This window comes from Geotrypetes seraphini, chromosome 13 (assembly GCF_902459505.1).
Source record: "Geotrypetes seraphini chromosome 13, aGeoSer1.1, whole genome shotgun sequence".
Classification (NCBI taxonomy): domain Eukaryota; kingdom Metazoa; phylum Chordata; class Amphibia; order Gymnophiona; family Dermophiidae; genus Geotrypetes; species Geotrypetes seraphini.
This window is the reverse complement of record NC_047096.1, coordinates 45,636,182-45,780,360: the sequence shown is the minus strand read 5'-3', so window position 1 is coordinate 45,780,360 and position 144,179 is coordinate 45,636,182. Positions and strand designations below refer to the sequence as shown.

Sequence of the window (144,179 nt, the reverse complement as noted above, 5' to 3'; positions counted from 1 at the left end):
GATTTCCCCAATGAATTTGCATGAGATTTATTTGCATGCATTGCTTTCAATGCATATTCATTGGAGAAATCCTGAAACCCCGGCCTTCGAGGACCGGAGTTGCCCATCCCTGACCTAGGGAGTCATGAGAACTGATGGCAGCCATTCAGGAAGTGGCGCAGGGCCAGGCTGGAGTGCGAAAAGCTCACTCCTGCCTTGTGCACCGCTGGCCCCGAGATAATGAGGAGGCTGTCGTCCAGTGAGAGAGGGGCAGGAGTGCGGAAAGCTCGCTCCTGCCGATACACCACTGGACTACCAGAATTTAAAGGTACCAGTGTGTGTGTGTGTGTGTGTGTGTATTCGCTCCATAAGATGCACTTTTATTTCCACCCACTTTTTTGAGGGAAAATAGTGCATCTTATGGAGCAAAAACATATAAAGTAACTTACATTGAATTAGACCATATTAGGAGAATCATAGAAAATATTGGTATTTTACTGTAAAATTTTTTTGTTTTAGTTCTAATAGTTTTTATTGAAAGTGTTTACATATATAAACATTACAGAAATATAAACAATAATATGTCAGATTATCACAACAGAATATTACAACAAGACAACCAAATGTACTACTATATTGATAATATATGAGGTTCTACATCGTGTTTACAAATATTAAAATCTTTAGAAAATGTAATTATGATGTAGCACAGTATTTTGGTATGGGATTTCATATTCTCTTAAACTTATCCATTGTATGTGATTTTTTTTTTCTGCAATGACGGATTCATACTTATAAACTAAACAGAGTTTCACCATAACATACTGTTAACTTTACTGCTGTTATATTTTCCATTCAGTAATGATAATTTTGATTGCAATTGATATTAGAATGTCTAGTAATTTGGCCTGGTCAGTAGACAATACATTTGGAAGACAAATAGAACAAAAGATTATAGCTGCATAGCAGATGGGGGATTGCATAGGTAAAATTTGTGATATTTGTATCCAGACATTCTGCCAGAAAAGCCTTATCTTATCACAAGAGTACCAAAGTCCTTTTGACATGACCAGCAACAACTAGAAAGGGACCCATGTACCCTATTTTGTCTAATGTGTGTTCATTTTTTCCTGATTGTAACATTTCCTGAAAATGCTCTAGCATCATCCTTTGGGGTTTTTTTTCACTCTCTCTCTTTCCCCTAGAGCAGTGTGTTACAAACTTTTAAAGCTGCGGCACACTAATCTTGGGGCCGCGACTGGAGGGCAACTGGAAATGCATGGATGTTGACTCGATGACATCATATGCATATGTGACATCATCATGTCGATGTCTGCCACTGCCCTGATTCTTTTATTACCACTGGAGAGGCACATTCTGTAAGCAGTAGCCAGTGCCTCTCTTCCTTGCCGGCATCTCACGGCACACCTGGAATCTGCTGTGGCACACAGTTTGCGTTACACTACCCTAGAGTCTGGATTCTTGGGAAGTCCAGATTCTCATGTGGTCCAAATTTCTGGCATCCAGATTTTTCTACTTGTATGGTATTGGACAAGATGAGGTGAACTCAAATAATATTAATAAATAAAAGATTGAAAGTACAGTGGAACCTTGGTTTGCAAGCATAATTCGTTCCAGAAGCATGCTTGTAAACCAAAGTGCTCATATATCAAAGCGAGTTTCCCCAATAAAAAGTAAGGGAAACTTGGCTGATTCGTTCCACATCCCCAAAATACCCACCGAGGCCACTGGCGTGCTTCCACCCCACCACATCCCCCAAAAGAGCCCCCCACCCCCAAGGCATGCTTCCACCCCACCCCTGGGAACCGGCTTTGCCCCACCCCACCTCTGAGAACCGGCATCTCCCCCAAGAGCCGGCATCGCCCCAGCCCGTCCGCCCACCTGCTCAAACCCTTACCGCAATTGGGCACCAGCACTGGCATGCAGCATCAACTCACAGGACATGCCAGACGCCGAAAGAGCCTGCCGTCTGCCGCTGATCTCTGCTGGGCTTTGAGCATCTGCGCATGCTCAAGGCCTTCTGGCTCCCGCTCTCTCTGAGATTCTAATGAGATTCTCTGAGAAACTGATGCCGGTTCTTGGAGTGGGAGGGGCAATGCCGCTTCTCAGGGTTGGGGGCCTGCATATCGAGTCAACGCTCGGTTTGCGAGGGAAGATTTATGAGAATGTTTTGCTCATCTTGCATCTCAGATGCTCATAGGAATTCTATGAGCGCTGCACCGTTTTGTAAAAGGGGAGAAAAGTTTGCCGACAATTGCTTTTGTGGTTTTCCAGAATTTCCTGTCAATTTCCATTTTCTCCTGGGAATTATTTTGGTGATTTCTCATGACATTTGCTAACAGTTTGGATGAACAGAATTTGCAAAGATTTTGCAGTCGTGCTTGCTGAAAGTAATTATTTGAAACAAGTTTGGAAGTCCTCAAAAATGCTTCATAGTTTCAAGGACTGCTATATTATACACTTAGAAAATTTGCATCAATTCTGAAAGTCTTTTCTTTTTTAAAATGATCCTTTCCTGGCAAGCTAGTTTCAGTTAAATGTGGCCTCTTGCAAGAAGAAAACAAATTAAGGGGTTCTTTTACTAAGCTGGGGTGAGCACTAGCGCAGGCTTATCGCAGGTTGCGCTCAGGCATCCTGGCCCATATTTTATAAACGGGGCTTTAACTTAGGCTCCAGTAGGCACCCTATCTGCGCCTAAGTTAAGTCCAAAATACCATTTAAAAGTGGACTTAAGAGAAATTACAAGGTGCCTACCGGCGCCTGAATCAGAACTCTGGAGGTGCCTACTGGTGCCGAATGCCACTGTATGTATGGCTAATGCTGGAAGTGGTGTTAGGTGCCGGTAGACAAAAAACAAAAGGAATTGACCTGAAAATATCCACAAAGAAGAAAATCCAGAGAAAACCAAAAAAAACTCTGTGGAGTGACGATGTTCCTAAATGGACTTTATTTGAAAGTATCAAAGTTCCAAAGGTACACTGAAATCATCCACATAAGAGCCTTAAAGGACCTAGTCCGCTAGGGATACAGGACCCAACACGGTCCGCTTTTCGACAAAAAGCCTTCAGGGGTCCCTGGGGGTCCTATAAAGGTGAGTACGTGGGAAACAATTGTGTGGTGAGCTGGAAGTGAGACACTGCTTGCATTTGCAATGGAAAGGGCCCCAGGGACCCCTGAAGAAGATTTTTTGTCGAAACGCTGACCGTGTTGGGTCCTGTATCCCTAGCGGACTAGGTCCTTTAAGGCTCTTATGTGGATGATTTACTTTTATGTGGATGGAATTATTTTATGTGGATGATTTCAGTGTACCTTTGGAACTTTGATACTTTCAAATAAAGTCCATTTAGGTGCCGGTAGGCACCTCTGGATGTATGATTCACCTTAAAGTGGGCACCGGAAATGTAGGCCTTGAAAACCCTGGTCTATATTTACAGCACCTACTTTTGCCGGAGGCCCGATTCTCTTAAATGGCACCATCATGTGATTGACCTGTGACTAGCGACTGCTTTTAAGGCAGCCACCAATGACGGTGCCGTTTACAACATCCGTGCCCATGGGGTAGTTTTCGGGCTGTGCTAAAAAAATAGATTTTATGGTTCAGTGTGGGGGCATGTTTGGGAACGGTGAGAAGGCACGCCCTGCACTAATTGGTTAGAGCGTGGGGTATCGGCATGCACTGACCGATTAGCCCAGGATTAGCGTGAGAGCCCTTGCTGCTTACAAAATAATGGGCAGTAACGGCTCATGCGCTAATGGCCACACGCTAATTGTGACATTAGCGTGTGGCCATTAATAGCAAAAAAAGCAAATTGCGTCCATATTAGAGCTGCGCTAAAAAGTGGCCTCAGTAGGCCCAATATTCAGCCCCTGGGAGACTGCCTTTCTACTGTACCTCCCATGAGCCGCAGCAATCCAGGATATTCAATGGCCTTGACACTGACTATCCGGGGCAAAGTTTGACGGCTTGCACCTAGATGGCCAAGCTGATTTCTATCGGCTGGCCGGCTAAGGCAAAGCAGCCTTTTAAGCGGTTCCGTCTGGCTGCATGCTGATGATGATGAAAATTGGTGGCCAGATGATGAAAATTGGTGGCCAGATGATGAAAATTGGTGGCGACCAGCTATGTTGCATGACATAGCCAGTCACCGGGCCAGCTGGTGAGTCTGATATTCAGCAGGAGAAAGCTGGCTATGTCCCACTGAGTATCGGCTGGTTGGCATATCAGTTCAGTTCATCGATATTTGATCTCAAGGTGCATAGTATGTTCTCTTAGGTTTCATTGCAGGAACATATACGTATGCTTATCTCAGTAAGCAGAACGAGTTGGATTGTTAAATGTTTGTTTGTTGTTTGAGTGGTGGGAGTCTGAACATTTAAATACAGTGGTACCTTGGATTACGAGCATAATCCGTTCCAGGAGCATGCTCGTAATCCAAAATGCTCGTTTATCAAAACAAAGTTCCCCATAGAAAATAGTGGCAACAGCAATGATTCATTCTAGAACCCAGGGTCTATACCTGTCGGGTGCTGGGTGCTGCAGTGCCATCTCCTCTGTCGGTCATCTGAAGAAGAACCCCACAGTGCCGCTTCGGGGGGGGGGGGATGCCAGCCGCTGGAAAACCTCGCAGTGCCTTCAGAGGGATGCCTCCTCCATCCACCGGCCATCCCTCCACGTCGGATGCCCCTCGCATGCTGGAGAGCCCCCACCCGAGCCCACGCAGCCGAGCGCCGCCCCACCCGAATGCCGCACATGACACGCACAACACCGATGATTGACGCTGTGCGCGTCACACGTAACGTGCAGGTGGGACGGCACCCGGCCGCGCAGGCCCAGACAGAGGTCCTCCAACCTGTGGAAGACATCCGACGTGGAAGGCTGGCCGGAAGACGGAAGAGGAATCCCCCGAAACGGCGCTTCCTGGACTGTAAGTGCTCGTTGATTGAGGCAGTGCTCGGTTTGCGAGTCAAAAGTTTGCTGAGTGTTTTGCTCAATTTTGCAAAACGCTCACAAACCGGGTTACTCGCAAACCGAGGTACCACTGTATACAGTATATATCATTATCCTCCTCTTATACTAAGGCGTGCTAGCCCTTTTAGCGTGTGCTAAATGCTAACCTGTCCATAGAATATAATGCACTTGTGTATGATAAACTTTCAAAATTTCACTGTTAATTTGGAACTATTGTGAATCAACTTAGATATTGAGGTCCCGAATTTAAAGTCCAATATTCAACTTTTCTTTAGGTTTATAGGAAAGCCTCAGCCCCACCGCTGTAATGAGTTTTGACAGCAGGAAGACTTACATCACTGGCTTTCACACCCGTAGTTCTAATTTTCAATTGTCTTAAGTAGTACAGAGAGTCGGATGGCAGTGACACCCTCGGGAGACCCTTGATAAAGCACAGGCGTGCGAAACATGTTGGGTCGTCTCTCCCGAGTCATGTTAGCGTAAAGATAAGTGGCTTAAGCTTTTATATACTGATTACACGGGACTTTTATTAGAGTTAAGGAATAACACTAAAGAGAGTTATTAAACAATTGAAAGCCGGTGATGTAAGTCTTCCTGCTGTCAAAACTCATTACAGCGGTGGAGCGGTGGGGCTGAGGCTTTCCTATAAACCTAAAGAAAAGTTGAATATTGGACTTTAAATTCGGGACCTAAATATCTACATAGAATATAATGGACATGTTAGCATTTAGCGCACGCTAAAACAGCACGCACGCCTTCGTAAAAGGACCCCCTATGTCCTGTGTAATTGCTACATTTTATTCCTGGGAGATCAACAGTGATTTTGTATTAGTCAGTAATCACTGTACTGTATATAAAACGCTTGATATATATTTTTATATTTGGTATGCATTCAATTAGCTCTTATTTATTTATTTTAAAATTTTCTAGTCCGCTTATCAACTAGGTGAATTACACGTTCACCTACATAATGAAAGTGACATACCTAAAATGTACAAATTCAACAATGCAAAATAGCAACGCCTCAGCTCAAATTTGGTCCTTGTGAAAGAACTACCAACATCTCCTTATTTATAGAAAGCTTTAACAAATAGATGGGTTTTTAGCAGGTGTTTTTTTTTTTTTTTTTTTTTTAAAGGTCTAAATTCAGAACACAATCTCAATGAACCTTTCATTGTATTCCGTAGTCTTGGGCCAGCTACCGAGATCGCTGCCATCCTGGTCTTTTTATAGCGCACACCTTGAGTTTGTTCAAGGGACAATCTCATTGCCGTTTGTGAGCGTAACTCTCGTTTTGGACATATTGTTTTAATCCATCTCCAGCGCTTGTGATGAGATTTGCATTGCAAGTATTAAAAGTTCATACGCCGTGTCTTTTGTTGTTGGCGCCATTTCCAAAACAGCCAGCACGCCACGAGCTGTAATCTGCCGCATGGTGGAGGCAGGCAGAGCAAGCGGCTGAGCGGCTGAGGGCAGACGGAGGAGACTGCAAGCAGCAGGAGAGCGGGGCCAAGATAAGCTGGAGGAGGCAGGAGACAGTGGGAGCGAAGAGCGGGTAGCGGCGAGAGTTAGCTCCGCCCACCCGCCCCGCGTCACCACCAACATCAGCGCCCGGACTCCCCCTTAACCAGGGGGGGGCCAACGGCGCGCAGCCATTCAGCGCGCGGTGAAGGCGAGCGGCAAAGGCGCTCGCCTTAGCGAGAGCGCCTTTGCGAAGGGCCTCAAGAAGGGCATCAAGAAAGGGCTATCAACTATAGCCGGACTCCCAACTTATAAGACTAGCTAACTAATAAATTGTCTTCAGTCTTTCTTTAGCATTCTACCAAGTCTTTAACTATCAATCTACAACTTTCTACCAAGTCTTTAACTCTCAATCTTACAACTTTCTATCTCCCCAATAAGCTAATAAAATCTTTCTCACTCTCACTAAACAGGCCGACCTCACCAATCACTCTATTCCCAAACCACTTTAACAGGCAGACCTCTCAAGCACACTAACAAACAGACATTCTTAACTGACAATTAACTAACTGTTAACTAACTAACTACTACTACTAACTAACTAACTACTCCATCCTTTAGACCAAGAACTAACTAACTACTGCTATCCCTCCCTCAACACTTACTGACCAACACCTAACAGCCCCCACCCTAACAAACATCCTAAAAAAAAAAAAAAATAAATAAAATTTAAATAAAGAAATAATAACAATAAACCTTTGTAATGGCAGGTAGGACTAGAAGCAGCAAGACTTCAATCAAAACAGGTAGTTCAGTCACCGAGAGCACCCAGGGGATGGCTATGGTCCGAGTACAGATGGAAGGAGAACCAGGACGGAGGGCAGAGGTCTCTGTACAGACCGAGGCCATCCCCTCAAAGATGTCTACAGTCTCAACGCAGACAGAAGTAATGGATCAACCGGACGAAAGCCTTTTGATTGAGCTGAAGAGCCTGAGAGAGGAGGTTCAGCGCTTAAGGAGTATCCGAGACGACGAGACCTTCATCGATGGAGTCATCCAGGAGCTGTCTCAGATCGCTGAAAAGGAACCTGACAAGACCACCCTGGGAACACCCATAGCATCCAAAACGGCCACCTTGAGACAAACTACCGGAATGCAGGAAGTGGTTGGAGACGATGACTCCTGGCAGCTGGTGACTTCCTCCACAAGAAAACGCAGAGGACCTAACTCTGTCTCTTTTTCTCCCATACAGGACAGCTCTACATCGACACCTCATATCGCCCTGAGGAACAGATATCAGCTGCTACAGGAAGGTCCGGAGAAAGAGGTACAAGAAGTTGTTCAGCAGACGGTTCCAGCTCTGGAATCAACAGTACAGCCCACCCCTAAGAAGCGCAGAGTGGTGGTCATCGGAGATTCGTTGCTGAGGGGCACCGAGGGACCAATCTGCAGACCAGACCTACAATCAAGAGAGGTCTGCTGTTTGCCAGGGGCCAGGATCTGGGATGTCACTGCTTGCCTTGACAGACTCATCAAGCCCCGAGACCACTTCCCCATGGTTCTAATCCACGTCGGAACCAACGACACCGCAAGGAGCAGCCCGGACAGCATACCTGAAGACTTCAGGGCCCTGGGGGAGAAGCTGAGGAGGATGGATGCGCAGTTAGTCTTCTCCTCGATTCTCCCAGTGAGGGGAAAGGGCAGAGCCAGAGAGGATCGAATACAGAGGGCGAACGACTGGCTGTGAGGATGGTGCAAGGAGATGAACTTCGGGTTTCTGCACCATGGAGAAGCATTGCAAGGACTACAGGGACACGACGGGCTACACCTGACCAGAAGAGGGAAGAATGTCCTTGGACACCGCCTAGCCCGCCTACTCCACAGGGCTTTAAACTAGGTAAGTCGGGGGAGGGTACAGGCACAAACAACATACCTGGCGAACTAAACTGCCAATACATTTTTGAGGCTGAGGAAAGTAGTCACCGAAATTCTAGGTCTGGGTCAGGGGTGAGTGCACACACTTTCGAGTCGGGAGTAGGGTCACATCATATTTATGGGTCACATTGTAATTCCGGGTCTAGGGGGAGTACACACTGTAGTTCTGGGTATATGGGGAGTACACATTGTGGTTCTGGGCCTAAGGAAAGCACAAATAATACAAATAATGCTAAAGGTGTTCAAATAGCTCAGGCAGGAATATCCCCACTGAGACGTAACAAAAATACAACATGGAGGGCTATGTACGTCAACGCACACAGTTTAGGAAACAAGATCCTGGAATTGGAAACAGAAATAAGGAATGCCGACCTGGATGTGGTGGCGATATCCGAAACCTGGCTCACAGACTCCCATGGGTGGGACATGGTCATACCGGGTTACAACTTGCTTCGCCGGGACAGAGAGGGCAGGATGGGAGGAGGTGTAGCATTATATACTAAAGATGACATTAAGGTCACGAGAATCTCAGATGTCCAGTATACTGGGGAATCCCTTTGGGTTAATTTGGCCAGAGGGAAGGACAAATGCTTGTATCTTGGCGTAATTTACAGACCCCCAAGACAACAGGATGACCTGGATATGGAAATAATCGGAGATATAGAAAATATCACCTTGCGTGGGGACACAGTATTGCTAGGTGACTTCAACATGCCTGATGTGGATTGGGTTACACTTACCTCTGCTTCCGGCAGCAGCAGGAGGCTATTAAACTCTATGAAAGGAGCAAGCCTCAGGCAACTGGTGTTGGAACCAACAAGGGATCAGGCAATACTGGACCTGATACTTACCATTGGAGAAAGTGTCACAGAGGTCTCGGTGGGCGACACATTGGCCTCCAGTGACCACAACATGGTATGGTTCAATCTCAGGAAAGGTTTCACTAAATCTACTACACTAACCAAGGTCCTCAAATTCAAGGACACAAATTTCAAAGAAATGGGAGACTTCGTTCACCAGGCGCTACAAAGCCAAGAAGAAACCGATAACGTGGAAGACATGTGGTCGACTTTGAAAGCAACCATACAAGAAGCAACAAACCGCTATGTTAAATCAGTAAGTAAACGGTGAAGGAACAATAAGCCATAGTGGTTTACTGAGGAGATCTCAGACCTGATCAAGGAGAAGAAAAAAGCATTCATCTCTTACAAACAATCAGGGAAGCAGGACTCTAGAGCAGACTACCTGACCAAATCAAAAGCCGTCAAAACAGCAGTCAGGGAGGCTAAATTCCACATAGAGGAGTCTCTAGCAAAGAACATCCAGAAGGGAGATAAATCCTTCTTCAGGTATATCAGTGATAGAAGAAAAAACTCAGGTGGGATTGTACATCTTAGGAATCCAGACGGTGACTATGTGGAAAAGGATTCAGAAAAAGCCCAACTATTAAATGAATACTTCTGCTCAGTCTTCACCCGAGAAGCGCCGGGGCTCGGCCCTCAGCTACAGACAAGCTCAGTTGACCCGTTTAGCAACTTTGAGTTTACGCCCAGCAGTGTCTACAGTGAGCTGTAGGTTAACAAAGCAATGGTTTGTAGCTCAAGGTTAACAAAGCAATGGGACCGGACAACCTGCACCCCAGGGTGCTTAGGGAGCTGAGTGATGTCTTGGCGGAGCCACTGTCCGCGCTCTTCAACCTCTCCCTTAGTACAGGCAGCGTCCCGTTGGACTGGAGGACGGCTAACGTCATTCCACTCCACAAGAAAGGCTCAAAGATGGAGACAGCAAACTACAGACCAGTGAGTCTAACATCGATAGTGAGCAAACTAATGGAAACTCTAATCAAACACCAATTGGATAAGATCCTGGATGAGGAGAATCTACGGGATCCCCGACAATATGGATTTACTAAGGGGAGATCATGCCAATCTAATCTGATCAGCTTCTTTGACTGGGTGACGGGGAAGCTGGATATTGGGGAGTCCCTGGACATCGTGTACCTGGACTTTAGCAAAGCATTCGATAGCGTACCACACCGCAGGTTGCTGAGCAAGATGAGTTCTATAGGATTAACAGTTCATAACACATTAAAAACCAATACTCCTGCTTTTATAGATAGGCTCCTGATTCCTTACAGTTCATCCAGAGTTCTCAGATCAGCCTCTCAATCTACCCTTAATGTTCCTTCACTTAAAATTATCGGAACCCGCCGTGCTTCAATTTTCTCTGTTACTGCCCCAATGTTATGGAATTCTCTCCCTTTGTATTTAAGATTAGAACAAGATTTGCAAACTTTTAAAAAGAATTTAAAGTGTCTTCTTTTTAAAGAAGCATTTAACTGATAGTTCTCTTTTTTAATTATATCAGTTAATCCCTGAGCAACAATATCAGTAAACTTCTTTTCCCTTAAATATATACCTTTATACTTTTATAATGACATTTTTTAGGCTTTTTTATTTTCCTTACCTCCCTAATGTGTTTTCCTTTTATGTTCTCTTTAAACAAAAAAATTGTATTTCTTCCCTATTTTCCCACTGTTTCTAGTTTTCTTTTTGTCCCAAGGATGTTACCCTAGTTTGTGTAGTATAACATTATGTATAAGTTAGTTTTGTTTTTTAAACTCTGTTTTTAATTTTGTAAAACGCTTTGAAATTGGAAAAGCGTTTAATCAAACAATTTAATAAACTTGAAACTTGATTAGGTGACACATTGACGAAATAGGTTGGGAGCTGGCTTGGAGGTAGGCGCCAAAGGGTGGTGGTGAACGGCACCCCCTCCGAAATGACGGAGGTGATTAGTGGAGTACCACAGGGCTCAGTCTTGGGCCCAATCCTATTCAACATCTTTATAAGAGACTTGGCAGAAGGGCTTTAAGGTAAAATAACATTATTCGCCGATGACACCAAACTGAGTAATGTAGTAGGCAAATGCACAACAGACGAAGATTCAAGGCCCGACAACATGATGCACGACCTACTCCTACTGGAGCGATGGTCTAGGACATGGCAACTCAACTTCAATGCCAAAAAATGCAAAGTTATGCACCTGGGCAGCCAAAATCCATGCAAGTCTTATACCCTTAATGGCGAGATCCTAGCAAAAACGGTAGCAGAATGAGACTTGGGGGTAATCGTCAGTGAGGACATGAAGTCTGCCAATCAAGTGGAGCAGGCTTCGTCCAAGGCAAGACAAATCATGGGCTGCATACGAAGGGGTTTCGTCAGTCGTAAGGCGGAAGTCATTATGCCATTGTATAGATCCATGGTGAGGCCCCACCTGGAATACTGTGTGCAATTCTGGAGGCCGCATTATCGCAAGGATGTGCTGAGGCTGGAGTCGGTGCAAAGAATGGCCACCCGGATGGTCTCGGGACTCAAGGATCTTCCATACGAAGAACGGCTTGACAAATTACAGCTATACTTGCTCGAGGAGCGCAGAGAGAGGGGAGACATGATCGAGACGTTCAAGTATCTTACGGGCCGCATCGAGGCGGAGGAAGATATCTTCTTTCTCAAGGGTCCCACGACAACAAGAGGGCATCCGTCGAAAATCAGGGGCGGGAAACTACGAGGTGACACCAGGAAATTCTTTTTCACTGAAAGAGTGGTTGATTGCTGGAATAGTCTTCCACTACAGGTGATTGAGGCCAGCAGCGTGCCTGATTTTAAGGCCAAATGGGATCGGCACATGGGATCTATTCACAGGGCAAAGGTAGGGGAGGGACATTAGGGTGGGCAGACTAGATGGGCCATCTATTTCTATGTTTCTATGTTTCTATAAGTTCCATGTAGTCATTGTGACATTGTTGATTAGAAGATTTTGATTTACATAAGCATTCACAATTGTTTTTTGGTTTCATAGAATAAGAAGCAGCATCAATTCATTTACCCTGGAAGAAGCCGTTGATTACGACAAAACGGGTCCCGTTGGGATAATAACTGCTTTTAACTACGAGTGCTGACTGATTAAATCAGGCTGCCCATTAAGATAAGTGATCGCTTTGTAAGATATTCATGTATTTAGAAGTTGTGTGCTAGCACATAATCAAGAAAGTAAAAAAAAAGATTGAAAAGACTTAATAGTCACAGTTTATTGGTCAGTTGAGGATGATTGAGAGAAAGGTTTTTTCTGGATCTATGATCGAAATCTGGAACTAATACGTCTCGGACTAGTTTGGTTGTTACCTCATTTTGAGCAGGTTTCTGAGATCCTTTTTTCTCTCTCCTTCTACACGGTTCTCTACGGTGGTAAGAAGAAGCTTTGTAAAAGGGTCCCTTAATATGGTAGGGGTCCATGTTGTGAGGAGGTAGAATGGCTTCCCCTTGACCACCTCAATATAGCCTCCCTCCACCGCATCAGTCCCATGAAAATATTGTGCAGCCTCTCTCCACATCTGGAAAACTGCCCCAGACAATTTCTTACAGAAAACTTCCTTTGCCCCTCTTACCCAAAGGTCGCGCACCTAGAAAGTGATGCCAGAGGGAGATGTGGGCAGCACGTTCGTGATGCTGCTCACGCTGGGAAAATGAAAGAGGTACAGGGGAAGGGAAAGGGGGGCGCGCGCATAGTGGGGAGGTCAGTAAGGAATGGGGGGGGGGGGGTCGAGAAGAGGGCGTGGAGGGGCGCTACTGCCCCAGGCACCACTCACTCTCGATACGCCACTGCATCGGACTTAGCATTACATCATTTAACATTTCCCCTACGTGGCGTATTAAACTGAACTCTAGATCAATATATATATAATTGTGTAGCCACTTCCCAAATATTTTAAACTAAATATATCCAAGTGTGGAATAAATGTTCAAAGAAGAATTCAATAAAAATTCAAATTTCTTCAGTGCTGAGTACAAAGTTAATGGTGATATAAAGAGATGTTTTGCAAAAGCAAAGAACTTATCTCGAGACCAGTGGTCTCAAACTCGTGGCCCGGGGGCCACATGCGCCCCGCTAGGTACTATTTTGAGGCCCTTGGTATGTTTATCATATGTCTCTTTAGCTATAAATGACAATATTATTATTAAGACAGCCAAAAGGAAAGATTACCTCATGCAAAATTGTTATTTCTTAAGACATTAGCTATTTTTTCTGAGGCCCTCCAAGTACCCACAAATCCAAAATGTGGCCCTGCAAAGGTTTTGAGTTGGAGACCACTGCTCTAGATTGCGTGAGCCAAACTCTTCGTCCGACAAAACGTTTTCTTTTAGTCCTTCCTCAGTGACAAAGCAAAAGACGATCACTCCTGTTCTTCGGCATGAAATAAACAATGGCTTGCTCATTCAATAAACACTTTCCTGCCTCGGCAACAAACTTACCGTATTTTTTGCTCCATGAGACACACTTTTTTCCACCCCAAAAAAGGGGATAGAAATGTAAATGCGTCTTATGAAGCAAAGATACAAATTTAAGCCCGCTGCTGCCACCGATGCATATTTTAACCCCCCCCCTTTGCTGCTGCATATTGTAAACCCCCCTGCCACTGCCACCGCTGCATATTTTTAAACCACCACCCCGCTGCCGCCACCACATATTTTTAAACCCCGCTGCCCTGCGAGACTCGCAAGAGCTGACTGCAGCCATTCGGAGATCGGTGCGGGCCCAGGCAGGAGCGCAGAGGAGTTGCTCCTAATCTCTGCGCTTCTGGCCTGTGCGCCACTGGCTAGGAAAGATGGGAGGAATTAAAAAAGGTACCGAGATGGGATGATTAAAGGTAAGGGGGGATGATTTAAAAAGGTACTGGGGGTACGTGGGGGATGATTTATGCTACTGGGGGTGCATGTGGTATGGGGTGATGATTTAAAGTACTAGGGGCACATGGGAGTATGGGGGATGATTTAAGGGATATGGGGAGATGATTTAAAGTACTGGAGGTCACGTGGAGGTTTGGGAGATGATTTAAGGGATATGGGGGATGATTTAAGGTACATGGGGGGTATGGGTGGATGATTTATGGTACTGGGGGGCATGTGGTTGTATGGGGAGATGATTTAAGGTACTGGGGTGTGTGGGGCCTGCCTGCCACTAGGCCTGCCTGCTTGTCACTAGGCCACTAGGCCTGCCTGCCTGCCTGTCACTAGGCCACTAGGCCTGCCTGTCACTAGGCCACTAGGCCTGCCTGTTCTGTGCCCTACCACTAGACCACCAGAAGGTGGGCAGGGTACAGAACCAGGCAGGGTACAGAACCAGGCAGGGAGGGTGGACAGGATGCAGAGCCTGGCATAGAGAATTTGGTTCAGAATGTTTTTTTTCTTGTTTTCCTTCTCTAAATCTGGGGTGCGTCTTATGGTCAGGTGCGTCTTATGGAGCGAAAAATACTGTATATCATCATTAACTCAGCCCTGAAGAAATTTGAAGTTTTATTGAATTCTTCTTTGAACATTTATTCCATACACTTATAGCTACACTTGGATATATTTTGTTTAAAACATTTGGGAAGTGGCTACACAATTATATATACATTGATTTAGAGTACAGTTTAATTAACTTACAATGCCATTGGGAGTTTATTTTCTCAGACTGGCAGAGTCCTGTGACTGACTCCACTTCCCCTTTTTCCTTCCTAAGTTTGGGCGGGGTTTTCTCTGTACTACTCAAACTTATGACTAATGCTTATGCTGGAACCTGCGACTAACTTTAGGTGTGAGCATTCACATAAACTGAAATGTGGTGTAAATCCTTATATCTAAATTAGGTCCGGAGGAATGCCCTCGATCCGCTCATGACCCTCCTTTGACCCTTTTGGAACCACATGTAAAATTTATGTGCAGATCCCAGCACCTAAAAATATGCACATACATTTTAATTGATACAAATTAATGCCAATAATTGATTACTAGCACCAATTACTGCAACTATTTGGCTTGTTATTTAATTAAATTGCATGCGGAAATTGGGCGTGCACCATTTTTAGCACCATTTATTAGGCCATGGCTGCGTTGCATATAATGTGAGGCAGTAAGCTACATCTATTTTGCTGACATCAAATGTGTCACTTTAGAAGCTGTTTCAGATAGCTACACTTAGAACCATTTATTTATTCATAAAATGTATACATCATCTTCCTAAAAAGTCATTTAAAACAGTGCATAAAATAATGTAGTTCCAGTCCCATTTTGCATAAAATGTTGAGATGGGAATTGAGATATCCAGGTCAGTTCTGACACGTTTGGAAAAAGTTTAAGGACATACAGTACATTTTACAAAAAACTGACATGGAAAAAAGGATCTTTCTCTCCTAAGCAGCACAGAGAGTCGGATGACAGTGACACCCTCGGGAGACCCTTGATAAAGCACAGTCATGTTAGCCTAAAGATAAGTGGCTTAAGTTCTTATATAATGATTACACTGGACTTTAATATTATTAAAGAGAATTACTAAATAATTGAAAACTAGAACTACGGGTGTGAAAGCCGGTGATGAGAGCCATGTAAGTCTTCCTGCTGTCAAAACTCATTACAGCGGTAGAGCGGTGGGGCTGAGGCTTTCGTATAAACCTAAAGAAAGTTGAATATATTGGACTTTGAATTCGGGACCTAAATATCTTTGAAAAAAAGGAGTGGCATGAACTTGGCAACTTCCGTGTCTTAAGTAACATGAGTATATGATGGCAGATAGAGACCTGTATAGTACCGCACGAGCTAAACGCTAACGCCTCCATAGAGCTTGTGCTAGTATTTTTCATTTAGCGCGTGGTTAACGCGTGCTAAAAACGCTAGCGCACCTTAGTAAAAGGAGCCCTTAATTTCTCATGTAAGGCCCTGGCTGAAATGAACACTTTTTCAAAATCTCTGTGTGCCTTTGAGCTGCTGAAGAACCCAAAGAAATATTTTTCCAATATACATATCTTTTTGCTGTAAAATGCAGATTTTTGTGCCACCCAAGCCATGCTTAGAAAATGCCCCACCATGCACCCTTGAAAACTGCATGATGAGAATCTACCATATAAAAGAGCAGCTTTATGAATTACAGTTTATATAAATGTGCTATGCAATGCAGTCCAGTTGTAGAAATGCAGCTTTTTCATGTGGAAATGTGTCATGATAATCATCAAATAAAGCACCGAACAACCCAATTTCTTGTTTTACCCAATATTCTGTCTTTCCTAACCCCTTCCCTACATGGAAAAAGAGTTTTAAACTTTGGCGCTATGTGTATTATAAGTATGGTGTATATTGATACTGTGGCCCCTTTTTAATAATTCTTTCAGTACTTATCAAATAAAATTATTCACACTTGATGAAAGTTTTAAAAATGAATAAAGAATAAAAAAAAAATAAAATAAAATTATGTGACCCTCAGGGGTGCAAATAATGATGCAAGTTGGGATGACCCTGTTTGGATTCCTATCCCACAGTTTGGGAAACTATGGCTTAGGCTGTGATAAAGGCAAAAATAACCCAAGAGACTAAGCTGGAAACCCAAAAGATCAGGAGAAAATTGTTGGATCAATTTTTTAAAAATGGGTTTATTAACATATTTGTAATACATAAATTCAAGTTGCATGATAAATGCATTTATTGAAAATAATTTCTTAAATTGCAGTATACACACACTGTTACCCTGAATGTAGCCACAAGGTGGCAGTGGTGCCTTAATTTCCATTTCAAAATTTACAGTAAAGGGTAGACAGGTGGTTTGTTCTGTCTAATATGTGCCCACTATATGAACATACAGTAAAATAGCAAATACATAATTTCATAACCTTTTGCAGACCTGTTCAGGAAATAAAATCAAAGTGAAAAGAAATCTGAGGACAGGAAAACAAATTCAGTTAATGGTCTAGCTTTCTTTTTCCTATGACCTTTTGGGAACTTGAAGACTTGGGGAGTGATATGATTTTTTTGAGGTAATTTTCCCAGTCAGATAGGGTGCATAGACAAGAGTGCAACCTAGGCACGCCTGAATCATAGCTCCTTAGCACTAGTATTTGACCGAACTTAAATTTAAAATGACTGTGCTGTAACCATACATATTACTCTGTGCCCAGTATTGCATGACTTGATGCTTCAAAACAGTACTGAAGTATCGGTACCAGTGCCAGCTTCTTAATGAGATGTCCAGACCCACAGCTTGCTAAAATACATTGCAGAAAATAAACTTTATGGAAAGAGAAAGCAGGAAATGGTACATTTTTGGATCAAATAAAAAGAAGCTTCAGTTGGAAGCAGTGTTTCTCGCTTCTCGCTTTTGAAGATGTGGGCTTCATGGACTTTTGTTTAGACCCATTTTAGTGGTTGTCATAAATGCTAGGGGAGTGAGATCTCCATGCTAATTTATTTCTTCCTGCATCAGTGTTCACACCTCAAAGAGGTCATGTGAATAGCAAGAGTGCTTCTCAGAAGGAAGCAAGGGGGAGATGTGGATGAGTGGTTAACCAATAAGTTATACTTATTCTCTCTCTCTCTCTTCCCCTTTACACCCAAGGAAGTATTCTTAAAGCAATATTTTTCATAATTCCTTTATTAACTAATACATTAATTCGAGTTAATAAAAATCTTCACAGACCCATTTGTTCAATAATAAAATACTATGGATCATATTTTTTTATATATTGTAAACCAATTTTGATTAATGGTATATTAAATAAAGATTATATTTGAAATATCTTTATTTTAATTTTTTATATTCTGTATATCCTACAATTCTATGTGGATTACAAATTATTCAGGTACTCAAGCATTTTTCCCTATCTGTCCTGGTGGGCTTACACTCTATCTAATGTACCTGGGGCACTGGGGGATTATGTGACTTGACAAAAACAGGCAAAATATACAGGCAGTGTAAGAGAAAAATATCAATTCATCTAAAAAAATGAAGAGAGTATTTTTTTTGATGGATTATATGACTTGCCCAAGGCCACAAGGAACAGTGTGGGATTTGAACCAGCAACCCCAGGGTGTTAAGGCTGTAGCTCTAACCACAGCACTATACACTCCCACATATTCTCTAGTTATGGTGGCAGTATGTTGGATATCCGAGGAGATAGTAGTTGGCATGGTCAGGCAGACTAGATAGGCCATACGGTCTTTATCTGCCTTCATTTTTCTATGTTTCTATGAAATGCTGCCGATATGTCTTAGAAATTGCTTTTTTAAATTTTATTAGATTAATTTGTTTTTAGATGATTTTAATATTAACTTTACAACTAAGACCTCCTTTTGTGGTTACTTTGTCTTGTCAGTCCTTATTCCCTTGTCTTTGATTTAAATATATATTGTAAACTGCTTTAATAATGTTTTTGATTAGCAGTATATCAAATAAAGATGAAATCTGATATTTGAGTTGTAACAAAGGTGAATTTCCAAATTAAAGTATGAGTTTTAGATCCTAAATTTGACTCCTATTTTCAATGAAACTTAGGGGCTAGTCAATGTATAACTTGTTCTCAGTGGATTTTCATCAGTTGTATGGATAGTTGCAATAAGCCAAATATTTGGCTTCTCATTATTATAACATGGAGTAACCTAAATAATGCTGTGTTAGGGCCCTTTTACATGTGTTAAGAGGCAAAGAAATCAGGTTAGTTCTCTAATGCAGTGTGATAATTACTCCTCTTGGTGTCTATTTTGAATACTGCTGGAATCTCATAAAAATAGAATTCAAGATTTCTGCTATTGTCCTTTATAAAATATGGTATACTAATCTAATCTAATCCTTAGGTTTGTATATCGCATCATCTCCACGTTCGTAGAGCTCGACATGGTTTAAAGTAGGAGAAATAGGAAGGAACTACAACAGAGGGTTACTGGTTCTGAAAATCCTTATTGGAAACACCAGGGGGCTCCCTTGGTTCATGCATCTATTCTAGGCAGGCTACTGAAAGCATTATTGAATGACAACTTATGGATCACTCTCAAAAATTATTTATAGGGCACATGGATGATATTTACTGAGGTGCAGTAAATCACATGATCAGTGCCAGCCCTCAGCAAACTGTATCTCTATGGTGCATCCATCACTACAATATAAGAACATAAGAACATAAGCAATGCCTCCACTGGGTCAGACCTGAGGTCCATCGTGCCCAGCAGTCCGCTCACACGGCGGCCCAACAGGTCCAGGACCTGCGCAGTAATCCTCTATCTATACCCCTCTATCTCCTTTTCCCTCAGTATCCCACGATCCCTTTATCCCTCAGGAATCCATCCAATCCCTGTTTGAATCCTTGTACCGTACTCTGCCTGATCACTTCCTCCGGTAGCGCATTCCAAGTGTCCACGACCCTTTGGGTGAAAAAAAACTTCCTTGCATTTGTTTTGAACCTGTCTCCCTTCAGTTTCTCAGAATGCCCCCTCGTATTTGCTGTCCCCTTTAGTCTGAAGAATCTGTCCCTATCCACCATAAATTGGACAAAAGTATGGATTTTGTGTGCCATTGGGTACTGTCTCTGCCTTCATACGGGTGTATATTTTCCTGTTTATGATTATGGTTATTATTGATTTACTATTTGTGCTGATCTCTGGTCTGCCACTTCTATTACAAAACAGGGAGCTAGAACTAGGAGGTGTTGTTTTCTGTTGAGATGGACATGGAGGTCCATCAAAGAGAAACATGCAGAAAATCAGAGAAGCAAAGGTTTACATTTTTGGGCAAGTCACTTCACCTGCTGTTGCCTCACATGTAAATTTAGGGCTAGATTTAATAAAAGGCAATCATATGTTACCCATGCTAACACACATTAATGCGGGTTATTTATAGGGCTTTTGGTAAACACCACAAAAATACCACTTATCTCAAGTTAAAAACCACTACTGCAGGACTTGGACTTATGGCAAAACAGCTATAACTCTCCAAATGATATTGTCTCATTGGAAATCTGCTCACCTTTTAAATATTACATTTCTGGTGCTCCAATGTAATGATGATACACAATTATGAATGTAAAGCCAACTCTCTTACTAATAAGGGATACAAAACTATAGCAAAATTGTCTGATGCAGGCTGATTGTTTCAAATATTTCTATTACATCTTTCTGGTTCCCTTGTTGGATATAAAACAAATGTGTATGACTTCGTATTAATGTTTTTTGTTCATGTGAAGGTACAACTTGTTTGTGTGATGCGCCTTTCTATGTGATTGCGGTTCATGATCATTTGCAGATTATTGTATTATGTCATATGTTTTCTAATTGTATACTGATTAAAATGTCAATAAAATAGTTTTAAAAATAAAATTAAAAAACCCCTACTGCAGGTCATGATCAAGTATCCCTCTATAGTTTTATATTCAGTGCAGTGGGAGATGGGAGTGTGGTAGTGGTGGGGAGTTGCAAAAACAATAATTGGTCCAGGGCACCACAGCCTCTTGAGCCAGTCCTGGGTTGATACTAGGGGTCTGGCGCTAGAAGGGGATGATGCTAAGTGTCTGGAGATAGAGGAAGGCTGGGCTGAAGCTAAGGAGCTGATAAAGAATGGGGCTGATGCTGGGACTGGTACAAGGAGGCTGATGCTGGCAAAAGTAAGGGAGAGGGTGGGAGAAAAAAAGCAGATGCTGGAGAGTGAGATTGCAGAAGAGAAGTAGGAGAAAAGGCAGGACCCATGAATACTGCAGAAGGAAGTAGATAGGCAGGTGCTGAGGAAGGGAAGAAGGAGATAGGGGGATGTTGGAAGACCAGGCATTCCATGAGCATCGGAGCATTTACCTCACTGGCCCACGGTAGAAACTTGTAATGTGGTTTAGCAAAAGCCGGCGTAAGAAAATGTGACTAATTACGGTACTTAAGTAAAAGTTTTGTCACCTTTACTTGTAAATTGTAAAGGAAATATTTGTTACTTTTATTGAAGTAAACATTTCACCAGTTTTTGCTACTCTTATCTGATGCTTGCATTTAAAAATAAAAAAGTTTTAAAAAAATTATTCTTTATTCATTTTTAAAGCTCACAATAAGTGTAACATATAATACAATCATTTATACTTTAATAACACTTAATATATCATCAAATTCTAATTTGCATCAAATAACTCCCCTCCCTTATATCCAACAGTTATTCATAAGCAAAAGAAATCATAAAATATTCCCATCTCCCCACCTCACCCTGGACGTGTATGAACCAAAGGGAAAAAATAATATTTATTCTATACAGTAATTTCAATCTTTACAGTAATGGCTTCCAAATAACCTGAATTTTTTTAAAATTTCCCTGCTGCATAGCAATTATCCTTTTCATTTTGAATATATGACATAAAGAGTTCCACCAAAAATTGTAATTCAGCCTCTTCCAATTTTTCCAGTTATTCGTAATCTGTTGTATGGCAACCCCTGTCATAATGAGTAGAAGCCTGTTGTTATTAGAGGATATTTGGCTTTTAGCCCTCATTGACATGCCAAACAATACTGTGTCATAGGATAATGAACATAAGAACATATGATCTGCCATCACCGGATCAGACTTATGTTCCATCATGTCCGGCGATCCGCACACGCGGAGGCTCTGCCAGGTATACACCTGGCGTAAATTAAGTCACCCATATCCCTCTATGCCTCTAATAAGGAGATGTGCATCTAGTTTGCTTTTAAATCCTAGACGGGTAGATTCCACAATAACCTCCTCTGGGAGAGCATTCCTGATATTTGTCCTGGACTTGTCCCCCCTTAGCTTCAGTCCATGTCCTCTTGTCCGTGTCACATTGGACATGGTAAATAATTTTTTTCCCCTGCTCTATTTTGTCGATTCCTTTTATTAGTTTGAAGGTCTCGATCATATCCCCTCACAGTCTCCTTTTCTCAAGGGAGAACAATCCCAGCCTCTTAAGTGGTTCCTCTGGATTTTCTAATAAATTATTTATTTGACCCCATATTGATTTCCAAAAAGAAAGTATTAATGGATAATAGAATAACAAATTATCTAATGTCCCAGCTTCAAGATGTTATGCAAACAGTGCATCATCTCATCTTAAATTTTGCTGTTCAGGAAAAATAACCTATGAGAATAGTGGTGTTTCCGGCATTGGTTGAACTGGTTACTGGTCTCCAGCCAAACAGGACAGTGATAAGTTGGGTCAATGTGAAGTAGAGATGAAGCTGAAGCTATTTGCCATTCTTGGTGAACAGACGTATGCAGTGGCATAGCGAGGGTACGAGGCGTCCAGGGCGGTGGTGCTCCAACCCCGCCCCCTCCTTCCCAAATCCCCCCTGCTGCACGTGTGCCTCCTTCCCCTGCACCTGTAGTTGTTCACTGCCGTGAGCAACAAGAACTTCAATGTGCTCCTCACGACCCTGTCGTCTCTCCCGTTGATGTACTTCCTGTGCGTGGCACCTGGAAGTGGCATCAGCGGAAGAGACGATGAGGTTGTGAGGAGCCCATTAAAGTTGGTGCTCGCGGGCGGTGAACAATTCAAGGTATGGGGAAAGGGAAGGGGACGCGTGTGTGGTGAGAAGTGGGAAAAGGTGGGGGCAGAGAGAAGGTGGGGAGCCGGCGCCCCCCCCAAACATGGCACCTGGGGCAGACTGCCCCCTCCATACTACACCACTGGAAATATGTTGCTATCACAACAGACTACTGGTCATCTCATGGAAAATTTGGGGAATAATGTGGATGTAATGTATGTTTCCCTTATTTTGTAATTCTCTGTGAATGCACAGTTGTCTTTATGTTAACCGCATAGAACTGCAAGGTGTTTGCGGTATACAAATGGAGTGTTACGTATGTCATATTAAGTTACATTGGGGTGATTGTCCGATGTATTTATAGTTTTTAGAGAAGAAATCTCTTTATTTATTTAAAATATTTACAGCCCATGCTATCTTTTCATTCTAGGCCTCCCTGTCTGACATTGCCGCCTGGATGTCTCATCACCATCTAAAATTGAATATGGCTAAAATAGAGTTGCTCATCTTCCCGCCTAAACCTACCTCTCTGCTTCCCTCGTTCTCCATCTCTGTGGACAACACTCTCATCCTTCCTGTTTTGTCTGCTCGTAATCTCGGGGTCATGTTTGACTCCTCTCTCTCTCCGTCACCGCCCAGATACAACATATTGCTAAAACCTGCCGCTTCTTCCTCTATAATATTATCAAAATCTGACTCTTCCTCTCTGAGCACACTACTAAAACACTTATCCATGTCCTCATCACCTTGTGTTTAGACTACTGCAACTCGCTACTCTCAGGTCTTCTGCTTACCTATCTCGCTCCCCTCCAATCCGTCCAGAATTTGGTCTGCACAACTCATATTCTGGGAGAGCTGCTTTACTCACGTTACTCCTCTGCTACAGTCACTTTCATGGCTTCCTATTCGTTTCCAGATACAATTCAAACTCCTCTTACTGACCTACAAATGCACTTACTCAGCTGCCTCTCACTATCTCTCTTCACTTATCTCCCACTATGAGCTCTGCTCAGCTGGTAAGTTCCTCCTATCTGTGCTCTTCTCTTCAACTGCCAACTCCATACTCTGTCCCTTCTGCCTTGCTGTACCATATTCTTGGAACAAGCTGCCCAAATCTCTACAGTGGGCTCCGTCTCTGGCAGTGTTCAAGGCCCGTTTAAAAGCCCACCTCTTTGAGAGTGCTTTCAACTCCTAACTCCTCTCACCTTGGGTTCTGCATCTTCTACCCTCTATGTCATGTCTTGTCTGTCCATGTTAGATTGTAAGCTCTTCCGAGCAGGGACCATCTATAAATGTAAAAATGTACAGCGCTGTGTATGCCCTTTCAGCGCTATATAAGTGATAAGTAGTAGTAGTGATGACCTATGTTTTCCATGTGCAATTGAGGTGAGAGATTTTGTTAACATACACATTCTATGTACCAAAATGTAGGAGTCTGGCCTGTTTTCTTTTTCCACCTGAAGGTGTAATGGTATCCACTATAATAAAACCCTTAGCGTGCATGCGCACTTGAAACTCCGTGCACCCGTATTTTGTGCCTCCGCATGTGCAGTAGGAGCCTACACGGATGCACGGAGTTTCAAGTGCACATGCGCACTTATTATCTCCATTGCAAGAAGGAGCCTGCAATGGTTTTAACATCGCCCTCCCTCCGCGAAGCTGCGAGCCCGGAGCCAGTGTAGATGGCTGAAGCCTGGCTGGAGGAGGACGAGGAAGAGCTTCAAGAGCTCCGCAGAGACAGGAGGTGCTGGATTTGGGGGCGGGAGTGGGAGAAGGGAGAGATGTTGGACTTAAGTAAGGAAAGGAGAGCGAGAGAGACAGATGGATGAGGACAGAGGGGCTACAAGGGGGGACAGGGAGAGATGGTAGGGGATAGGGAGAGATAGACTTCAGGGAGGATTGAGGGGGCAGGAGAGAGAGAGATGGCCTTGGGGAAGGACGGAGGGGCCAGGAAAGGGAAAGAAGGAGCCATTACAGAAGCCGCTCAGCACTGAGCAGCAGTGCAAAATCGCGTGCCTGCTCGTGCTTCTTCTAAGTGGCCGAAGACGCTCACAGGCAGCCAGTTAACAGCGAGGCAGGAACTTGGAAAGTTTGCTCCTGCCCGCTGCACCTCCACCGACGATCATAGCCTGGGGCTAGGACAGGGCGGGCGACAGGCTGCAGAGCCTGGAGGGTAGGGAGGTTACAGAGTCTGATGAAGGGAGGGGAGGAAGGGGGCTGGGTGCAATGCCTGACAAGGGAGGGAGGGAAGAGTGCTGGGTAAAGTACCTGGCAGAAAGGGAGCTGGGTGCAGAGCCTAACAGGACAGGGCACTTGAATATTAAGCCACCCAGCTTATATTCGAATCAACCATTTTTCCTCCTTTTTTGGGGGAAAAAGGGGGTCTTGACATATTTGGATCGACATATGAATGAAAATGTGGATAAATGTTTTTCAACATAGGCCCTTCGGGTGCCTTTTGTTGCCTGTGTTTTTTCAGGTTTTCCTTTCATTTTTTAGCTCCTCAGTTTCTTTATTAATCCATGCAGAATATTTTTTAATTTTTAATTAAGTAATTAATTAATTTTTTTTGTGGTTTATAACTTTGAAGAAAAGTTTTTAAAAGATTGCCACGCTTTACAGCTGAGCACGTTCTGACATCATTTTTTATGTCTTTATGTGCAGAGTGCGCTGCCTTCCGGGGAGCTCCTGGGCGTCTTTTTGCCAATTTTTCTTGGTACATTTCATTTTGTATTGGTAAAGTTTTGGTTTTTTTGAAGCCTATTGAGTTATATAACATGAAACATCCTGCTTCGCTGCTCCTTTTAGGAGAGTTATTGGTTAGTCTGGGAATGTTCCATATGGTTGAATGAATTATACTCTCAGACAAAGGCAATTGCTTGAATGCGTAATTAGCCTATCCAGGTACAGTATTTAAAAAAAACCATGAATAAACTAGGGTATTAAAACTGTTAAACAGTTAGTCATTATTCATATATTTGTGAGCTATGTTAGGGGAGGAATTCCAGCAATAGGGACCCCCTGAAAAAGACAATTGTGTCGAAACACGGACCATGTTGGGTCCACAAGTTACCAGCAGTTCAGGCCCTAGATGTTTTTATGTGGATTATTTATTTGTCTTAATAAAGCCTTCATCTTTGACATCAACTCTCCACAAGCCTTTTGTTTTTTGGTCGTGTCGTCTTTGTGGTGGGATCAAGGTCAATTTTCTTGTTCATTATTTAAAAATACCATCATGGAAGTCCAGATGAGATGTATTCCACATATTAACAAAGGTGAAAAGAAGAGAAAACAAGAGCCAGTGTGGTTAAAAGGTGAATTGGAATTAAAAAAAACAAACATCCTTTATAGAAAGGGAAAAAGGATTGAAATGAAGAAAATAAGATGAGATAGCTTTAGACATCCATATCTTAGCTTTATAAAATTGGGAATTGCACATCCATGCCAGTTTTCAGATGTCTAAAATATAAATAGAGCTTCTAAAATAAAGTCCATAATCTATCACTATGACATTGTCAGTCACCAAAGTGAGCAAAGAATATTGTAAGCAGTTAAACAAAAAGCACAGTTACTTACCGTAACAGGTGTTATCCAGGGACAGCAGGCATATATTCTCACATGTGGGTGACGTCATCTACGGAGCCCCAGCGCGGACAGCTTTTCAAGCAAACTTGATTGAAGTTTCAAGTTTGCTATGCTGCACCACGCATGTGCATGCCTTCTTGCCCACTAGAGGGCGCATCCCCACCTCGTGGTCCTCAGTTCCATAACCAGCAAAGAAGCCATCCCCGGGGAGGAGGGCGGGTTGTGAGAATCCCAGGACATCCCAGGACAAGCAGGCATGATATTCTCACATGTGGGTGACCTCCAAGCCAACCAAAAAAGGGCAGGTGGGAGGATGGCAATTTAGGAAAACAGATTTCGCAAAACTGACTGGCCAAACCGGCCGTCACTCCTGGATAACGTATCCAGACAGTAGTGGGAGGTGAAAGTATGAACCGAAGACCAAGTGGCAGCCTTGCAGATATCCTCCACCGGAGTAGACCGGAGGAACGCCACAGAAGCTGCCATCGCTCGGACCTTATGTCCCATGACCCGACCATGAAGCGCGAGACCAGCCTGAGCGTAGCAAAAAGAAATACAAGCAGCCAACCAGTTGGACAAGGTGCGCTTGGAAACAGGACGTCCCAACCGATTAGGATCAAAGGACAAAAACAATTGAGGAACCTTCCGATGAGACTTGGTGCGTTGAAGATAAAAAGCCAACGCCCTCTTACAGTCAAGCATGTGAAGCGCCGCCTCCCCAGGATGAGCGTGGGGCTTCGGAAAAAACACCGGAAGAACAATTGACTGATTGAGGTGGAAATCAGACACAACCTTAGGTAAAAATTTAGGATGGGTGCGAAGAACCACCTTGTCATGATGGAACACAGTAAAGGGCGGGTCTGCAACCAAAGCCTGCAGCTCACTAATCCGACGAGCAGACGTGAGCGCAAGTAAAAAGATCACCTTCCAAGTGAGAAACTTAAGAAGAGACTTGTCAATAGGCTCAAAAGGAGGTTTCATCAGCTGAGCCAAGACCACATTAAGATCCCAAACCACAGGAGGAGGTTTCAGAGGAGGATTAAAAATTCACTAAACCCCTCATGAAACGAACCACCAGAGGATGAAGAGAGAGAGAACGTCCCTCGAGATGCCGATGGAAAGCAGCAATAGCACTGAGATGCACCCGAATGGAAGTCGTCTTAAGCCCAGACTTGGACAAATGCAACAAATATTCCAGCACCGAGGACACCGGAACCGAACTCGGATCCAGATGGTGCGAGGAACACCAGGATGAAAATCTGGTCCACTTCTGGGAATAACAAAGCCGAGTCGAGACCTTGCGCGAGACTTCCAACACCTCCCTGACCGACTGAGAAACAGAAACCGAAGTCAGGGGGAAAGAAACCAAGCCGTCAGATGTAATGACTGAAGATTGGGATGCAACAGCGAACCCCGACTCTGAGACAGCAGAGAGGGAAAAACAGGCAGAAGTAGAGGCTCCCTGGCACTGAATTGAAGGAGCAGGGAGAACCAGTGCTGACGAGGCCAACGAGGCGCGATGAGAATCATAGTGGCTCTGGACGCCTTGAGATGAACCAACGTTCTCAAGATCAGAGGGAAAGGAGGAAACGCATAAAGGAACCTCCCTCCCCAGTCGAGAAGAAAGGCGTCGGCCTCGAGACGGTCCGGGGAGTACATCCGAGAACAATAGAGGGGCAGTTTGCGAGTCTCCGGGGAGGCAAACAGATCCACCTGAGGAGTCCCCCAGCGGTCGAAGACCTCGCGGAGAACTCGGGAGTTTAGCGCCCACTCATGCGGCTGGAGAAGACGACTGAGTTTGTCGGCCAAACAATTCTTCTCTCCCTGAATGTAAACCGCCCGCAGGAAGATGTTCTGGGAGACCGCCCATTCCCAAAGGCGCAGGGCTTCCCGGCACAGGGACCAAGAGCCCGTTCCTCCTTGCTTGTTCACATAATACATGGCCACCTGGTTGTCCGTCTGCACAAGGACCACCTGATCGTGCAGCAGGTGGCAGAACGCTCGAGCCGCTAGAAAAATGGCACGAAGTTCTAAAACATTGATGTGACAACTCCAGTCCTCTGCCGACCATAGACCCTGAGTCCGCAGACCGTCCAGATGAGCTCCCCACACGTACTCCGAAGAGTCCGTGGTCAGGACCTTGCGATGCGGAGGAACGAGAAAGAGCAAACCCCCGGAAAGATTGGACGAGTTGGTCCATCAAAGGAACGAGCGTCTCAAAGAAGGAGTCACAGTGATAGGGGAGGAGACAGGGTCCCGATCCTGACGCCACTGGGAGGCCAAGGTCCACTGAGGAAGCCTCAGATGCAAACGGGCGAACGGAGTGACATGGACTGTCGACGCCATGTGGCCCAGCAGAACCATCATGCGCTGCGCCGAAACTGAGGGCAGCAACGAAACCTGGCGACTCAAGCGAAGCAGGACCTCCAACCGTGGCGGGGGGAGGAACGAATGGAGGCGAACCGTGTCCAGCACGGCCCCGATAAACTGAAGGGATTGAGTCGGGCACAACTGAGACTTGGGGAAGTTTACTTCGAACCCCAGACGTTGAAGGAAGATGATAGTCTGTCGGGTCGCTGAAATAACCCCTTCCTTGGAGGACGCCTTGATCAGCCAATCGTCCAGGTAGGGAAACACCTGCAGCCTCTGAGATCTCAGGGCTGCCGCAACCACCACCATACACTTCGTGAAGACGCGAGGGGACGAAGTCAGTCCAAAGGGGAGGACCCGATACTGGAGGTGCAACTCCCCCACCTGGAACCTGAGGAACTTGCGGAAGGCGGGATGCACCGGAACATGAGTATATGCTTCCTTCAGGTCCAGGGAGCACATCCAGTCCCCCGAGTCTAACAGAGGGTACAGGACTGGAAGGGACAACATACGAAACTTCTCCCGGACAAGGAACTTGTTGAGCCCCCGGAGGTCCAGAATGGGGCGTAAGTCCCCTGTCTTCTTCGGGACCAAAAAGTAACGGGAGTAAAACCCCCGTCCCCTTTGGTTCGGGGGCACAGGCTCCACCGCCCGAAGGCTCAACAAGGACCTGGCTTCCGACAGGAGAAGAGGAAGCTGGGCTCGACAGCCAAGAGAAGCCCCCGGCGGATGTTCTGGCGGCATGGCTAAGAAGTTTAATGAGTAACCCTCGGAGATGATCCGGAGCACCCAAGCGTCCGACGTGATCTCGGCCCAGGCTGGAAGAAAGGCCTGCAATCGGCCCCCGATAGGAAGGGGGTCCTTTGACAGTGCGGAGGGGGCCCGCCCCCAACCGCGCATCAAGTCAAAAAGACGGAGCCGGTTTAGACGCCCCTTGCGCCTGAGGCTTTGGTTGGGACGCTCTGCCCTGCTGAGGGGGACGCCGGGGCGGAGGCCTCGAGAAAGCCGGCGTCGATTTCTGCGGGTATCGCTGCGGAGGAGGTCTAAACGGCTTCTGCGGCGGGGCCCGGGGTTTAGGACGGACCAATGAGGCGATAGAGCGCTCATGTTCAGACAAGCGTTTGGTCGTCACCTCCAAGGACTCGTCGAACAACTCTGAGCCAACACATGGAAGATTGGCCAGACGTTCTTGCAAGTTCGGGTCCATATCCAGGGTCCGAAGCCATGCGAGACAGCGCATCGCCACCGCAAAGGCGGAAACACGCGAGGCCAACTCAAACGCATCGTAAACTGCGTGAAAAAGATAGAGACGCAGCTGAGACAAGTTGGCCATAAAGGTACCAAAATCCCCCTTATGGGAATCTGGCATGACCCCATAATACCTGGGCAACGCCTTCACCATCTGCCTTAAATAGGATGAGAAGGTGAATGCGTAATTAAGGACCCTGGCCGCCATCATGGAGTTTGAATAGAGGCGACGACCAAACTTGTCCAGGGTCCGTCCCTCCCGCCCGGGGGGGACCGCTGCTGAGACCCTAGAAGGTTGGGACTTCTTCAACGCCAACTCCACCAGCAACGACTGGTGGGACAGCTGCGCTTTATCGAAGCCCTTGCAAGGGACCGTGCGGTACTTCGACTCCATCTTTGATGGAACCGCTGTGACTGTAAGAGGGGAGTCCAAGTTCCTCAGGAAGGTCTGGTGGAGAACCTTGTTGAGAGGCAGCCGAGGAGACTCCCTGGGGGGAGAGGGCAAATCCTGCTCCTCCAAAAATTCTTTCGTGTATTGCAACCCAGACGCCAGATCAAGGTCCAAAGCCCTCCCCATATCAAGCACAAATCTCGAAAAGGAGGAGGGCTTCGAAGGTGGAGAGGGAGACCGAGAAGCCCTCGTCGCCAAGAAAGAAGGGGAGGCCTCACGGGAGTAACGAGGTTCCTTACCCGTGCCAGACCCCGAGCCCCAAGAAGCCGCACCAAGCGACCTCGACGGGGTCGGGGACCGCCCATGCCCCGAGGAACCCTTGAGGGAAGTCCCCGGGGTATGGGGCTCCGAGGCACGCCCCCTCCGTCTCGGCGAGGAGTCCCTCGAGTACTCAACCTCGGAGGAACGGAGTAGCCTCGGATTATCGAGGTGGAGCTCGGAGACCCGTAGGGTCTCTGCCCCGGTCGGCGAGAAGCGACCGCGTCGTCGAGGAGAGACCCGTTGACGTTTGTGCTTCCTCGACCGACGCTTCGCCCAAGGCCGACCCGAGGGCGAGTAACCCCGGGAGGACCTCGACGAGGATGAAGAAGAAGAGATCCTCCGAACCCTCCACACCTTGTCCCGAGGCCGCACGCTCCGCTCAGGCTGGTCGACCGAGGTCGAGGGCATGGTCGGGGCCGAGGCCGAAGCCCCCCTGGGGGCCGAAGTCAAGGGTACCGAGACTGAGGCAGCCAACGTCGGGGCAGCCGAGGGTGGCAGGAGGTGCGCGAGGGCACCGGACAGGTCCGAGGTAATGAGCGCACGGAGCAAGTCCTGAAAGGCCGGCACCCCCATCATGCAGGTAGATCCGGGGCCGGCGGGTGCTCCCTCGAGGGCGACCTCGGTCTCGAGTATTCCCGCGGGGCACCCGACTTCGACGCTCGAGGCGGGGCCGAGGACGACCCACCCGCCCCCGTCGATGAGCCCGAGGATGGCTTCTTCGAGGCTGGAACAGAAGAAGGAAGTGAGGACTTACCCTTCGTCGATTCGGGGTCGAGGACACAGGCTTCAACGAAGCGGGCTGTTGGGGCGAGGTCGAGGGAGACGAGGCCGAGGTCAAGGCCGGGGCCGAAGCCGAGGCCGACGTCGAGGCCTTCCCCGCCACGGGGTCCACAGCAAAGAGCTCCGCCATACGAGCGCGACGTCGGCGGAGGGCCCTTTTCTGAAAAGTAGAGCACCGAGCGCAGGAGTCGGTCGGGTGCTCAGGACCCAGACAAAGTAAGCACCACCGGTAAGGATCGGTGATCGAAAGGAGTCGATCGCACCGGGTGCACTTTTTAAAGCCCGTCAAGGGACGGGACATGGACACAAAAACCGGCCGGGAACGAACGAGGTCCCGCGGCCGCGGCTACCGGGAGCCCCCGGAGCCGAACAAAAAATCCTTTTTTTCCGACGAAAACTTAAACAAAAACAAAGAAAAAAGCAAAGTAAGCACAGTGACCGAGAAAGAAACACTCAGCCGCGGTGTCAGAAGGCTAAATAGAAGAGCACAAATTCCACAGGGCTTCTGGCTCCGCGGAAAAGACTGAACTGAGGACCATGAGGTGGTGATGCGCCCTCTAGTGGGCAAGAAGGCATGCACATGCGTGGTGCAGCATAGCAAACTTGAAACTTCAATCAAGTTTGCTTGAAAAGCTGTCCGCGCTGGGGCTCCGTAGATGACGTCACCCACATGTGAGAATATCATGCCTGCTTGTCCTGGGATAATGCTAAAGTTAGGCCTAAATAGTGGCAATACAATTAGAGGAAAACAAACAAAGGATCGACCCTTAGTCCCACAGGAGATGCAAAATCCAGCGAAAATGAAAAACTCAGTGGAGATGGTGATGTTCAATATTGTCGCAACCCCCGAGCTCCTGAAACATGCAGTGAGCCTGGGCCACAGCGACCAATACTATTCCTAGCGCGTTCCCTTCAACTAGGGAATCCTTCAGGCGCCCTAGGCATCAGCCTAGGTGAAAACAGCAAGAAAAATGACCATAGTGAAAGCAGGCAAGGAATTCACACACACATAGAAAAGTAAAAAAAAAAAAAAAAAAAAATACAAATAGACTTTTTATTCCTGACCCAGAGTCAGGTTGCTCAGAGGTTCTTAGAAGACTGTATATCTCCCAATACATTGGTGCAAAAACCAAAACCTGCAATGTTGGCCCAACCTAGCCTCACTGGTTTCTGAGCAAGGGACATCGACGCCTTTGTGAAAGCTTCAGGTTTGAAAATAATAATACATGCAAAATGACACCAGCGCAAGGTTTTTAAAATTATAACCAAGATTTATTGAATTATTGTTTCTATTTTTCCATTATGAGATCAAAAGCGTCAACATAATTATTGCTTAACGGTTGCACTAATGGGAGATCGTCATAGTGGCCAAATGCTGGCCTTCTCATAACGGTCTTGAACTCCTATCTCTGGTCATTCTATTATATAACTTTTGGCTTAGTGACATCATCAAGTTTGACAACCAATAACAATTCACCAAAGAGGTGGTCTTAAAAGTTTAGACAAAAGAAAATAAATCCCTCCATGTTTCCATGTTTAAAAGTTTAGAACAGTACATTTGATTTCTGAATTAACATTATAACGTATTCAAGAGAATCTACAATTATTAACATGGTGCTGAGAAATTCTCAGCCCTAAAGGAAAAACTCTCGGGCTGCCTGAGCTGACAGTCTCACACACAAAGAGCAGGAGTCTCTGACCTAATTACTCCCAGATGTTGCCTCAGGATTTTCCTTAGTGTTTCTTCAGGTTTAAAATATATAAAATATTAGAAATTAAGTACACACTATTCTTTCATATATCTCTCATATATCAATCATTCCTTCGTTCGTTCGGGGCCCCTTGCACACATTCATACTTAATGCATTTTATCTCTTAGTTTAGGACACGTGATCTTCCTAGCCAGTCTATAGCACATGTGGTATTAATTAACACCACGCTGCTGGGAGCGGGAAAACTCAGAGAGGACAAAGAAGACAGAATACTATTCACTGGCCCAAAATGGATTCCATGTAATCATGTAATCATGATTTCCACCATGATTTGGCTCAACAGCAAAGTACATACACAGATATTATTATGCTTTCCCTTACATTAATCCTTAGTGTATTTTTCTCTGGCCTTAGCTACATTATATTTAAATTTTTATTCACCTGTTTTTCCGTATGCTTCTATTTGGGCGTGGTCCTTAACTGACACAGATGTTTGTATCTAACTAGAATTACCCAGAATCATACGAAAAACTGGCGCTTTTGTAGAAAAATTCCACTAAAAATACTGCACTTATCATGTTCTGACATCCATTCCCATTACCGTCCCATAACCAGCGCCCCCTGCTGGCCACGAGCCACGACTCCTCATTTCACAAACCTTTAGAATGGCTCTTAATTTCAAAAGTCCAAAAGAAACAGAAACACAAAACCAAAATTATGGCTGGACTTCAGTATTTATCACTCAGTCCTATTCACCAGCCTTAATAGGTAAAGGTAAGTTCATCAATGCTCTCTTTCCTGGGAAAGAGCAGTAAGGAAAAATACACACAGATCTTGTCGCTTGGAAAATAAACTTTTCATATAGTCACAGGTAAACTGCTCAAGCTAGGGAACTCTGGCACTGGCTGACTGCAGCTAAGGATCTTATACACATGGAGCTCTTCCGTGGCTGAGGTTCCCTGCAGTAGCTTATCAGTCTCTAATTAGTCTCCAGCTGAGTGGAGAGGAGCATAAGGAAAAGGCTCTGTATTTAAATGTTCAAACAGTTTAAAGAAAAAGCAATGTAACAGAATGCTTCAGAGGTTAGCACTGAAAATCAGACAATTCTGTTGTACACATAAAATAAACTCAGTCTCAGAACTTCACCAAAAATACACAGGTAAGAAAAAGTATCAAAATTCTTCCCACCTTTCAGCTTGTGTCCATAACTTCTAACCTCTCATTAGGCACATTGGGCAAACCAATATCCATAGGTTCACAGCTTTCCCACTGCTTCTCAATGGTGGGTTCAGACTCTTCTGAAATGTCCACCATCTCACACTCTTCTCCAGGCTCATCAGCATTCAGCTGGGGAGAGAAGTCATACTGCCTTTCAGGATCACGTTCCCAGCTTCTCTGCTCCTCCTCCCCCTCTGGGTCTCAGCTGCTTCGTTTTAACAGGCTCCAAGCCGACCCTCCCTGCTCTGAAGAGGGGGAAGGGAGAAATTTCCCTCTGCAGCTGTGTCTGCCTATGTGACAGCTTCCTGCTAATACTCTGGCTTTCTGGGAGCTGTAGTTTCCTGGCTCCTGAGTTCTTTTGTGAGCTAATAGCAGGCTTGGTAGCATAACTGCCGCTGGCCTAGACTCTCCCTGGCAGTCACTGTCAGTGCAAGGGAAATCAGCGCTTTCATACTCGGCAGAGCCAACCTGGTCAGCTCTCTTGCATAGGGGCTTACTGCTCTTTCTAGTTAACCTGAGACAAAGCTAGGAGGAGAGCTAGATTTGTCACAATATGCAGGCTTTATTTAAAAATATACAATTGGATAATCCATATAAAAATATCTAGGCCCTAAACCATTGAGAGATGTGGACCCAACACGATATGTGTTTCAATAATACTGTCTTCCTCAGGGGTCCTATAAATGACAATTTAATGAGTGTAATCTTGCAATGTTCAATTTGCACATTTCTATATTTGCAAGTGTGGTGGATATGGTGAATTAATAAAATGACTGGTGCTAAATGATGAATAATAATATATAATAATAATAATAACTTTATTCTTTTATACCGTGATAACCAAAAGTTCTAGGCGGTTTATATTAAAAAGAGCTGGACAATCAGCGAAATACAATAATACAGTAAAAAAATACAAATATTTGTAAAATAGAATTTCAATAATAAAACTCACTAAGTAATAAACTTATCGAACAAAGTGGTCTTAATTAATTTCTGAAAACTGCAATAGGATAACATAACTTGCTGAATACATTTACCTAACCAAGATTGTTGCCTACCAGCTTGAAATGCTAGGGTCCTATCTAAGAAGATCTTATATCTACACTCATTAATTTTTGGTTAAGCGAATAAGTAGAAGTTTCTAGTTTCTCTTGATGGTCTATGCAACACAAAATGAGAAAAAAGGTAAGCTGGAGACAATCCTGATGTCAGCTTAAAGAAGATACAGGAAAATTTGAATAATACTCTTGCCTCCAAAGGCAGCCAATGAAGTAAATGATAATATAGACTAATATGGTCATTCTTTTTTAAACCAAAAATCAATCGAACAGCTGTATTTTGAATTATCCTTAATTTCCTTAGAAATTTTTTGGGTGCTCCTAAATAGATTATGTTACAATAGTCCAAAATAGATAAAAATTAATTGTCCACTGTTTTATCTGAGTCATAATAGAAGATATCTGGTTTAAAATTTCAGTGGTAAAATTATTTAGAGAGATTATAATAGAAATGTCATCTGCGCATATATAAAATTTCACATTTAAACTCTGTAATAAATGTCCTAAAGGGGAAATGTAGATGTTGAATAAGGTAGACGATAGCGGAGAACCTTGGGGCACACCAGATGGGTTGCTCCATGAATGAGAACAGTTACCGTCACAAATCACTTGATAAGATCTTTTCTTCAAAAAACCTTGAAACCAGTTCCAGACCCTTCCTGAAAGTCCTATTGTGTCTAAACAACTCAACAATATTTCATGATCTACTAGATCAAAAGCACTACTAAAATCTAGCTTAAGAATTAAGGCACTAGTGCCTTTGCTAAATAGACCATGAAGATAATCAAGCATTGAAGTTAAGAAGGTCTCCATACTATATCCTCTTCTAAATCCTGACTAATGATCATTAGGGATATTAAATTTATCCAAATAACTTACTAATTCTAAATTAACTAAACCTTCCAGCAATTTGGTAAACAAAGGAATGTTTGATATGGGTCTATAATTGGATTTCATGGCAATTGATACCTTCTGATCTTTAAGAATAGGGGTAACCAAAATTTGACCCAATTCATCAGGAAACAGTCCCTTAATCAAAGAAAAAGTAGCCCATTTAAATAAATCCGCTTTATAAGTATAATATGTGTAAATAATGACAGAACATAAATAGATATTAGTGTGGTCAAGTGCTATGTGACAAGTGAAAGTGAGTGAATAGTAAGCCAACTGAAATGCTAAAGTGATTTGATACAATGAACATGTGGATAAAGGTGAGCTGGTTGATATTGTGTATTTGGATTTTCAAAAGGCATTTGACAAAATACCTCATGAAAAACTTCTGAGGAAATTAGAAAATCAAGGGATAGGAGGTAATGTCTTATTATGGGTTAAGAAAAGAGAGTAGGTTTAAATAGTCAATATTCTCAATGGAGAAGTGTAAATAGTGGGGTTCCTCAGGGGTCTATACTGGGACTGTTGCTTTTTAACAAATCTATCAATGATCTAGAGATGGAAATAACTAATGAGATAACTCTCCCATCTTATTTTTTAGGCTTCTGGCATTTGTATACGTGGAGGGGCATAATAAAAAAATATGTCCAAGTATACTTTGGGCCTAAATCGCTAGTCGCCCAAAGTCGGCAGTGTCTAAAGTCCATTCCCCAAAAATACATCCAAAATATTTCTTTTTTTAAAAAAATCATCCAGCCGTTTGATCGGCCAGACTGCTAAGTTGTATATCTTTATACCCCATTCTTGTCCAAAAAATCATCCAAGTCAAAAGTACCTAGAGCCAGCCTTTTTAGATGTGGGAGAGTCCAGCAAAGTGATGGACTGGACACCCAGACATGGCAACATAGTAGTGGGGCACCTTACAGGGCACTGCTACAAACTTCACAAAAAGGGTGTCATATAAACATCTCACCACAACAACCTTATAGGTCATGGTGAGCCACCCAAACATCCCCAAAACCTACTATAGCCACCTGTCTACCACCCCAATGACTGCAGGTGCCACTTATATGGCAGTACAAAAGGGTTTTGAGGGGTTTGGGGGTGCTTTATAAGTATAATATGAATGCAATGGTTAGAGTGGCTTATGGGCCTGTGTCCTCCTCTCCATGGTTCATTAACCCACCCCCCCAAGACTACTGAAGCCACCTCTGAGCAGCTCTACTAGGCCAGGTTGCCAGGTGATGTTCTGGAGGCAGATGTGTATGTTGTTATTATGATTTTTATGGGGTGGGGGGGGTCAGTGATCACTGGGGCAGTGTGTGGGGATCTGTACTTTGTGTCTACAGTGCTTATCTGGTCACTTTGGATACCTTTTTGCAACTTAGACCTGTTTTCACATGGCCTAAGTCACAGCGTACAACTTCCGTCCAGGCAGCCTTGTTAAACTTTTGGTTATACTTGCACTCCTCCTAAAATGCCCCTTTTAACTCTGGTCGTACAACAGCACTGACAAAGCCTAAGTCATTTTTAGGTACATCTAAAACCCGTTTCGATTATTGGCACTTGGATGACTTGTCTTTTAGATCGTCCAAGTACCGATTTAGGCGGGTTTTTAGATGTATTTATTATTTGATTATGAGCCCCATACATTTCAAATTGTGTTTTTCCTTTGTATTTACAGGCTGCTGAGAAGTTGACAGGAATAATTTGTGTGCCTTCCTCTTAAACACTCCTACCTTTCTTTAACATTGTTGAACCCTCTCTACTGGGAGTCCCTAAATATCCTGTTTCAGTAGTATGCTTTAATGATACTCCGCATTGAACCATCTGCTCCTGGACGACTGCTGTTCTTTCTCCTTTTTAAATGTTAATGCCAGCAGCCTGGTTCCATTCTGGTTAAGGTGGAGTCCATTCTTGCAGATAGGCTCCCCTCTGCCGCATCACTGATGATGTTATCAGTAATGTGGCGCATGGAAGGCCCTAGCGGGAGAAGGCCACGAAACAGCCTGTTTAGAGTATTGCTGATGCTGCTCTTTGGAAGGAGGTATGTAGGCTACACGGTTAGCGGGGTTCAGATGGAAGGGAGAGATGGAAGGATGGGAGGGTCAGTGGGGGTTCGACTGCGCGGCAGGGGGTGCTGATCAAGGGTTCTGCTGCACGAGGGATGGGAGGGGAAGGGATAGAAATATGCTGTATCGAAGGGAGGGACAGAAGCTGTGCAAGGGTTCTGCTGCACGAGGAACAGAAAGATACTGCAAAGGGAAGGCACAAGGGGATGGGTGAGGGGAGGAAAGATGCTGCACATGTGGGGGAAAGGAAAGAGGAAGAATTGGGGTGAAGGAGAGGAAGGGAGAGATAATCATATACATGAAAAAAATAAGACCTACCCCAAAAATAAGCCCTAGTGCATTTTTTGGGCCCAAAATTAATATGACACTGTCTTATTTTCATGGAAACACTGTAGTAGTAATTTTGAATGACTGCTCAAGAGATCATGGTAGCCATTTTGAGAGTAGAGTTGACATGGGCAGGAGCAACTAGGGATCACTCCTCTCTTGACTACACCACTAAATCTCAAAGGATTGTAAGGTAGTCTGGGGAGGCAACGTTTTGACTTTTTTTGCATAATTTAATTGTAAGTAATACAGTTATGATTTTGCATAGTAGTTTACATGGTAAATAAATAAATGCTCTAATAAATGCTTTTGATACAAAAGTTTAGCAGGAAATATGGGATTATAAGCAATTTTGGAGTTAGTATTTTTGTGGAGATATGATATCAGCTGTCACTCCAAATGTGGTGCAAAGTCTGCCATTGTAAATCCACTGTCGCTGTTATGAGAGGCTGCTGAAAAGTTCTCAGCCCAACCAAGATGAGAATGATGTGTGGAACCATGAAACCTATGTTATTCCACACTTTTCATTTTAATTATATGAAATTGCATGAAAAATGTCAAGAAAAGTGTGGAATAACTTGTGAACTGAATAGTAGTGGCCAGGGGACTGAGAAACAAAGAGAAGTGGTGATAGAATTGAGCTCCGGGGAACTCTATAAGTCAGTGAACAGGGTGAAAAGATAGAACCAGCAGTGAAGACTTGAAATGTGCACTCTGACAAGAAAGAGGTAAACCAGGATAGCATTTTACCAACATAAGTACAGTGGTGCCTCGCACAGCGAACGCCTCGCACAGCGAACGCTGCGCACAACGAACTTTATGTCTTAATTCGTACAACGGACTTCGTTTCACACAACGAAGTCCGGGGTTCCTGCGGGGTTGGATCGCAGCGGGGTTGGTCGAGCCGCGAGGGTAGTCTCCTTCTCCTTACCTGCCCTGTCGCAGCACACAGCCGAACGGAAATCTTCCCGATGTCAGCGCTGACGTCGGAGAGAGGGCTTAAGCAAAGCCCTCCCTTCCTCCGACGTCAGCGCTGACATCAGGAAGACTTCCGTTCGGCTGTGTGCGGCTGCGGCAGGGCAGGTAGGAAGAAGGCAATGGCGAACGAAAGAGGGGGGAGGGGGCGGTCCGCCCCGAAGAATGTGCACAGCTGGTCAGGTCCCCCGATCGACCGACAACAGGCCCGGCCGACAAACCTCCCTGCCCTGTAGCCGCGAATCTAAATTACCTCTTACAGCAGCTTCAATAATCCAGCTGCTGTAAGAAGGTAATTTAGATTCGCGGCTACAGGACAGGGAGATTTGTCCGACCGGGCCTGTTCTGTTGTCGGTCGGGTGCAAAAGCACCACAAAGGTGGAGGCAGGGAGGGAGGAAAGGTGGAGTGGAGAAGAAAAGACGCTTAAGGGGGGAGAAGGCCGCTGAAAGCACATGTTGGAGCAGGGGATGAGAGGGAGGGAGAGAAGGGGAAATATTGGACAAGGGCAGAAGGGATGCTAAATCATAGGGTGACAGGCAGAGAGAACAACAGGAAAAAGAGTGGAAGCAATCTTGAACCCTGAGGGTGAGGGCAGAGAGAGGTGGTGAGATGATTGATCATGGGGATAGGGACAAAAGGGAATAGAGATGGGATAGGAAGATAGTGGAAGTAAAAGGACAGGGAGATGTATGTTTTTAGATGTATCTAAATAAAAATAATAACAAAAAATTTATCTTTTTTATGTCATCTTAGCATATTTTATGCTGCAGAACGAATTATTTTTTTTTACATGTATTCCTATGGGAAAACGCGTTTCACATAACGAACGTTTCACATAACAAACTTGCTCCTGGAACCAATTAAGTTCGTTGTGTGAGGCACCACTGTATTACAAATCCCAGCATGCTCTACTACAGGAGTGGAGCAAAACAATAATGAGAGTTGTGAAGAAATTACATCACTAACCCTCCCCCCATTTTACAAAACCGTAGTGCGGTTTTTAGCACTAGCCACGTTGGTAACAGTTCCAATGCTCATAGGAATTCTATGAGCGTCGGAGCTGTTACCACCATGGCCGGTACTAAAAACCATGTTACTGTTTTATAAAAGGAGGGGGGGATAATTATGATATTTTTAGGTCTCCATGTGCAAAAGAAACTGTTTACCCTGGCAACCAATGAAAAAACATAACTAAAAAACCGATTATATTCCACTAAGTGCATTAATTACCTTTACATAACCAGAGCCCTGTGACTGTGGCACTATTGATTAAAATGCGTTTGATGCCAATAGTGGACCTTAAGGAACAGACCCCCTTTCAAATAGTTTGGTTTTTTAACTGCCACAAATCAAAGTGCTATAAAACTGCAAAGCTTCATTTCTTTCTTATCTCTTAGTTAGAAAAACAATTCTGACTTTTGTGTCAGGCATTTCCTCTTAGTTAATGAATGGCTGAGCTTCTGTATGTCACCTCTAGCCTTTAACTTGTCCAGATAGTCCCGGAATGGCCTGGAACATTTCCTCTGTTGAACTATCTTTGCACAAACTGAGCATAAGCTTATGTATTGTTTCTAGGAAGCACAAAATTATTTCCAAGAGCACTAAAACATTACATTACTTCCCATTCTAAATTCATTTTTTGTGATAATTATAGGTCATATTTAGAGGGAATGAGGACCTTACCAACAAGCTCAGATTGTACTGGATGACATTCTTGACAGTACTTTTATTCAATCTGAAATTTGCAATTATTTTCTATGCCTCTCTCCTCCTCAGATTTGGCAGTTGGTCACCTTATATAAAAAGGGGCACTTGAGTTCTACTCAAGGGGTGCTGGATTACTCAGGTACGCTTTATATGTCTGTAATAGCTGTTGAGAATAATATCTGCTTAAACAGGAAGGGTTTTATTTTAGCCCATAAGGTTCCTTCCCTTTCCAGTATGCTTCCTTCAGTCATGTACTAGCAGCATATGGGGATCTGAGGCTTTTTCCTCCTTGAATTGTGGTCTTTGATAAAGTGAGTTTTAAGGAAATAATATAAAAATTAATAACAGAACAACAGAGTTGAGCACTGCCAAAACACATTTGGATGTGATTAAAATTATTTTGGGGGGGATTAAGTGACTTGCCCAGGGTCACAAGGAGTAGTGTGGATTTGAACCCATAATGTCAAGGTACTGAGGCTGTAGCTTTAACCACCGTGATACATGTAAGTATAGACTTATATGTACAGATTCCTTAAAAGAAAACTGAGCTCTCTTTTACCTATAAATATATAAGCATGTCCCTGATGCTTCTATGACAATTAGTTACAATTTTTTCCCTTTTGATCTGTCACAATTCTTTAGTTAACGCCTATCCAGACAATATCACATTTTCCTTTTATTTCCTAACAGCAAAGATCCTTTAAAAAAAGCTTACTTATTCATTGAGGGTTTATTAACTGCCTTATCCCCCATTTTACTAAGATGCGGAAGAAGTTTTGACTGCAGCCTGGAGCGCTAAATGTTCCGACACTCATAGGAATTCTATGAGTGTCGTAGCATTTAGCGCCCCAGGCCACGGTAGAAACCTCTACCGTGGCTCAGTAAAAGAGGACCTTAATGAAGAGATTCTCTTTCTAGGATAATTTCTACAGTAATTTTTCTGTACACACAAAGAAATTTTACTGTACCTTACTTTCTGACTTTCATATTTTAATAGCCAAACGGAAAACTTTTTTTTAACCCTAGCTTACTGCTTCACTTTCTTTTCTATTGGAGTTTATACTTAGACTACTGCTTAACTTTCTTGGTGTTTTTTTTTTTGTGATTTATTCAAATGGACAAGTCAAGCGTACATGCACTGATACAAAGTTTACAGTAACAATGACCCAAATCCCAAAAGATATAACCAGGCAAAACAACCTGATCGTGCCCTGCAACACCATCCTTTGTTGGGATGCTGCTTATAAAATGTTTTTGTTTTCAAAAGCCTTCTTTGTAAGTCTCCCTCTTTTATTTATAGAGTTTTGATCCACTATACCCCACTTAGAGCTCTTAGATCCATTGATCAACATCTTTTGACAATCCCTTCTTTAAAAATCATAAATACACGGCGAAATTCAATCTTCTCCGTCACAGCACCACAAACTTGGAATTTACTTCCAATCAATATTCGTGAGGAATTAGATTTGGTTAAATTTAAAAGTAAGCTCAAATGTTTTCTTTTTAAAGATGCATTTGATAACTGATATAACCAGTACGTATGACCCGACCAAAGTTTTTTTTTAGATCTCATATGTACTTTTTTAGCCTTCATTTGTCTTCCTTTCCTAATGTTGTTTACCATAAATGTTTTCTTTCCCTTTTTTAAAAAAATTGTATTTCTTTCCCTTCTCCTACCCCTTACATCCCATGCTCGTCTTATGTATTTTGTTTTTGTTTTTTATATGAAATTGTCAGTCTCCCCCTGTTATGTTTATACTTTGTACATCGCTTAGAATGTTGAATAAGCGATTAATCAAATATTGAATAAACTTGGAAACTTGGAAACTTGCTCCTGTGTTATATTATTGGATCTCCCAGCTCCCTTTTTGGCACTGCTCCATACTTTAGACCAGGGGTCCTCGAGGGCCGGAATCCAGTCAGGTTTTCAGGATTTCCCCAATGAATATGCATCAAAAGCAGTGCATGCAAATAGATCTCATGCATATTCATTGAGGAAATCTTGAAAACTCCACTGGATTCCGGCCCTCGAGGACCGGAGTTGCCCAACCTTGCTTTAGACAGTGCCTTCAAGACTCTATCTACTTGACTTTGTATCAGTTCTGTTTCCATAATCAGGGCTACCTTGTTATGCCAACAGATCTATAGAAATGAGTAGTAGTAGTAGTAGCTTGAGAGCCTCTGGCTATGTGCACTGCCATATCTTTTTTTTTTTCTTCTTCTTTTCCCTTAGACTCCTTGGTTTGGTAGCCCTGAAATACCCCATAACCATGACCACTGTCATGAGGATGAACCCACTCCCTTTTCTGATAGAAGGCTGCAGAAACCACTGGCTATGGTTATTTTGTGACCCTCTCACACCTCAGCACATTTACATAGCACTCACCTGACTACTCAGTAATTTGCCAGCTTATGAAATCTGCTGCCTCACTTCACATCAGGACCTCCAACAACAACATCTCTGTTCTAGGCTCGCAACAATGTGATGGCAGGTACACTCAAAGCCTGTAGCCACATTTCCTGGAACCTTATTATTGACTGGTTCCTCTGATTTACAATGGCTCATAACATCTTTCAACTGTCTCCTTACTCTTTCCTGGGTCCTTGTTACTGACTGGTTCCTCTGATTTACAATGGCTCACAACACCTTTCGACAGTCTACAGATGAAGGCACCCCATAGGACCAATCATAGTACTTTCCCATGCTATCTTAATCCAATGAGGCCACAACCTAGAACTGTGTCCACTCCATTCCCTGTGCTCTGGTACCATCAATGGCATGGGAAATTAGGGCCCCACTGTCTTTGTCATGTGTTGCTGGTGTGTAGTTTTCTTTTACTTTTCTTTTCTTTTTTTTTAACAACTACAAAAAATTTGTTTGAAAATGTGGGAAAGGGCTTCTCTTCGCTCTCAAAATCTTATATATTAGTTTCTGGATTTCTATGTTAATACTGTGGAGCTGATTCTATAAGCAACACCTAAATCATGTAGAAAAATGGAGCCGGCCACATGTCAACCATACTTAGGTGCCATTTACAGAATTGTGGCTAGTGGTATCTATGTAAAAACTTAGTTGTCTGAAATGTAGGCCATGGTTTTAAAGACCACCTACGTTTTTGGAGAATCACACTTAGCGGTGCCTGTCATGCTCCACCCACAGAACACTCACTTAGGCATTAGGCAATGCTAAGTGCTATGCAATAGGTGCCTATCTTTTATAGAATCTGATAGATCTGATAGAATCTGATGATCATGTTTCTCCTCTCCTGTTCAATGCACATTGGCTACCCGTTGAACATAGAATTAGCTACAAAATCTTACTATTAACTTTTACAACTCGCTTAAACAATCAACCAGAGTTTATTGATAGACTCCTAATTCCTTATAATCCCACTAAATCTCTTCGATCTATGTCACAGAATCTTCTTGCCGTTCCATTATTAAAATTAATTAGCACGTTGAGATCCAACAATTTCGCTGTCACTGCACCTTCTCTCTGGAATTCGCTGCCTAATTGTTTACGGATCGAATCCGCGCTAAAGCAATTTACAGCAAAACTAAAAACATTCCTATTCCAAGATGCTTTTGGATAACAACTGTCCTTTTAAGGACTAAAACAAATTATAGCTTTTACCCTCACCTATTGTTTTCTCCCCTTTTTTCTCAAAGATTGTAGTTCTACCCTTCTCTCCTAACTGTGTGTAGTTAGTATATATGTTTTTGTATGTGTCTACTAACCCAACCTGGTTCTGTTTAGTATTTTAATTCTAAATTGTTTTGTTTCTTTTTTTAAGACATATTTTATTTCTGTACACCGCCTAGAAATTTGATTAAGTGGTATAAATTTTTTTTTTAATAAACTTAAACTTAAACACCTATTGTCCAATTATTATTATTCTTTTTTTTACCAATTATTGAGGCTATTAAGGGTATTTTGCCAATTAAGGCACCCTTTATAGAACCAGCCCCTATGTGCCTGTGAGTCAGACACTGCTTTACATGAGATTGAGGTCAAGTTGCAATTCATTTGCACAAAACAATTTTGCTAGTAGCATGTCATTTGATGATTGCAAGGACATTGATTTTAAATCAAAGGTGGAGAAGCATATTTAAACAGAAAAAACTTTCCATACTGTGGGATCATTTTTGGACCTATATAAACAAATGCTGTGTATATACTGGGGAGTTATTTGAGATCCAAAGGCTGGGGACTTTGGCTAGGATCCTTTATTGGCATTATTCTGAGGTGTTCTTGTGGTGATAAGGGTTTTCTTTTTGGTCCATATGACTGGACACTTGATCTGTTGACCTTCTGCATGCTGGTGTGGTATGTGTGCTATGGGACTAGGCCAGACCCCCACTAGTGATATCAGTGTAAAATTTTGACCTTCTAAGAGCCAGCTTAATCATTAACCAGACTAGATAGTTACCAAGGGCATCAGCTTCTGAGGTCAGCATGCATTAACCCCACAAAATAAGATCTGAGAACTACACAATCTCACAAAACACATCAATGAGTACTTCTATCTGCAGGTAGGGTGGCCAGATTTCAAATAGCCACTTACCTGGGTAAATGTATTAGGCAATGCACTCATTCCCCCCTAATTCGCTAGTATGCAAATTTGTGTCTACAACTTATAGAATAAGGGGCTCATAACTGAAACAGACATATGTCGAATAACTCTCCCAAATCAGCATTTGGACGACCTAAAAGACAGGTCATCCAAGTGCTGATAATCAAAACGGGTTTTTAGACGCATCCATGTCCAAAAGGTCTTCTTCTAGGTATTTGGGACTTGGACGATTTTTTGGACGAGAATGTAGTATAAAGATAGATGTACTAGTGGTCTGGACGATCAAATGGCTGGAAGTAGAAGTAGACGATTTTCAGGAAAAAAAAAAAAAATTGTGGGACATATTTTTTGAGAATGGACTTTGGATGCTGCTGACTTTGGGTGACTAGCGCTCTAGGACCAAAACGGACTTAGACGTTTGTTTTGATTATGCCTCTCTAAGGTTATTGGTACACCTAGCTTAATAGAGTAAGTTGATGCTAGTTGGTTTTAACAACCAATTATTGGCTATAATTGGTGTTGATTGACACCAAATGACACTAACTCAGGGATCTCAAAGTCCCTCCTTGAGGGCCGCAATCCAGTTGGGTTTTCAGGATTTTCCTAATGAATATGCATTGAAAGCAGTGCATGCACATAGATCTCATGCATATTCTTTGAGATCCCTGCACTAACTGGTAGTCATGTACATAACATAGAAACATGAGGGCAGAAAAACGCCAAATGGCCCATCCAGTGCCTATCCACTATCTTCTCTCTCTAAGAGATCCCACGTGCCTGTCCCATGCTTTCTTTTAATCCAATATAATCTAATCAGTAGCTTTATATTCCACTATTTTTTCAATTCTGATTCAAAGCGGATTACAACAAGGAGACCCCTACATTAAGGGGACAATATATGCTTAAAAAATGATTGCACAGTTGAATGCAATGGAAGTAAAACCCGGATGTTTCAATCTGCTCTCCTTTTTCTGGAGCCATATGGTAAGCCTACAAGACCATATTCTATAAATGGTGCCCTTATTAGGTGCCTCTAGACACCCTGTTGTGGACGCCTAGTGACAAAACTAAAATCTGCCTTTAACGTGCTCGCTAAACCAGTTCTAGCCGGTTTAATGTGCATGTATTTTAGTGGCAGATTATCAAAATGGCTTACTGAGGTCTTTTCCGAGTTTTCGAGCAGTCTTCGATACTGCCATGCGAATGTAGTACAACAAGGTCATTAATATTAAAATGATCATTCTGAGTGAATCTCTATAATTGCCCAGTGATTTTCTAATCTCATTGTGCCACATTTACGACCAAAATCTGCCGACAGGTCTGACCTGTCTTTGCCTTACTATCTGATCAGTGCCTGAGCACTGATTGACTCAGGCACTGACAGGAAAGTAAGGTTTGACAGCTCAGACTCCCTCCCCATGCAAATTAAAATAATAATAATAAAAAAACAAATTAGGATCCTTTTTATAATTTCCATAAAATGGTTCCCATAATTTTAATGATACAATGGCTTTTCAGAAGCTATAATGCATTAACCATTGGCAAATAGAATAATTTAATCAAAAAAGGCCTCCCTTAGGAAGGGTCTTAAACAATCTGGAGCAATCAGAGCCTCAGGTCCCTCCCTGGTGCATCCCAGGATGCACTGGGGAGGGGAAGGCCTGCCATTTTGAAGAGGCAGGCCTACTGGCTGGAGGGAGTAGGCACACTGATGGTTCAGCTGTCAAGACCTATTGCTTTGTCTTAAATTTGTCTGTTCCTTGCTGCCTCTAGAAGCTGCCACCCTAGGCGACTGCCTAGTTCAAGTCGCTAGCACTCGAACATGAGTTGATGGCACCTAACATACCCCCACATTCTATAAGGGCAAGGACCCCCGATCGGCACCTGATGGTGAAGCCGGTTCTGAATAGATGGTCAAACTGTGTTTATGCCATTGGACTACAGGTGATCAGATTAAACCATGAGATTCTGAATGTGATTCCTCCCCAAACTCCTTGGGTCTGCATGTGCCTGCAGACTCAGGTAATGGCATGGCAAAGCAAACAGTGTAGGCCATCCACAGAGCTAGCACCTGCAAAAACATTACAAGCAGGCTTTTGTTCCAGCTGTTCCCTTTAAATCATGGACTGCTTCCCAGCTACCAATTAGCTATGTTTGTTGTTCCACCTTAAATCTGAGTCCAGCTCCTTTTGTTATCAGCCTGCCTCATAGTCTTTGGGTTATTAGCATGTGTAAGGATAAGAGAAAGTAGAACAAAGAACTGGAAAGTAAAAGCAGAGATCACCTATGGTTTTACTTCCATTCCTTTTAATGGAAGTAAAACCTGGAGGTCTCAACCTGTCCTCCTTTTTCTGGAGCCCTAAGTAGGGTTACCATATGGCTCCAGGAAAAAGGAGGATGGATTGAGACCTCCAGGTTTTACTTCCATTGCTTTCAGTGGAAGCAAAAAAGATAGATTGAGACATCTGAGTTTTACATCCATTGAAAGTAAAGGAAGAAAACCCGGAAATCTTAATCCGTCCTCTTTTTTCTGGAGCCAAATGGAAACCCTAATGGGGGGCAGGGGCAGCAAAAAGCAACTATAGTTGCAAGCAGAATAATAGATACTGATAGCCACACAAATTTAAAGAACAGCCAGTTTGTCCTGTGACCCACAGGTCGAGTGGGCCTTTATCAACTTGCCCATTTACTTGGATCAATAGCCATTGACTCAGGTAAATGACTTTTAGAAATAATCCTCATTATGTGTGTATATGCATGACTCAAGTCAATAAAGTAGCCTTGTGTTTGATTGTGTGTGCCTATGAGCTTAAACTAAAAATATAGTGGTAACAGCCAACCACTACACATATGTTCAATGCCATTGACTATGGGGAAAATTCTATAAGTGGCACTGAATTCCATGCTCAGCTTTGGGCAAAAGGACTAACACTGGCACTTGCATTAGCTTAAAAAAGATTTGGACAAGTTCCTGGAGAAAAGGTCCATAGTCTGCTAGACAGACAAGGGGGAAACCACTGCTTGTCCTGGATCAGTATCATGGAACGTTGCTACTGTTTGGGATTCTGGACTGTTACTCTTTGGGATTCAGAATCTTGCTATTGTTTGGGATTCTGCAGTTGCTACTATTTGGCACAGGAGCCAACTTTTCAAATTTAGTGGGGATGCTAACCGATTGGAAATTACTCCTTCCTAGTCACGGTCAAGGAGCTTGCTCGATATTAGGGGTGCTCAAGCACCCACAGAGCTGGCTTCTATACTATTTGGGTTTCTGCCAGGTACATGTGACCTGGATTGGCCACTATGGAAACAGGATTCTGGACTAGATGCAGTATGGCTATTCCTATGTGCTTACGTTCTTATGTTCTAGCTCACTCTTAAATCATTCTGATTATCCTTGTGGCAAAAACTTGGCCGCAGCTTTATTCAACATTAACAAAATTAGTATATCAAGATATAATTCTAGATTTACAATTTTTGCAATTTCCAAGCAACCTTTACTTTATCAACCCTTTTAACACAGTTAGTAGGAGTCCTGAGTGTGGAAATTCAGTGGTATTGGAGACTCACTATCAAGTCTATCCCCAATGCTTCGGTGCTTATCAATAAATGCAAATGTATCAACACTGAAATTAGGGGTTCATAGTCTAAAGCGCGCGAAGACAAAGGCGCGCTGACAACCGAGCGCGGACAACTTAGCGCAGGACTTCATCGCGCCGAATGGTGTTGTGAGGGGTTTGGGGGGTTGTAACCCCCCTCATTATACTGGAAACTTAACTTTTTCCCTGTTTTTTAGGGAAAAAGTTAAGTTTTCAGTATAATGTGGGGGGTTACACCCCCCACCCCCCCAACATGGCAGCGTGAGGCAGCGCGATCCTATTAAGTAGAGTGGGGGGTTCTCCTCCCACACCCCCTGTCAGAGCCCTATAAAATATGTTTTTTTTTTGGCGCGATTAAGCCCTGCGCTCAGTTGTCCACGCTCGGTTGTCGGCACGCCTTTGTCCTCGCGCGCTTTTGACCCGTCACCAAATTAGGAGTTACATACCAACATGGGGCTGCTACGTTTTTTAGGCATATATGAAGGTTCTTCAAAAATTTTACACACTTTCATATTTTTGCGGGAAATGGTTGGGGGGCGGGAGAAATGGTAAGAGGACGTGTCATAGAATATTATGTGACTAGACAGTCAGACAAGCTGGCTCACCTTGCAGGTAGTGATGTCATTTAATAGATATTTAATAGATATTTAATAGATTGTGTTTAAAAAATAAAAGTGCAGACATTTTTTGAAGATCCCTTGTGTGTGTATATCTTAAATAATAAAATGCTAGCCCGCACATGCGCAGTAGCGAACCGTGTTCCCTGATCCCTTTTCTGTAGTGGTGTGGCCGCACGACTGCGCATGCGCGCTTAGTACGTCACTGCCAGAAGACGAACCGTCACAGAGCGAGTGAACGCCGAGTCCTGTGGCACATCCGGATTGTGAGCAGTCCTGCCTTCGGTCCTGTCCCTGTTAAACCGGCTGGCAATAACAAAGTCAGATGCCATGGGTTCTTCCCTTTTGCCAAATTACTAAAGGCTCTGCCGGTCTCGATCCTGAGGGGCGGGATCGAGACCGACAGAGCCTATAGCGATTTAGCAAGAGGGAAAGCCCCCGTGATGTCTGGCTTCGTTATTGCCAGCCGGTTTAGTGGGACCGAGACAGGACCGAAGGCAGGGCTGCTCACAATCCAGATGCACCGCTGGCTCATCACTATCCCCAACTTCCAGCGGCCGCCAAACAATGCCTTCCTCCCTGCCATGATCCTCAAGGCCTGAACTGCAAGTTTGAAGGTAGGGCACGGACGGTTTGAGAATGAGGGAGAGAACAACGCAGCCAGACGGACCGCGGGAAAGGAAAGGGGGGGGAGGAGGGTTTCGAGGGAGCTGGCTGGCCGCATAAATTATTTTCATTTCAAATCTGCCGCCGCCGCTGCGGCTCCTCTCTCATCTTCTGACATAATATAAGTGCAGCTCATGAGAGGAGCCGCGGCGGCGGCTTTGAAAATGGATTTTTTCGCTGGATTTTTTTTTTAAGTTTAAAACTGCCGCTGTGGCTCCTCTCACGATCCCGATCTGTGTCAGGGAAGGCTTCCGACGCAGGCCGGATCATGAGAGGAGCCGCGTAGGCATCTTTAAACTTAAAAAAAAAAAAATCCAGCAAAGAACTAAGGGAGCCGTTTTATCTCCATGCTGCTACGAAGGAACAGGTGAGGGGGAGGGAAATGCTGATGCTGATGCACAGGGAGCAGGCAGGCATGGCAGGCAAGCAGGGGGAGAGGGAAAGGGGCTGCTTTGGGGGTAGGGGTGTGCTGGGGGCACACAGCAGTCATGGGCAGGGGGATCACAGAACAGGCAGGCATGGCTCAACAAGGGGAGAGGGAAAGGGGGCTGCTTTGGGGTGAGGGGTTTGCTGGGCCAGACAGCAATCATAGGGGGGAAACAGAAGGGGGCCACGGAGCAGGCAGGCATGGCACAAAAGGGGGCAGAGGCATTGGGAAACGGGGCTGCTTTGGGGGGAAGGGTGTTCTGGGGGCACACACCAATCATGCCGGGGAAGAGAAGGGGGCCACAGAGAGATAGGCAGGCATGGCGCAATGGAGAAATACAGGCAGGCAGGGCGCAAGACAGAGACAGACAGCATCCATGCACAGAGAGAGAAAGGAAAAAAAAAACAGTCGTCTACTCTAGCACCCGTTGCACAGGGGGAGAACGAAAGAGATGCTGATGGACAGGGGGTTGAAGAAAAGGAATGGAGGACTAATGTTGGACAGGGGGAGAAGGAAAGAGGTGCTGGACAGGGGGTAGGTAAAACAAAGGGAGAAGGGCTGCTGCTGCATAAGGAGAGCAGTGAAGGGGTGGTGGTGGACACAGGGGAGGTAAAAGGAAGGGAAAATGGACAGGGGGAGCAGGCAAGGGGTGGTGATGGACAGCCAAGGAAAAAGAAAGGCAGAAAGAAAAAAAGCAGCTAAGGAGAGAGAGAGAAAGAAATAAAGACAGACACACACACATATGTTCTAGCACCCATTAATGTAACGGGCTTAAAGACTAGTATATGTATATATAATTTAAGCCACAACCTGGATTGTATCTCAACTTCATGTAGATGACTGAAGAATGCTTAGAAAGAGAGAGAGAGAGGGAAAGAGAAAGAGTTAATCCATGTGAAGTCTTCCATCTATGGAGGGAATTGAAACCTTCCTCTTTTCCCCAGGACCTCGAAGTTAAAAAGTGTGGCCCTTTCACACAATGATATGGAGGAGCATTTTCAACAGGAAGTCTAAGGGCTCCTTTTACTAAGGTGCACTAGCATTTTTTAGCGCATGCAGCAGATTGGCATGCTCTAACCCCGCGCTAAATGGCTAAAACTAACGCCAGCTCAATGCTGGCATTAGCGTCTAGCATGCGCTGCATTGTAGCGCATGCTATTCCGCACGTTAAAGCCCTAATGCAACTTAGTAAAAGGAGCCCTAAGTCCTAGAGGAATGGGCAGTGAGATGGCAGATGAAGTTCAATGTAGAGAAATGTAAAGTATTACATGTAGGAAGCAGAAACCCGAGGTACAGCTATACGATGGGAGGGATGTTATTGAATGAGAGTACCCAAGAAAGGGACTTGGGGGTAATGGTGGACAATTCAATGAAGCCGGCGCAGTGGTCGCTAAGAAAGCGAACAGAATGCTAGATATAATCAAGAAGGGTATTACAACCAGAACGAAAGAAGTTATCTTGCTGTTGTATCGGGCGATGATGCGTCCGCATCTGGAGTACTGCATCCAATATTGGTCGCCGTACCTTAAGAAGGATATGGTGATACTCGAGAGGGTTCAGAAGAGAGTGACACGACTGATAAAAGGTATGGAAAACCTTTCATACGCTGAGAGATTAGAGAAACTCGGGCTCTTTTCCCTGGAAAAGAGGAGACTTAGAGGGGATATGATAGAGACCTACAAGATCATGAAGGACATAGAGAAAGCGGAGAGGGACAGATTCTTCAAACTTTTGAAAAATACAAGAATGAGAGGGCATTCGGAAAAGTTGAAAAGGGACAGATTCAAAACAAATGCTAGGAAGTCTTTCTTCACCCAACGTGTGGTGGACATCTGGAATGCGTTTCCAGAGGACGTGATAGGACAGAGTACGGTATTGGGGTTCAAGAAGGGATTGAACAAGTTTCTGTTGGAAAAAGGGATAGAGGGGTATAGATTGAGGATTACTGCACAGGTCTTGGACCTGTTGGGCCGCCGCGTGAGTGGACTGCTGGGCAAGATGGACCTCAGGTCTGACCCAGCGGAGGCACTTCTTATGTTCTTATGTCCAAAAGTCAGGTCGGGAAAATGACCATTTTTGAAACTGCAAGATGTATATCTTTATTTTAAAAAATGACTTGTCTAGATGTTCTGGCCCTTAGGACGTCTATCTTTTTTTGACCAATTTTGAAAATCAAAACATCTAAATACAAAATGTCCAAAGCAAGCCCATTTGAATGTGGGAGGGGCCAGCATGTTAAAGGACTGGCCACAAGACATCTAAAAAGTCAGTTTCAAAAATCGACACTTGGACATTTTGGCATTAAACCCTATAATTGGCAGATGGTGATATGGCTGCTTTGCATAACTTGATGTTGAACAAGAGCAACAGCGCCACTTAACAGGCATTTGGAGATGCAGATCTCCCATAAGAGCCATAGAAAACACACGTTGCTTCTCAGCAACAATGCCATATAAAGGGTTGAAACATCCAAGTGCCGATTTATGCCATCTTTTAGACATTTTTCATTTTTGAAGCTGCATTTAAATCCTAACCTAAGCAACATAACTGTCTGTCATCCCCTCAATATCACCCTACCGCTTCTCCAGCCCCCTCTAATTCCCTACATGAGTACCGTATTTTCTCGCATATAATGCGCGCGTTATAGGTGGTTTTTACGTACCGTGCATACCCTTGCACGTTATACGCGTGAGCGCGTCGTACAAAATTTTTTTTACATAGTTCTTCCCCCGACGTCCGATTCACCCCCCCCGCAGGACCGCTCGCACCCCCACCCCGAAGGACCGCTCGCACGCACCCGCACCCCCACCCCGAAGGACCGCTCGCACCACCACAGCCTCCCGACCCCCCCCCCCCATCATGTAGAAGCTCCTACCGGTGTCCTGCTGCTTCCTCTTGGCGGTCCCGACACCCGACACGATCGGGGCAAGAGGGAGCTCAAGCCCTCTTGCCCCAGCCAACCATGGCACCCCCGACACGATCGGGGCAAGAGGGAGCTCAAGCCCTCTTGCCCCCCCGACTCTCTGACACGATCGGGGCAAAAGGGAGCCCAAGCCCTCTTGCCCCACCGACTCCCCAACTCCCCGACAATATCAGGCCAGGAGGGAGCCCAAGTCCTCCTGGCCCTGGCGACCTCCCCCCCCGCTAGTTGTTCGGGCCAGGACGGAGCCCAAACCCTCCTAGCCACGGCGACCCCCTACCCCCACCCCGCACTACATTACGGGCAGGAGGGATCCCAGGCCCTCCTGCCCTCGACGCAAACCCCCCTCCCCCCAAAGACCGCCCCCCCCAAGAACCTCCGACCGCCCCCCCAGCCGACCCTCGACCCCCCTGGCCGACCCCCACGACACCCCCACCCCCCTTCCCCGTACCTTAGTGTAGTTGGCCGGACAGACGGGAGCCAAACTCGCATGTCCGGCAGGCAGCCAACGACGGAATGAGGCCGGATTGGCCCATCCATCCCAAAGCTCTGCCTACTGGTGGGGCCTAAGGCGCCTGGGCCAATCAGAATAGGACCGGGAGCCTTAGGTCCCTCCTGGGGGTGGGGCCTGAGACACATGGGCCCAACCCGACCATGTGCCCAAGGCCCCGCCCCCAGGAGGGACCTAAGGCTCCCGGTCCTATTCTGATTGGCCCAGGCGCCTTAGGCCCCACCAGTAGGCGGAGCTTTGGGACGGATGGGCCAATCCGGCCTCATTCCGTCGTTGGCTGCCTGCTGGACAGGCGAGTTTGGCTCCCGTCTGTCCGGCCAACTACACTAAGGTACGGGGAAGGGGGGTGGGGGTGTCGTGGGGGTCGGCCAGGGGGGTCGCGGGTCGGCTGGGGGGGGGCGGTCGGAGGTTCTTGGGGGGGGCGGTCGTTGGGGGGAGGGGGGTTTGCGTCGAGGGCAGGAGGGCCTGGGATCCCTCCTGCCCATAATGTAGTGCGGGGTGGGGGTAGGGGGTCGCCGTGGCCAGGAGGGTTTGGGCTCCCTCCTGGCCCGAACAACTAGCGGGGGGGGGGGGTCACCAGGGCCAGGAGGACTTGGGCTCCCTCCTGGCCCGATATTGTCGGAGAGTTGGGGAGTCGGCGGGGCAAGAGGGCTTGGGCTCCCTTTTGCCCCGATCGTGTCGGGGAGTCGGGGGGACAAGAGGGCTTGAGCTCCCTCTTGCCCCGATCGTGTCGGGGGTGCCACGGTTGGCTGGGGCAAGAGGGCTTGAGCTGCCTCTTGCCCCGATCGTGTCGGGGGTGCTGCGGTTGGCTGGGGCAAGAGGACTTGAGCTCCCTCTTGCCCCGATCGTGTCGGGGAGTCGGGGGGGCAAGAGGGCTTGAGCTCCCTCTTGCCCCGATCGTGTCGGGGGTGCCGCGGTTGGCTGGGGCAAGAGAGCTTGAGCTGCCTCTTGCCCCGATCATGTCGGGGGTGCCGCGGTTGGCTGGGGCAAGAGGACTTGAGCTCCCTCTTGCCCCGATCGTGTCAGGGAGTCGAGACCGCCAAGAGGAAGCAGCAGGACACCTGTAGGAGCTTCTACATGATGGGGGGGGGGTCGGGAGGCTGTGGGGGTGCGAGCGGTCCTTTAGGGTGGGGGTGCGGGTGCGGGTGGGAGTGCGTGCGAGCGGTCCTTCGGGGTGGGGGTGCGGGTGCGTGCGAGCAGTCCTTCGGGGTGGGGGTGCGAGCGGTCCTGCGGGGGGGGGTGAATTGGATGTCGGGGGGCATCAGGCTTTCAGGGTGGGGACAGGACTTCAAGGGGGAGAGGAGAGTCGGGGCGGGCGAAAGGAGAGTCGGGCAGCATGCGCGGTATACGGGTGTGCGCGGTATATAAAAATTTCTGTACATAAATTTGTGTTTTTCGCGTGCTATACCCGTGTGCGCGTTTTACACGGGTGCGCGTTATCTATGTGAAAATACGGTACTAAGTTCAGACTCACTTTTGTCCTATGTGATTCCACCTCATCAGCCCCCCCTCCAAATTCCCTACATGAGCACTAGGTTCTGATTCCCCTTTTGTCCTGTGTTTATTTATTTTTTTGCATTTATATACCACTTATAACCTAATTGGTACTCAAGCATTTTTCCCTCTCTGCCTTGGCAGGCTCACTCTCTATCTAATGTACCTGGGACAATGGGGGATTAAGTGACTTGCCCAGGGTCACAAGGATCAGTGTGGTATTTGAAACTACAACCTCAGGGTGCATAATTAGATTGTAAGCTCTTCTGAGCAGGCACTGTCTCTTGCATGTACAATGTGCAGCGCTGCGCGCGTCTGGTAGCCCTATAATGCACTGCTGCTGTGTTTACACCTACCTCACATCCAGCATCTCTCCTCCTCTCAACTCCACAGCCCAGCATCTGCCCCCCTGCCTCTGAACCAAATCACTACCTCATTTACTTTACAGGCATCCCTGGGGTCAACAACGTTTCATTTTTGCTGCCCCCCCAACCTGTGCCCTCACTGCTATCGATTTCTGTTTCCTGTTACCTTTGAACATTGGCACCTTGAAAAGCTGTGATCCATTCCCCTCTTACACACAACTACTGCCAGCAGGTATTCTCTCTTGATTTCATGCTGTGAGGCTCATGCATGGTATGAAACATGCCGGGACTGACTCATGTGTTCCTTTTAACTTGGACCTAGCCATTTACCCTCTCTTGCAGCGCTTCTTTGAACTGACTTCTGTCCTAGGTAACTCTCTAGTCTGCCTCATTAGTCCTGCCCTTTCAGCAAAATTAAGTAACAGCACCTGCTATAAAAATGTCTTGCAGGTTCGAGGCCCATTGAAGAGAGAGGACCACAATCAATTTAAGACTTCAGAAATGCAGAAACACGAGCCAGCTCTACTCTCAGCTGTGCCAAAGCCTTTAAATCACATATAATGTTGAGGAAAGCTGTTTAATTCTCAGTTAAAACAACTCTCTGGTATTGTGATGTTGGGCAGGCTACGTTAAGGAAATGATTTATGGCCAAAATGGCAAGTAAATCTCTGTTTACCATGGATGGAACTGGTTTGGAACATAGTCTGTTCATATAAAAGAAGTTGTAAGGTCAGGTTCAAGGTTTTTCAGACTACTCATGTTTCAGCAGCTGTTTCTTTCTGATGATACAGAAAAGGGAAATAATAGAGTGGAATTGTGCCTGCTACGCTTGACAGATATACACTTCTCCCTTGGTATTCACGGTTTCAGCATTCGCGGTTTTTAGCTTGCTTGCTCCTCCCCGAAAATTACATCAGCTTGCATAGAGAAATCGCTGATTCCAAGCATTTACAGAGAAAATCGCTGTTTCCCAGCACTTTCTTCACCGTGTTTTGCCTCTCCTTCAGAAACAGGCCAGGTCTCCCACCATGTTATTCGTGGTTTCACCATATTCACGAAGGTTTTTAATAGAAAACAGCAAATAACATATTAAAAAGTTATTCGCGGTTTTTCAGTATTTGCGGTTCTGTTAATCCCCTATCATAGCGAATACAGAGGGAGAAGTGTAAAATGTTTTTGTCTGAGCCCCCCCCCAAACTAATTACAGTAAATCCCTGGGATCTGGGTCTACCTATTGCAAATGCAAGAAATCTGAAAACTCAGCAATGTACTTAACCTCTAGGAATTGGACCACCTTAATTCAAAAAAGATTTACTGATGCAAACTCCTGGATTTTGGACAACTCTATCATGATGCATTATGGGGCCCCAGGCCCTCAAACGAGGAACTACAAATGCCATGCCGCTTTGGGATGTAAGTTCAAAACCAGGACTGGCCAATGTGGCAGCTTTGTTCACTGCTCTCTTCCTATGTGCATAGATACAGTACAGACCTATACAAATGTGCAAGTGTGGGCGTAGACAAATGAACGGAGTCCTCAATTTTTCATGGTTTTCTGCAGACCACCCTTCTTCCTCCTTCATTAATTTCTCACTTCCTGAACTTGCAGATGTCCACTCCATCCCCCATACATAGGGGAATAGAAGGGAAGGAGGAATGCAGAGAGAGAGAGAGACTGTGAAAGTCTGTGGGGACCAAGATGAAAACATATGAGAGTTGACAAAGTTGGCAACTCCTAGTCTCTGTGGACAGTTTTCTTGTGTTTTCAGGATACCTGTCATGAGTATACATGAGATATATTTGCAAACAACTGAAGCACTGTGTACATAGTTGTATTTCATATGTATTCATTAAAGGTAACTTGAAGACATGAGTGGATGCCAAATGGAGGTTGCTTCTTCTAAGTGCATTTCTCTTTCTCTCTCTCTCTCTTATGTATATCTATCTATCTATCTAATATAATAAAACGCTAGGCCGCGCATGCGCAGTTCCATCGCGTGGGTCCGTTTTCCGTGAGATGTACAGCATCTCATATAGGAGTGCGCCGGAAACACTCTCTCTCTCTCCTCCCCAGAGACGGATGTCGGACACGGCGGCTGTCGGCCCGTGCTGTTTTTTGATCTGCCCTGCTCCTTGCCTGAAGTCATAAGAACATAAGAACATAAGAACATAAGCAGTGCCTCCGCCGGATCAGACCACAGGTCCATCCTGCCCAGCAGTCCGCTCCCGCGGCGGCCCAACAGGTCACGACCTGTCTGAATCACCAGAAGGGGCCCCCTTGCCACCTTGGTTTCTCATTTGAAGTCCTATTGTCCCATCGAAGTCCTAACCCCCCGGTCTTGCACATGCACGACCTGGTTGGCTTTCTATACTTATTACCTGGTTAGCCTTCTATACTTGTATTACATCCCAGCACCTCTCTCAGTATCCCACGATCCCTTTATCCCTCAGGAATCCGTCCAAACTCTGTTTGAATCCCTGTACCGTACTCTGCCTGATCACTTCCTCCGGTAGCGCATTCCAAGTGTCAACGACCCTTTGGGTGAAGAAAAACTTCCTTGCATTTGTTTTGAACCTATCTCCCTTCAGTTTCTCCGAATGCCCCCTTGTACTTGTTGTCCCCTTCAGTCTGAAGAATCTGTCCCTATCCACCCTCTCTATGCCCCTCATGATCTTGAAGGTCTCTATCATATCTCCCCTGAGCCTCCTTTTTTCCAGAGAGAAGAGCCCCAGCCTATCCAACCTCTCGGCGTATGGGCAGTGTTCCAGCCCTCTTACCAGTTTCGTTGCTCTCCTTTGGACTCTCTCAAGTACCGCCATGTCCTTCTTGAGGTGCGGCGACCAATACTGAACGCAGTATTCCAGATGTGGACGCACCATCGCTCGATATAATGGCATGATGACTTCCCGTGTCCTGGTTGTTATGCCCCTCTTTATGATGCCCAGCATCCTGTTGGCTTTTTTTGAGGCTGCTGCGCACTGTGCAGATGGCTTCAGTGATGCATCCACCAGTACACCCAAGTCTCTCTCAAGTCTGCTGTCTCCCAACAATGCCCCCCCCAATTTGTAGTTGAACAACGTGTTCTTTTTCCCTATATGCATGACCTTGCATTTTTCCACGTTAAAGCGCATTTGCCATTTGTTTGCTCAGTCTTCCAGCTTGTCCAGGTCCCTTTGCAGGTCCTCACACTCCTCCCTGGACCTAACTCTGCCGCACATTTTGGTATCGTCTGCAAATTTTATAACCTCGCACTTTGCCTCCTTTTCCAGGTCATTGATAAATATGTTGAAGAGTAACGGCCCCAGCACCGATCCCTGTGGCACACCGCTCGTGACTCCCCGCCAGTCAGAATATTGGCCCTTTACTCCGACCCTCTGCAGTCTACCCGACAACCAGTGCTTGATCCATCTGTGCACATCCCCACCCACCCCGTGGTTCCACAGCTTCCTAAGCAGCCTTTCATGTGGTACCTTGTCGAAAGCCTTTTGAAAATCGAGGTAAATGATGTCTATGGGTTCACCATTGTCCACCCGACTGCTTATTCCCTCAAAGAAATACAGAAGGTTCGTTAGGCACGACCTTCCCTTACAGAATCCGTGCTGGCTTGTTCTCAGTAGGCCATTTCTCTCGATGTGCTCGCAAATGCCGTCCTTGATCATAGCTTCCACCATCTTCCCTATAATTGAAGTCAGGCTCACCGGCCTGTAGTTCCCGGGGTCACCCCTCGATCCCTTCTTGAAGATAGGCGTGACATTCGCCAATTTCCAGTCCTCTGGTACCTCTCCAGTTTTCAAAGATAGGTTGCAAACATGCTGGATTGCGCCCGCTATTTCTTGTCTTAGTTCCTTCAGAACCCTTGGGTGGATCCCGTCCGGGCCCGGTGATTTGCCGCATTTTAACCTGTCTATCTGTTTCAGGACATCCTCCTTACTTACCTCTATGTGCTCCAATTTTTCTGCCTGTTCCCCACTCATGAGCTCCTCTGAGTCCGGTATATTAGATGTGTCTTCGCTCGTGAAAACCGACGAGAAGAACCTGTTCAACCTCTCAGCTACCTCTTTATCCTCTTTAATCACTCCTTTCCTGTCCCCATCGTCCAACGGCCCCACCTCCTCTCTTGCCGGTCACTTCCCCTTTACGTAACTGAAGAATTCCTTGAAGTTTTTTGCCTCTCTCTCCAGCCCCTCTTCGTATACCCCTTTTGCTTTTCTAACCTCTCGGTGGCATTCCTTTTGGCTTTTCCTGTGCGCCTGGTGATTTTCCTCCGTTGGGTCCTTTTTCCATCTCCGGAAGGATACTTTTTTGTCATTTATTGCCCTCTTTACTTCAGTTGACATCCAAACTGGGTCCTTTGACCGCTTGTTCTTGCAGCCTTTTCTGAAACTGGGGATGTACATTCTTTGTGCTTCCTGCAGGGTGTCCCTGAATAGGGTCCAGGTGCTTCCTACAGTCTCCTTCTCTCCTCCCCCGAGGCTGATGTCGGACGCGGCGGTTGTCTCCCCTGAGGCGGATGATCTTATGGGAATCAATGTTCTTCGCTCTGCCCTGCTCCTTGCCTTACTATATTTTTAAGTTGAAAGACCAGGCAGCGGCTCCTCTCAGGATCCCCACCTGCGTCGGAAGTCCGATGCAGTCGGAGATCTTGAGAGGAGCCGCCGCCGCCGTGTCTTTCAACTTAAAAATATACTAAGGCAAGGAGCAGGGCAGAGCGAAGAACATTGATTCCCATAAGATCATCCGCCTCGGGGGAGACAACCGCTGCGTCCGACATCAGCCTCGGGGGAGGAGAGAGGACTTCAGGCAAGGAGCAGGCCAGAACGATCTTCAAAATAGCGGCAAATCGATCTCCGTTCCTCCGGGGGGGGGGAGGGGGTCTGGGAGGAGAGGGATCGCGGCCACTCAGCGCCCCCACCGAGGAGCCCAGCAACTTTCCGCTGTCCGGGACTCGACTCATTTGCCGCCCCCCCTCTTCCCTTACCGCGGGCCCGACTGGCCATTCAAGCAGCATGTGCAGCACTCTTCACACGCTGCTTCGGGCCTTTCTACTGCCCTGATTTACTCTGGCATGTCCGGAGCAAATCAGGGCAGTAGGCCCGAAGCAGCGTGTGAAGACTGCTGACACGCTGCTTAAAATCGCCAGTCGGGCCCGCAGTAAGGGAAGAGGGGGTGGCCGCCAAATGACTCAGGCCCGCGACTGTTTGTAGTCGCGACTGTGGGAAGGGAAAGAGGGTAGAGGAAACGCTAATGCAGGCACAGGGAACTGGTGTGGGGGGAGGGAATGCAGCTTTGCACAGACAGAGGGAGGAAGGAAGACAGAAAGACAAGAAGAAAGACACAGGGGCAGGTACACAGGGAACTGGTGTGGGGGGAGGGAATGCTGCTTTGGACAGACAGACAGAGGGAGGAAGGGACACAGAAAGACAAGAAGAAAGACACAGGGGCAGGTGCACAGGGAACTGGTGTGGGGGGAGGAAATGCTGCTTTGGACAGACAGACGGAGGGAGGGACACAGAAAGACAAGAAGAAAGACACAGGGGCAGGTGCGGGACAGCGGGAGTCACGTCAGGAGGGGTGTGGGATGCCGCAGAGGGAACTTTTCCAATGAGTGCAACTGGGCGGCTGTCGGGAGCCTCTGATCACGGGCAGAGCAAGGTAAGTGTATCATAGGGATAAGAAGGAGGAGGGGGGGGAGAAAAAGGAAGGGACGCCTACTGCTGGACAGGGGGAGAAGGAAAGAGGTGCTGATGGACGGGGGGGGGTGAAGAAAAAGGAACGGAGGCCTAATGTTGGACAGGGGGAGAAGGAAGGTGCTGCTGGACAGGGGGGAGGTAAAACAAAGGGAGAAGGGCTGCTGCTGCATAAGGAGACCTGTGAAGGGGTGGTGGTGGACACAGGGGAGGTAAAAGGAAGGGAGAATGGACAGGGGGAGCAGGCAAGGGGTGGTGATGGACAGCCAAGGAAAAAGAAAGACAGAAAGAAAGAAAGCGGCTAAGGAGAGAGAGAGAGATTGAAAGAAATAAAGAGAGACACACACATATATTCTAGCACCCGTTAATGTAACGGGTTATAAGACTAGTATATATATATATATATATATATTTATATATATATATACATATACATAAGAGAGAGAGAGAGAAGGAGAAATGCACTTAGAAGAAGCAAAACCTTGGATTTCAAGTAACTTGGTATGCATGTGTTTTCCAAGACAAGCAAAACATCTTATTAAATTTTAACTTAATAACAAGCAAGGTCTTGCAATACAAGTACATACAAGTGAGCCAATGGTTCGTCTCTCTCTGACGCTGTGGGAGTGTAGTGACTGTTCTAAACGGGCGAGGTCTTGCAATACAAATATGTATAGTATTTTCTATTAAAGCGTTTGGGTTGTGGAATGAATCGTCTGAGTTTCCATTATTTCTTATGGGGAAATTTGCTTTGATATACGAGTGTTTTGGATTACAAGCATGTTTTCAGAACAAATTATGCTCGTAAATCAAGGTTTTACTGGGAGCGGTAAAAAGTTCTCAGCCCAACCAACCATCTTCCTAAATTCTGATTGAACCATATCCATGTCATTCTCTTCTTGGTTGGGCTGAGAACTTGAGCCGCACTTCTCTTGGCAAAGCCGCGAGCGGTGGCTTCTGCACACGGTCCACTGGTCTTCGTAAAGCTGCGATCGGTGACTCCTGCACGCGGTCCACTGACCCAGAAGCCTTCCTATTTATAGAATTACACATACGGGCACCTAAATTGAGCTAGGCACTGGTAGATATCTACAACTTAGGCGGCGGTATATTAGGCCAAGGTTTTCCACGCCCAAACTCCACCCCTGCTTACACAAACTTTTCATGTAGGTGCCTTGGTATAGGCACCATGACAATTTCCACACAGAACTTTAGATTAATCATTTTAATTGGCTTTTAATGGTGCTTTCAATTATCACACCAGTTTAGCCAATTAAAAATGTTGAGTTCCACACAGAAATTGGTTAGGCACCATTTATAGAATCAGGCTCACACTATATACCTATATTTATATTATGGGTATGTGAAATTAATCCTTTCTGAGTGGGAGAATAAATAAAAAGGACTGGGTAAAATACGTATCTCATGCCCCTCCCCCCCAGGGCTTCATGGATCTTAACCACATGCCCTTAAAAATCTGCTCATCTCGGGGGGTGAGCGGTATCCGTGAGGTCTGCGGGAGTTAAAATGAGGATTTCTGCGGACCCCCATGTCATGGCCACTTTCTTTTTAAGGCCGTGCGCTGTAGCTCTGCGGGATCTATGGGGCCTCCAGGTAGAAGGCATTTGGGACACTGGGGTGCAGAAAAACTGGGCACAACAAAAGGAAGAACTAGGTTGAGACTCTAGTATTTAATACCAGCAATCCCAACCACTAACAGTAAAGGTAGATGTTAAAAGGAGGATTTCACAGACCCCACAATACTAAAAGCGCTTGGCCTTCAAAAGAAAGTGTTCACTCTATGGAACCTTGTTTTAACTCTCATGGACCTCACAGATCCCGTTCACTCTACGGACCCTTGTTTTAACTCATACAGACCTCATGGATACCGCTCACCCCAGGGTGAGCAGATTTTTAAGGGTGTATGGTTAAGATCCGCATGGTCCGTGGAGTCCGCATTTTACCCAGTCCTGAAATAAAAGAGATTTAGGTAATGTAAGTGAAATTGGGAGAGTGCTACAGCGAGTTCAGAAAAATCCAGCCCATTAACCACTAACTTGTAAATGTGAAGATTTGGCAGCTGGGTTTAGCTGTCCAGATGTGAATGTTTGAATGAGTACCTTATAGCAGAGCTGTGAAAGCATGGAAGCCGGGCATCATTTTTCCAATCTGGAACTAGCAAAAATCCAAACCAACCAAGTCCTAATTTGGATTGACAGAGAAAAATGGGCATCCGTTCTGAAGTCAGATGATTTGAGAAAATTCAAGTTAGATAGCCATAAATTTAAACTTGGATCCAAACCAGTCGAGAGAAGTTGTGGATGACTGGACTCTCATTTTCATGCATGCATACACTGTAAATATGCAAGCTTGAAAACGATATAGTGACGGGAAACAGACATAAGCATGATAAACTCATACACAAAGACACCCGTGTTTGCTGATGACAACATGCAGTTTTTAGTTTCTCACACACTTTACTGACAGTCTGTTAAAAAAAAACAAAAAACCAACACGTTAAAAATACTGTATAGAGAAAGAAACCCTTGGTGCTTTCCTTCGTAACAAACATGCAAGGGGGCAAAACCACTAATCTCCTGGACCTAATACATACATTTTCATAATAGGTGAAAGAAAACAGCAGTGAGAGAGAATCTATAAAGGTATCTTCGGGAACAGAGAGCAATTTAGCTGCAACCCCCCCCCCCCCCCCTTTCATTGAACACGCGTCTGACACTTTCTGGTTTTTACCCAACACTGTCCGCTCTATGACAGGCGTTCTTAAAACGAGAAGAAAAATAAAGTGAACCAACGTTTGTAGAGTGGAGGCTGATAACAGCAAAGAATAAAGCTCAGCTGCCGCTTGAAAGCTGTGCACGGACGTGAGCATGCGTACATGTGATAGGCTCTGGAGAACTACAAGTGGCTGAGACCGCGCCAATGAGCGCTTGAGGGCTTCCCCAGGCGTTTTGCACAGGATACAAATGTATATAAATCCCCCCGAAAGCAAACGCATGTTCAGAAATCAGGTAACAGCAGAAGCCACGTCGCTCAAACGAAGTAAGAACCGCCTGATGGAATGGTAAAATTAATGCCAGCTGGATTCTGAATCTGATCCTCGCCATTAATGTTACTTGCTGGCTGGGTTTTGTGCATAACTGGATCCCCGATTTTGTTGGGTCTAAGTTTCAGACTGGACCCCGTCAGAGCCGGCGCGGGGTGGTGGAAGTCCGCACCATGCTGCCAGTCGTTTTCAGCACCTGTCTGCTGACCTTGGATCTCTTGCTTGGGGTCTCACCTTCCAGCTCTTCAATGGAGAGCGAGATTGTTACCCCTAAAAGGCTGGACCCTGACATCAATGGTAGGCGCTATTTCAAAACTACGCCCGGGGATAACGACGACCAGGGGGCGATTTTCCAAATCAAAGCCTTCCAGGAAGATTTCTATCTGAATTTAATCCCTGATGCTCAGTTCATTGCTCCTGCTTTTGCCATGCATTATCCGGGCATCTTCCCAAAGCCAGCAGCCAGGGATGACAACCTGCGCCACTGCTTCTACTCTGGAGATGTGAACTCGGATCGGGAATCCTTCGCAGCCCTGAGCCTCTGCGGGGGCTTGCGGGGCTCTTTTGGCTACCAAGGTGAAGAATATTTTATTAGCCCTTTGAAAAACAGCACTGGGGCCAAAGTTTTCCGCAACCGGCAGGGGGCGCACCTTCTTCAGCGTAGGAAAGCGCTGTTTCAGGCCGCGGACACCACTTCCAGGTGCGGGGTGGGTTCAGGCTTAAACCCAGGCGTCCTGGCAGCCCTGGAGAAGTACAAGGGTTCGTCCTCCCAGGCCAACCGTGCCAAGAAGCAACTCAACGACACCAGGTTGAAAGCCAAAGGCAGAGCCAAACGGTTTGCCTCCATCCCCAGGTATGTGGAGACTCTACTGGTGGCCGATGAATCGATGGTCAAGTTTCACGGGGAGGACCTGAAGCACTACTTGCTCACTCTTTTGGCCACTTCAGCTCGGCTTTACAGACATCCTAGCATCCAGAACCCTATCAACCTTGTGGTAGTGAAGTTCCTGCTCCTAAGTGATGATGGCAAAGGGCCCAAGGTCACCAGCAACGCTGCCATGACCCTAAGGAATTTTTGCAATTGGCAGAAAAAGTGGAATAAAGCCAGCGACAAGCATCCTGAATACTGGGACACGGCCATCTTATTCACCAAACAGGTAAGTCAACAGAAAAGGCCAAAGGACACCACCACGGGACAGAGGGCAAGCTACACTCACAATAACACAAACTTACAATTGTCTAACGTTTGCACCTTGTTCCCCTTCGTTGTTACTATTCTATTTTCTGCTTACAAAGTTTGCATAAACCGCCGATCGTGCAAAGAAATAATTGCTGCAATCGTCCAGCCCTGCTAGCAGTTAAGAACAGCTCTAGGTTTGCAAACAGCCTCGGTTCCTATTTTTAGTACCTAATTCAAAATTGGCTGAGTTTCTTAGTTAAAAGGATATTTTATCCACTACATGTTATGTTCTTCTCAGCCACTTAATCCTTGCTGAGTGCCAAAGAACAAGAAACACCTGCATGGACCAATGCAAAGACCTTAGATCCAGCAGGAGGCGCTATTTTGACATCTAAATTTCTCGTCAAAAAATGTGTTTAGGCTTTTTATCCCCTGTTAGTATAGGATTAACCTGCCATCCTAAGCGTAAACGACCCAAAGGCTGTTTGTCTCTTCTAAATAAACAGATTTATTGAGGCATATAGGATCCAGGACGAGTCCACATCTCTCAGTGACTAAATTAATTCTTGCTCTGGAAAGATTCTGGCTCATAAGCCTGTTAGAAGGTGCCACCAGCCTTTTTCTGTTTTGCTACTAACACAGCTACCCCTCTGAAAGCATTTTGATGAACCAGAGGTCATGAACATTGGCACATTCCTACTGCTTTCATATTCTTAGTTTTCTCCTGGAAGAGTTTCCATAATAATTAAAAATGTGTGTTTTTGATAGAAATAAACTAATGTATTTAACAAATGATCATCTCATTTGGGTAACAGATCTTGTAATACTGTAATTGTAGATAATTCAGTGATTTGCTGTTCAACCATGCAGGAAGTTCTTGATTAAAAACAATACAGACATTGACACATTTTTAAGAAATACACATATAGTACTGCATTTTGGAAATGTAACTATGCTTTCTTTGTAATCTGAGGAAATATATGTATTTTTTGCACATCACTAAGCTTCTCTTGACCCTTCCTGCCTTGAAACAAAAGGGGTAAAAAGTCACATCAATGAGTTCTATTACTATGCATTTGTGAAAACCTAGAAATAGTTTCAAGACTCACAAAATAAATGATTTATGTAGCTCCCTGGAGAGTGGGAGAGAGTGTGGGTATGTGTTTATATCTATAGAGTGAGAGAGGAGTGTCTTTTTGCACTCAAGTGATGGGTTTGTCATCCCAACATAGCTGTTTCTGAGAGAGCATTCAAAATGAGTGTAGATTGTACTTGTGGTGCTGAAAAGAACCAGACATGTTCAGCGTTTTACCTTCATCCTTACAATATAATGAGGTGCCCAGCGCCTACAGATCCAGTTGTTTGGGACTGTGGAAGCACGTATATAATTTCGAGTTGGTATTTTCTCAGCTAATCAAGATGCAGCAATCCTGGGATCAAGCATCTGCTCCGCTAACTCATCACCACTGGAATGCTTTTGTTCTCACTGGCATGACTCTGATTTACCGCTGGCATGACATAGTGGTTAGAGCTACAGCCTCAACACCCTGAGGTTGTAGGTTCAAACCTTGCGCTGTTCTCTGTGACCCTGGGCAAATCACTTAATCCACCACTGCCCCAGGTACATTAGATCAGTGTTTTTCAACCTTTTTTTGGGCAAAGGCACACTTGTTTCATGAAAAAAATCACGAGGCACACCACCATTAGAAAATGTTAAAAAATTTAACTCTGTGCCTATATTGACTATATATAAAGTAATTCACTTGAGTGCCACCGCCGCCATCGGGAACAGGCCGTCGCCAAGTTCTCCCTGCTTCTCTTCCCCGCGGGGCCGACCAACTCTCGCCACCCGTCGTCAATTCTAACGTCGGAGAGGACGTTCTAGGCCAGCCAGGCAGCGATTGGCTGGCCCAGAACGTCCTCTCCGACGTCAGAATTGACGCGAGTGGCGAGAGTTGGCCACAGGGAAAAGCAGGGAGAACTTGGCGCCGGCCTGTTCCCGATGGCGGCGGTGGCACTCAAGTGGCTAAAGAGCCGCAGTTTGCCGGCCTAGGGACAACACTGGAGGGTGGCCAGCTGTGCACCCTCTTGGGACGTAAACCCGGGGTGGGGCAGACCGCCCCCCCCACCCTGGTATGCCACTATCTGTACCTCACTCCCTCCCTATGACCAAAAATTCTCCTTTCTTCTATTCCCTGTGTACACAACCATCTCTTTCCCTCCCTTCCTCTCTCCAAAGTCCATGCCTTCTGTGTCCAAACACTCATTCCCTCCCCCACCTCAGCATCTCTTTCCCTCCCTTCCTCTCTCCCAAGTCCATTTCTTCTGTGTCCAAAAACGCATTCCCTCCCCCACCTCAGCATCTCTTTCCCTCCCTTCCTCTCTCCCAAGTCCATTTCTTCTGTGTCCAAAAACCCATTCCCTCCCCCACCTCAGCATCTCTTTCCCTCCCTTCCTCTCTCCCAAGTTCATGCCTTGTGTCCAAAACGCACTCCCTCCCCCCTTTTGTGTTCCGTGTTTGCCTCCCAGCCCATCTTTGCAACTTTCTCAGCAAAACGAAGCTCAAGCCGCGAGGCTTGTCTTCTGCTTCCTGCCTGCCCTGCCGCGCACAAATAGCCGAACGGAAGTATTCTCCGACGTCAGCGCTGACGTCGGAGGGCAGGCTTTGCTTAAGCCCTCCCTCCGACGTCAGCGCTGACATCGGGGAACGCTAGCGATTGGCTATATGTTAGCTGCAGGGCAGGCAGGAACAGAAGATGAGCCTCGCGGCTCGAGATGTATTGAACTTCGCGGGTCCCTCGTCCAGCTCTCTCCTGTCCACGTGGGGCGGATCGCCCCTCTCCCTAGACTGTGGCCTAGGACCCTGGGGGAGCCCGGGGCCCCTGAATGCAGGACTGGTGGTACTGCCCTGACCGTACGGCACACCAGGCAACATCTCGCGGCACACTAGTGTGCCGCGGAACAGCGGTTGAAAAACACTGCATTAGATAGACTGTGAGCCAACTGGGACAGATAGGGAAAATGCTTGAAACCATTGTATGTAAGCCACAAAAAGTTGGTATACTTCCCCTTCCCCATTCGTGGTTTCCGCACTTGTGATTTTCATATAATCGTGATTTTTTTTGGGAACCCCCCCCATATTTCTGCCTCCCCCCCGGTATCCCGGCCTTACCTGGTGGTCTAGCGGGCTTTCGGGGCAGGAGCGATCTTCCTATGCTCCTGCGCTCCTCCTCCCTGTGGGGAGTTCCCGTCGTAGTCTCGAGAGACTACGGGAACTCACGGTAGCCATTTCCTAATGGTGATCTGCACGGGGCAGGAGCATAGGAAGATCGCTCCTGCCCCGAAAACTCACTAGACCACTAGGTAAGGCCGGGATGCCGGGGGAAGGCGGGGGGTCAGAGCCAGATATTTGCGGTTTTTCACCATTCGCGGTCCGGCTCTGCCCCTATCCCCCGCGAATAACGAGGGAGATGTGTATACAAATCCCAATGCCTTTCTTTACCTTCTCATGTTCTCACGCCAGTCTCTGTCCCTTTTTGCTCATGGACTAGTGTGGTCACTTATGCTCTGCTATGCCATTGGCTGAATTGTCATCTAGAAAATGCACATCATTAAATAACTACTACAAAGGAATGAAAATTCCAGCCAAATATTAGCCTTAGTTCTATTTGTGGGGGGAGGGGGGAGAGGGAAGGGAAGGTACATTTTGTCAATCTACGTTGTCAGCCATCAAAAGCATTCAAGCACCAGGACTCACACCATATGGAAAGTAGATAGAAGCAAAACCCCTTGGTACGCTGCTCACTGGACTGAATCAGAGTTCTTTTTGTGCCATTGCTTTTAATATGGTCCTGCAACTTAAAATGAAATTGAATGAAATTGGTTTTATTGATTATATCCATTGTAGTGACTTCCATCATCCATATAATAATGTTCAATAAGGGATTGTACCAGGGATATATCCGTTTCTTTTGTTATTGATGTCATCACTTTCAAGCATGGGTCTGGGGCAGGGGTTCTTAACCCAAGGAGATGCATCCAACCTGTCAGGTTTTCAAGATACCCACAATGAATATGCATGAGATACATTTGTATGCATGACCTCCATTGTAACTTAATCACCAGGCAAAATCACGCCATTAACAAACAAAATAAGCTAGGCAACACATTAATGCTTAAAGTGAAAGAAAAAGCCTCAGAATGCTGGAGAGGTGAATCCACACTCTATCACCCATACATTTTATTTATTTATTCATTTTTCTACCCCATTCTCCCAGGAGAGCTCAGAACAGTTTACATTCATTTATTCAGGTATTTTTCCCTGCCAGTCCTGGTGGGCTCACAATCTATCTAATGTACCTGGAGCAATGGGGGAATTAAGTGACTTGCCCAGGGTCACAAGAAGCAGCATGGGTTTGAACCCATAACCTCAGGGTGCTGAGGCTGTAGCTTTAACCATTGCGCCACACTCTCCCCATAAGGTTTACAGCATATCTTGTGAGAATGTTTAAAGCATTTACATCTCTAATGGTCTTTATCCTCGCTATATTAGTTCTTCTGGCGAAAGGTTTTTATGCCTGTGACGTATGGGTTCACCTTTCCAGCGTTCTGAGGCTTTTTCTTTTGCTTTAAGCATTAATATGGTGCCTAGCTTATTTTGTTTGTTAATGGGGTGATTTTGCCTAGTGATTAAGTTATATTTTTCCTCCATTCCTCTCTTTGGAGTTTTATTGACCTCCATTGTAAGCATATTCATCGTGGATATTCCAAAAACCTGACTGACAGGGTGTGTCCCAAGGCCTGTGTTGAGACCCCTACATTAGAGTAATATAGTAATACAGGCGTAGATATTCAGCTGGCGGTGGTCAGCATTTGATTTTTGTCTGCCACCATTATTATGCACAGATATTCAATGCTTGGCCATGTCTAGGCTCTAGCATTGAATATCCAGGTTTATGAAGCCAACTATCTATGTGGTTAGGTGTGATATTCAACACTGGAAACTTACCAATGCCTTCACTTTGACCAACATAAGGATGGGCAACTCTGGTACTCGAGGGCTGGAATCCAGTCGGGTTTTCAGAATTTTCCCAATGAATATGCATTGAAAACAGTGCATGCAAATAGATCTCATGCATATTCATTGGGGAAATCCTGAAAACCCAACTGGATTCTGGCCCTCGAGGACTGGAGTTGCCCACCCCTGCTCTAGCATCAACTTGGGCAGTGGCATAACGAGGGTGAAAGGCACCCAGGGTGGTGGTACCACCCCCCGCCTTTGTCTCTACCACCCTCCGCTCCTTCCCTGATACTGCCAGCCGCGTGCGCGCCCCTTCTCTTCCCTTGTATCTCTAGTTGAAGTTGTTGCTCACAGCAGTCAATGTGCTCCTCACAACCCCATTGACTTTCTCTCTAACGTCACTTCCCCTGCGTGGCGCCCAGAAGTGACGTCAGTGGGAGAGCCAATGGGGTCATGAAGAGCACGTTGATCACCACAAAGAACAACTTCAACTAAAGTTATAGGGAAAGGGGGGCGCACACGTGGAGGGGAAGAATGGGAAGAGGCCGGGGGTGGGGGCGGACAGGAGGAAGGGTGCTGGAGCCCCCACCAACATGGTGCCCAGGGCGGTCTGCCCCTCCGCCCCTCTCTTTACTATGCCACTGGACTTGGGGAAACACTGCCCTAGTAGATTTGAAATCCCACAGGGTAGAATTTTAGAACTGTAGGCAAGTATTACTTCACAGAAGAGATAATCGATTATATGCTGTTCGTGTGAAATAGATAAGAACATATGAACAGCCTTACTAGGTCAGACCAATGGTCCATCAAGCCCAATAGCCTGTTCTCACAGTGGCCAATCCAGGTCACTAGTACCTGGCCAAAACCCAAAGTGTAGCAATATTCCATGGTTCCAATACTTTCTCAATAACAGACTATAGACTTTTCCTCCAGGAACTTGTCCAAACCTTTCTTAAAACCAGCTACGCTCTCCGTTCTTACCACATCCTCTGGCAACACGTTCCAGAGCTTAACTATTCTCTGAGTGAAAAAAATGTCCTCCAATTGTAGCTTCATCGAGTGTCCCCTAAGTCTTTGTAATTTTTGACGGAGTGAAAAAAATCGATTCACTTGTGCTCGTTCTACTCCACTCAGGATTTTGTAGGCTTCAATCATATCTCCCCTCAGCCGTCTCTTTTCCAAGCTGAAGAGCCATAACCGTTTTAGTCTTTCCTCATACGAGAGGAGTTTCAGCCCCTTTACCATCTTAGTCGCTCTTCTTTGAACCTTTTCTAGATACCAAAAAACAAAGTGAATTCCCCTAGCAGTCAGATGAAAACAAAGCAGGTTCATTCAAACTGTTTCAACAACACTATTATACTACTACTACTATCCATTCAGTCATGTCTGACCCTTGGATACTCTGTGGGCCAGTCTTCACGATGCTTCCCTGTTTTCCACGGCTTCTTTCAATTGCTTGATGTTCATTCCTGTGTCATTCTTGATGGTATCCATAGCAAACTCGTTTTCTCTAGGATCATGTAAACATTTAAAAAGATGGAAAGAGAGAAAGAAATGTTTAGGAGGCTGGATTAATATCATTGCTGTTTTCAGGATCTCGCTGTGTCTGGGGCAAGACCCAGAAAACAGCAACAATCATGATGCCAGATGCGGAAGAACATATAATCCTTAATATCCTTTCTGAGATTAAACTGAAATTTTAGCTAAGGGTTTGAGCATATTGTGTTTTTAACACAGGAATGAACTGGTTCAGGATTTTTTTTTTTAATACTTCCCCATTGCAAAAGTCTTACAGCACTTTTCACAGCTGCTCCAAGGCAAATCTAAGGAAGAGGGAAACAAATGTTTTTGTCAAGTTTCTTTTGACATATTGCAAAAATGCTGGATTTGCGATGCAAGCTCAGGACAAGATTGGAGGAGAGACAGAGATGTCTACTTCCTCTGTAGTCATGCATCTGTGGTCTCTAGATACCACAAGAATTTCCTCTCTGCCAAAGCACCATTAAAAAAAAAATAGCTCTCCCATTGTAAGATAACTGGGAAAGAGTTTCAGTGTTTCTTTCCAATTATGTTCGGCAGATCAGTAATGGACGACTCCAGTTCATTTCCAAACAGCACCCGAATCTTCTGGTCCAAGAGGACTTGTCAGTAATGTGAACTTGGCAAGGCAGTTGGATCACCAGCTGGTGGGTGTGGCGTTTTTTGATCTCATTATAAATTGCGAGTATCACCAAGCAGCTCCAGAGAGTTGGCATCTTTGATTCCAAATATATTTCAAACACCCATCTTGTTCTTACCAATTCTGACATGGAAAAGAATCCAACTTGTCATCACTGTGGTCTCCAAGCCTTTAAATGTTGGGCATCAGGCTATCTGTGTGAGGGTTTAAGTTCACCTTCAGTACACAAGCATAGACAAATAGAAACAACTTATTATTTAACATGGAAAACCTGCTGGCTAGTCTATTAATTCATTCCGTTGAGCATAACTCACACAAAATTCTTGGCATCCCGTCAACAGCCAAATTGTGGCTCCCTCTGAAGGATCTGATAACTCCATAAACTACAGAAGAATGATTGAGTGTTTTTTTTCCGCCATCCCACAAGCCCTCATTAATTCATTTCATATATACTTGTAAATATTCTTCTCATTTTGTCAGTTGTTCGCTGAGGAGGTCATTTGAGAAGGCTCGCATGGTGGTTACATGTGTAAATAATGATTTTAAAATGCTGCTGTTTATACATCAAAGCAACAGGATACCAAATTTAGAAGGGGATATGTTGGGGTACGGGTGGGCCAGCTATGTAGGAGCATATTTCTGATTTTATAATGATCATACATGCATACTCTATAATGCATACTTTATAATGATCATATATGCATACTTACAAAAAAAATCTGAAAGTTGGAATTTCCATGTTCTGAGGCAGCCAGCAGTGCTGGCTGGGATCATGGCAGCCTAGGCTTGCTTTTGATCTGGTACCCCTCCCCCAGGCTGCATTGGCATTCTTCCTGCCCTGTTCCCTGTCGGCACTGGCGCCCTGACCCCCCCTCCCCACCCCGATAACGTGGGCTCTACCTGCTCTTTTACAGCAGTGAGAACATTTTGCTTTGCTCACACTGCTGTACTCTCCACTATGCCAGCAGTACCCCAGATTTACCACTACTATTGATGCCCCTGTATAAGACTCTGGTGAGACCTCATTTAGAATATTGTGTATAATTCTGGAGACTGCATCGTCAAAAAGATATTAAAAGGATGGAGTCGGCTACTAAAATGGTGCGTGGTCATAAGGTGTATGGGGACAGACTTAAAGATCTCAGTCTGTATACTTTGGAGGAAAGGCATGAGAGGGGAGATATGATAGAGGCGTTTAAATACCTACGTTGTGTAAATGCGCATGAGTCTAGTCTCTTTCATTTGAAAGGAAGCTCTGGAATGAGAGGGCATAGGATGAAGTTAAGAGGTGATAGGCTCAGGAGTAATCTAAGGAAATACCTTTTTTACAGAAAGGGTGATAGGTGCTTGGAACAGTCTCCCAGAAGAGGTGGTAGAAACAGAGACTGTCAGAATTCAAGAAAGCATGGGATAGGCATGTGGAATCTCTTAGAGCAGTGGTTCTTAACCTTGTTGGAGGTACTGAATCCCACCAGTTTCATATGCGTGTTCACCGAACCCTTCTTTATTGGAAAAATAAAATATGATTTTTACAAATTCAAAACATAGGTATACAGTGAGGGAAAAAATAATATCAATTTTGAAAACAAAAAAGTTCTCCTATATTTTGAATAATAATAACATAATAATGAAATTTACTGCAAATCAGTGTGACTTCTGCTGTTGCCTCTCAGAGACCAGTTCAGAAATGCGCGGCTTTACCTTGGCAAGTGCCACTCTCATGTCATTTTCGCAACAGTCTGTTCCTTTTCTTCGTTTTTATGTCCAGCATCCTCGAAAAGGATTGCTCGCAAAGATATGTTGTAACAAACGGTATGAAAATTTCCAGAGCTTTCTTAGCAATAACAGGGTACGTTACCAATTGTTGACACCAAAATGTTGAGAGCGTTGTTGTTCTGAAGAGTTGCTGTTGAACCTGGCTCTGCTGAATTTCAATGATTTCATCGAGGTATTCATCATTGACATCTATTGTCTCAACACTAAACGTGAACGGCTGTCTCACCCATGTTGGATATGACTCTCTTGTAGGGAAGTATCCGTCGAGAGACTTTGCAAGCTCATCTAAGTGCGTGGCAATAGTTTGCTTCAGTTCCGCGGGTACAGAAATGTCTCCCATTCCAGATACAGCTTCGATCTTACTTACACAGTTGTCTAGCAGGGGAAAGTTTGCGAAGTTATCGTTTTCTGTTCGTCGTTTCCATAATGGTAGCTTTTTTTGAAAAGCTTTCAGGTTTTCTTCCGCTTTGATGATGTTGACTCCACCACCCTGCATCTGCTTATTGAGATGATTGAGAGCTGCAAAGATATCAGCCATGTACGCTAAAATGAGAATGAACTCAGAATTCTTGAAGCAATCTGCATGACAATGTTGCTGCTCACTGAATAACTGATAGATGATTGAACGTGACCGAAGCGCTATATGAGTCGGAGGTGTGTTTTGACCTCCGCCGAACCCGCGAGACTGACTCACCGAACCCCTGGGGTTCGGTCGAACCCAGGTTAAGAACCACTGTCTTAGAGAGAGGAAGAGAAAATGGTTACTGCGGATGGGCAGACTAGATGGGCCATTTGGCCTTTATCTGCCATCATGTTTCTGTGTTACTATTAATTATTTCTATAGTGCCTCTAGACGTACGCAGCGCTGTATTTAAACAGGGGAATTTTAGATACCTCTTCTCACTTTTAAAGCTGCAATTGTGCTGGTGTGCAGAGAAAATGGCACAGTAGAAAGAGCAAAATAAGCTTTTGCTGCTGTGAAGGCGGAGCCGATGAAACAGGCTTTTGGCATTCTTAAGCTTTGGCGCTCTGAGCTAGGGTCTTACCTGTTCATGCCTTGAGCCAGCCCTGAATGACAGCTAACAGCTGGTATTTGCATCAACAATTAAAGGGGAATTTTCGTACTTCTCTGGTGTTAAACCCCTTGCAAAATTTAATTACAAACAGTATTTTTTTCCACTCGGCAAAATTGTCACTTATGAGGGTAAGTATCAGCATTTACATATGCAGAACCCCAAATTATGCTGCTCCTTAATAAACATGTTTCTTGGTAAAATAACTTTTCCCTTTGTGCATGCCACTCTAGAGTCACATATATTTCCTGTAGGCTTAAAGAAAAGGTTCCATGTTCTGCAAGGCAACTGTACAAGTTCTTGCTAATTGTAAATGTCCCTGCTTGGATGCCCTTTTTTCTATCTCTAGACCTGTGCAAACTTGGGCTTTATACAGTTTGTTATAGGGAGTCTGAAGTCCCGTTTCCACTTGATGTGTTTCACAGTAGCTTAAGTGACTTTTTGCCTTTGTACAAGGCAGATGACAAAAGTATCTGCTTCTTCAGATAACATTCACTGAATAGGATGAGGCTCCCCTTTCACTAAACTTTGGAAAAGATTTTCATCTGTGTTTCCAGCATTTCTCTTTCTTAGGGTCTCTTTTACAAAGCTGTAGTAGTGATTCTTCTGTGGCAAATGCACCGAAGTCCATGAGACTACAGAGGGATCTCATGGCAGCCATTTTTGTTCATGGCTTCTGCACAGGGCAGGAGCATAGGAAGATCGCGCCTGCCCCACCTTACAGCTAGACCACCAGGCTATAAAAGTAAGGCGTGGAGAGGTCTGGAGGTGGAAGGTGTGGGTATGGGTGGGTCATAGTCAGCCTTTAGTAAGGTGTAAAGAGATCCGGGAGATGGGAGGGAGGTGGGGGTGAGTGAGTCAGCCCTAATGTTATTCACAAATTTTTCTTATTCGTGGGCTGGCTTTGCCCCAGCACCTGTAAATATGGAGGGAGGAGGGTACTTTACAATGAGGACCACAACATAAAGCTTGGGCTATACTCTTTTTTTTTTTAAGTTGCTGTCATTACACACTTACCCCCTGGATTCTATATATGAAACCCAAGATTTCGTAATGAGCCAATGAATTGCATAATGAGCTCTATGACATCAATTATTGGGTGCTAACAATGGCAGAGGCACTCATTAATATTTCCACACACATCTGGCTGCCAGTGCATCTAACTCCCATAGCAGTGTTTCATAGCAATGCTATAGTGCTTTAAACCATTATAGTGAACAGATATAAGTGGGTGGAAAGCTGTGGATAAATACAGGTGCTGCAATGGGGCTCTTTGTAGTCAGCAACTTTTGTCACTGGAGAGACAGAAAATACTTATGTGCAGTGAACAGCTGCATTAAATCATGGAATGCAATTTTCTTCTCCCATATCATGTTTAATTTCTTTTGCTGCTTTTTATGGGTCTATCCCTTGTGTTTTTGACATTCAAAAAGCTAGTCTAGGCCCCTCCATTTATCATTTTGCAAAGGCAATGCCCTGTTCTTTACACCTAACTCTTTAATCTCTCCACTGTAGTTCCTCTCTCATTCTTCTTCCTGTAAACCATGCCGAGCTCCGCATTCGTGGAGATGGTGCGGTATATAAACCCAAGGTTTAGTTTAGTTTAGTTTCTACTTTTGGGCATCTCTGCAAAGAGACAAAACCTCTCATAAGAATTGGTACCCGGGGCCCAGGAATTAGGAGAGAAACATTTCGGATCAGCTTGTAGTTTAAACTTTTCCAGCAGTCATCAGATATGGCTTGCAGCAGAATCTGGGCCAGTAGGTCAATGCAAGTGTTGGGCATACAGCCAGGTTGCATCACTTAGAAAGAGAACGACTAAAGAATAGTGCCATGAGACCAGGCCCACATGTTTTTTTTCTGAAGATGGAGGGGATCGGGGTTGATGAGAATCTAGGATAATTTTTCTTTCTCCTAGGGGTCCTTTTATCAAGCCGTGTTTGCAGGGTTAGCGCGTCGGACATTTCATCATTGCAAAGAACTCCATGAAAATCCTGGTCACTTTGGCCACACCCTGCTCCAGTCTTGTTAACCTGCATTAATATTTAAAAGGTCATGAAATGTGAAGAGAATCTATATAGTGATGAGAGATATAGATATTAAAAAAAATGAATTAATTGTTTATTTTTTTAAAATATCTTTATTCATTTTGAAAGCCATAAGTAAGTGCAATATATAATACAATCATATTACACTATAAAAGGACTTAAATACAATTAAAATTGTAATCTATGACAAATAGATATCAACCCCCCCCCCATAATTATATTCAAAAAGTACACTCAAATTAAGAACCCACCCTGGACGTGTATGACCAAAGAGCAAAATCAACAATCACTCTTTGCAAAACTTTGTCAATGGCTCCCATATCTTCAGAAACTTTTAGTAATGTCCTTGTTGTATAGCAAATAATCAGTTCCATTTTAAAAACGTGACAGAGAGACTCCCACCAAAAGGTATAGTTCAATCTATCCCAGTTTTTCCAATTCCTTAAAATAAGCTGTATGGCAACCCCTGCCATAATAAAGAGAAGTTTATTATTGTGAGATGATATTTGGCTTTTAGCTCTCATCATAGTGCCAAATAGCACAGTGTCATATGTTAGCGCCATTACTTTGTTTACTTGATCCCAAATGGATTTCCAAAATTGATGTATCAAGGGACAATACTATAATAAATGATCCAATGTCCCAGGTTCAAGACGGCAGTGTCAGCATCTATTAGACTTAGAACTATCTAATTTCTGTAATCTAACCGGAGTCCAACACGCTCTATGTTACTAGAAAAACCACATTTGTCTCATAGATGCAGACATAGATAAATTAATTGTTTAATAATTGGCAAGAGAGATTGTATAATTTTTACATTTTATTGTTATTAGTTTTCTATTTGTTTTATTATGTCATTGAATATAATCTGCCTAGAACATTTTTGCGATAACGAAGAATAAAATATTTTAAAAATAAATAAATAAATAACCTCTCCTGTTAGTGACAAGAGAGTTATTGCCCACCCTAGGTCCTGTGATCCACCCAGGACAGGATTAATTCATCGAGGGCCCCTAGGCCCAGTTTTTGCTGGATCGCGTCAGTGGAGAAGCTTTGCGGCAGCCACGCATGTGCAACTAGTGAGAATGGCTGCCGCATCAGGGCCCCTCTGAGAGAGAAAACCGGTTTGGAAAAGCGCAAAGGTGAGGGGAATAGAAGCCTGTACAGAGGGGCCGAGGGCAGCTTTCCTGTTTGCCTTCCCTAATGCCGGTGGGCCCCCCTGATGTTTTCGGGCCCTAGGCACGTGCCTACTGGGCCTACCCTTTAATCCGGCCCTGGATCCACTATGTGCTGGTAGCTGATTTTTAGATTGTTAGAGTGATTTCAATAGGATTTCATATGCTAATTTACAGAAAGAAATGGCTGATAATTTCATTCCTAATGTAGCCAACATGGATTTACATCTTGCTTCCTTTCAGTTTGAGGCCTGTGCAGATGAGGACAAAGCTTGCAGTGATGGGGCAGGGACAGAACTTGTGGGGATGGGACGAGGATGGAAATAGATATCGCGGGGACGGAGACAAATTTGACCACATGTCATTCTCTAGAGAGGGAAAAGCTATTTTTACCAAGAAGCATGTTCATTAAAAGAAGCAGCATATCAGAAAGACATATCAGATGGCTAAAAAGCAAATATTACTACATTGGATACAGAAAGACCCTCCAACGTTATCTTTGTGGTGTAATCGGATACATCATCCCTTATGGATACAACGCCTGTCTGTCTTAGGTAAAGGTGCGAAGAAAACATTCCAGTCTGTTCAAATCTGGGCCCGCAAATGTGAAATGTTGTTTGAAGATTTATTTGAACATCACTGAAGAATTTTGAATTTTGAAATTGTAATGCAGTTGTAAGTGGATTTAAATGAGCCCTATCGGTGCCTAAGTTAATTGAAGAATGCCTTTAGAAACAGCAAATAATGGCAAGGTTGAAGCACTTATCAGCACCTAAATAAAAGGTGCTGGAATCTCGCTTACACTGGTGCTTTAAGTTGCCCAATGCCAAAGTAGGTGTGGTCAATGGCAGAATAGGTGTTAGACGGCCTAAAGTGTCTATGTAGGCACAATTCATGCAAAGATAGGTGCTGGGAATGTAGGCTCGGAAAACCCTGGCCTACATTTCTGGCGCCCATCTTTCCTGTAGGTGCGATTCTGAAACCAGCGTTTATGCATGATTGACACGTGATCAGCAGCCACCACCCATATCAGCGTTGTTTACAGAATTCGGCCCTAAGTGCAGGTTCTATAATGGCAACTCTTCATGTAATTGCCATAATAGAATACTAGTAGCGGCCACTTTATAGGTAGCCGCTGATATTGGCCCCTTACAGAGAATCTGGGCCTAAGTGCATTAGAGCCAATTAACTTCAGTTATAGCCAATTGTTAATTGTTAATGCCAATTGATACCTAATTTCACAATTAAGTTACCTGAAAGGGATAGACTTAGTAGATAAGGACAGGTTGTTCACTCTCTCCAAGGTAGGGAGAACGAGAGGGCACTCTCTAAAGTTAAAAGGGGATAGATTCCGTACAAACGTAAGGAAGTTTTTCTTCACCCAGAGATTGGTAGAAAACTGGAATGCTCTTCCGGAGGCTGTTATAGGTGAAAACACTCTTCAGGGATTCAAGACAAAGTTAGACAAGTTCCTGCTGAACCAGAACATACGCAGGTAGGGCTAGTCTCAGTTAGGGCGCTGGTCTTTTACCAGAGGGCCGCAGCGTGAGCGGACTGCTGGGCACGATGGACCACGTGTCTGACCCAGCAGTGGCAATTCTTTTGTTCTTATGTTCTGTGTGGCAACATTCCATAACCTAAAGTACACACACAATTTTATGCTCTAAGGCCCCCTGATTCTATATAGGCCACCCAAAAAAAATTGGCACTACCTAGTGCAGCGCTAAGCACGATTCTATAAAAGTTAAGTGCACTGGAAGTAACATCAGAGGGAATGATGAGGCCAGCACGAGCAGCAGGTAAGAGATGCTGCTTGTGGCCAGCAAAAAAGCGAATAGAGGTATTGGGGGGAGGAGAAGTGCCGGTGTCCCTGGCAAGGCAGCATCAGGGGCAATCCACTCCCCATTACTGCGTCAACATTAGGGGGTAAATTCTTCTGCCATCGTGGTGCTTCCATGCCTTCTTGGTGATTTGGTGTGCTTTCTCAGTACTGGCACCTTTAATGTATTTCTGTTCATGCACAAGAATTTATTCCTTATCTCTTCTTTTTTTCTACTAATTGGAGAAAGTTTGGTTTCTGTCATTTTTCAGGAAATAGGAATGACAGTAATTTGGAGCTCTGTCAAGTGCTCTAATGATGTGTTTTGACTTCCGTGGTTATTTCAAAACTTAATTTCTTTGGTGAACACCTCAAGAATAAGCCCATTCATGTTAACCACACAGAGAGAGATCTTTCTGTGCCAACAGGCATGGAGTCGGTCTAATCTTGCCCTATTGTTCTATCTGTCTTCATTTCCATTATTGGCCTATCCAGAATTAACAAAAAAAAAAGGATGCTCAGCACATTTCTGTAAGAGGATAAAGAGCATTGTGAAATTATTTGTTATTTACACTTATAAAATGACCTGTTCACATAGGAAGTCTAAGGGCTCCTTTTACGAAGGTGAGCTAGGGGCTTAACGCACGGAATAGCGTGCGCTAAATTGCCGCGCATGCTAGCCGCTACTGCCTCCTTTTGAGCAGGCGGTAGATTTTCAGATAGCGCAAGCTATAATGTGCACTAATCTGATGCGTGCGATAAAACCGTTAGCGCACCTTCGTAAAAGGAGCCCTAAGTTATTGATAGAGCATGAGGTAATCACTGTTGGGTGAACTATGCAATATAAACATGGAAATCAAGAACCAGAATAATAAAAAAAAATATTGCTGTGAACAATTAAGTACAGAGTTGTATAACAAGGCTTTATGTAGGTAATGGAAAAACAAACCTCCAGAGGAAGAGGAAAAAGTTTGATCATGTTTCTCCATTATTGACTGATCTTCAATGGCGTCCAATTCAAACTCATGTTGGTATTAAAATTGTGTGTTTTATTTTTAAAGTTTTAAATGGTTTGGTTCCTGTGCATTTCCCCTTTTTGTTTTTTCTCCCTTTGTGGTAAGGGTTTTTCTAGGTCTAAACCAGGGGTCTCCAAACTTTTTGCCACGAAGGCCACATTGGGTACTTCAGCACTTTTCAGTGGGCCGTAGTAATAAACCATAATAAAAAATCTCTAGACATATGAGTTTTATTGAAATCATGAGAACTCCGTACAAGCAAATATGTGAATAAGTAACTACACACCTTTAAATATAAATGTATGCAATTACAAATTGAGTATTACACTACCCCATTGCAAGTATTCTTATGGACAATTAACCATAACGACTAGTAATAAACTCCCAGATTCAATTTAAAGATTAGTCACAGTGCCAGAGCTATCTACAACACTACAAATAGACACTGTCGATCGAGGTCAAACAGGTACGAAGAAATAACACAATTTTAATTAATGCATTTGAAATCTATCAACACCCCATGTTTTTTTGTGGATTCTCATTGAAAAATTAGTCCAAATTGGGGCATTTCCACGGGCCGGATATAATCATATCGGCCATCATGCCGTACTTTGGAGCCACCTAGTCTAGACACTGTCAATTTATGAACTTTCTGTTAAAATTGGCTGTATGAAAATGCTTGAGTTGTCCTTTTCTTTTCAAACAGTTCAGATATGGAATAATCTAATGTAATCTAATTCTTGCTTTTATTTATATTGCCTTTCCCCCAGTGAATTGGACCCACAATGGTTAAGAAATAAAATTTAAAGAAAGTGAAAAGTTAGATCACACATGATTTAGAAATTTCTGATAAAGAACAGTTTCTAACAATTTATGAAATAAGCATTACGAGCAACTGTCTTCTTATCTGTATTTCACAAACATGGTTCAAAAATTTTGTCATAATCTTGATAACTATTTAAATATGTATATTTAAATGTTTTTTTTTCTTAATATATTATTGCAAACCACTTTGGACTCTAATACTGGGGATTAAGCAGTCTAAAAATGCTGAGATTATGGGGCTCATTTTAAAAAAGAGAAAAATGTCCAAATCCTGGCTCCTAAATCCAATTTAGGTGCCGCTAGGCACGATTCTATATACAGCGTCTCAGTTAAGATTGACATGCACTATGTGCCGCATTCCTCGTGCTTATGTTTTAGGCACCAATGATAGAATGAGGGCCATAATGTTAATTTTTATTGCCACCAAATTTGGGCACCATTTATAGAACTGAATCATAAGTATGCAAGGTTGTGCCCATATTACAGAATAAGGTAATACAAATTTCTAAATGAAGCCACCTTTAATGAAGCTGTGTTAAGCTTTTTTAATGCTGGTGGCGGTAGTATTAGCTTCGACGCTCATAGAATTCCTATGAGAATCAGAGCTATTATCACTAAGGCCAGTGATAAAAAAAGCCTAATGTGGCTTCATAAAATCGGGGGGTATTTAATTAGAGGCTAATTGGTATTAACATAAATTATTAGCGCTAATTGGTGTTGCTTGGTGCTCATTGTCAGTTATGTGGGCAACTGCCCATTGTCGGTATTCTACAAAATGTGGGCGCAATTTCCATAGTGCTCAACTGCAAAGGAGAGTAGACCTGGGAGTGGCATGGGTGGGCTGAGGCTGTGCCTGGCACTTACACACACATCTGAAGTTACACTTCTAACTGCTTGCACTTAGGTGTGAACACTGGCATCAGTCACTCGGCTAGCTTAAGTGTATGTAACTAAAGTTAGGCAAATAACGATGTACTTATATTAGTATTCTAGAAGGACAATTGCACATCCAATTACCAGTAGAGAATTTGCATTCGGCATGCATCATCCTGCCGCCCAGCTTTAGGTGAACTATAGAGAATTAGCCCCTTAATGTCTTCTGATGAGAAGGATGGATGGATTTGTCAATCAGCCTCATCGAAGTTGTAGAATTTAGTTTCTTGTGATTTTTTCCTGCCAATTTATTTACTTACTTTTGTAAATTGCTTTGATATGTATTTTGTAAGAACAGTATATCAAATCTCCAAATTAACACCAATAAAGCTCCAGCATAATTAAAACATCACTACATTGAACAAACAGAACAAAATAAAGCAATATAAAAATTACAGTATAAAAGCGACAACATGAAGGCAACAGAACACAAATGGTGGGTAGGGTGTCTTTGGTGCACAAGTGGGTGGGTGGGATGTCTATGGTGCATTTAGTGATTCTGGGTTCTTTTTGCGTAGGTGAGATGGGGTTGACAGTATAGTTTGCATTCTTGCTATACATCCTTCAGCAGGATCACATTCATATTTCCACAGGATCTGTGTGGAGCCACCACCTGTGACACTCTGGGGATGGCAGATGTGGGAACAATGTGTGACCCCAAGCGCAGCTGTTCTGTCATTGAAGACGACGGACTCCCTTCTGCTTTCACCACAGCACATGAGCTTGGTAAGGGAGCATCTCATTTCATCTTGGTGGCGGGGGGAGGGGAGAAGAAGCTAAAGGGAATGAGAAAGGGTAAATGTTTGGCAGGGCCAAAAATGCACTAGATGAATAAGAGATTGAGGTATAAAAGAGGAATTATATAAGGCACAACTGGTAATCATTTACAGGAGGAGAGAAGGAATGAATTATTGGAGGTGCTAAGTGTAGAAGTTCAGGTTTTTTTTCTCTAAGAGTTACTGGAAAATCTTTGAAACACCTCTCCATGAAGCTCATACTATTTGTAAATAATCGTCCCTTCCCCATCACTCACCTCTGATGCCTGGGACCATCCCTTTCTATCTATGACACAGTGCTCAACCTTTGAGATAATTGATGGGGTGAAAACAATGATGGTACACAGTGCATGGGATGTGACATAAAAGCCATCAAGTTACTGCCAGGAAATTTTAGACTGATCCAGGATTATAGATTTACACCCAGTGCATTGTGGTACTTATAATCCTGCTGCTTCTATTTGAAAAGAACATTTCAAGTATTAAGAATCATTTCACCAGGAAGGTGGAATGTAAGGCTAGAACTGACCCAAAGTCTTCTCTTCCAAGATAATGTAGCATTTGGTAGTTCTGCAGACTACATTTGCTCAACTCTCTCAAGAACTTCCTTTGTGCAGTTATCAGTGCCTTAAGGTGTGTCCATGTTGCTAGGCAACCTGATACCCCATCTTCCGGATGACCTCATATTTGGCAATAAACAGAATTCCCTACTAGAGTGACTTCAGAGTGGGAGTTATGAGGTTATACACCAGTCAACAACAGCCCCTAAATTCCTCACATTTACTCAAGCTCCACTGTTAATCCACCATCACCTACTGTAGGTTAAATCAAACATTATTGCGTTCACAGAGTTGTAGTTTTTGAGTTCCCTATGAAAAGCAGGACTACATGTGAGCAAGTGCAAAATGGTGCATGTGGGAAAGAGGAACCCAAACTATAGCTTTGTGAAGCTGGGTTCTATGTTGGGAGTCACTGCCTAGGAAAAGGATCTACGTGTCATTGTTGAGGATATGTTGAAATCCTTGGCTTGATGTGCTACGGTGGCTAAGAAAGCAAATAGAATGTTAAGAATTATCAGGAAAGGAATAGAAAACAAAGATGAAAATGTTATAATGCCCTTGTATCGCTCTATGGTATGGCCGCACCTTGAATACTTTGTGCAGTTCTGGTTACCATATCTCAAAAAAGATATAGTGGAATTAGAAAAGGTACAGAGAAGGATGATGAAAATGATAAAAGGAATGGGATGACTTCCCTATGAGGAAAGGCTAAATTGGCTAGGGCTCTTCAGTTTGGAGAGGAGATGGCTCATAGGTGATATGATAGAGGTCTATAAAATACTGAGTGGAGTGAAAAGAGTAGCTGTGAATCTCTTGTTTACTTTTTCCAAAAATACTAGGACAAGGGGGTGTGCGATGAAGCTACTAAGTAGTGGATTTAAAACAAACTGGAGAAAATATTTCTTCACACAATGTGTAATTAAACTCTAGAATTTGTTTCTGGAGAATGTGGTGAAATCAGTTAACTTGGTGGAGTTTAAAAAAAGGGGTGGATACATTCTTAACGGGGAAATCCATAGGCCATTATTGGGGAAATCCATTGCTTATTCTTAGGATAAACAACATAAAATCTGGTTTATTACGTACTTGGGATCTAGCTAGGTTGGCCACTGTTGGAAACAGGATACTAGGCTTGATGGACCTTCGGTCTGTCTCAGTATGGCAATTCTTATGATGTTATCCAAAGCTGTCACAATGAGCAGGCAAAATGGGCACCCACTTGCTTAGACCACCAAGCCTAGGTCTTGGCCGAAGAAGGAAGACAACTGAAAGAATTCAGAAGTACAAAGCAGCCTTTTTAACAACCAGTAATAAGTTTATTAAAAGAGCATTTTCAAAATGTTTTGCCCGGGCACTCTAATTCTCTAAAAAGCGCCAAAAACAGCACACACAAGCTAATTAGTGCCAATTATTAAGCAACTATTGGTATTAATTGGAATCAATTAAGGGTTGTGCGAGTAAATTTGGATGCAGAATCTGTGGCAGGGAATTTATGGATCAGGGACATTCCTTTAATTTACATGTATAGTTATAGAAATAGGGCTTCTGTGCCTAAATTTGCATGTGGGCATTTGCACCACGTTTTTGTTGGTGCAAATGGCCATAGAAACATGAAAGCAGATAAAGGCCAAATGGCCCATCTGCCATAACCATTATCTCTTTCTCTCTCTGAGAGATCCTTTTGAATTCAAACACAGTCTCTGTCTCCCCCACCTCTTCTGGGAGACTGTTCCATGCATCTACCACCCTTTCTGTAAAAAAGTATTTCCTCAGATTACTCTGGAGCGCTGTTCTATAAACCATGCCTAACTTTCAGCACGGCTTACAGAATATCAGTTTTTTCCAGCGCTGATTTTGTGGGCGCCATATATAGCATTTAGTCCAGGGGCAAATTCAGAAACCACTCTATTGGGACTATGATCCCACCTTTGATGCAAACACCTGAAATTCTCTAAAGTTGCTCATAGTCACTGTTTCCTCTAAGCTGGGTGGATGTCCTCCACCTACAGTTTTGCCAATGGGAGGTGCTGTTTCACTATAATATTTTCAATAGTGAGTGACAGGCAAGCTCTTTGGGGCTCCAGGGAACCTGCTTGTCCCTAGTACATACTCCCCCAAAATTCATGGGGGTTCTGTTCCAGGAGCACCTGCAAATTTTTTTTTTTTAAAACGCAAATGCAGTTTAGGAGCGGATCGTAAATGGGAGAGGGCTTCAGGGGCCGTGGCGGGTGTTGAAAAAAAGGCTGATGTCTTGCGGGATCATTCTTAGTATTTTCTGACCGTCTCTTCCAGGAACTAAAGTCAGGCTACACCAATCAGGAGCTGCTTTGACACGCTATGTGGCACGTCAAAGCAGCTCCTGATTGGTATAGCCTGACTTTAGTTCCCGGAAGAGGTGGTCAGAAAATACCACGAAAGACTGAGTCCGCGAGCCGCAAATTCGCTGGGGTTTACTGTAATTGAAAACAATATTGAACCACCACCTCCCACTAGCAGAAATGCAGTTGGAGGACTCCCATTCACCTTAGAGAGAGCAATGCTCATAATGGACTCCCAAAGCACAATATTTGCTAAAAATGATGGAAAAACTTTTTAAAATTTATAGCTCAAGAACCATCAACACATACTTTTGCCTGCAGGGAAGGGTGGACAGTTTTCAAATAGTCCATCTATACAAGTAAATGCTTTTTCAAAATTGCCCTCACTATTTTGAGAGGTTGATGTTAGAGTGATTGTTGTTTACATTACATTACATTACATTTGTGATTTCTATTCCGCCTGTGCCTTGCGGTTCTAAGCGGATTACAGTTAAAAGAGTTTAGGACATTACCGAGAGAATTACATTACAACGATTTAAGTAAATTACATGTTGTGGTATAGAAATACAAGTATAAGATATCTGGATTTATCGATAGAATAACTTGACAGGGTTCAAGTAGTTACAAGGTTCAGTGGGGAAAACAATATAGGCAACTGAAGAAAGATACCTAACTTTGAAGGAATCAGTTAAGTGGATACCTAAGGGAGATGCTTTTTTAGGAGAAGGTTAAATGGATACCTAAGGGAGATGCTTATTTAGGAGTTTGGATATTTTTCGTAAATGAGGTTCAAGGGGATGACTATTGTGTTATTTGCTGGGGAGAGTGCATGTGCGATTGGGGAGGGGAATATTAAGTAAGGACGTGTTTTTTGAAAAGAAATGTTTTGATTTCTTTCCGAAACACTTTGATGTCTGTTGTTTTGATCATCAGTTTGGTGATGGTGGGGTCAATTTTCGCTGCCTGAGTTGCTAGAAGGCTGTCGTAAAGTTTCTTATGAGGGGGGAAGGTGAAAAGATTCTGAGTTCTTCTTGATCTGGGTAGTCGGTAGCGGCAAAGACAGTTGTTCAGGTAATTGGGGGCCATACCATGGGTTACTTTGAAAAGTAAGCAGTAGAGTTTGAATTGAGTTCTTGCTTTTATCGGAAGCCAGTGAGAGTCTACATAGGCGGGTGTGACGTGGTCGAATTTGCTGAGCGAGTAGATGAGTCTGATAGCTGTGTTCTGAACGGTCTGTAGTTGTTTTATCATAGTATTTGGGCAAGGTAGGTAGAGGCTGTTGCACTAATCTAAGGAGCTGAGTATGAGGGATTGTACAATGATCTTGAAGTGTTCTTTGGAAAATAATTTTCTTATTTTTCTTAGGTTTCGCATGGTGAAGAATGCTTTTTTATGGTTTTGTGTATTTGTGTTTGCATTGTGCAGCCTCTGTCTAGGTGTGTTCCCAGAATTTTGAGAGTATTCTGTATTGGATATTTGATTGTGTTTACATCTAGTTCTGTTAGGGATGGTTTTTGTTCCTTCTCTAGTAGTAGGAATTTGGTTTTCTCCGCATTCAGTTTTAACTTGTGGTTCGTCATCCATTTTTCTACAGTTTCTAATGTTGTTTTCAGGCGTCCGTTGGAGGTGGGGTCTTGGATGTCGAAGGGGAGGAGGATGGTTATATCATCCGCGTAGCTGAAGGATGTAATGTTTAGGGCGTCTAGGGCCGTGCCTAGGGATGCTATGAAGAGGTTGAAAAGTATGGGCGATAGAGGGGATCCTTGTGGAACTCCGCAGGGGTTTGACCATGAGTCGGATAGAAGATCATTTGACTTGACTCTGTATGATCTTGTTTTGAGGAATCCTTGGAACCAGTTGAGAACATTACCTGATATTCCTATGGCATCTAGTATCTGGAGTAGTATGGAATGGTCAACTAAGTCGAATGCTGCTGAAAGATCGAGTTGGATGATTAGTAACTTATTTCCTTTGCTGAGGTGCTGATGGGCTATGTCTAGTAGGGAAACCAGAAGTGTTTCAGTACTGTGATTGGTTCTGAATCTGGATTGAGTAGGGTGTAGGATGTGGTGGTCTTCTAGGTAATTGGCGAGATATTGTGCTACTAGACCCTCTATGAGTTTGATGTATAGAGGTATAGAAGCGATTGGTCTATAATTTGTTGGGCTGTCTATTGGGCCTTTGGGGTCTTTTAGTATGGGAGTAATTATGATTTTGCCAAGTTCCGGGGGGAACTGACCTTCCCTTAGGATAGTTTGCAGCCATAGTGTGAGACCAGCTGTGAATTTAGTGGACGCTGTAGCTAGTAGATAAGGAGGACAATTGTTCAAATCACATGAAGATTTGCTGTATTTTTTATACAGCCGGTCTAGGTCTGACCATTGTGTCGTTGGGAAGTCGGTCCAGATCCTATCTGCTGAGGTGGCTTCGTCTTTTGTGGGTTTTGTTAGTATCTCTTCTAAGATGTTTCGAGAGTTGTTAAATGTGGATCTGATTGTGATGATTTTGTGTTTGAAATGGTCCGCTAGTTGGGAGGCTGTTGGAGTTTGGTTTCCTAGGGTGGCGAGGTGGGGTTTGGTATCAGTGAGATTTCTTTGATTCGGGTCTAGGGGCGTAAACGTTAATTGAGGGAGCAGTAAATCAGAAGGTTTGCTTAAGGTGCTTAAAATGCTTGCAGTGGCTAGGGATGTCTCTCCAAGGTCAGAGATGTGACAAGGAGGATCTCCAGAAGGGAAGGGGGCTGGTAAATTTTCATTCCCTATTCTCCTGGCTGGGCTGTTCTGGTCTAGATAGGAGCAGCACCTTCGGCACAGTAGGAGTGCACAGTCAGAAAAAGATTGTTTTGTGTTTTATTCATTTGTTTTCATTATGTTGTCAACAGGAGTAATGTTGTTAAGAATACATGTTCTTTTGGAAAAAGCACACACTTTTCTAAAATAATGCAGACTATTCACAAATTCTATGCACGGTTCAAGAAATGGATGCTTTTTATTGCTAATGCAAGTGTGCTCCATGGTTTGCACACTAGCACATTATTTATTTATATTCCACTTATAGCCTAGTGGTTTATATTCAGATATTCAAGTATTTTTCCCTGCTGGGCTCACAATCTTTCTAATGTACCTGGGACAATGGGGGGATTGAGCGACTTGCTCAGGGCCACAAAGAGCAGCATGGGATTTGAACCCACAGCCTCAGGGTGCTGAGGCTGTGGCTCTAACCACTGCGCCACTGTTGGCTATTGACAGCACATAAACTGTTTCTGTTTACTAACAATATGAAAAGATATGGGATAGCTGGCTGATGTTCCCTATGTCATTTCAAATGAATGCACATCTTTACTGCACAGCTGCTTCCTCCGAGGGATAAGAGATTCCACAATCCCTGAGGTTAGACACAATTTTCTCTTTTCTTCATCTTAATGAGCATATTAAAGCTAATACTGTCTTGCTCACATTCCCTTACTATTAAATCAGGCTCTTTCCCATACTGTATTGTTTTCTGGGAAGGGCTTGGACTAAAGACGCTGCATCCAATACTTGAACTAAAGACGCTGAACAAGCTGATCCAATACTTGCTTTGCCCCTTTGCATGCATGAATTCCAATTAAATCAATGGGGCAAAACAAAGACTGGTCTATTGTTAAGACAGACATGGGGAAAACCACTCTTTGCCCTGGGAGTGGTAGCATGGAATATTGCTACTATTTGGGTTTCTACCAGGTACTTGTGACCTGGATTGGCTATTGTGGAAACAGGATACTGGTCTAGATGGACCATCGGTCTCCGGTATGGCTATTCTTATATTATGTTCAGCAGACCATGGGTTGAGGTTGCTTTCCTAGTTGGGTCTGTGGATGGAGGATAAAGATGCATTCCAAGTGAGCGCTTTCTTCTCTGTAGAAGCAACCCCCAATCTCAAAAGATAGAGGGGTCGATATTCATCTGTCAGTACTCAGCGTTTTGCTGATAGCGATCAGCATTAAGCCTGGCAATTCAATGCTGAGCCATGTCCGGGCTCTAGCGTCCAATTTCTGGGTTTATGGAGCCAGTAAAACGATAGACAGTTAAGTGCAATATTCAGCACTTAACTGGCTATGGCGAACCATAAAATAGAACTGACATTTTTGTGGTTACATTTGTGTGTGACCTTGGCTGGTTAAATGCTGAATATCAGCACTTAATCGACCAAGTCATAGGCAACGGAACGCTGCTTGGTTTGGGGGGGCCCAGGAGCTCCGCCCTAGCCCCATGGAATCCTACAGTGTGGACTCTCCCCAGCTCTCGACTCCCTACCTACCTCCTCCCGGCTCTGTACTTTTAAATCTTCAGGCAGCTGCTGTGCAACATCAGTGAGCAGTCCTGCCCCCGGAAGTAGAATAAAGTGTTCCGGGGCAGGCTTGCTCGCTGATGCTGTGCGGCAGCTGCTGGAAGATTTAAAAATTAGAACACCAAGAAGCAGGTGGGGGGGCGGGCGCTAACCTTTGGAGAGGCCATAGCCCTTGTGGCCTCCCCCGTTCCGATGCCTATGGACTAAGTGCTGACTATACCCCTGCTCCCCCCTTCCAAATAGCCGGTTTGGAGTTTAGAGCTGACCAGGTATTTTTCAGTTGCATTAACCAATTAAGTGCCACTAAAAATGAGCAGTTAGCCCCAAACAATTAGTTTAACCACCAGGAGCTGTTTCTGGCTGGTTAAACTGCTTTGAATATCAGCCCCAGAGATATTTAGGAGGCAATTCAGTATATTGCGTGTCAATCACGTGACGGGGACAGTTATAGAATCATGCCTCTGGCAAAGGTAGGTGTCAGAAATATAGGCCAGTGTTTTCCGGGCCTACATTTCTAGTGCCTACCTTTGTTGTGAATTGCACCTCCATAGGCGTATTAGCTGTGCCTACAGTGGCATTAGGCGGCCTAAAGCGCCTATGGAGGCATGATTCTGGCGATGTTGTTTTTTTTTTGTTTTGTTTTTTTAGATTCTGGTAGGCGCTTTGAAACTCAGTTAAAAACATTTGTGATCAAGGTGCTTATCCAAGGCCTTTACCATGTTCACAAGCTATAGAGAAGCAAGAGGGGGGCCTAAAATTAATTTATGGGAGAATGAATTGGGAACATTATCTCTTGCATCCTTCTCAGTTCTCCCTCAATATGGGAAGGACCCCAAAATAAAAATACAGTCACCTTTCTAAGCAGCTCATTGACTTCCACAGAATTCAATGACAACTGTTACAACTCTTGAAGATCACAGGCTCTTGAAGATCACAGGCTGAGAGGAAACATGTTGTTAATCCTACTTTTGACTCATCAGATCTTGTTCTTATTCCTCTCATCCACTTTTTCTCACTTCCAGGCCATGTGTTTAATATGCCTCATGACAATGTGAAGGCTTGTGAGGAAGTCTTTGGGAAGTTGAGGGATAACCACATGATGTCCCCAACGTTGATACAGATCAACCGCACAAGTCCTTGGTCCAGCTGCAGTGCTGCCATCATCACTGACTTCCTAGACAGCGGATATGGTAAGCCATGGAAGTGGAGTGTGCATTTGGAAGAATGGTGAGCTATGCAAATTGGGTTGTAACCTTGCAGCATGGTGAAACATGGAAGAGGAGTGTGAGCCTTGGGATGTGTGAAACTCTAGAAGTGATTGGAGGTAAGTGATTAAGGCTCTTGGCAGTTATTTCGCAGAGGGAAGATTATGCTTGCTTTTATGTTTTGTAATATCTTTATGCTTCAGCTAAGTTAGAATGGAGAGCTGCGGGAATCCTACGGGTATGGAAGACATTGTTAAGAGATTCCCAAAGGAGTGTAATCAAAATCTCTGGTGATTCCAGAATGAGAGAATGCATTGAGAGAGGCAATTGAAGCACTAGAAAAAGACTTGGAATGTATGGAGATATGCAGTTGGAATGCCAGAATGAGGCTTGGAACACTCATTGGTTAAAGGGAATATGAACTTTGCACAGGATATATTGTTTTTGATTTAATGTATGAACTACTTATTTATTCATTGGGTACATGGACATGAAATTGGATTTTGGTATCAACTTTTACAACATCAATTTTTGCATGAACTTTTATTAAACACTTTTATGCACTCAGTTTATTATGAACTATCATGAAATTTCAATGAAATATAGGGAAGTATTTATTGCACGGTTTTATTGAACAATTTTAGCATGAATTTTTTGTCAGCATTTACACTTGCACTTTAAGGATTTTAAACACTGTGACGTTTTGGGAGTTTATTTTAATCACATACATTTTTTATTTATTTTTTCTTCCCTTTTTCCCTGGTGTGAATGTTTGAAAATGATTTAAATTATATCTATACCATATTGATAGCATAAAACAGGACTAAATGATGTATGGGGCAGTTCTTATTTAGACTTATGTCTGGTGCTGGTCACCTATGAGTTACTGCCCGAGCCCAAAATCCCTCATTTATATTTGAAGGGCTCATAATGATGTCCATTTATTTAAAGAATCTTTCTAATTCAAACATTCTCTCCAAGGGATCAAGAGTGTTAGCCAATTCTTAGTTGAATTAAATAGTAAATACCATTCAAAAAAAACAGGTGTGGCAGTTGGGGTTAGGAGGAAACAGAGGGCTGCGTGTAAATAATAGTGTGATTCCTGCAGATAAGGGTAGGAATGGGGGAGATTAATTGTGGGGATGGAATGGATCTTAAAGGGTATGGGTTAAATTCCATTGGGGAATGGGTGAAATTTCTGTTCCTGTGCAACTCACAATAATGCCTGTGAGACCAAGTCTCATAACTAAGTAGTCCTTTTACTAAACTTAATGCAACCCTCCCTATCTATCTTTGTGGATAGATCCCACATGTCTATCCCATCTGGCCTTAAAATCCGGCACACTGCTGGCCTCAATAACCTGAAGTGGAAGACTATTCCAGCGATCAACCACCCTTTCAGTGAGAAAGTTCTTCTTCACTGAAAGGGTGGTTGATCGCTGGAATAGTCTTCCACTTCAGGTTATTGAGGCCAGCAGTGTGCCGGATTTTAAGGCCAGATGGGATAGACATGTGGGATCTATCCACAAAGATAGATAGGGAGGGTCACTGGAGTGGGCAGACTTGATGGGCCGTGGCCCTTATCTGCCGTCTATTTCTATGTTTCTAAGAAAAATTATCAAACTCAGGATGTTCTAAAGCTGTCTGCACTAGTTTTGCCATTTGCACACAGTAAGCTTGTGGGGGTGGGGGTTTGGAGAGAGTATATCGGGGCATAGAATAGCTGTGGAAACGCTAGCACACACTGGCATGCTAACTGGTTAGCAGATCCATAACACGGAAGCCCTTAGCATATCCTAAATTGGAGGTGGTAAGTGCTCCCGCATTAATTTTTTTTAATAGCCGTGCTAATGATAACGTTGGCGCATGGCCAGAAACTTAGCAAATAGGAAAGTGCCTGCTTTACGGCTGCACTGGGAAATGGGCTTAGCATGCAGGAAAGTCCCACATTGGGGCACTCTAAGCCCATTTACTAGTGCAGGTAGCACAAGAGCCCCTAAATCACAAAACAGGCACAGAAACAATTCCCAATAAAGAAGATCAAGGTTAAATGTAGGTTTAACTGCTATATATACTGACCAAAATGTTGCTACTACTGCCTCCACCTGACACATGAGAAGAGAAGAAAAGCCATCAAACACGGTGTCCGTGCCTTGTCTGGCACTACGCTACACAGGTAATTGCCCCCAAAAACAAAGTGCAAAATTGAGACAAACCTCCTATGAACAATATACTACAAGGAAAACAAAAGTAAGGGTGGCCCAGACTTCCCATGGCAACAGTGATGAACATCAGAAGGTCTAATGATAAAATACAATTTCTATTGAATAATCACCAAAGAAGTTAGACCAATTGATCGGACTCTTGTTTCCTTTGTACTATTCTACAGAGTCTTGTTTCATGAATCTAGCAATTAGCATAGACTTATTATTATACCGGACCAATGGCGTAACCAGGGTAAGAGGCACCTGGGGATGGAGGTGCCCCTTCCCCTCCCTTGTCTCCGCCCTTCTGCTTCTTTCCCGATTCCGCCCTGCCGCACATGCACCCTCTTCCCTTTCCCTGTACCTCTCGTTGTTCACCACCACGAGTAACAACTTCAGTGTGCTCCTCGCAACCCTGGCGGCTCTCCCTCTGACATCACTTCCTGGAAGTGACATCAGTGGGAGAGCTGACATGGTCACGAAGAACATAAGAGCATAAGAACTGCCACGGCTGGGTCAGACCAGTGGTCCATCGTGCCCAGCAGTCCGCTCATGTTGAAGTTGTTGCTCATGGCGGTGAACAACTAGAGGCAGGGGGAAAGGCAAGGAGGGGTGCGCATGTGGTGAGAAGAGAAGTGGGAAGAGGTGGAGGGGGCAGAGAGGAGAAGGGATGCTAGTGCCCCAACCAACATGGTGCCCGGGGCGGACCGCCCCCCTTACTATGCCACTGTACAGGACTTCAGACTGCATATAGATTATATTTAGTTGAAATGGCCAACCTCCTTAGGAGATGTTACTAAGGTGCGCTAATCAAATTAGCACATGGTAAACGCTAATGCATCCATAGACTAACATGCACGCATTAGCATTTAGCACACGCTAAATCGATTAGCGCACCTTAGTAAAAGAGGGCCCTAGTTTATATGTGTACATAAATAGGACAATTGATTTGGTAAACCTGTGCATATAAGTAGGATGATCGATGTACAGATAACATAAGTAGGATGATTGACTATGGCGTAACGATGCCGGTATTAATAACTCTGTATTGTAACACCTCGCAGAAGCTCTTCGTAACTCTGTATGGTAACATTTCTACAGAAACTCATGTAGCATAACACCATTACCGAAGCTCATCTAAACTGTTCTGAATTGACTCCCCAGTCATTAGTAGCGGTATAGAAGTTCTCCAAAAGCATAAATATATAGCTCTTCAAAGTTGTATTTGTATTGGTCAGCCTGAGTTAAAAAAAAAAAAATTCTATAATAGGCAGTGCATTTTTTTATTATAGCAAAAAAGTGCCAGAACTCAAATACCAGGCCATCGTTCAGGGCGGGGTGATCACTGAGGGATTCGCCTCACAGCCGCCAGGCCCCCAACAACCAGCCACAGAATCCATGAAAAAGCAGAACTGAGTGTTCAAAACCTGAGCTCTTTTATCATGGGTCACTCTTATCAAGTAATGGAAAAGGTTGCTGATTCTCAGTATCCCTGAGTACCCCCTCATAAAAAACCAAAAAGCCCTGATAATAGGTGACAGAAGGCAGCTATCATCTGAGCACTCCCCATGTCAATGAGTCCCAGATGAAATACCTTGATGCTTACACAGATGCAGCAAGACTTCTCTCTCTTTGCCACATATTTGGGGGACCAATCCTTGCATGACTCTAACACAAATAAAGTTTTTCCTTCTGCTTCACACATGCACAATCTCTCTCCTGATTCTGGCTCAGAATGAGGGATTTTTTTCCCCTCTGACATTAGCACAGATCTGTAGCTGGACAGATTTTTCTAACGTAAGCCTTTTCTGGGGTGGGGGGGGGGCATGGACTGTCCTTCTGCATTACACATATATTAATGTACAAGTTGCCTGTTGTGCTTGTGGCTTCCAGCGGTTGGCTGCATGCCACCTTCATCTGAATGATTAAGCTCTTCTGTTTTTGTATGCCTGTTTCAGGCCCCACACCCTTCTGCCTTTTTTAAACAATTTACTTTTAATGGATGGTGACATCGGAACTGAACCCAGATGCCATGAACGTGGTAGCCTCGTGGTGAAATAGCTTTTTTTCCACCTCCATTGGGGTGGTTGAGTCTCTGCATGGGTTAATGTGTGTAGCCCACCTGTCAAAAAGGGGTTAACAGTAGCCCAGGGTGGGGGGTAATTAAAAGGGGAAAATGGGCAAACAGGAAAACAAAGCAGTAAAAAATGGTAAAGGGTCTTGGTGGATGGAAGAGGTAAAAATGCCTCGTGATCTGTGCAGGAATGACACTCATAAAGGAAAACATCATAAGAACATAAGAGTTGCCATACTGGGACAGACCAAAGGTTCATCAAGCCCAGTATCCTGTTTTCAACAGTGGCCAACCCAGGTCGCAAGTACTTGGCAAGATCCCAAGGAGTAAAACAGATGTTATGCTGCTTATCCTAGGAATAAGCAGTAATTTTCCCAAGCCATCTTTCTTAAAAAAAAAAAAAAATATATATATATATATACCGTATTTGCCGGCGTATAAGACGACTTTTCAGTACCTTAAAATCCTCCCCAAAGTCGGGGGTCGTCTTATACGCCGGGTACTGTTTACTAGAGAGCTGCACGGGAACGGGGACGACGGGAATCCCGCGGGACCCGCGGGCATCCCGCGGGTTCCCCCTTTGGGTCACGGGGATCCCGTGGGGACGCCCCTAGGGTTGCGGGGATCCCGTGGGGACGCCCCCTAGGGTCGCGGGGATCCCGTGGGGATGCCTCCGAGGGTCACGGGGTTCCTGCGGGGCTGGATGTACTCAGTCGCGCGGCTCTTCTCCCTACCTTCTCTGCTTGCAGCACAGAGCCGAACGGAAGTCTTCCCGACGTCAGCGCTGACGTCGGAGGGGAGGGAGGGCTTAAACAAAGCCCTCCCTCCTTCCGACGTCAGCGCTGACGTCGGGAAGACTTCCGTTTGGCTCTGTGCTGCAGGCAGTGCAGGTAAGGAGGAGAGTAGCCAAAGCCCTCCCTCCTTCCGACGTCAGAGAGGGAGAAGGACGCTGAAAGGACATGGGGAAGCAGAGGGGGGAGAAGGACACTGAAAGCACATGTGGAAGACATGGCGACCAGAAATGCACACAGTATTCAAGGCGCAGCCATAACATAGAGCGATACAAAGGCATTATAACATTTCCAACAAAAGTTCTTCACATTTATTTGGTGTTTCCTCCCCAAATAACTATGTACAATCAGCCTTTCATGTCTACAGGTTCTACATCCGCAGATTCAACCAAAAGCAGATTGAAAATATTTTTTAAAAATACAGAAAGTTCCAAAAAGCAAAACTTGAATTTGCTGCATACTGAGCACTACACTGAATCCACGTGAATGAAATGATATATACGGTAGGCATACCCTGCTGTAGCCTCCCACCATTTCACAGATCCTCAGTCTCTCTCCAGTACTTGTATGAGCATTGTTCACCTTGCATCTTGTTCATTCTTCTTGTGTTATGTGCAAATATTATGCCATTATATATAAGGGACTTGAGCATCCATGAATTTTGGTATCCATGAAGGAACTAATCTGTAGATATGGAGGGACAACTATACAGGTAAAGAGTATATATAATGCAAAAAAGTCCTAAACAACAGGTGAGAAAATATTCTTGTCTCATTCCATAAGTCCTGTGTAAATTCTTTTTTTAAACTCCCCTTTGAGCCTTTTGTGGGGCCCTAATAGGACACCCCCCCCCGCTGCTTTTTTTCCCCCTCTACCTCTTCCCTTTGCATACCAGAGAGTGTACTGCAAATTCCTCTAGCCAAATCTTGCAAAATATCATCACAGGAAGAATTCTCCTCCACAGAATTCATTAGCCAGCATTTTAAAAAAGCACTGGGGTTATCAGTGTCTCTGGATTCTCATAAAAAAATCAGAAACCACTGCCCAAGAAATATCTCAAAGTCAGGAATATGAAAACAAATAAAAATTTCCTTTCCTCCTCATAAGATAACAATATATATATATATATATATATATATATATATATATATATATACACACATACGCACACACACATCTCCCACAGCACTCTTTGAGATCTGAAAAAACAATGTGGTATCAGTAGATGAATTACAACAGCCAATTTTAGTAGCAGGGGTGAATTTGTTGAACAATCTGATTGGGCAGTTGAGGTTAGTGGATAACATTCAACATTTTAAGAAATTTCTGAAAACATCCCTATTTGTGGAAGTCTTTTTTTTTTTTTTTTTTTTTTTTTAAATAGACATAAGTATTGTTTACTAAGAAATAGCAGATGAAAGATGTTGATTTTATATCATGTTAGTGATTGTTTTATGTATTATTGTAACCCACTTTATTTTTAAGCAGGGTATAAGACTGTTAAATAAATAAATATTATTTCACTGAATCACTTCTTCTGAGAACTTGGGATATACTGGGGAGATTGATCTCTCATAAAAGAACTGGACTTCTTAGAGGTTGAGATGAGAAACACCTAGTGGGATCCATTCACCCAAGGCATCACTGAACTTATCTGGAAACTGAGGTCTTTCAGAGTACCTAGGCTGAATCCTCCCAGTCCTTGCTGTTCTCCCAAAATCTCTCCTACCCGGCTTCTGTTTTAAAATCCATTTTGGGTCTGCCAGCCTCTTCCTTAGTGTAGACCTAGCTGGCATTAAGGAACACTGCCCTTCCTTCTTAGTATGACAGCCATTACATTAGATTACAATTCGCTTTTATACCACAGGACCGTGAAGAAAAAGAGATTGAAACAGATGAATTAACTTAATTGCCTAAGTATTTGGTAAACAGATAAGTTTTCAGATGCCTCTTAAAATCCATGCAAGTACTGAAAGTCATGATTAAGAGGTTTAGATCTTTGTCCCAGGACGCTGCCTGGTAATATAAAAGACGATGATGGCACATCCTTTTACAGTTGGAAAAATAAAATTAAAATGTGAGCATCTAGTATGTTTACTAGTGGCAAGTGAAAATGATGCTACTGAGCATCCTTGGGTTCTTGCAGCATCTCTGTTATGTGTCAGAGTCTCTTCTGCATAACTCTTTTTTTTTTTCTCATCTTTATTCCTTTTTATTTCTTTCAACAAGTGTACAATATTATTACAAGTAATTCACATCACTCACTTGACATTCTTAACCAATATTATTACACATGTTTTAATTCCCTCCACCCACCTCCCATCCCCTCCCATATCAACAAAATATTTTATCCAAACATATACATACTTAGACTCTCCCTCCCCCCCATTTTTACAAATTATCCCCTAAGGAAAAAGAATAAACCTTCATCATTACAATATTCAATTAATGGCCTCCACACCTCCTTAAACCTTTTAAAATATCCCCTCTGTACTGCAAGAAATCTTTCCATCTTATACAAATGACAAACTGAGTTCCACCAAAAACTACAATTCAATCTAGAATAGTCTTTCCAATTAGTCGTTATTTGTTGAATTCCCAGTCCAGTAAGAATCATCAATAATTTGTTGTTTGCTGCAGATATCTGACTTTTGGCCCTCATACACATTCCAAAAACCACTGTGTCGTAGGATAATGCTACATGATTTTCCATCAATATATTAACTTGATCCCATATTGATATCCAAAATGCCTTAATACATGGACAATAAAATAAAAGATGGTCTAAAGTTCCAATTTCAATTTTACAATGCCAGCATCTATTAGACTTAGAGCAATCTAATTTTTGTAATCTAGTAGGGGTCCAGAATGCTCTATGCAACAAAAAGAACCATGTTTGCCTAATAGATGCCGACATCTATTCTCCAAGACCAAATACGTGGCCATTGAGATGCATTAATTTGATGCTTAATCTCAATGCTCCAAATATCTCTTAATCCATTTTTTGGTTTCTTATTCAAATAATTAGATATAATTTTATACCACTTTGCGGCCTGGTGTCCCGGAAAATCTGCCTGGAAACATAAGAATTCTAAGCTGTAATGATCATTTAAAGATTTCCATTCAGGGAACCCCACCTGAATAGCCTGCTTCAATTGCAACCACTTATAACTTTGTTTTTTATTCAGACCATATTTATGTTGCAATTGTGAAAAATCAAGCAGCTTACCATTATCAATTGCTTCCGTTAAGGATCTTATACCTGCTTTAATCCAATCCTTCCAGACAACCTTAAACCCGCCTATTTGTATCTTGGAGTTTACCCAAATAGTCTGTTGTTTCGATTTTAAAATAGAATCACTAGTTAATTTATCTACAAATTGTAATATTTTCCAAGTATCCATTAATACTTTATTGTCTTTACGTATTCTAGGCACTTTTATACCAAGCAGAAGATCAAGCCTAAGTGGAAAAATAAGTGATCTCTCCACCCGTAACCACTCTGGTAGTTGTTCCAAAAGCTCTGGGAGGACCCAATACATACCTTGGCGCATGATATAGGCCTGATGATACCTATAAAAATTGGGAAAATTTACCCCACCCTCCTCAATTGGTCTTTGCAAAGACACTAGAGCCACTCTTGCAATTTTACCCAGCCAAATAAATTTAACCAGAATACTATTTAATTTTTTATAAAAAGACCCCTGAAAAAACACTGGTATCATTCCCAATTGATAGCAAACTACAGGCAAAATCATCATTTTAATAGTTTGAACTCTTCCCCACCATGACAAATGTAAAGGATTCCATTGCTCACATAACTCTGTTACTTTTTGTAATAAAAATTTTTCGTTTATTCTCATTGTCTCTTCGAGTGTTTTATTCAACCAAATACCTAAGTATTTTATACCATCCTCTTTCCAAATAAAAGGGAAAGAATCAAGTATACCTTTTGTACAATGCACATTTAAAGGTAAAATTTCTGATTTAGTCCAATTTATTTTGTATCCTGAGAATTTTCCAAATGTATCTATTATCTCCAGTAGACATGGAATTGTTGTTTCCGGATTCCTCAAATGAAGCAATATATCATCTGCATAAGCGGATACTTTATATTACACTCCAGCACATGGAATACCCTCTATGTCCTTTGCCTGTTGAATAGCTAACAACAAGGGTTCAAGAACTATATCAAAGAGCAAAGGAGATAATGGACAACCCTGTCTAACTCCCCTCTGCAATTTAAAAGCATCTGAAAAATTATTATTTATGTATAAATGAGCAGTTGGGGAGCTATACAGTGCTTGAATCATTTGTATAAATCCAGATCCAATACCAAACCATTCCATAGCTTGATACATGAAATTCCATTCTACACGATCAAAAGCCTTCTCAGCATCTAGTGATACTGAAAAAGCCGGATCATTAATTTGTCTTGTTAAATAATACATCTGAAATGCCAGTCTAGTATTATTTGAAGAGTGTCTTTGAGCAACAAATCCAGTTTGATTTATTCCTATTATATGCGGAAGAGCTTTAGCCAATCTTAATGCTAAAATCTTAGCTAATATTTTACCATCTACATTTATTAAAGATATAGGCCTGTAATTTGACACCAATGTTGGATCTTTATTTGGCTTTGGCAAAACAATAGTTAAAGATTCTGCCATAGTGCCTGATATACAACCTTTATTCAGTTGGTCCTGATATAGTTTTAATAAATATGGTAAAAGGGAAATTTGAAATTCTTTATAAAACTCTACTGTAAATCCATCTCCACCTGGAGCGGTCCCAACTCTAAGGGATTTCAATGCCATTTGTAACTCTTTTAATGATATAGGTTTATCTAAACTTCCTTTTATATGATCAGGAACCTTAGGTCCTTCAACTAAACTCAAAAAATCCAATCCATCTTTCTCTTTATCTAAATAAGACTCAGAAGAATACAGTAACTTATAATATTTTAAAAATTGTTTTAATATATTTCCAATTTGAGAATGAGAATTTCCTAATTCATCCTTAATTATGCTTATTTTCTCCTTTCTTTTCTTTTCTTTTAAATAATTTGCCAATAATCTTCCAGCCTTATTTGCACTACCATAATACATTGTTTGCTGAGCAAAAATATCTTTCCTTACTAACCCAGAGGAAATTTCATTATATTCACATTTTTTTAACAATATTTGAAATGTCTCTTGTTCCCATTTATTAACCAATTTTAATTCCAAATTTTTAATTTCTTTTTCCAAATTTGCAAATTGCTTTCTTATCTGTTTCTTTTTATACGCAGAATATGATATAATTTGTCCTCTCATAGTTGCTTTGAAAGCATCCCATAATATTCCAATCGACATTTCCTCTAGATCATTAAGTCTGAAATTCATTTTTATCTGAAATCATTATCTGAAATTCTGTGCAAAATTTAGAATCAGCAAGCAAAGTATTATCAAACCTCCATACAGGTTTGGAATTATCTTGATCTATTAAGTTAACTTCTATCCACACACCACCATGATCAGATATTACTATTGGTTCTATGTCAGCTTTTACAACTTGCTGTACCATCTGATCTGAAACAAAAATATAATCAATTTTTGAAAATGATTGATGAACATGTGAACAAAATGTAAATTCCCGATCATTAAAATGAAGAATACGCCATATATCTTTTAAATTACATGCTTGTACCAATTATCTAATCCCATTGATTTCATAATTCTACTAGGCTTTTTATCCATTATTGGATCTATAACAGCATTGAAATCCCCAGCCACCACTATATTAGTAGTAGCCAGTGGTAAAACTAATTGTTGTAGAGATTTAAAGAATTCACTTTGATTCGAATTAGGGGCATATATATTTAGTAACGCCAATGTAATATTGCCCATGCTCATGTCAACAAGTAACCACCTTCCTTGAGGATCTGCCTTTACCATATTAAATGTTGCTGAACATTTTTTATTAATCAATATTGCTACTCCTGCCTTCTTTTTTATCGCTGGTGCATATAAACATTGTTTTATCCAATTACCTGATAGCTTCATAGACTCTATTCCAGACAAATGTGTCTCTTGCAGAAAACAAATATCTATATTTTGTTGTTTAATATATTCCAGTACCTTTTTCCTTTTTATTGGGTGATTGAGGCCATTTACGTTCAAAGAAAAAATTTTAAAACCCATTTTACAAATAAAATATAATATATAAACATATCTCTCTCAAACATAAAATATACATATTTTCTTTTTCCTTAAACCAGTATATAAATTTCCCCTCCCTCCCATCTTTCCCCATCCCCCCTATTCCCCTCCCCCTCCCTCCCCTCCCCTAATACGACTGAAAACTTCGAAACGCACATATTAACTGAATAAAGAATATAACTCCCCACAGGCAATAACATACTCATTTTTCCTTCTCTCTAATTCTTACCAAACAATCAACTCCAAACTCTCCTGCAGTCAATCCATTCTACAATACCCTAAATACCCATATTTACTCTAATCCCATTTTTATAAACTTTTCCCCTCATTCAAACTTTCAAATATTCTTCCATCCTATATCCTTAATATATTTATAAAAGGATATACCCTATATTTCAGATTCCATTTTTTATAATTATACCCACCCAAGATTAATACTTTTTTTTTTCTCCTTCTCTTTCCAAATCTAACAGAAGTTTCCCACAACGTCAATGTAACATACATCACTCCACCTTATTTTATTAATTTTTAGATTTAACCTATAAATCAAAAGAAGGATCAACCATTTCAATCAAGCAATCTTCACAGTCTCAAGAACTTTCATTAAGTTCCATTACATTTCCAACTTATTTCAGTCTATTCTTCATTCTTCTCGACTGAAATACTTGTTCATCTTCATCCTGCTACTTCAGTCTCATTTAGATGTGAATCAACAACCAAATTAAGGATCAAGCCAATTCACTTAAGCGATCCTCACAATCCCATCACTTCACACCAATTTTCAGTATATCTTGTATTATCCTATATTCTGATTGTCAATATGTCTGTAATGCATCAATTATGCATCACCCTCTTGTTATCTCAGTCAAACTCAACTCTTGTTGGAAATGCTCACCACCTAGCCAACCTTAAGTATTCCTTCCAAAAGAGACATTCTTGTCCATTTGTGAGCAGGCATGCCCAATTTCCATTACCTCACATATATTCAAGGTCTGTTTAGGAGCTGTGTAGAATATTTCTTTCTTTTTTTTTTTTTTAATTCTTTATTCATTTTTCATCTTACATTAAGTACACAATATTACATCATTTTTAAACTTTTACACATCACTTGAATTTCTTTCTATTGTCATCGTAAATACATAAATTTAATCCCTCCCCACCCACCCTTCCCACAAAAATTTCAATCAAAAATATCATATAAATATTGTATTCTTATCTATTGATTAACCCTTTAATAGAACTTTATACCATCCTCCCTCCCCCTATGTATAAATATACTGTCAGTAGAAAATGATGTCTAATCGTTACAATCGTCAATGGCCCCCAAATCTTTTTAAAATTATTATAATTCCCTTTCGGTATAGCAATTGTTCTTTCCATTTTGTAAATGTGGCACAACAAATTCCTTCAGAATGTATAGCTAAGATTATTGTAATTTTTCCAGTTACTGGTGATATGTTGCATGGCGACTCCTGTCATAATCAATGCAAGTTTATTATTGCTTGATGAAATTTGACTTTTTGTTCTCATTGATATACCAAACAAAATTGTATCATATGATAATGCTACATGGTTTTCTGATAAACAATTTACTTGAGACCAAATTGATTTCCAAAAGGCTATGATACAGGGACAATAAAATATTAAATGATCTAGGGTCCCTGCTTCGAGATTACAATGCCAGCATCTATTAGACTTAGAGCTATCTAACTTTTGTAATCGAACTGGGGTCCAAAGTGCTCTATGTAACAAAAAGAACCAAGTTTGTCTCATAGATGCGGACGCTGTGCATCTCATTCTCCAAGACCAAATTCGTGGACATTGAGACATAGAAATTTAATGCTTAATCTCAATGCTCCAAATGTCTGTAAGTCCAGTCCTTGGTTTTTTATTCATAAATCCAGATATCAATTTATACCACTGTGCAGTTTGGTGTCCCAAGAAATCCACCTGAAAGCATAAGAACTCTAGACTATACTGATTATTGAGATTTTTCCATTCAGGGAACCCCTCCTGAATAGCCTGCTTCAGTTGCAACCATCTAAAACTTTGTGATTTATTAAGACCATATTTATGTTGCAACTGTGAAAAATCAAGCAGTTTACCATTTGAAATAACATCATTTAAAGTCCGTATACCTGCAATAATCCAATGCTTCCAAACGATTTTAATTCCGCCAATTTGAATCTTGGAGTTTATCCATATAGATTGATTTGTTGATTTATTTTTCAGGTTAGGTGTTAAATTACTAACATATCGCAATGTTTTCCATGTATCCATCAATATTCTGTTCTCTTTATATTTCCTAGGCATCTTGATACTGAGAACATGAGATAAATTTAGAGGAAACAAGAGTCGCCATTCCAAATACAACCAATCAGGGGTATTTTCCATGAGCTCTGGGAGGACCCAATACATACCCTGGCGTAAAATATAGGCTTGATGATACCTATAAAAGTTTGGAAAATTTACCCCACCCTCCGCAATTGTTTTTTGTAAAGATACTAAAGCAATTCTAGGCATTTTACCCAGCCATTTTGTAAGAATACCATTTAGCTTTTTATAAAAGGACCCTTGAAAAAAAACTGGTATCATTCTCATTTGATAACAAACCACAGGCAATATCATAATTTTAATAGTTCTTATTCTGCTCATAGAGTTCATAGTTCTATTTTATTTGATATTAGGGATGCACAATTAGAAAATTCTAATTTTGTGTCATTCCTGTATTATTTATGGGAATGTTTTGTCACTAAGGGAAATGATACACAATGAAAAATTTAAAAACTCCCTTTCTATGGCCCCAAGTTTCCAAGTTTCCAAGTTTCCAAGTTTAATAAGTATTTGATTGATCGCTTTATCAATTTCAAAGCGATTAACAAAAGTTTAAAATTACAATATGTAAAATTTACATAAAAACAAACAAACAAGACAAAACAAATTCATTACTGGACAAAATGGAAACAATAGGGTAAGGAAGGGGAGAAGTTACAATATATTTGAGTAAAGTAGAGAACAAGTAAGGGAAAAACACAAGTAGGTGGGATAAAGGAAGAATAAAGAAAAAAAAAAAAAAAAAAAAAAAAATAAAAAAAAAAAAAAAAAAAAAAAAAAAAAAATTTATTATGAAATAAAAGAAAGACCGAAAAAATTTAAGTAATAAAGGCGTCATTAAATAAAAACGTTTTAAGATTACTTTTAAATTTATCCAAATTAGGGAGCCCCCTTCCCTCCCTTCCAAAGCAAACTGTTCCACTCCCCATAGGCCCTTGGACCCACCTGTATTCCAGGGGGTTTAGCAGAAATGATATATATTTGCTTCTGCCCATGGTCATGGCTGCGTCAAATATGGTGGATGTGACCCTAGCAACACTGAGAGACTATGGTAAAAGGTCACAGCCACCACACTGGATGCAGCCATAACCATGGGCATGAGTGAATGAGCATCACTTCTTCCCCAATAGACGCTGGTTAGGCCACCAGAGATCCAGGTAGGCCCGAGGAGAGTTGAGGGGGAACAGGGCCGTAGAGGGTGAATCGCAGGGTAGCCTGTCATTGTCAAATGAAACTCTGCCTGTTAATGACCGCCCATCCCTATTTGATTTACTGCTAGGGATGATTGTGTTGTTCTCCTACATGTGGATGTCTTGTAAGCTATGATCTGCAACTAGTCTACAGCAATTTTATGAAAGACCTATGTGCTCCGTATTGTAAGTCACTAAGAGTGTCATTTACTACTAGTTAACAAGCATTAATACCATTGTAGCAACTAGGTGGTATAAGCATGACATAGAAAAGAATTGGTATTCCATCACAAATGCTTGGTTCTCTAGATTTGCACAGTGTGATACACCACTATTCACAGTAGATTATTCTTTCTTTCTTCAATATCTACAGGAGATTGCCTCTTGGATCAGCCAATCAAACCAATCACCTTACCAGAGGAATTGCCAGGTGCCAAATACAGCTTGAACCGTCAGTGTGAACTGGCCTTTGGCATTGGCTCCAAGCCGTGCCCCTACATGCAACATTGCACTAAGCTCTGGTGTACCGGCAAGGCCCGGGGCCAACTAGTGTGCCAGACCCGCCACTTTCCCTGGGCTGATGGCACCAACTGTGGCGAGGGCAAGATCTGCATGAAGGGTCTGTGCACAGAAAACGATTACATCAGTAAGTACGGGGTGAGTACATCACTTCCATAGCAGTGCTACAGTCATATCCTTTGCCATATACATATGTCCAGTAGTAGGTATATCCAGTCCTGGGCAGGCAGAAACCATGAACAGATGTGATGTTCCTTTTGGGTGGTTAATTTCTCTGTTTGGTTAATAAAAGGCAGATACTGTATCACACACCCTTGTTTTTACATGATGCCAATTTGATGTAATCTTATTGAGAGGAACATATCAAGTTTCATATAAGAACATAAGCATAAGGTCCATCATGCCCAGCAGTCCGCTCACGTGGCGGCCCATCAGGTCCAGGACTTGTATAGTAATCCTCTATCTATACCCTTCTATCCCCTTTACCTTCAGGAAATTATCTAATCCCTTCTTGAACCCCAAAACCATACTCTGTCCTATCACACCCTCTGGAAGCGCATTCCAGGTGTCCACCATCCTTTGAGTGAAGAAGAACTTCTTAGCATTGGTTCTGAATCTGTCCCATCTTAATTTTTCCGAATGCTCTCTCGTTCTTGTAGTTTTTGAACGTTTGAAGAATCTGTCCCTCTCTACTTTCTCCATGTCCTTCATGATCTTGTAAGTCTCTATCATGTCCCCTCTAAGTCTCCTCTTCTCTAGGGAAAAGAGCCCCAGTTTCTCTAATCTTTCAGCATATGAAGGTTTTCCATACCTTTTATCAATCGTGTCGCTTTTTTCTGAACCCTCTCGAGTATCGCCATATCCTTCTTAAGGTACAACGACCAATACTGGACGCAGTACTCCAGATGCGGGCAAATTTAGTAAATGTTGTCCAAAGTTGGGAGCTGGGAAGGTTCATGCAAAGCTAGCATTTAGCAAAGGGCGCATTGCGCAGAATGCTTTTTGCAGAATACTTGCTTAGCATGGATCTTGCATCTAATTTGGGTATGAAACCTGTTGTAAATGCTGGCACGCAAATAATGGCGGTTGGGGTGAATAAATGACCCTATTCTACAGGGTTTTTGCAAAATGATTCATCCAATTTTAAATGAGGTTAATTCCACACCTTTCAACTGTGTATTAACTAGACATACACCAAATGAAACAGTAAATCTCTGTGATAGACAGTGTGTGAGAAAATGGCAACTGTACAGCAGAAGGCTTTTTCTGTGCTACAATTTTTGAGATCTGGATTGGTAGCCAAAGTACGGTGTAAGTTTCATCGACATTACGGAATTAATCCACTGGGTGCTCGGAGCCATAAAATTTAGGCACATGTTATAGAATAGGGCACAGGGCAGATCCCATAACTCCAAAAGAGTGCCAATTAATACCAATTATTGATTGCTAACAGTTCATTAACTAATTAGTTTGTTCACAAATCTGGGATCTACACCCAAGTTTGCATGCCCAACTTTGGATGACCAATATAGGATAGTTTTCAAAGGCATCTAGCCACCTACCTAAAGAGTTAACCGACTAGATCACAATTGTTTTGCAGCAAGCGTGGCTCTTTTGCACATGTCCAGATAACACTAGAAGTGCAGACACACACTGGCGCTGTTCGTCTTTGCTTTTAAATATGAGCCTTTCAAAAACTGTTTGCACTTAATGATTTTTGAAAGGCTCATATTTAAGCGCAGGAAAACAGGTGCTTTCACTTTCAGTTTTGCTTAGACTCACACATACAATGTTGGCGCTTAAAGTTGCACAGATTTCTTTCCGCTTGCAAAGAAGACAAAACCTGCAGTTTAATGAACATAAAAACATAAGTACAATGGTACCTTGGTTTACGAGCATAATTCGTTCTAGAAGCATGCTCATAATTCAAAGCACTCGTATATCAAAGCAAAGTTCCCCATAGGCCATAATGTAAACTCAGAAGATTCGTTCCACAACCAAGGTTTGCTAAGGTGGCACAGGGATGGTTACTTTCCTGGATGCCTGGATGATGCCCGGATGCTGCAGCCCCTTCAGCAGGATCACTTCCTTCCATCGGGGTCCCCGTACAGCTGCCCTCTTGCTTCAGGGTGATGCTGGCGCAGGTCCCGCTGCTGGGCTCTCAGCTCCCGGCGGCTCTCAGGAATGTGCGGCATGCAAATCAGGAGCGACCATTCCCAGTCCAGGGGCACCTGACGACACCCAGGTCACTCCTCCCTACCCTGGATTCTATGCCCGGAGCCCCATGGCAGCAAAGAGCCAGACTCTGCTGCATTTTCCTGGAATGCGGGGCAGGGTCTGCCCTGACCTGCCGCCCAGATCCGGCTAAAGGATTCTGCTGCTCTGGGGAGCGCCTCCCAAGCTGTCCTTGGTAGTGGCCACGGTGGGTGGAGACGGGCTCTGCGGGGAAGTCTTTCTCTCTGTGGCAGAGCTCAGCGGCCCGTTGAGCTCGGTGGTGGCAGAGGAGCGAGAGGCGCATGGGGAGGGGAGCCAGCCGCCATTCTGATAACGTGCGCATCACGTGTAAGCACGCACAACGCCGATGGGTGCTGAGCGCTGTGCATGCTTACATGTGACACTTGTGTTATCGAGCCGACAGCCAGCTTAATTCTGGAGCTGCGAGTTTGTGCGAGTACTTACACGGGACAGTGGCCGGCTTAATTTGCTCATATATTGGGACGGCACTCAGTTTGCAAGATAAGATTTGCGGGAATGTTTTGCTTGTCTTGCAAAACACTCGCAAACCGAGGTTTGACTGTACTTAAGAATAGCCATACCAGGTCAGACCAACGGTCCATCTAGCCCAGTATTCTACTTTCAACAATGGCCCATCCAGATCACAACAGTGTGAGACATTGACAAGACATCATCTCCTGAAAACCTTCTATGCTGTACTCTGAGAATTTGGTATGATATAATGTGTGCAAAAATCTAGTGTTAACCGCATGTTAATGCCGGCAGTAGTTTTGAGCATCAGCCGCTAAAATGCTTCCGCATAAAGTTACATCTGCTCTGAGGCAGGTGAAACATTTCTCTGTTTGCATTGTATACACTGGCGTAGCGAGGGTTGAAGGTGCCCAGGATTGGTGGCACCCCCCCACCCTCTTCTACCCCCTTCCCTACTCCTGTACTTGTTTAGCTTCCCTGGCATGAGCAGCATCCCGAACTTGCTGCCCACGCCGACATCGGCTCTCCTTCTGATGTCATTTCCTAATCGCAGGATCCAGAAGGTAGCGTCAGAAGGGAGCACCGAGGCCGGCGGGAGCAGCAGCTCCAACCTGCGGGGGAAGAGTGGGAAGGAGCGGGGGAGGGGAGAGGAGGAGCAGTGCCAGCGCCCCCACCAAGATGGCGCCCAAAGCAATCTCCCTCACTGCGCCACTGATTGTATATGAGCCAACTACTGCATACACAGTGTTTTACAGAAATGAAAAATTTAAAAAGGTATCCCCTTAATCATGTTATGTGATTATGTTTCATATACAAAATGACATGAAGGACTTGAATATACCTTTGATATTTCCATATCATTTCCTAATGAAAGCCCATCCCTAATATCTGTCATATTTGGATGGACTTTATCTGCATTTCTGATTTAGTATTTTAATGACCCCTCTTTTCTCAGGTGGATGGTTCTTGGGGTCGATGGTCTCCCTATGGAAAGTGCTCACGTACCTGTGGAGGAGGAGTTCAGTTGGCAAAACGGGAATGCAACAATCCAGCACCAGCCAATGGAGGCAAGTTTTGTGAGGGCTTACGTGTGAAGTATCGCTCATGTGGACTGGATCCATGTGCTGATTCGGGTGAGTTATGTGAAGGTATAGAATAAACAGGGCCATATAAACTAAAATGCCATACACTTAAATTTATAAAGAGTGCTTTGTGAAGATTGCCTGTGGTGAATAGGAAAGAGTGTAATATATGTAAGACAGTCCTCAGGACACATCCAGCCAGTCTGGTTTTCAGGATGCTCACAATGAATCTGTATGAGATAGAGTGTGGAGTGTGGCGCAGTGGTTAACGCTACAGCCTCAACACCCTGAGGTTGTGGGTTCAAACTCATGCTGCTGCTTGTGATCCTGCGCAAGTCACTTAATCCCCCCTTTGCCTGAAGTACATTAGATAGATTGTGAGCCCCGCAGGATAGACAGGGAAAATGCTTGAGTACCTGAATAAACTCATGTAAACCATTCTGAGCTCCCCTGGGAGAATGGTGTAGAAAATTGAATAAATAAATACATTTGCATACAATGGAAACAGTTCATGTATCCTGAAAACCAGACAGGCTGAATGTGTCCTGGCTTGAGAACCCCCTGCTCTATGAAGAGATCCTGGATCTTCTTGAACTCTGTTACTGTATCGGTTCTAGCAAACCCACTAGGAGGCAGTTCCATGAATCCTGCACCCTTTCTGGAACAGTATACCAGTAGAAGTGCTAGAGGCAGAAACAGTAAGAAGAATTCAAGAAAAACCTGTGATCCTTGGCTGCAAAAATCGGAAAAACCCAAGACATCCTGGAATCTGTGATATGGTTTTTTGCCAGGTACTGGTGATCTGGATTGGCCACTGTGAAGACGGGCTACTGGGCTTGATGGACCATTGGTCTGACCCAATAAGGCTATTCTTATGTTCTTATGAACAGGAAGTAACCTGAGCTGTCTAGATCAGTGGCTTCAGTGTCGTCCTCAGGGATCACCTCGGCACTCAGGTTTTCAGGATAGTCACAGTGAATATTCATGAGAGATATTTACATGCACTCCCTCCATTGCATGCAAATACATCTCATGCATGTTCATTGAGGGTCTCCTGAAAACCTGACTGGCTAGATGATCACAAGGACTCAGTTGAAAACTTCTGGTCTAAATGGCTCTGATGATCTTATGTGCTTTCATATTCCAATTATTCATCCAAGTCAGGAGTTCTCAACCCAGTCCTTGAGACACACCTAGTTAGTCAGGTTTTCAGGAAACCCAGAATAAATATGCATGAGATGAATTTGCATGTACTACTTCCATTCTATGAAAATCTACAGTATCTCATGCATATTCATTGTAGGTACCTGAAAACCTGAATGAACTGGCCCTTTGGGCTTCCTATGTGTGGTTACTTTATAAAATATATAGTAACTCTTGTCTATCTGGCTGCTGAAGACAGCCACTGTTTAGATCAGTGATTTCCAAACCTGTCCTGGGGGAACCTCAGCCAGTCACAATGAATATTCTTGTGATCAATTTGCATACACAGCCTCCTTGATATACAAATCTGTCTCATGCATGTTCATTTTGCATATCCTGAAAATCTGACTGCTTGGCGTTACCACAATACAGGTATAGAAACCTCTGATCTAGATACTCCGGGGGTAGGGGGGGGTATCAATATTCAAAGTGATTTAACAAGCCAGAAACAGCTTCTAGCCAGTTAAATTGCTTGTTTGGAGCTAAGCGATCATTTTCACTGGTACTTAGGGCTCCTTTTACTAAGACGCGCTAGCGTTTTTAGCGCATGCACAAAATTACTGCACGCTAAACTGCGCGGTATGTTTCTAGAATAATGCCAGCTCAATGCTGGCGTTAAGGTCTAGCATGCGCTATTCCGCACGTTAAGGCCCTAACGAACCTTAGTAAAAGGAGCCCTTAGTCAATACTGCTGAAAATAACTGGGGTAGAGAAGCACTTGGCTGGTTAAGGGCCAATAGTCAGCCCTTAACCGATCAAGATTATAGCATAAGTAGGACCACATAATAATTAGTCTTATCTTTATGTAGTAACTTTTAGCCAGTTAGATGTTGACTATCACATTCACCTCCCTCCCCCTCCTTTTTACAAAACCATAGCGTGGTTTTTAGCGCTGGCTGTGGCGGTAGCAGCTCCAACACTTGTAGGAATTCCTATGAATGTCAGAGCTGTTGCCACAGTGGCTGGCGCTAAAACCACATTATGGTTTTTTAAAAGGGGGTGGGGGTTAAATCCTTATGGTGTAGCTGGATCCATAAACCCAGAGATTCGGTGCCAGACCATGATCTTGACTGAGCATTGAATTTCCAGGCAAAATGCTATCAGCAGTCAGCAAAAACACTGAGGGCTGCTGCATGACTATCAAATGCTCAGTTATTGCACAGTGGCAGAGACCAATACAACTTCGAGGGTCACTGGAAAAATATAAACGTTACTATATGCTGATATCACCTGCTCATAACACTTATGGAAAGAACACATCTTTGATGTCTTTGGGCTAAATTTACTAACCTGCCTGATCATGTCCGATCCGTGGCAGGCCGACTGATCCACAATGGGTCATTATGCAAATGAGGGGGATTGGAGGAACGCTCCCCCCACTGACTGCACGGATCGCTGGAGAGCGATCCTGATGCATGTGCAGACCATCAGGATCGCTGGTGAGCGATCCTGATGCATGCACAGCCCATCTTATTTGCCTGTAGATGGTCTGCGCATGCGCTTGCTGTCCGTGAAGAAAATTTAGCTTTTTTATTTTTTTACTTTTTACTCGCGAGCACGTGGTTTTAACCTATGGGTTTAAAACAGGTTAAAACCACAGGCTTGCACTGCAGGGAAGGGTAGCAATGGCAGGAGAGTCGTCGCAAAGGCAGGAGAGTCAGGGCGGCAAAGGCAGGAGAGTCGGGGCGGCAAAGGCAGGAGAATTGGAGTGGCAAAGGTAGGAGAGTCTGGGCGACTGGTCTTCAGCAGTCGCTTCTTGATCGACCAGCCGAGTCGGTGTTCCTGTATTTTGTTTAGTGAATCGAGGCCTCATTTACATACGTGGACTGGGTGCAGGTTAGTGATTGGGAGAAGGTTAGTGAATCAGGTCGGGGTCGCAAAGTGGTCGGGACACGATCGGTGTCCTTAGTGAATCTAGCCCTAAGTTTCATATTATGAATTGCTTAAGAAGGAGATTTAACTCATAAGTTCAGCAGACGTGTTGTGGATTGGAGGTCTCTTAGCAGATGCAAACCCAGATTCCCATGTTCTCCAAAAGGGACACTGTAAAACTATAGCCAGGAATTCTTTTGGATAATCTTTGTCTTTATACATATCCCTGGCAGGAAAAAGCTTCCGAGAGGAGCAGTGTGAAGGATTTAATGGTTATAATTACAGCGGTAACCGTCTCTTCCCTGCTGTGTCATGGGTGCCCAAGTATTCAGGCATTTCATCACGGGACAAATGCAAACTCATTTGCAGAGCCAATGGCACAGGCTACTTCTATGTACTGGCCCCCAAGGTAAGTAGGTGGTCAGTGGGCATGACTCCACTGCCAATCTAGAGATAGTAGCATGATAAACACAAGGCAGATTTTGTCTGGAAGCAGTATATGTATATACCTATATATCTAAAAAAAGAACTTGCTCTGGATAACTCTTTACATTCCCAATGAAGAAAATTGATATAGGATCTGAAAAATCTCTTCCCAGTTTACAAAGGAGCACTTTTACTAAGCTGAGTTAGGGAATTCTTTATTTTAAGTCATGGGAAGGGGAGGTCGTTAGCTGGGGGAGGGGACGTCACTAGATTGCCATGGGTTTTATTTTTAATTTTGGGGGCAGCTGGTCAGCTAGGGTTAGGGGAAAGGAGGAGGGCCTAGGACCTTTGAGGGGTTCATGTGGGGAGTTTGTTGCAGAAAACCACTTTTGGGTGGGTGGATGGGGGTTGGGAGCCACAAGACTGCCAGGGAATTTTCCGGCAACGGATGAAAAAATGTTCCTTTCCTGTCAGTGTATGAGCCAGTCACCACTCATGCACTGACAAGAACCAGGCATTTTGCAATGAGCTCCAGAATACGTCCTCAGTTTTAATGTAGCAGTAATTTGCATTCTCATTTCATACAGCATGTGCAGTATTTTTTTTAATGTTAATTTAGTGGTGGAAGCCACTTGCTGAGTTGGCTTTCTGCATCAGTCCCTACCTAATTCCCAACACTTTCTGATTTTATTGGCCACATACAGATTTGATTTTTACCACATACTGATTTGAGGATTCCCTAGACCAGGGGTGTCCAACCTGTGGCCCCGTAAAATATTTTGTGCGGCCCCGGTCGAGGGCGATGCAGTGTTTTCCTCTGCTGCCCCTCTTGCCGGCTCCTTCCTCTATCTTTCTGCAGCGTTTGCGCGTTTGTGTGGCCCCAGAAACATTTTTTTCGGTCAATGCGGCCCAGGGAAGCCAAAAGGTTGGACACCCCTGCCCTAGACATTTTTTTCTATTAGAATCTCATGTGTGCAGGAATGACACAGTAATGAAAATTCAACACATGATTTCTGTTCTCACGTCTTCACTTGCAGGTGGTGGATGGAACACCTTGCACCCCAGACTCTACATCACTCTGTGTACAGGGCAAATGTGCCAAAGCAGGCTGTGACAGTCGGCTGAACTCTAAAAAGAAGTTTGATAAGTGCGGTGTGTGCGGAGGAGACAGCAAAAGCTGTAAGAAGGTCTCGGGACTGTTCACCAAACCCATGTGAGTCAAAAGTATGCCCTGGACACTTTATTTTGGAAAGGCTGAGTGTTGATTTGTATTTGGGATCAATGTATTCATGGGCAAGGCTAATTTATTGATTTAATTCATTTTATATCCCGTTCTCCCCAACGAGCTCAGGACGGGTTACAGGTTAACATATGTGATACTCAGTTAACCTACGTTTGCAGCACATGCCTAATATATCTTTCAGGGGTTAGATGACGTTCATTGCCATCACCATAACTAGGGATTGAAAATGAATTCCGAGAAAACCTGTTATCGACTTTTCCCCTAGTGCCTAGATTTGTGCACATTCCCAAGATGCGTGCTCAAACAAGCCAATTAACATCAATAATTGGGTGCTAACAACTGGAGAATGACACGGGGACAAAATTTTCCCCATCCCCACGGGAACTCATTTTCCTGTCCCATCTCCATGAGTTCTTTTCCTGCCCCTGCCCTTTTTCTGCAAGCTCTGTCCTCATCTGCCCAAGCCTCAAACACTTTAAAATCACTTTTAAATCACATTCTAGAGCTCAGATTGTGATGTCATAATGCCTCATTCCACCAATGCCTAAGCTCTGTCCTCATCTGCACAAGCCTCAGACACTTTAAAATCATAAGTGTTCAAGGCTTGTGTAGTTAAGGCAAAGTTTGGGGAATGGGGAAGAGACAGGAACAGCGAAAAAACTCACAGGGACGGGATGGGGAAATTGAATTCCTGTGGGGACAGGTACAAATTTGTCCATGTGTCATTCTCTACTAACAACCATTGCCACACACTGAAATTTGCATGTGCATCCAACCCATGGCGTAGTAAGGGTAAGTGGTGTCTGGGGCGGTGGCACCCCTCCCCATCCTCTTCTCTGCCCCCCACTCCTTCCCGACCCCCCTGCTGTACATGCGCCCCCTTCCCCCATATCTTTTTAATTTTCCAGGCGAGAGCAACAGCATGAACTTTCTGCCCGCATCATGTCAACTATCCCTCTGACATCACTTCCTAGGCATGGGACCCAGAAGTGATGTCAGAGAGGCGACAATGAGCTTGATTTATGTATATGAATTGGACACTACTTGCCATTGTGAGATCGACTGGATATATGAAACTGAAGTGATTTATGAGCATATACAACAAAGAACTAAAGTCCAAGCATATTTTTTCCTCGCTGTTGCTATACTCAGTTGTATGGGTGAACAATTCATGAAATTTTTAAATAGAACATTTTAATTAGTTGAATGAACTAGGGAGGCTCTGTGGTTGTGATAATTGTGTTTAGTTTATGTGAGTTATATAAAAGGAGTAATAAAATAATATAATAAATAATGTAATAAATGATGAGATATTTGAATTAAGTATGTAATTAGCTTTTTTTGAGTTGATGTGTAATGAATATGTATGAGACGGATTTACATGTCTATCACCATTATTGTATGTAAATCTCTCTCATGCTTATTCATTGGGGATATCTTGAAAACTCAACTGGCTAGTGGTCCTCCAGAGCCGCTGCCCTAGAGCACTGAGGTGAGGATCCTTTGAAGTCCTGGTAGCATGGCTACCATAAAAGAACTGTGTAGCCACACTAGATTGTGCAACAGTAACATAGTCCTTTTACTGGCCTAAGTGATAAACATGGCTTAAGGGAGAAAAGTCAGCATCCACTTAGCAAAAGGAATTCTTGTCTTAGAAGTTTTTGAATGCCAAATAAGCATGTGGTAGATAAGGGTGTGTGAGTCAATAATGTTTATCTGTATTTTCACAATGAATTTGATAAAAGCTTCTCATGAGAAACTTCTATGGAAATTAAATGTTGTGGGATAGAAGGCTATGTTCTATTGTGGACCGGTAACAGGTTAAAAGATTGGAAGCAGAGAGTAGGACAAAATGGCCAGTTTTTCCAATGGAAAAATTGCCAATGGGAACAGTTTATTTTTCTGCCTCTTTCCAGATTTAATTCTTTCCTACTATATAGTCTACAATTTCCTTTTTTTTTCCCTGTGTTTATCTATAGCTTGTCATCTCTTTCCCTCACTTTGGCTCTCCTATTTCACTTCCTCTTATTTCCCAGTCTCTCATTAGCTCTATCCTCTTTCTTCTCCCCCATCCAGCATCTTCCCCTCCATCCAGTGTCTGCTCCCTCTCCTTTTCTCCCCTTCCACTCAGCATTTGCCTCCTCTTTCTCTCCCCCATCCAGCATCTGCCCCTTCTTTCTCTTCCCTTTCCATCCAGTGCCTGACCTACTTTCTCCCCTTCCATCCAGCATCTGCTCCTCTATTCTCCTTCATCCAGTACCTGACCTCCTCTCTCCCCTTCCATCCAGCATCTGCCCCCCTCTCTTTCCTCCCATCCAGCATATTCCCTTCTCTCTGTCCCCTTTCCATCTAGTGCCTGATCTCCTCCCTATCCCTTCCATCCATGATTTGCCCCCCTCCCCTCCCTTCCATCCAGCATCTGCCCCTCTCTCACCACCCTTTCATTCAACACCTGACCTCCTCCTCCCCCCCTTTCCTTCCAACACCTGACCCCTTTTCTCTCCCCCCTTTTCATCCAGTGCTTGACCCCCCTCCGTCCTCCTTCCATCCTGCATCTGACATCTTCTATCCCCCTTTCCATCCAGCACCTGACCCCCTCTCTCTCTCCCTTTATATCTATTGCCTGACACCCTCTCTACCCCTTTCCATCCATTGCCTGACACTCCTCCCTCTTCCATCCAGAATGTCTCTCTTCCTCTTTCTAATGGTGAGAAAACAAAGATAAAGGCATTGTGGGGCCGCTTAATTCATCCTCGCAGCTGTCTACCCCACCCCCTTTTGGTCAGAACTGCCAGTTTCAAGTCAGGTCCAGCAGCCAATTGAATGAATAGAGTGGCCCGTGATACCTTTATCTTCATTTTGCTGCTTCTGAAACAGCAGCAGTGGTAGCAGGTGTGTGGAAATTTTGGGGGGTATTATGGCACCTGTAACTCCCCCTGTTCTGACACCCCAGTGCTCTAGTACCTATTTGTGATTCATAATGATTTGCTTCATTTTTTCAAAATTATCCACCACAAAGACTCATTCTGATGTAGGTGAAGAATGAGGCAAGAAATTAATTGTACTGTTTTGGCAGTGTCCTCTCCCCATGCCCCTTTTAGTCCATGGTCATCTAGGAGTAGATTCAGTAAATGGAGCCTAAAGATAGGTGCTGAGATACAGGGTGCTAAGCAAGAAGTCTATATTGGTGGTTCTGATCGAAATGCTAGCTTAAGTCCATATTCTCATGCTTAACTTAAGTGCAAGCATTTATGCTTGTCCAGACATGGGCAAACTACAGCCCACGGGCCATATCCGGCCCGTTTAGATGTTTAAACCAGCCCGCCGACCGTCTGGCCCTTCTCCATGACTGATGTGTGGAAAAAGCATGAGCGTCGCCGCCACCGCCGACCTCTGTCAGCTTGTGGCAGGCGTGAGCTGCAACGCTTTAGGGAAGCTGCTTTCTGCACTCTTCTCCTGCAATCGGCCCTACTCATGAGGTGGGGCAACTATTGTGTGGAAGGAGCGTGAGCATCAACGTGAGCATCATTCAGATCTTTGTGGGGTGGGAGGGGTCAGTGACCACTAGGGGAATGTGGGGTTCATTACTTAATCCCTACAGTGGTCATGTGGTCAGTTTGAGTACCTTTTTGGCACTAAGATGCTTTTAAAACAGGGCTAGCTCTGGACATCTAAGTTCTATCTTGGGAAAGGTTCGATTATTACCGCAAGAAGTCCTTGTGCAAATCCCACCCATAACATGCCTCCAACATGCCCTCTAGAACTCTGGATGCACAGCGTCTGAGAAGCCTAGCAAGATGTCCCGAAAGTTAGCTTCAAAAATCAACAATTGGACATCTTGGTGAGAAAAATGTCCAAGTGCCGCTTTATGCCATTTTTTAGTCATCTTTCTTTCTATGAAAATGGTCCGATAGCATAGTCAAATGGCTAAAAATAAAAAGGAAAGAAAACAAAGGAGCAGTGGTAGCTCCCTGGCCTTTTCAACTATAAAATATTGCCAAGAGGATAGATTAAATCGAAAAGTTCAAGATAATGAAGGTAATAGACTTAGGGCTCCTTTTAAGAAGGTGCGCTAGCAGTTTTAGCGCGCGCTAGCCAAAAATCTACCACCTGCTCAAAAGGAGGCGGTAGCAGCTTGCGTACGCAGCTATTCCGCGCGTTAAGGCCCTAGCGCACCTTCGTAAAAGGAGCCCTTAGTAGATAAAGACAGGTAGGGAGAACGAGAGGGCACTCTCTAAAGTTAAAAGGGGATAGATTCCGTACAAACGTAAGGAAGTTCTTCTTCACCCAGAGAGTGGTGGAAAACTGGAACGCTCTTCCGGAGGCTGTTATAGGAGAAAACACCTTCCAGGGATTCAAGATAAAGCTAGACAAGTTTCTGCTGAACCAGAACGTACGCAGGGAAGGCTAGTCTCAGATAGGGCACTGGTCTTTGACCTAAGGGCTGCCGCAGGAGCAGATTTCTGGGCACGATGGACCACTGGTCTGATCCAGCAGCGGCAATTCTTATGTTCTTATGAAAGTGTTATTGCGGAAAAAAAACATCATTTTACTAGATCATTCCTTAGAATATGGAGCCCTGTTCAGTCTTATTGTGCTTTGGACCGTTGACATTTAGTATTTCAGAGTGTATTGTATAAGTTACTTCTCCTTAGCTTAATTTTAGCTATTCTGTGATGCTTAGCGTGCATATATTCTGCTGTAAATGTATGTACTGGCCTTGCCTTGCCAGAGAGAAAGACTTTTCTTGTATACCATTCATGGTCTGTACAGCTGGATTGTTTCATGTCCTAGCTAATTGTATACTTTGTTTATTTATATTATAAAACTAATAAAATATCTGAGCTAAAAAACAACTGTGCTTTATTTTAACATGATTAATCATGCAAATATAAAACCATTTAAAGCTACAACTGGAAACATGCAGTGATAAATAAGCTCATGAGTCAAATGCAAAAATCCGTCCAGAAACTGCACCAAGGGTCTTAATGAAAGGAATCGACACAGAGCCTTGTTTCAGCAGAAAAGCCTACATCAGGAGTCCTGAAGGGACAAAATGAAAACATACATCTAAGTCCGATTTGGGTGTAAGACACTAGATGCCCAGTCGGCAGTGGGAAATTTCCATTTTCAAAAAATACGTCTACAATTTTATTTTTTTGAAAATAATCTATTTGGACATCTAGACTATTGTTCATCCAAACCACCAGGACATCTATGTTTATACCACATTTTCAACCAAAATTTCGGCCAAGTTCCAAACGCCCAGAACAAGACCATTTAGATATGGGAAGAGCCAATCTTGTAATGGATTGGCCACTCACACATGGCAACAGAGCATTGGGGTACCTTAGAGGGCACTGCTGTGAACTTCACAAAAAGGGTGCCAGATAAACATCTCACCAGAACTTCCTTATAGGTTATGGTGAGCACCCCAAAACACAGTATGCCTACCTGTCTACAACTCCAACAGCCCTTATGGCTGCAGGTGGCACTTGTATGGCAGTAGAGTGGGGTTGGGAGGCACACATGTTCCACCATAAATGTAGTGGTTAGAGTAGCTTATGGGCCTAGGTCCTCCTCTCTGATTCACTAGCCTATCCCCCAGTCTATTTAAGACACCTGTGTGCAGCTCTACTAGGTTTTCCTATACTAGGTGCTGATATTCTGGAGATAGGTATGTACTTTTTTATTCTGATCTTTGTGAGGGTGTGAGGGGGGGGGGGTCAGTGAACACTGGGGGAGTGTGTGAGGGGCTTTACTTTTGTCTCTGCAGTGGTTATCTGGCCACTTTGGATACCTTTTTGGCACTTATACCTGTTTTTACATCGTCTAACTCACAACGTTTAAGTTTTGTCCAGGATGTCTAGTAAAACATTCGATTATCGCTGCAGGATGACTAAATCTAGGTCGACCCCCCCCATCCCACCCACATACTGCCCTAACCATTCCTCCAGATATGCCCCTTTCAGCTCTGGGTTCACAGCAGCATTCAGAGGCATAAAAAAATCCCACGACATGTCCAGAAAGTCGGTTTGATTATCAGCTTGGATGACCTGTCTTTTAGATCGTCCAAGTGCCGACCTGGGCGGGCTTTTAGACATGTTTAAGTTTTGATTATGAACCCCACAATGTCTGGAAAGTCCTTACTCAAGTTTTAACCTTCCTCAATGAATTTTGAAGTCGAGTGCAGTATGATATGAAAAAGTAGCATCAATTTTCAGATCGCCCAAAAATGCACCGTCATTCAGCAATAACAGCTGAATGAAAGCACACTTTTGGGCGATCTGACGATTGATAATACTCTTTATATGATACTGCATTCTGACTGCATGTACTGATACTGCATGTATTGAGGAAGGTTAAAACCTGACTAAGGATTTTCCAGACATTGTGACTCCTGATGCAGGCATTCCTGCCAAAACATGGACCTGTGCTGAGTCCTTTCATTAAGCTTTCTTGGTGCAGTTTATGATTTTTTTTTTTTTTTTTTACATTTGATTCATGAGTTCATTTATGTTTTAAGTTGCTGTTCTAGATGGTTTTGCATTTGCATGATTGCGCATGTTAAAATAAAGCAGTTTTAATTTAACCTCTTAATTTAATCACTTGACAATATTTTATAATTGGAAAGCCCGGGAGTCCACCTTTACTCCTTTGTTGTTTTGCCTAGGGGTTGGCTTTCCTTCCTTTTTCTTTTGTTTGTTGGACAAAAATAAAAAGAGATATTTAGGACATTATAGCTCTCTTCATGGTAGCAAATTCTCAGAGGCTTACTCATCTAGTGTCTCACTTTGCTTCATGTTCTTTCAGCTTGAGTATTATGTTATAAAATGTCCTATACGGTCTTCTCTCACCCAGTAATCCTAATATTCTCTTTTCTTGGCTTTTACAGTCATGGCTATAACTTTGCAGTGATGATTCCAGCTGGAGCTGCCAATATTGATATCAGGCAACGGGGATACAAGGGCATGGTCAGCGATGACAACTACTTGGCTGTTAAGAATGCACAAGGGAAATACCTCCTGAATGGCCACTTCATTGTGTCAGCTGTGGAAAAAGACATAATGGTGAAAGGAAGCCTGCTTAAATACAGTGGTACTGGTACAGCTGTGGAGATACTTAAGGCTGTAATGCCCATCCAGGAGCCATTGACCATTGAGGTACTGTCAGTTGGACAGATGACCCCACCCCGTGTGCGCTATTCCTTCTATGTGCCAAGGGAGAACAAGGAAGACAAATACAGAAAAGACAGCAAGAGTGGACCAGTGCTACATAATAGTGTACTGAGCATGTCCAACAGGCTGGATACAGGTATGCCTGATTACAAGAGGTCATCCGATAAGTGGTTGGCAGGCAGCTGGGACGAGTGCTCTGTCACCTGTGGCAATGGGCTGCAGAAACGAACTGTGGAGTGTCGGGATGCCTATGGCCAGCTGAGCACAACCTGTGATGCTGAACAGAGACCCTTGGATATTAGAATATGTGGTGACCCATGCCCTGTATGGGAGGCTGGGACATGGACCTCATGCTCCAAAACATGTGGCCAAGGCTTCAAGAGACGCCTGTTGAAATGTTCAACGGATACAGGTATCCTGTTGCCCAGAGACCACTGTAACCTCAGGAAAAAGCCACAGGAACTGGACTTCTGCCTTGTGAGGCCCTGCTGATTGCTGTCTGCCCGCTGCAAGGTTCACGGGGGCTGTCTTAACTTCTAGATAGCTGGAGAACAATACAGCAGCTGGATATTGGCCAGTGAGAGGGGAAATGGCTACATATTTCCCAAAATATGACCTGTTCTTAAACATAACAAAGAAAAACAACCCAGTCAGCTAGAAAAATATCCAGTGTCATTCCTGTTGTGTGGGGAAGAACTTCCATGCAATGAAAAGATCTACCTCTAAACTTTGAAAACACACGATTAACTCCCTTTTCCCACAGATGCCATAATGGGGCCTGAGAGAAGAGTAAAGGCAGGATTTTGCTTCTGCTTTGAAAGCATTCAGTTCTTTTGAGGTGGGGCACTGGTGCTCATAATTTGACTTGACTCCTTGGCTCCCCTAGCCCCCCACTCCTCTCTAACCCCCTCCTAGCACTATCAGGATATGAAAACATTGGAAAAGATCCAAAAGAAATGACAATTTGCTGCCATTTGCAATGAAGCAATTTTGGATATATTATGCCTAACTCATGTGCTATTGACTCAAGCGTGACTCATAGATGTTTTCAGGGTGCTGTATTATTTCATTGACACCATTAAGGGCCAGATTTAAGAATTCTGGCACCTAAAGGCAGGACCAGAGAGTGGTGCGGAAGGACAATTCCTCCTCGAGAGGTTCTAGAGTACAGTCCTGATGCAAGCAGGATCAAGATTCTGTTTAGCTCAGGCATTTGATGCGTGTGCTTAAATCCAGGCCTGGTGCTATAACGTAATGTCAAATCATTGTCAGCTGTACATTTTTCATTTGTCGTTCTGAGTACTCTAAGCACTGCTGCCTGCTTGCTTGTTCATTGCCTCTTCTGCGGGTGTAGTCCGGATGCAAAAAGGAATATTTTGTTTACAGTTATAGCAAAATCATAAACATGGCAGAGTAGGCTTGTACAGTTAATCCAGAGGGCTTAAGGTGAGTCATCCCTCCCAAGCACATAAGACACAGTCAATCACAGTGAAAAGCAACAATTACCGAGGGAAGAATATAGCAGGGTCTTAGTCTTGATCTCTTCGAGAGTTTGCTTTTTTAATTCTAGTCTCTCCTGCTAGCTTAATGGTGAATCATAGACTAATACACCTGTCCTTGAATTACCAGCACAGGTCAATGTTAGGTGTATCAATCTAGAGCAGTGGTTCTCAACCCTGTCCTAGAGGACCCTCCAGCCAGTTGGGTTTTCAAGATATCCCTAATGCATATGCATGAGAGAGATTTGCATACTTGTCACTTCCATTACAGTGGTGCCTCACACAACGAACTTAATTGGTTCCAGGAGCAAGTTTGTTATGCGAAAAGTTCGTTATGTGAAACGCGTTTTCCCATAACAATACATGTTAAAAAAAATAATTCGTTCTGTAGCATAAAATATGCTAAGATGACATAAAAAAAGATAAATTTTTTGTTATTATTTTTATTTAGATACATCTAAAAACATACATCTCCCTGTCCTTTTACTTCCACTATCTTCCTATCCCATCTCTATTCCCTTTTGTCCCTCTCCCCATGATCAATCATCTCACCACCTCTCTCTGCCCTCACCCTCAGGGTTCAAGATTGCTTCCACTCTTTTTCCTGTTGTTCTCTCTGCCTGTCACCCTATGATTTAGCATCCCTTCTGCCCTTGTCCAATATTTCCCCTTCTCTCCCTCCCTCTCATCCCCTGCTCCAACATGTGCTTTCAGCGGCCTTCTCCCCCCTTAAGCGTCTTTTCTTCTCCACTCCACCTTTCCTCCCTCCCTGCCTCCACCTTTGTGGCGCTTTTGCACCCGACCGACAACAGAACAGGCCCGGTCGGACAAATCTCCCTGTCCTGTAGCCGCGAATCTAAATTACCTTCTTACAGCAGCTGGATTATTGAAGCTGCTGTAAGAGGTAATTTAGATTCGCGGCTACAGGGCAGGGAGGTTTGTCGGCCGGGCCTGTTGTCGGTCGATCGGGGGACCTGACCAGCTGTGCACATTCTTCGGGGCGGACCGCCCCCTCCCCCCTCTTTCGTTCGCCATTGCCTTCTTCCTACCTGCCCTGCCGCAGCCGCACACAGCCGACCGGAAGTCTTCCTGATGTCAGCGCTGACGTCGGAGGAAGGGAGGGCTTTGCTTAAGCCCTCCCTCCGACGTCAGCGCTGACATCGGGAAGATTTCCGTTCGGCTGTGTGCTGCGACAGGGCAGGTAAGGAGAAGGAGACTACCCTCGCGGCTCGACCAACCCCGCTGCGATCCAACCCCGCAGGAACCCCGGAAGGATGCAGCTCGGGCGACTTCGTTGTGTGAAACGAAGTCCGTTGTACGAATCAAGACATAAAGTTCGTTGTGCGCAGCGTTCGCTGTGCGAGGCGGCCGTTATGCGAGGCACCACTGTATATGCAAATCTCTCTCATGCATATTCAATAGGGATATCTTGAAAACCCGACTGGCTGGGGGGTCCCGTAGGACATAGTTGAGAACCTCTGATCTAGAGACTATCTCTTTTTTTACTAGCACAGTTTGTTGGTCTGTTAATGACATGCTCCTGCCTCAGTTAACTGCACAGGTTACTAAGGGTTTGTGGTATGATGCCCCTGTTTCTGTGTTATCTACGTAAGGTTTACATGATGATTATGGGAACTCTTTACGGGTTGTCCTGCGCGCAATTGTCAGGTTCCCGTAATCATCATGTAAACCTTACCCTAACACTAGATAGCAACTGAATGTTTTAAGTGTAACCCTCAAAAATGAAAAATTGTCGGGTCTCAGTGCAGTGTGCGCTGGCGCGCAAATGTTCGGGCGCCTTTGTCCTGCACACATGTGACGGGTCACCCTAAATTTAGATGTGAGCATTTACACCAGCTCAATGGCTGGCACAAGTGCTAGCACCATATCATAGGTAGTTAGGATGTAAATGCTTGTCGCCTACAATCTGAGTGTGTAATTGTCTGACACTCCCAACCTGCCTGTGCTTCTCCCAGTTCTACATCCACCAAGGCCAATTATAACCTATTATTGCTCATTAACCCCAATTAACATCTCATTATTAAATTATGTTACAACTGACTTTGGGCTAGATTCACAAAGCAAACCAATTGTGTACCGATCGGTTTGCGACCAGATTTCCCTCGGGCCCCATTCACTAACCTCTCCTGCGATCCGCTTCGAATCCATTCATGCAAATGAGGAGAAACGCATGCAAAGTAGACAGGGACACGATTCACCAACCAAATTTTCCAAACCAACTGGGCTGGCCGATCATCCCTAGAAGCGACTGCTGGGGACCAGTCAAAAATATCTTTCCGACTTTCCGAAGCCCTGCCTGCCGCCCCGATGCTCTTCTCCTGCCTGCTATGCCCCAAATTGCCGCCCTGCTCATCCCTGATTTTCTCCTGCCTGCCGCTCTGAATCTCTCCTGCCCTTCCCTGCGGGTTTAGGCAGGTTAAAACCACAGGATCGCTGGGCTAAAAAGTATTAAAAAAGTAAAGTTAAAAAATAAAAAAGTTGTGGCTCGGACGGGTCTAGACATCCTCCGACGTCACTTCCTGGACTTGTGCTAGGAAGTGACATCAGAGGAAAAAGCTGACACTGGCACGACAGCAGTTTGGGGGTTGCTGATCATTCCAGGAACATTACAGAGGTATGAGGGAAGGGAGGAGGGGGCGGGGAAGGAGTATGAGGATGTAGGGGTGGCAGAGAAGAGGGCAGAGGAGGGGCACCACCGCCCCGTGCACCTCTCACCCTTAAATGGGTCCCTAAGTTTGCCCCTTAAACAACTTGCCCAAGATCATGTAAGGAAGTCAGCCGGCGCCTCTCTTCCTCGCTGGCACCTCTCCTGCTCTCTGAACCTCCCCATTGGTATAGTCATTTTAGGGTTAACAAGCTCAGGGCCCCATCTAGAGGGTGGCCGTCGATGTGATGACATCACACATGCGCGTGACATCATCGCATCAACATTTGCGCATGTGCAGAGACCCTCCAGCAGCGGCACCCGAGTTTAGTGTGCTGTGGGTTGGAACAGTTTGTGAGACATTGCTATAGACTGATACACCTTTTTCCATATTAGCTAGTCTCATATACCTAATATCTGACTCCAGATTAATGTTGGTCTATGAATTTATACACTTCTCCCTGAGTTACCTGCGCAGGTATGGCTACTGTGTTATCAGTGCAGACCAATGTTGGTCTATTAACTGGGCAGAAATGATAGACCAATTAGTTTTTATCTGCAGTTATCTACTATATTAATACGAAAAGACATACCTTTGCCTACATTACCTGCACAGATTATGTACCAAATTCTTTAACATCACAGAACAAGAGCTCTGCAAGCCATTTCTCCCCATTAGTGTAAAAAGTGAAAATGGTACTGCAGTATTTGCAAAGTTAGAGCTGGAGGTCACACAGCACTTCCAAGTTCAAACCTGAAATTTACAGCTTTTCACAGTCATTTTTATTGTTGAAGGAACACATTGGAATTCAATGGACCAGAACTAAAATAGCAGAGTGTTCCCAGGAATATCAATCATAAAGCACGACTGCAAATTTCTTTCTGCACCACATATAAGGAGTGAATGAATTCAAGGCTACAACATGTTGGACTTTACGATGAAATAATGTCCTTTAACCATCTGTGGATGTACTAAAAGACCATGCCATGTTGCTTTCATAAGTTGTATTTATTATAATAATTGACCCTTGACAGAAGACAGTGCTTGAGTTGATTTTTGTCTGTACCTATATCTGCTGCAGTTAGCTTAGTAGGGTTTCTAAAAATTTAGACAAGTTCCTAAGATGGACTTAGAAAAATCCACTGCTTATTTCTGGGATATGCAGCATAAAATCTGCTTTATTCTTTTGGGATCTTGTCAGGTGCTTGTGACCTGGATCGGTCACTGTTGAAAAAGGTTACTAGGCTTGATGGACTGGGGGCATTACCTAGTATGTCAATACTTATGTTCTGGATCTGGATATTTGTAAGTACTGTTTTAGGTGGAGAGAATTTTTTTTTTATATAAATCTTTATTAATTTTCAAAACTAATACAAGTGCCACGGATTTTACAAACATTAATAATTAACATAAGCACTTAAATTCCATTAATAATAATACAAAGAAAAAATATATCCCATCCCACCCTTTCAACAGTACAATCAAAAAATAAACCAACAAACTATCCCCCCACCCACCGCATCCTGGATATGCATAAAAATAGACAGAAATTAAATAAAGACAATTATATTGAATTAACAAAGGATGTCAACGGTCCCCATATCAATTTAAATACTTTGTGATTCCCCAACATATTCCCATTCATCTTTTCATATTTATAGCCTAAACATAAACTAGCCCACCAAAATGTAAAATTGAGGCGGTCACAATTTTTCCAATTGCGTGTTATCATTTCCTTATGAGAATTTTTTTTTAAATAGCAGAAGCCATGTTTTTTTGACACAGCAGTATCCATACGCTCCTTTAGGCTTCCAGCTGAATAAGAATCAGAGCTAGAATCTAACACCATTAACCCTTCATTTTCAACTAGCTGGAGATTTTTTTTCAACTCTTATATTTCCTGACAATAATAGCACTTTCATTCTAAAATATGGCTCTATTAATGCCAGCCAGCTTCTTTATATAATATGTAACTGTGTGCCCAGGAAAAGGTAAATAGGGCAGTCCAGACACGGTTATTATGCTATCCAAAACTATTAGGGAGTTACTTATGTGAGTAGAACAGACTGGTAGGCCATATGGTCTTCATTTGCCACCATCATTTTCTATGTTTCTGTGAGCCAATTACCCTGTGGAGGGGAAGACTGAACTCTAGAGCTAAGTCTAAAATGAGAGATGAATAGACCCCCAACCCCCACTAATATTGTAACCTCATTGACATCTATATGGTTCATGAAAGCTCCAAATTGGAAATGAGGAACTTTGCTACTTAGATCATCCTGTTATCATCGTAGAATCTCATTTATAATATTAAGCAGCACAGCTAGGGCATTTTGTTGTAAATGGATCACGGCAGGGGGTTAGTAGAAGGATGTGTGCAGGGGAGGGGGCAGGAAGAGAGGCACTGAGATGTTCAAAACCAGGGTCAGGGTCCCTGGCTATAGGCAGTACCCCCAGTAGTGTTATATCAGTAGCACTGTGACCTCCTCTTCTCTGCGTGTTCTTTCCATAATACAATGTTTTTACGTTATTTTCTGTATCCCCTTTTACTGTTTCCTTTGTGTCTTTCCCGTAACTAGGGTATGTTTTCTTTTTAACAATTGTTTGGCAGTTCTTTTGCATTTTTGTATTGCAAAAGGACAAAAAGGGCCATTGTATTGGCTTCTGTGTATACCATGTATACTTTAAGTTCTGACTGTGAGCATTGTTAGCAAACACTAAGTAAAGAAAATTGTAAGTATGGAATGCCTTGCTCAGTGTGGTTGGTGTATATACTAATAATATTACAATTTGTCTGGCACTTTGAATTTAAACGGTATCCTATATACTATTAAAATATAACAGTGTTTGGATAGATACTGATGGTGATGACTTATCTACAGGATAATTTGCAAAAGAAAGAGGTTGGTAGATGTCTGAAATAACTGACCTTCTAACCCCATGCTTTATAGAGATAACAAATGGAGATCATCAGAAACAGAGCTTAACACACTGCTGAGACATAAGCTTATTCAAAAGCTCTCCATTTCAACCATCAGCTTCTTTTCATACAAAGTGATTCATGATTCCATTGAATAATTAATCAGCAGAGGTAGTAACTGTAATAACGCGGTTAGAAGTTATGGTTCTGGATTTCTGGAGCTCTTCCTCCTACTTTTCCTGTCTGGTGTGGGTGTGAAGTAGGATAGCCAATTCCAAGGACAAGAAAAGCATGTTATTCACCTCCAAAAAGCAGGACAAGCAGCATGTAATTTACTATATAATTGCTATATGCAAATATATTTACACCGATGTGGTGTATGCAAGTAGTGGCAAGAAATTCCTGAGTAACCTCCAGGTGGAGGTGAGGCTCCCCACTTAGGGTTACCTTATGGCTCCAGAAAAAGGAGGACAGATTGAGACATACAGGTTTTACTTCCATTGAAAGCAATGGAAATGAGGATAAATGGAGACATCTGGGCATTACTTCCATTGAATGCAACAGAAGTAAAACCTGGATGTCTCAATCTGTCCTCCTTTTTCTGGGGACATATGGTAACCCTATCCCCATTGCATATTCTCTACTTGCAGTCACTTCTCAGGCATGTGACCTTCCTTATGAAGCTAGTGGAGCGTCTCTCTGCCTCTTGCAGTGGCATACCTGGCTTGGTTGGCCCCTGGGGAAAAGCACTCCATTTTCCAGGCAGTATGTGTGTGTGTAGGGAGAGGAGGAGAATGATGCACAGAGCTCTTAAGGGGCTGCCATCTATGTGTGCTCAGCTATTGACTCTGTTAGTCCCCTGCTGTGGAACAGGAAGTTGACGTCAGAGGAGGCAGGTACCAGTGGGAGTCAAAGGTAGGATTACCATATGGCTCCAGAAAAAAGAGGATGGATGGATTGAGACACCTAGGTTTTTCTTCTACTGAAAGCAATGGAAGTAAGGAGGACAGATTGAGACCTCTGGGCTTTACTTTCATTGAAAGCACTGGAAGTAAAACCCGGATGTCTCAATCCATCCTCCTTTTTCTGGAACCATATGATAACCCTAGCCAAAGGTAGGGTTAGAATATTTTTCTCTGGGAAACGCTAGACACATGACTTTGCCCTTTTCCGTCTCCAGCCCCACTCCCACATAACCTCCTCTCTTCTTCCAGACGAGCTCCAGCCGTGTTTGGAGAGCCTGGTGCATGCGTGGATGTGTGTGATGTCATCCGTGCATGCTCCAGCTGCAGCCGGAGCTCGTCGGGGCTTTCCAAAACTTGGACAAATGCCGGGTTTTGGAAAGTCCATCCAGGAGCCCAGACAGACCTCTACAAAGAGAACATGTCTGGGTTTTCCCGGATGACTAGTAACCCTAGCCAAAGGTTGTGCACACATGAACTGTGGCCTCATGGCCTTTCTGTGCACCCACTTACTGCCTGCACCCAGAGTAGACTGCACCCACACCCAATGCCATTGGCTTCTTGTACCTTCATCACACATTCTATGGGAAGTGCTGTGTATAGCACACATGCAACTGCGCCACTGCTAGTTCCTTAGCTGTTAATTGTGGACAATATCAGAATTTAATTGGAGAGGAGGGCAAGCATTAATCTGTGCAAAAAGCTCAGAGGGTTCTAGTGCTGGAAATAATGTGCATGCCAAAGATGAACACAAGTAGTATTTAAATGTGGTCAAATGGATGGTAATTAAGTCCCCCCCCCTCTCTATTCCCTCTCGATGCTCAGAGAACAGCACAAAACAAAGCAATCCCTTACCTTCAGCTGGCATTGGGATGGTTGAAGAAAAAATTTCTCAGAATTTTTTTTCTCTAAAATGTGCCGGTTTTTATGTAATTTGGAAGCAGAAGGAAGCCCGTGCAGGCCTCCAAGTGCTGGTTGTGAGAGACGAATGTATGCGGGTCTGAGCAAAGTGTAAGCACACATTGGCACCTGCTTTCTGCAGTTAAATATATGCGTTTGAGGTGAAAAAATATTTGAAAATCTTATGCTTAAAAGCACAGAGAAATGGCACCATGAATGCTTCAACTCTGGGTTTGCCTGGGCATGTGCACAAGAGTCAGGCAACTTCCCAATGTTCAATGCTAATAGTGCATATATAATTTGCATGATATTAGTGTTGAGCATTGGGAAGTCTTTTTTATGTTCCCTACACTGCCTACTGGGCCAGCAACCTTCTGTTTCCCTGTCTAGACCTTTACACTTCATTCTCTAACCCTTCTTTTCTCTTGCTACCATTCTCCTCCTGTCTTTTTTCCTTCTCTGCCCTGCCTTTTCTCCCTCTCCTACTTTTTATTTTTTTTACACCCTTATGCTTCATTATTCCATTTTTTTCTCTTCTTTTCTGCTTCTCCACTTTTCCTTTTCCCCCTTGTTCCCACCCTTAATTTCCCCCATCTCTCTCTCCTCCTTTCCTGTTATAAAGCAGCACTTCTTGTGAGTTCAAAGAGACTAGGCTTTGCATTAATCTTCCTCTGTCTAACTGAATCCTAAACTTTCACAGCCTATCATATATCTCTCAGCATAAAAGTTGGAGTTCTGGTTTCAAAAGGCAGTGCCTATAGCTGCAGACAGGCGTGGAGAAACAGATCAGTTTAATAGGCTGGTAGTGATTCACACAGCCATGTGACTGAGGGACTTCTGTCTCTTGGGCATTACATCACTGTGCTCATTAATTAATTCTGCTGACAGGCAAAAGGTGAATGGCTTTAATCAATAATGTGGGAAGTCCTGTTGCCAGTAATGGTGCTAATGTGTCGCAGCCCCTTTTGTACTGAAAGACAGAAAAGGCTGTTCTGAGGGGGAATATTATCAGTTCTTTGCTTCCCTTTCTTTGGATCGACCTAGCAGTTGTTTGGTTCCCGAACATATTCAGAGATGAAGGCTATATGAGAATCTGATTTGGGTTTGTCTTTGGAAGGATGGAATGTGGGTAGAAGCTTTGCAGCTAGACCTAATCTTGCTCATAGTGCAGACTTTTGGGAGTGTGGTGTAGTGGTTAAAGCTACAGCCTCAGCACCCTGAAGTTATGGGTTCAAACCCACGCTACTCCATGTGACTTTGGGCATTAAATAGATTGTGAGCCCGCTGGGACAGACAGGGAAAAATGCTTGAGTACCTGAATAAATTCATGTAAACCGTTCTGAGCTTCCCTGGGATGACAGTATGGAAAATTGAATCAATCAATCAATCAATAAAGCCTAGGTCTTGGCAGATAATCTGAAAGAAATAATGACAAAATGCTATAGGGTGCACCAATAAAAGAAGACAATAAGAAATGACAGTCTTCAGGGCTGTTGTCCATAGAGTGACATCAGGTACAGGTTCAGCTGACCTGGTTTTATTCCCATGCTGTTGAATAGACAAACTTCTCACAGGACTGTCATCTGTTGTGCTGTTTGCTATTATTGATATGCCACATAGAGTTTCGTATGTATTTATTTCAAATTGGTATCTGCTGAGAAGTAGGATTCTTTATTAGTGGAGCATAGTTTCTGTAGCGCGGTTTTTAGCGCTGGCCGCAGTGGTAACAGCTCCAATGCTCATAGAATTCCTATGAGCGTCAGAGCTGTTACTACTGCGGCTGGTGCTAAAACCCGTGTTACGGGAAATACATAAAAATAAATTATCTTTGGTAAGGACATATGCAGGGGCATTTTCAATATGACATCTAAATCCAATTTTGGATATTTTGGGGAAAAAAGGCCAAAAATCCAGTAGAGAAAATGACCCTGTTTAAACCCAAAAAAGTCTCTGTTTAGAAAATGTCCATGTCCTATATGTTTGTCCTCAGTGTGTTTATTTATTTATTTTTTGAACTATTGATTAAAAAAAAAAAAATCCAAATGAAAATGCACAAAAACTAACTATTGGGACGTAGGTTGGGCAAGCATTCTTAGCAGACTGGCCAAACCGATATCCCAGCAGAGCAGTGGAGCACCTTAAGGGCCACCTTAGTGAATGTCAAATAAAAGGTCCCAGGTGCACATCTCACCATAGCCCCCATATATTGTATAGTGAGCCCTCCAAATCTCACCCACAACCTACTGTACCCAAGTGCATACCACCCCAATAGCCCCTATGCCTGAAAGTGTCACCCTTAGACAGCAGAACGCTGTTTGGTTTGGGACGGAATCCTGCGGCCTGGCCCGTCACCAGCTCCCAACTACATCCTCTACCTCCTTCCAGCATTGTACTCTAAATCTTCAGGGCATCCGCCACACAGCGTCAACGAGCAGGCCTGCCCCCAGAAGTAGAATGAAGGGTTCCGGGGCAGGCCTGCTTGACGCTGCATGGCGGCTGTCCTGGAGATTTAAAGTACAGCACTGGGAAACAGGTGGGAGGTCAGGCACCAACCAGTGACTGCCGTGGCCCCTGTGGTCTCCCTTATTCCGACGCCTATAGTGTATAAGTCAGTACAACAGGTTTTTGGTGGGCTTTGATGGGCTCACATTTTCCACCATACATGCACTGGTTAGAGTGGGAAATGGGCCTCAGTCCCCTTCTCTGCAGTCCATTGCACCAACCACCAGGCTATTCCAGAGACAGGCTTGCAGCTCCAATAGTACTGGCCTTAACTTCAGAAGCTGTCTTACTGGCTGGTATGTACTGTTTCATTCACATCTTTGGGGATGGGGTGGGGGAATGAGAGGAGTCAGTAACCACTAGGGGAGTAAGGGGGGCCATGCCTTCATGCCTCTAGTGGTCATCTGATCAGTTTGGCCACCTTTTTGGCACTTATTTATTACTGAAAGAGGTCTAGCATCAAATGTCCAAGCTTTGCCCTGGACGTTTTTCTGCAATGTTTCATTATTGCAGAAAAACATCCCAATCATAAGTCTACCCTAATCCTGCTCAAAACACACCCACAAAGTCTCTTTGAGATTAAGACACACTTCAAACTATCAGCAGAGAAAACTGTCTAAAAAATGTGTTTCAAAATGGCCATTTGGACATTTTAGCAAATAAAACGTGCAAATGCCATTTATGACATTTTTGGGGGAGTTTTTCTCTTTTTAAAATGCATCCCATAAAATCTCTTGACAATGACCCATGGTATAAATATTCAGTTACTGGTATTGCACATGGCTGCAGCCAACCAAAAAGTGCCTTATTGAGACAATATAAACTGAAAAGTAATGTATGTTGATTGCTGTTGATAAGTTATTACTGGGCAGCATCTGACTGCCTGTTAAGAACTTCTGTAAAGGATGTCAATGTGAAGATGTGAGGGAGTGAATGGCATAGTAGCAGGTATCCCTAGAAACACTCCCTCACTGATGTGGCAGTTAAGCTACATTCCAGTGTGTGCATAGACTTGAAGAATGTTAGGTTGTCTGGCTAGAGAAGGGGTAGGCAATTCCAGTCTTCGAGAGCCGGAGCCAGGTCAGGTTTTCAGGATATCCACAATGAATATGTACGAGATGGATTTTCATGCACTGCCTCCTTGAGATGCAAATCTATCTCATGCATATTTATTGTGTATATCCTGAAAACTGACCTGGCTCCAGCTCTTGAGGACCGGAATTGCTAGAGGCTAGATTGCTCAACAGGGAGCAGGAAGTAAAAACCCTCTGGCAGGACAGAATGAAGAGGCTCCAAATGTAGCGGCTTCCAGAAGGGAGGTCCTGAGTCAAGAAGCCTCCTGTGGAAGGACTTGGGTTACCAAGTGTCCAGGAAAACCCGGACATTTCCTTTTTTTAAAGGATTGGTTGGGTTCCCAGATGGACTTTCCAAAACCCGGCAGTTTATCCAGGTTTTGGAAAGCTCTGAGCTCTGGCCACGTCTGGAGGGCTTCCAGCAAGCATGCGCGAATGATGTCACACATGCTGGAAGCCCTCCAAATGTGACCTGGAGATCAAGAGAAAAAGAGATGTGCTTTTTGGGCAGGGATCTGGAGGCTGAATGTGGAGGGACTGGCGGAATGGGGTGGGATCATGCATCCGGGTTTTCCCATTGGAAAATCTAGTAACCCTAGGAAGAGGGTACAGGCATAAACAACATACCTGGCGAACTAAACTGCCAATACTTTTTTGAGGCTGACGTAAGTAGTCACCGAAATTCTGGGTCGGGGGTGAGTGCACACACTTTCAAGTCGGGAGTAGGGTCATATCATATTTATGGGTCACATTGTAATTCTGGGTCTAAGGGGAGTACACACTGTAGTTCTGGGTATATAGGGAATACACATTGTAGTTCTGGGCCTAAGGAAAGCACAAATAACGCAAACAATGCTAAAGGTGTTCAAGTAGCTCAAGCAGAAATATCCCCATTGAGACGTAACAAAAATACAACATGGAGGGCTATGTACGTCAACGCACACAGTTTAGGAAACAAGATCCTGGAATTGGAAACAGAAATAAGGAATGCCGACCTGGATGTGGTGGCGATATCCGAGACCTGGCTCACAGACTCCCACGGGTGGGATATGGTCATACCGGGTTACAACTTGCTTCGCCGGGACAGGGAGGGCAGAATGGGAGGAGGTGTAGCATTATATACTAAAGATGACATTAAGGTCACGAGAATCACAGATGTCCAGTATACTGGGGAATCCCTTTGGGTTAATTTGGCCAGAGGGAAGGACAAATGCTTGTATCTTGGCATAATTTACAGACCCCCAAGACAACAGGATGACCTGGATATGGAAATAATCGGAGATATAGAAAATATCACCTTGCGTGGGGACACAGTATTGCTAGGTGACTTCAACATGCCTGATGTGGATTGGGTTACACTTACCTCTGCTTCCGGCAGCAGCAGGAGGCTATTAAACACTATGAAGGGAGCAAGACTCAGGCAACTGGTGTTGGAACCAACAAGGGATCAGGCAATACTGGACCTGATACTTACCAATGGAGAAAGTGTCACAGAGGTCTCGGTGGGCGACACATTGGCCTCCAGTGACCACAACATGGTATGGTTCAATCTCAGGAAAGGTTTCACTAAATCTACCACACTGACCAAGGTCCTCAAATTCAAGGACACAAATTTCAAAGAAATGGGAGACTTCGTTCACCAAGCGCTACAAAGCCAAGCAGAAACTGATAATGTGGAAGAAATGTGGTCGACTTTGAAAGCCACCATACAAGAAGCAACAAATCGCTATGTTAAATCAGTAAGTAAACGGCGAAGGAACAATAAGCCACAGTGGTTTACTGCGGAGATCTCAGACCTCATCAAGGAGAAGAAAAAAGCATTCATCTCTTACAAAAAATCAGGGAAGCAGGACTCTAGAGCAGACTACCTGACCAAATCAAAAGCCGTCAAAACAGCAGTCAGAGAGGCTAAATTCCACATGGAAGAGTCTCTGGCAAAGAACATCCAGAAGGGAGATAAATCCTTCTTCAGGTATATCAGTGACAGAAGAAAAAACTCAGGCGGGATTGTAAGTCTTAGGAATCCAGACGGAGACTATGTGGATAAGGATTCGGAAAAAGCCCAACTATTAAATGAATACTTCTGCTCAGTCTTCACCCGAGAAGCGCCGGGGCTTGACCCTCAGCTACAGACAAGGGTTGGCTCAGTTGACCCTTTTAGTAACTTTGAGTTTACGCCCAGCAGTGTCTACGGTGAGCTGTCAAAGCTCAAGGTTAACAAAGCAATGGGGCCGGACAACCTGCACCCCAGGGTGCTTAGGGAGCTGAGTGATGTCTTGGCGGAGCCACTGTCCGCGCTCTTCAACCTCTCCCTTAGTACAGGCAGCGTCCCGTTGGACTGGAGGATGGCTAACGTCAATCCACTCCACAAGAAAGGCTCAAAGATGGAGACAGCAAACTACAGACCAGTGAGTCTAACATCGATAGTGAGCAAACTAATGGAAACTCTAATCAAACACCAATTGGATAAGATCCTGGATGAAAAGAATCTACGGGATACCCGACAACATGGATTTACTAAGGGGAGATCATGCCAATCCAACCTGATCAGCTTCTTTGATTGGGTGACGGAGAAGCTGGATATTGGGGAGTCCCTAGACATCGTGTACCTGGACTTTAGCAAAGCATTCGATAGCGTACCACACCGCAGGTTGCTGGGCAAGATGAGTTCTATAGGATTAGGTGACACATTGACGCAATGGGTTGGGAACTGGCTTGGAGGTAGGCTTCAAAGGGTGGTGGTGAATGGCACCCCCTCCGAAATGACGGAGGTGATCAGTGGAGTGCCACAGGGCTCAGTCTTGGGCCCAATCCTATTCAACATCTTTATAAGGGACTTGGCAGAAGGGCTTCGAGGTAAAATAACATTATTCGCCGATGACGCCAAACTAAGTAATGTAGTGGGCAAATGCACAACAGACGAAGATTCAATGCCCGACAACATGATGCACGACCTACTCCTACTGGAGCGATGGTCTAGGACATGGCAACTCAACTTCAATGCCAAAAAATGCAAAGTTATGCACCTGGGCAGCCAAAATCCATGCAAGTCTTATACCCTTAATGGCGAGATCCTAGCAAAAACGGTAGCAGAACGAGACTTGGGGGTAATCGTCAGTGAGGACATGAAGTCTGCCAATCAAGTGGAGCAGGCTTCATCCAAGGCAAGACAAATCATGGGTTGCATACGAAGGGGTTTCGTCAGCCGTAAGGAGGAAGTCATTATGCCATTGTATAGATCCATGGTGAGGCCCCACCTGGAATACTGTGTGCAATTTTGGAGGCCACATTATCGCAAGGATGTGCTGAGACTGGAGTCGGTGCAGAGAATGGCCACCCGGATGGTCTCGGGACTCAAGGATCTTCCATATGAAGAACGGCTTGACAAATTACAGCTATACTCGCTCGAGGAGCGCAGAGAGAGGGGAGACATGATCGAGACGTTCAAGTATCTTACTGGCCGCATCGAGGCGGAGGAAGATATCTTCTTTTTCAAGGGTCCCACGACAACAAGAGGGCATCCGTGGAAAATCAGGGGCGGGAAACTGCGAGGTGACACCAGGAAATTCTTTTTCACTGAAAGAGTGGTTGATCGCTGGAACAGTCTTCCACTACAGGTGATTGAGGCAGCAGCGTGCCTGATTTTAAGGCCAAATGGGATAGACACGTGGGATCTATTCACAGAGAAAGGTAGGGGAGGGTCATTAGGGTGGGCAGAATAGATGGGCCGTGGCCCTTATCTGCCGTCTATTTCTATGTTTCTATGTTTCTATGAGATTGGACCAGGGAAGCAGGGTTAGGGTTACCATATGGCTCCAGATAAAGGACGGATTGAGACATCTGGGTTTTACATCCATTGAAAGCAATGGAAGTAAAACCCGGATGTCTTAATCTGTCCTTTTTCTGGAGCCATGCGATAACCCTAACCAGGGTATCTTTGTGTGTGTGAGGAGAGACAAGGTAGGAAGTCTCTTTATCATTTTGAAGACCCAGATATTAGGGCACAGACCGAAGTCACGTCTGTGTGGGACTGGGTTTAGCTAAGGAATAAAGAATTGAACTGTGTTTATGTGTGTTTGGAGCCAGCTCTAAAGGGACTGTTTCTGGTTTTTTAATATAAAAAAGTATTGATGCTACTGTCCTAGTGCAAGTTATGCAATAACAAAGGTCTTTTGGTTACTCCTACGCCTTGTCTGCCTGCGTTTATGAGAAATCCAAGCCTGCTGCTTGCTCACATTACCATAGAATTCTTCAAAGCAAGTATTTCACCTTGAGTCCCCCTTTATCTGTAAGGAGTCATGATCCTACATGACATGGGGAAATTCCGCCACTTAAAGTCTGTATCCTCTGATCCTGATGTTTGGCAGATATCCATAGTAACATAGTAGATGACGGCAGATATAGACCCGAATGGTCCATCTAGTCTGCCCAACCTGATTCAATCTAAAAATTCATTGTTTTTTTTTTTTTTCTTAGCTATTTCTGGGCAAGAATCCAAAGCTCTGCCCAGTACTGTTCTTAGATTCCAACTATTGAAGTCTCCGTCAAAGCTTACTCCAGCCCATCTACACCCTCCCAGGCATTGAAGCCCTCCCCAGCCCATCCTCCACCAAACGGCCATATACAAACACAGACTGTGCAAGTCTGCCCAGTACCGGCCTTAGTTCTTCAATATTTACTATTATTTTCTAATTCTAGATCCTCTTTGTTCATCCCATGCTTTTTTGAACTCGGTCACCGTTTTAATCTCCACCACCTCTCTCGGGAGCACATTCCAGGCATCCACCACTCTCTCCATAAAGAAGAATTTCCTTACATTGCTCTTGAGTCTACCACCCCTCAACCTCAAATTATGTCCTCTGGTTTTACCATTTTCCTTTCTTTGGAAAATATTTTGTTCTACGTTAAGACCTTTCAAGTATTTGATCTATGCTATATATGCAGCCTCTTCTAGGATGGAAGACCTTGCATCCATTTTGAAGGTGGGACACCATGGAGCCAATTCTATAAGTGGATGCTTCCATTTATGTGCCTTGAGGATGTACAGTTTCCTTTCAGCTTTTCCGAATGCCCTCTCATTCTTGTAGTTTTCAAAAGTTTGAAGAATCTGTCCCTCTCCACTTTCTCTATGCCCTTCATGATCTTGTAAGTCTTTATCATATCCCGTCTAATCCTCCTTTTCTCCAGGGAAAAGAGCCCCAGTTTCTCCAGTCTTTCAGTGTATGAAAGGTTTTCCATACCTTTTATCAAACGCGTCGCTCTTCTCTGAACCCTTTTGAGTATCGCCGTATCCTTCTTAAGGTATGGCGACCAATATTGGACACAGTACTCCAGATGCGGACACACCATCGCCCGATACAACGGCAGGATAACTTCTTTCATTCTGGTTGTAATACCCTTCTTGATTATACCTAGCATTCTATTCGCTCTCTTAGCGGCCGCTGCGCAGTGTGCCCATGGCTTCATTGTCTTGTCCACTATTACCCCCAAGTCCCTTTCTTGGATACTCTCAGTCAATAACATCCCTCCCATCGTATAGCTGTACACCTCAGGTTTCTGCTTCCCACATGCAATACTTTACATTTCTCTACATTGAACTTCATCTGCCATTTTGTTACCCACTCCCCTAGTTTGTTCAGGTCCCTTTGTAAATCTTCGCAGTCTTCTTTAGTCCTAGCCCCATCAAATAGCTTGGTGTCATCTGCAAATTTTATTACTTCACTCTTCGTCCCCGTTTCTAGATCATTTATAAATACATTGAATAGCAGCAATCCAAGCACCGACCACTGCGGAACACCACTCGTGACCTTCCTCCAGTCCGAGTAGTGGCCCTTGACTCCTACTCTCTGCTTCCTGCCCGCCAGCCAATTCCTGATCCATCTGTGTACCTCTCCTTCCACCCCATGGTTCTTCAATTTCAGAAGTAGGCATTCATGGGGTACCTTGTCAAAGGCTTTTTGAAAGTCTAAGTATACAACAATGTCTATGGGGTCCCCTTTGTCCATCATAGAACATAAGAACATAAGAAACGCCTTCACCGGACGAGACCTTAGGTCCATCTAGTCCGTTTGTTAATTCCTTCGAAGAAGTGCAACAAGTTTGTCAGGCAGTTTTTTTTCCAAATGAGAGGTCTCTGATATTCGAAGGTGGTTTTGAATATCTTCTTCCACTGTACTTGTTGAGGAGATAGGAAGGATTGTTTGTAGCATCATGTAGTGCATGAGTTGAAGGTGTGGTCTCCAGAACTGTACACAATATTCTAAATAAGATCTCACTGGAATCTTATACATGGACATCAATACCTCCTTTTCCTTGGTGGCCATACCTCTCCCTATGCACCCTAGCATCCTTCTAGCATTCACCATTGTCTTTTCAACCTGTTTGGCCACCTTAAGATCATCACATACAATCACACCCAAGTCCCGCTCCTCTTTCATACACAAACGTTCTTCACCCCCTAAACTATACCGCTCCCTTGGGTTTTTGCAGCCCAAATGCATGACCTCATGTTATTCACACCATCAGGGGTGTCTATTTTATTGCATATTTTGGTATCACCCGCAAAGAGGCAAATATTACCTGACAGCCCTTCAACAATATTGCTTATAAAATGTTAAAAAGAACAGGCCCAAGAACTGAACCTTTGCTCAGAGCAAACTCCATTGACCACTACTATCTTGCATGGTTGGTAGCAAAACTGGAAATTCAATGCTGGTGACTGGCATTGTATTTTTGGGTTTATTTTTTTTTTGGCCAATTGAAACATAGCTGGCTAAGCCAATACGAGCTGGCTGGTTAAGTCCTAGAGGCCAAACATAGACCTGCTTTTTAGGCAGGTCTCTCTGGCTGCTAAAGATGCGATGGGAGAGGTAGGAGGCAAACCAGGAGAGGACAGATTTGCGGAATCCAAGCGAGGACAGCGTATTAACATAAGAACATAAGAACATAAGAACATAAGAAGCGCCATCTCCGGATCAGACCTTCGGTCCATCAAGTCCGGCGATCCGCACACGCGGAGGCCCTGCTAGGTATTCACCTGGCTTATTTTATAGCCAACCATATCTTTATATGCCTATCTCAAGGAGATATGCATCTAGTTTGCTTTTGAAACCTAGGACTGTCGATTCCGCAAT

General features: G+C 43.8%; 1 protein-coding gene across 1 annotated transcript; it reads left to right on the top strand.

The window, feature by feature from the left end:
- Positions 1-65,208: 65,208 nt before the first annotated feature.
- Positions 65,209-125,289, top strand: ADAMTS15 (ADAM metallopeptidase with thrombospondin type 1 motif 15). Its single transcript, XM_033919126.1, has 8 exons — positions 65,209-66,427; positions 84,908-85,040; positions 93,320-93,487; positions 108,669-108,952; positions 112,476-112,653; positions 115,911-116,086; positions 117,141-117,316; positions 124,242-125,289. The coding sequence occupies exons 1-8, from the start codon at positions 65,444-65,446 to the stop codon at positions 125,014-125,016; spliced, it is 2,874 nt and encodes a 957-aa protein (XP_033775017.1). The 5' UTR covers positions 65,209-65,443; the 3' UTR covers positions 125,017-125,289.
- The last annotated feature ends 18,890 nt before the right edge of the window (positions 125,290-144,179 follow it).

Excerpts from the sequence above, each read along its gene's own strand:
- ADAMTS15 (XM_033919126.1), top strand. The coding sequence starts at position 65,444 with ATGCTGCCAGTCGTTTTCAGCACCTGTCTGCTGACCTTGGATCTCTTG. Across the intron at positions 85,041-93,319 it reads CACCACAGCACATGAGCTTG|GCCATGTGTTTAATATGCCT; the intron begins GTAAGGGAGCAT and ends TCTCACTTCCAG. Across the intron at positions 116,087-117,140 it reads TCTATGTACTGGCCCCCAAG|GTGGTGGATGGAACACCTTG; the intron begins GTAAGTAGGTGG and ends CTTCACTTGCAG.